At 39.4% G+C, this 144179-nt stretch overlaps 2 protein-coding genes across 5 annotated transcripts; one reads left to right on the forward strand and one right to left on the reverse strand.

Moving 5' to 3' along the window:
• The first annotated feature begins 355 nt into the window (after nucleotides 1–355).
• On the forward strand, nucleotides 356–78526 carry L3MBTL3 (L3MBTL histone methyl-lysine binding protein 3). 4 transcript variants are annotated; one of them, XM_063151162.1, is made up of 22 exons: nucleotides 356–418; nucleotides 10416–10527; nucleotides 23024–23135; nucleotides 25348–25507; nucleotides 26489–26627; nucleotides 27933–28017; nucleotides 30163–30254; nucleotides 32729–32833; nucleotides 34168–34303; nucleotides 37775–37866; nucleotides 38397–38548; nucleotides 47284–47360; nucleotides 48758–48843; nucleotides 50962–51072; nucleotides 52697–52811; nucleotides 55978–56080; nucleotides 63360–63506; nucleotides 65103–65267; nucleotides 68827–68918; nucleotides 73395–73558; nucleotides 74337–74399; nucleotides 76640–78526. In XM_063151162.1, the coding sequence occupies exons 2-22, from the start codon at nucleotides 10426–10428 to the stop codon at nucleotides 76781–76783; spliced, it is 2442 nt and encodes an 813-aa protein (XP_063007232.1). In that variant the 5' UTR covers nucleotides 356–418; nucleotides 10416–10425; the 3' UTR covers nucleotides 76784–78526. The 4 variants fall into 4 exon arrangements, with proteins under 4 accessions (XP_063007232.1, XP_063007234.1, XP_063007233.1 ...); XM_063151164.1 differs by having other exon boundaries at nucleotides 410–508; XM_063151163.1 differs by lacking the exon at nucleotides 356–418 and adding an exon at nucleotides 1736–1802.
• A 1714-nt stretch (nucleotides 78527–80240) lies between these two features.
• Nucleotides 80241–116086, reverse strand: SAMD3 (sterile alpha motif domain containing 3). Its single transcript, XM_063153438.1, has 10 exons — nucleotides 115983–116086; nucleotides 115070–115259; nucleotides 111128–111235; nucleotides 103277–103462; nucleotides 102890–102974; nucleotides 95895–96062; nucleotides 82743–82946; nucleotides 82203–82374; nucleotides 80965–81047; nucleotides 80241–80718 (listed from the first exon to the last, which is right to left on the reverse strand). The coding sequence occupies exons 1-10, from the start codon at nucleotides 116059–116061 to the stop codon at nucleotides 80401–80403; spliced, it is 1593 nt and encodes a 530-aa protein (XP_063009508.1). The 5' UTR covers nucleotides 116062–116086; the 3' UTR covers nucleotides 80241–80400.
• Nucleotides 116087–144179: the final 28093 nt, after the last annotated feature.

The following is a 144179-nucleotide window of genomic DNA, read 5'->3' on the forward strand; positions in this document are numbered from 1 at the left end:
CCTGGCGGGACCCTGGAGGACCGGACCTCCCCCTCCCCGAAAAGTGCGGGGCGTTATTTTTGAAAGCGCCCAAAATAGCGCGCGACTGCCGCACAAGTCTCCTTATTATTCCTCCAGCGTCGGCAGTAAATCAGGGGGAGGATGCACCTCCGCCGGAGCCCGTGTCGGCAGCCGCGTTCGGGGCTCGGGCGATGCCCGGCGGCGGCGGCGGCTGCCGGGTGCCGGCTGCGGGCGGCCGGGGCGCAGCGGCGGCGCGGGCGGGCGGGCGAGGGAGGAAGAGGAGCCGCGGCGGCGGCGGCGGCGGCAGTTTCCCCTTTCCCCAGCCCTGGCTCCGCGGGCGCATGCTCACTGTGCCCGCAGCCCTGGACCATATTTGTCAGGACTACTCGAGAGACGGAGAAAGAGAGAATTTGGGGGGGTAAGGAGCGGCGGGTTCCGATCTGATCCGCAAGCCGTTTAGGGAGCCGCGATGGCAAAGGCTGGTGACGGGTTTTAATTTTCCCCCTAGGTGAGGATGAAAGTTAGAGAGAGCGCGAGAGATAAAGGGAGAGACGCACCTCCTCTCCCTCCCTTACGAAACGTATCTGGGGAAGGGGAGGGGGGCTTCTCCCCGACCACCTCGAGCAGAAAGGATGGAAGTTAATGCCGGGTAAAGTGGGCAAGTGACTCGCAAGTGGCTGGGGAGCGGCCGGGGCACCGGGGATCTCACTAAATCATAAGTGTACGAGTGTGAAAGAGGAACAAAAGAAAGAGAGAGGTGCCTGGTATTTCTTTTTCTCTTCCCAAACACATGAAGGGAGTACATGTATATATATATGCGCTGTATATTTATATACATACACAGGCACGCACGCACGTATGTGTATGTACATATATATATACACGGGGGAGGGAGCTGTGGAAATGTGTTTGGGGGGGGCCTTTTTTTGGGGGGGGTAGTGGGTTCCGAAGGGAGGGGGAAGGGAAGGGGAGAGACATTTTGCAGACTTGCCCCACCAATGAGCTTGTCAGTTGGCTCCATTTAATGACACTTACGGGGCACCGCCGTGCTGTTGGGAACAATGTGATGCGGGTGCCGCGGCCGGGCGGCGGGGGGAGAGGCTGGGGGGGCACGGGTGTGCGTGTGAGCGCCGGGCGGGGAGGGCGCGGAGCGGAGCGGAGGGAGGGAGGGGGCTCGCTGCCACCCGAGCCCCCCCTCCGCAGCCCCGGCTCTTTGTTCGCACAGGCTGAAGGACGGGGAGAAGTGCGGGCTGCGAGGGGGCAATGCGCAGCGGAGAGGGGTGCGAAAAAGGGTTTTTCGGTCGGAAGCGGCGAGAGGTGGCGGCTGCCGGGATATACCGGTTGAATGTGCCGTGGGTGCCCGTGTGCGAAGGCCTCTACCAGCGCGCAGCAGAGAGTTTGTATTTTCCGTCGCTCCTGCACTTTGTGTGATTGTGTGCGAGAGATATTTAAAATATAATCATCTCCCAATTTCCGCCATTTTGGGGAAAGTTTGCACACACATACACATACAAAAAAAAAAAAAAAAAGGCAAGCTTGTAGCAATTTTTTTTTTTTTTTTAAGAGACGAAAAAAAAAAAGTCTTTTGCTCGAGTGCTCAGTTCCTGCCTCTGTGCGGTGCGTGCGCCGCGCTCGCTGCGGCAGACATGTGAGGCGGCGGGGGAACGGCCCCTGCCCGCTCCGGGCTGCGTGCGGCGGCGGGGGCCGGCGCCTGTCACCGCCGCCGGCTCCGCGGGCCGGCCTCGGGGGGCTGCCGGGGGCTGGCCCCGGGGTGCCGGCGGTGTGTGCGAGCGCACATACACGTGAGTGCGTATTTTGCCGACGACGGGGGCAGGGAGCGGGGGGGGGGGGGGGGGGGCAGGCAGGGGCAGGGAATAGGACGCGGCTTTTCTGTTAAGTTGCGCGCTCTCGCCTGAAGTGCGGCCGGGGTGGGGGAGCGGCCCCCCGCGCACACGCCCGTCTCTCCCTCCCCGTCTCCGCAGCCGGTGCATATAACAACAGGATATAGGCACACTTGTTCTCGCTAGCGCGTGTGGGGCGGTGTTTTTTCGGTGGGGGGGGGGTGAGGGGCGGAAAGCGATTTTTTTTTTTTTTTTTCGGTCGCGGGGGGAGGGAGCGGCGGCCGACGGGAAGGCGCTCCCGCGGAGCGGCCGCCCGCCCCCGGCCGGGGCTTCGGAGAGGCGGCCGGGGCTACAGCGCCCGGGGCGGAGGGCGCCGGTCGGGGCCGCGGCGGCGGCGCCCGCTCCCCACCCCCATGGTTTTCCCCCCTCCCCGTCGGAGCGGGCGCACGCGAGAGCGTGAGAGAAAAAGTTGGAGCGCGGGGCCGGGCGCTGGCGGCTGCGGGGCCGGGCGGGGGCGAGCCCTCCGGGGCGGCGGCGTGTGCCGGCCCCTCCCGCGGCAAGGGCTGACTCCCCTGCCCAGGGATGCGCGGAGATCGGCTGCGAGCGGCCGAGGAGCGAGCCCCCGCAGCCCCCTAGGAAAAAAGAGAGCTCGCCCCCCTCCTCCTCCTCCGTCTCCTCCGCGCTGGGGGAGGGGAGGAGGGAGGAGAAGGTAACATTTTTTAAAATTTTTTTTCCTTTCCACTCGGAGGCAACCTCCTTTTCCCGGATCCCGGTCCCGGGGGGTGGAGGCGAAAGGGGGGGGGGGGGGGTGGGAAGAAAAAAAAAAAAGAAAAAAGCGAGGGACCCGGTAAACAAGCAGAGTCCCTCTCTCGTTGTGCAACTTCCTCAGGAACACTTAACACCCAGTTCCTCTCCCACCCCCGCCCGCACCGCGCTCGCCCCCACCGCCGCCCCCTCGCCGGGCCAGGGGGGCACTGTTCCTCCGCTCTGTTTAATTGCCCGGGGCGGGGGCGAAGGATAAAAAGGCAAATTCGGGAGGGAAACGGAGAGACTCGAGAACCGCTTTCCCCGAGCGCTCCTCCCGAGGAGCCGGGCGGGCGCTTTTGTCTCGGCGGTTCTGCCCGAGCCTGGGGAAGACGCGGACCTGAGCCCGGGTTTTCTCCAGAAAGTTTCAAGTGCAGCAAAAACACGCCGCAAAACTGGCCAAGGAGGGACCTCTGCTGGTAGGCCGCGGGCTGCCGGCGCGGGGAGCGGCGGCCGCGCCCGCCGGGCCTCGCCGCAGCGTTCCGGCCGCCGCCGCCGGGCGCAGGGACAGCGGGCGGACGGGCAGCGGCTCCGGGCGGGCCCGGCGGGGGCTCGGCCGGCGCGGGAGCGGAGGGGGCGCGCCCTCCCTGCGGCCGTGCCGCCCGTCCCGCTCCGGAGCGCGGCTGGAGCCCCCGCGGTTTGCAGGATCGAGGAGCGGTGCGCGCGTTGGGCGGCCCCTGGAGATGCGGCAGCCTCCCCCCGGGGCGTGAGGGTCACGGCCTCTTCCGTGTCTTTTAATTACCTGTGCTTCAGCAGCGCCGTGTGAAAGCTTTACGGCGAGAGGCAGCGGGAGTTACGGTTTTAGTTTTGTTCTATTTTCTTTATTTCTTCCGTATAGTTGAGTGGCACTGGACGGATCTTTGCTATTTGTACTCATGAATGGATGCTCGGTCGTGGGTGCTAAAAATCAGGTGGTGAGCATAAGTAAAGCTCATGATATAAAAAGTTCAGCCTATGTCATTTTAGGAAATAGTCTGTGCTCAGAATTGTAACACAGTTTTCTTAGTGCAAATCTTAAAGCTGTTCAGGAACCAATGCTTTTTACCAAGAAAGTTACCACGTTCCCAGAAGTGTGTATGATGAACATCTGTACGAGAGAAGCTCCCTAAAAGTAGTGGCTGAAGGCAGCAGAGCTTTCCGCTTTTATCCGGGTGGTGTCGGGTAGGCGTTATTTCCCGGTGAGACTTAGCAGCTTTGGCTGTGCTCCAGTTGGTCTCCTGAACTGGTGCTCTAGTGAAGGTGGCTGAAGCAATCATCTTGGATGGTCCTTGTTGTCAGTTGGACAATGGTAATAAATGCTGGTTTAGTTTGTGGTGTGTGTTTTTCCCTTCAGTTTACTGAAGTTTTTTAGAGTGTTACTTTAAAAGTTTCAATAACTTGTGATGACTTCTTTTCCTCTAAATTGTTGAGGGGTTTTTTGGCATCACCTGTTCTGTGAAGAGAGATGGTTGAGTTTTAGTGGGCTGTTCAATTTAGTCTTGTCTGTTTTTTGATGCTGCTGGTAGGGAGGATGATGGATTGTGAGTGATGGGTGTGAGGAATCAGTGATGAGCTGGCATGAGCCTTACTGAAGAAAGCAGTAGCATGTGTGTAGTCATAGCTTGTTAGTGCTCCAGTAGTAGGACTGCTCATCACAATGGGAGATGCCAGCAGCTCTTTATGAATGGGGGAGACGGGAAAGTCTATAAATGCAGTAACCTGCTGCATGTGTTTAGGAGCTAGGAAAGGCGAACTAATTGTTTATGAGCAGCAGAGCTTATGGGAGCTGATAATAACTGACAGATGAGGAAGAGGAGGGCATGAGTCAGACAAAAGGGATGCTCAGATCTATACTGAATTAACTTTGGGTAGGAAATAACAATTTGAAACAGGTCAGGTGATAGGAGGTGTGAAGATTCAATGCAGGCTCTGTCTTCGTAGAGGAAGGAAGAAGGAACAAATAAACAGAGAAGTTGTTTGTAACTTTCTGTGCCTGGCTCAAGCACTTAAGAGATTTAAGACACAGGATTTCCAAGTTGTTGTGTACAACTCTTACTATCTGAGTAGATTAAATCTCCACTCAGGCCTGCATGGGCAACAGCAGAAATAAGGGAACCATGAAAGCCTTACAGAGGAAATACTTTTCTAGTGTGAGGTACAGGCTGTTTATAAACAAGGAAAGGCTGTCAGTGGTAAGTTTCATTAGATGACAGAATAGCTTTGGTATTGGGTAACAATTGTTGTAGTGTCTTGTGGATATTTGAAAATGAGGCAGTAGATGAAGGCTGTGTGTAATTGTTACCCAGTCTCCAGCAAGGGTACAGCAATAACTGTGTCACCTTGCTGACAGAGACCAGACTGGGATGAGGACAGCATGAACCTCCTTTAACCACCCATGCAGACCCAGGCTTCACAGTATTTTTCAATGCTTTTGTGGTCACATTGTTCCTGTAGGGAAAAAGTTTTAAAGCCAAAATATTGGGAAGCAAGAGTGAACATAAAGAGTAGCCATGGAGCATCTAGTAGTCAGAAGTATAGCAACAGATAAAAAAGAGTAAATAATGCTAAGGGGACATCATCAATAGGAGCTCTGGTCCTTTTCCTGTTGCAGCCAAGTGTGGCCAAGAATTTTAAGCTGTGTCCCTTTGTGAATACATATAAAAGCTATATCTCATCTTTAAAATACCTTGCTTGTAGTAAACTTCATGAGCAACAGGCAAAATAGTGAAATTTACTCAAACAACTTTTCAACACAGAGAATAGAAACATGGCAGAACTAGCAGTTTCCAAACAATGAAAAATAAGATTTTTGAGGAAAATGGGTATCTGAAAATACTTCTTTTAGTGAAATATTAAAATAATTAAACATTTAAACAGTACAAGAAAAAAGACATATTAAAATGTGGTGGGTAGCATCAAAGATTTTTACCATTTCCTGTGCTGTTCCTCTTGTGGTTGTTTTTCTGTAAGTGAAGAGTCTGGTGCAAAAATATGAAGGGTGAGAAAGAGACAAGTGTGAGATGTGCCCAGCTTAAAGAGAGGACTGTGAAGAGAGAAGCAGGGCTCACCCCAGTGGGTTTACACTCAATTGGCTTTGCTTTTGCTGTCATGAAGCTCGAAGTCACTACTGTTGTCAAATATAGGGAACTTACATTGCAAGGAGTAGTTCTGCTTCATGTGGCTTTGGGAGTGTAACAAGTCATTGCTGGTAATATTCACATTCTTACATGTTAAATAAAACTAAGCTGAGTATCTACTTGTCCCTGGTGTCTAGAAGTTGGTGTATTTGCAGTTCTGGTACACAGAGTTGTTCCCTTCAGATCCACTTTGTTTTCCTTATTTACTGGATATGGGGAAAGGTGTCCTTTTAGCTCATGAGTGCTACACCAGTCAGCCTTGGAGATGTCCAAAGTAAATGTATACAATATGAGGACAAAAATGCTAACCTGTTGCCTTTGTTTCTGAACATCCATCAATGCTAGTGTCACCCAGTCCAGTGGGGAGGAGAGACCGTGGCTTGCCTGTAGAAGGATGTTGTCTCTCTTGGGATCTCTTTTTTCCATTGGAAATCACTCTTGGTGTCACTTGCTGTCCCATGGCTCTGTGTTCCCAGTTTTGGGTCTCCTCATAGGAGCTGTCACCTGGGGAGAGGATCAGTATGGGGTAAATCCGCTAGGCTGTCTTGTCATGGCAGCTACAGAAATCCTCAAAAGTACAAATAAAAGTACACAGAGGTGCATAAGAAGAAATGGCAAATTACTGCAGGCATGTTATTCCAGTCTTGCAATGATGACTGGTGGCTTTACTGCTGAGCTCTTTCTGCTGCCAGTGCCCAGTATTGAGTTGACCCCACTGGTTAGAAATCATACAGGCATTTCACAGTTAGCATCTTAGATGTTAAAAATTCGGGTAGGGGTCAGGTAGTTTTTTAAATCACTGACTGAAAGGAAGACTCCTGTTACTACTTTCTGATGTATTCACTACATAACCCTATAATTACTTCAAAAACTACTTGTAAGTCTAATTGGCATATTCTGTCCTGCTTCTTTGCTTTATATCTTTAGACAGTCTCTCACCAGAGGAAACTATCTAATTTTTAGTGCTGTTATTCTCAGTAAGTATCTCCTCTGTGAAGTACACACTTATCATTAAACCTGTTGGTAAAAATGAAGGTTTTTCTAAAGGATGTGTCTTAATCTTATTAAATGTGCTTGTTTATTTTAGTGGCTTTATTACATATGTCTGAAATAAAGTTAATGTTGAAATATTAATATGCAGCACACTTCTCCTACGGCTGTAAGAACTGAGGTAGTTACATCCCTAAAGGCAGATTCTGGAGATGCTTTTGGAAGATGACTGCTCCAAGTACTTTCCTTCACATTAGGTGGCATTCACTGACAGGCCCCTTATTTGTCTAGTATTTTTACTACTTTTCTGGCAGTGCCGCAGCAAAAATGATACCAGATCATTATAGAAAGAGTTATACGAGTTCAAAGAACTACATCAGAGCATTAAAAACAAAAAAATTAAAGGTGTAGATAAGACATTCTTTAGTTTTCTTTGTTCTGAGATTTAGATGTAGCTATTGCAATGAGTTCTTCCTTTTTTAGTACCACGGTACTGTAACAATTTTACTGGTCTGTATCTTATTTCTTGCTATCATTAGTAGAGGGATATAGGCCTATCTTTCATCTGTTCAAAGTCAGCAAAGCTGGAATACAGATACTTTGTTAAAAGTGATTCCTTTTTGTAAATTAATTTCTCTCTGCGTTGCCCTGTGACCTTTTCATTCCCACCAAGAACACTTCAGAAGGCTGCAGAATGTGAAACATACACAGATTGTGCCTTTGACGTTGAGTTAATTTCAAAAGGAAAGCAATAATGGATGTCTTTAGACATCTCCAGAATGTATCATTATTGCTGCTTGTTACCCGAGGAAAGTTTCTTATGTGCAATTAAGTCAGAATTTGTATGTTTTCTTGAGACAAGTATGCCCTGAACATTTCTGTTACCAATTTTTCATTACCTTTCATGGTTTGCTCCCTGCCTAAGTAGGCTAGACTCTTTCAGCTTCCCAGCCCCCAAGTAATTTTTGTGTCTGTAATGGGAGTGGCACTGTGGGAGATGGCAGCATGTGATGGAGCAGCTGTGCTGTCCAATGCTCCTTGCTCTGTGCTACAGCAGCTGCTGAGAGGTAGCATTTCTCCACAGCCTACCAAGCCTTTACCCAACTTCTGTCATACCTTCTGCAGAAATCATTGGAGCATGTTTTCTGTAATAAACCACAGGAGGGTTGAGTGAAGTGTCCTCTAAATAGAATGATAATTTAAGATTACTTAGAGACTTCAGTTAATGCAGAACACAGCTTTGTGTTTGCTTAGCCAGGCTAATCCTGGGGAGCTTGTTCCACCAATGTGCTTGAACCAGCATGTTTTGTGTCCTTAAAACTTCATGGGTTCCTGGAGAGATCCCATTTTTTAGCTACTCCTTAGCAATTTGGGTCTTGTGTTCTTGAGGGGAGGCCTGTGCCTCTGCCACTGTGCTGCGGTTCAGTTTGCTCAAGCCTGCTTGAATTGGTTTGCAGTGGTACCTGGTACTCAGATCAAGCAGAGATCCCAAGTTGTGCTGCAGGAGCTTGCCCTGAGGTGGGGTGGTGGATTTGCCTGGGATTGTAAAAGATGAGATCTATGGCTTTGGGGAATTTCTCAGTTTGCACTGATTTTTTTAGATTTATCGATGTTTTTTAAAATGAATTTTTGTACATTTTTGTTATGGTTTTCAATACTTTCTCACAGAGAATTACCTGAAGGTGGGAAAGACACATTTAATCATTTGGTTCTTCTTACTTCAAACTTGTCATGTGAAAAACGTGAGGTTTGCTCAAAAAGCATTCTGTGAACACTGCCTATCTTGTGAAATAAAGGGGAATGCAAAGGCTTTTACTCTTAGCAGTGGATACTGACTTGAGGTCCAGCTTCTGTTATCTTGTTGATAACTGTGTAGTTGCTGTAGTATAATGAAAGAACTCATGGAGAAAGGTGTTACTCACTTCTGCTAGAATTGAAGAAGAAACCAAGGAGAAATGAAAGGGAGTTCAAATTGTGTACCCCAAACCAAACTAATGAGTGTCTGTAGTGGGCATGTTACAGTGATGGATACTATTTTTCTGATGAATACAATGTAAATTCAATTGTTTTTCATGCAACTAAGTTAAGTTAATTTTTGTACCTTTTTGTTATGGTTTTCAATACTTTCTCACAGAGAATTACCTAAAGGTGGGACAGACGCATTGAACCATTTGGTTCTTCTTACTTCGAACTTTAAACTTTTTCTCCTCAACCTTTCAATAAAAAGCTTCTAGATGACCAAAGTTTACTTCTGCTTGGTTTGCATCTTTTTCTGTTATTGGAATGAGCAAATAGCACCTTTTTGTTTGGTTGGTTGGTTTTTTGTTTGTTTGGGGTTTTTGGTTTTTTTTTTTTGTTTTCGTTTTTTTTTTTTTTTTTTTTTTTTTTTTTTTTTTTTTGTAGGAAGTCAAGATCTCCAGAAAGTATTTGCAGATTCAGAGTGGGACCTAAGTTAGAAATTAGGCTTTAGAAATCAAGGTTAAACTTTGAGGAAGTTCTCTATTTTAATTGCAAATACTGATACTTGCAGCAAACGTTTGCAGTCTCCAGATGGGATATGAGGCTTAAAAAGTGTTTGTTTAAAAGTTCAGAGAGTTTACATTCCAAAAAGTTCAGAAAGTGCAAATTTCAAAAGTGGTGAGGTTTTGCTGATAGTTCACAAACAATGACAGCTAATTTTGCCACAGGTTATTTCAGCTGCTAGGCATAGTGTGGCCGTTCTTCAGAAACAAAATTAATGAGTCAGATTCCACATTGCACAAATAGTAAATTAGGTGCCAGGCCACAAATTTAAAGATTGCTGTGTTTGTGAGAAGGGGAAAGGAAGAAGTTGGTGGCAGTCACAGCTGGCTGCTAGAAACACTTGCAGTTCAGTGCAACTGATGGTGACAAGTGGAGGCTGAAGCCAGGGGCCAGGGGCAAATGCAATGTATTTCTGTTGCTTGTGCAAATTCTTTATCACAGAAAGGGATGTCCAGATGCACTATTTCTGAAAGTAAATATTATCTTCTCTCCACTCACTGTTCTGAAACAGAGGGATCCAGTAAAGTCAAGTCTTGCAAAGCAGTAGGTTTCTCTGGTGTGCTTCTCTAGCATGGAAATAAGTTTTAACAAGTACAATTCAAAATTTATCTTTATGGAAACAGATGAAGAATATTCAAGTGTCCTGAGTCAGACCAGAAAACTGACAAATTTTCAAATTAATTTTGAAATTTTAATTTTGAACTTGGGTATAGCATTCACATCAGCATGCTATCCAATATTAAGGAAACCCAGTTCTGCTAATCAGTGCTTAGAGTATTTATTAGAGGCATGCAGTCATGTCTTGCCTTTCCTAGAACAGATGTTTTTAAGTGTACTTGACATGTTTTCCTCATGTCAATTTATTTGCAGTTTGAAATTTTTCTTTTCTCTCCAGTACAGCCCCATTGCCTCCTAGTGTGTGAAACAGGTATTATTTTCAAAGTTTCCGAAAGCTTTCCCCTTACTTTCATTACATCATGTATATTATCAGCCTTGTCATCAGTTGTCCACGTTGCCAGTGTGCAGAGGGAAGCATTTGATACAAATCTGTGAAATGAATTAGAAGACAGACCTGATGATATAAGCATTAAACCACTTACAGAATTGTCAGATAACCTTTTTCTTTTTTTTTTTTTTCTAGTACATGCATCATGAATGAATCTGCGTCCAGTGGAAATGGTCAGGAGTTTGATGTATTTAGTGCAATGGACTGGAAGGATGGCATAGGTACCTTGCCAGGAAGTGACCTAAAGGTAAGATACGTAATTTTTTCAATAAAAATCTTAAATGACAAAAGGATGCATTTGAAAAGCTGGTGTGTAGGTATCTGCTTTTATGAATAAAACATGAATCTGCAGTTCTGAGTTAAGAGACTGTAGCCTGTTAGGTTTTAGCTCTGGAGTTTCTTGATTCAGTTTGTGGTGCTGGCACAGACAGCCGTCATCCCTGTAGGAAGGCATAAATTAGCACTGCCTCACTATACAGACAGAATTAATCAAATGCACAAAATCCCAAAGAAATCTCAAAAGTGTGAAAATGCAGTCCACTTAGAGCATTATATTACTGTATCACTAAGAATTTTCATACTGTCATTGGTTCTCACAGTCTTACATTCTTAGGTCTTTTTATTTCTAAAAATAGTTTATTTTTGCTATGCTTTTGTCATGTGGGTGCCTAGAAAGATGAATAAAGTGAGTGCTTCTGAGCCAGTTTCAGTTTAGACATTTGAATTATATCAGAGTTGTAATTTTGCTTACATTTCTCACACCAGTTGAGTTTCCTGAAGTGAATCACAACTCTTTCGTTTTCAGTTTCTTTTTATTTATCTGTCGTCAGAAGGTATCCTTTGCTGTGCTTGCAATTTTGATATTAGATATTGTCCTGTACCTATTTTCTCTTGATTAAAGTCAATATTTTTGTATAGTTAAAACTAATGTATTTTGCTTGTAGTTTATGTTTTGAAAGGAGTCTCACAAGAAAATGTGTGGCATTTAAAACAATTTTTTATCTTTTGGTACCTGATAGGATTTCTATTGTTGAAGTAAAAATTTAAAAAAATGTTTGAAATTTGGGACATATATGTTGTGAATGTGTTTTTGTGTTGGTGTTAGGTCGTTTGTTTGTTTTGTGGGTTTGTCTGAATTTTTGCTTTTAGTCACAGAACAGCAGAATAAATGTACAGAATAATTTTCTTTGCAGAGGACTTCAGGCCACCACCCAGACTGAGCATCCCAGGCCTCAGCGAGGGTTAGATCAGGTTGCTCAGGATTTGGTTATCTGCAGGACTGGAGATACCACAGTCTCTCTGGGTGACTTGTTCCAGCATTTTTCTACACTCATAGTAATTTTTTTCCTTTTATGGATACTTTGTTGAAATATCTCCTTTTGTAGCTTATGCCTGCTGCCTCTTGTCCTTCTCCCATGCACATCTGAGAAGAACCTGGCTCCATCCCCTCGATATCCTCCCATTAACTGCTGGAAGAGTGCAGTAAAATCTCTCCTCCTGTTCTTAAGCCTGAGCAAATGGATTCACTCAGCTTCTTGCATGTCATCTTCCACAGCCTGTTCCTGGTCTGGTGGGCTTGCTGCAGTGTGAGAGAGCCTTTCTCCTAGCAGGCACATCAGTATTCACTGGAGGAGAATGGTGTGTTCCCCTGTCCTGCTGGCTGCCCTCTTGCTCAGGTAGCCTGGGTTTTCCTGGCCACCTTTGCTGCCAGGGCACATTGCTGACTCATGTTCAGCTCACAGCTTTCTGCAGAGCTGCTCTCAGATAGTCAGCCCCTGCTCTGAACTGGTGCACAGAGAGGCTCTGTTCTAGTGCCTGCTTTGGTGGACCTTCATGGCATTTTGTTAGCCTGTCTTCTTCAGCTTATTGAGGTCTAGATAGACCAGCAACCCTGCCCTTCAGTTCATCAGCCATGCTCTTCAATTTCATAATTTACTTTTCCTGCCCGTACTCATAGAGAAGCCTTTCTTGTTCCCTTCGCTAGTTTATTCTCTGGCTGAGTTTTGGATTTCCTAATGCCATGACTGTGCCCTGCAGCAATATCACTACATACCTTGTCTGTGAAGTTTCCTTTTCCACGTTCTGCTTACCTCCTTTTCCTTTTTGAACTAAGTCAGGAGTCCCTGGTTCGTTCAACTTGGCCTTCATCCACGTTTGCCTAACTTCTTGCACATTGACATGCCTCATTCTCCTGGTGTGACATCCTTGGAGAGAGAGAGACCTATTTCCTGGGCCTGTTACCCTTTAGAACAGTGTCCTGTATGATCCTGCCAAGCAGATCTCTGAACAAGCCAACATACACCTCTTCTGAAGTCCAGGGCTGCTGCTTCATTATTTGCTTCTCTGGCTTCTTTCAGGATTTCAGACTTCATCATGTCATAGTGATGATGATAGCCAAAGCTATGATGAGCTTCCACATCCCTGAACAGTTCTGTATTTTAAGTCCAGGCTTTCAAAATTTCTGTCTGTTTTAATATGCAACATTGTGTGAAAGGGAACCATAGTATTGCAGTATTTGAGCAATACAAAAGGGAACAGTGCAGGAAAATATAATAATCTCATATAAATCACTGGTTTGTGCTTTTTTCAGTTGTGGCTATCCGATGTTGTACAAAACTGAAGCAAAGTTAGTCACTGATGAGTAGAGGAACTGAAAGGTTTCCATGGGAAGAAGTGAGGGAAAGGAGCTGGGAGGTAGCCAATGGTAACTTCAAGAAATCATATAGATGATTCTTAACAATGTCCTTTTCAGGAAAACGTGAGCTTCATTTTAAGGCTGCTCTTTTGGTGTTGTTTTTGTTTGTTTGGGTATTTGTTTGTTTTTTAAATTTATTATAATTTGGAAACATACATAGTTGATTTTTGGACAGAGTTTTTTCCTTTGGTCCAAGCATTAGGAGAGGTGCATTCAGAGGTGCAATGGTAGTCTACCCAGAATGGTGAAATATACAGAGTATTGGCCAGGCAGCTCCTTTTTGGGTCATTATTTGGGGGTTTGTTTGCTTGTTTGCATTTTGTTAGCTACAAAAGCAAGGGGTTGAAGGGATAAAAGGGATGAAATTGAAATGGAACTATTTTAAGACTGACTGAAGGAAGAATGCAGAATTATTCCAAGAAGGTCACTGTACTGGGGAACATCAAGATTCAGTGAGAGACTAGGTGTTCACACAGATACCAAAAACTGTTTGAGCTGTTAAAATAGTAAGGACTTTTAAGCTTTTATGATAATGGTAACAACTCATATTTCAAGACTGATTCTAAATAGTGATAGTTAAAATGGTGACTGATCACTTGAAATTGTAAATGTGATCGTGGAAGATATGTTATGCTCTATGTGAAATTCTCAGAATGGGTTTAATGAGGATTATTTACCTGAACTCTCCTGGTCACAGAGTATTTTACATTGTGTCCTGAACCTAAAGAAAATGACCTTACATAGCAGTTACTTATTGTGAGCTTGTGTGTGTCTTTCAAAAATTGTAATAGACTTGTTCCACTAAAGGCATCAAACCATTGTTGTGTATTTACATTGAAAGGCACTTGAAAAATCTGATGAAAACCCTGTAATAGCAAGATACTTAAACACAAATTCTCTAGTTTTGCAGCTTGGTAATAGATTAGAGTATCTGAGTCATTTTATAACAAATAGTAAGCGATACCTTAAATATCCATTGTAGACAATGTATTGCTTAATTTCTCATTAATCTTTTCTCTTCTTAAAATGTTCAGGGAAATTGAACAGTCAGATTTGGTAAACTGCATTGTATCAGCATAATAAGTTAAACCTATACAAAATATTGAAATGCTGCTTTTTAATATCAACATTTTAGGGAGTTACCTAATTGAAGTCCTTATTTTTAGTTGTATAAATAATATAGCATTTGCTTGTCTTTACTGCTTGCATGATGAAGTGTCATGCTTATTTTAACGTATGCATGTTTTAAGAAGTCTCTTTTCTTGTGTGCTTTATTAAAATCCAGCCTGGGGTTATCAGGCAAGTATATATGAGCAACCATTCTTTTTAGAACCACTTAATTTTTGTGAATATGAGTTCCTGAATGGTGAAAAGTTGGTAAAACACTATTGTAAGCAGAGCAAAATGTTTTTGAAACATTTAAAAATAACTTTTCTCAATGTTTTCTTAAATTTCTTAAATCTAACTTTTCTTACGGTACAGAGGAACATCTAAATCAGGAATAGATACCTGGATTATTTATTTTTGTTGTTTCCCAGTCTAATCAAAATGAGGGAGCAAATCAGATACCAAGCTTCCGTTCTCAGCCATGCCACAGTCTCTTATTCCTGAATCTGTTTCTATACCAGTAAAATGCTGAAAATGTTATTTTCCTATGAGTTTGGGCACTGTTAATTCTCAGGGTTTTGTCGCATGTAGTTGGAGAAAGCTGTGGAAATACATTCTTATACAGACTTTGTTAAAAAAATCTTCAGCAAAAATAGTTAACACTCCTTGAACACTGCTTTGAACATGGTGTGTGACAGATAAGTAGTGAGTAGTTGTGGAAAATGCTAGAATTTCAAATTACATAGGGAATAGGGAGAATTAAAAATTGTACAGTATGATGCACTGAAGACTGTGAACAAAAATTTTAGCATTGTATATTAGTTCTTTCAATATGTTTAAATAAAACAGAAAGCTTGAATTCCAGTAGAATTTAAAATAGTTTACAAATTACAGAATGCCTTCATGTGGCAGGCAAAGTAATGTATGCTCATCTGAAAAACATCAGTGCTTACCAGTTACTCTGCATGGTGTGAATGTAAATGTGAAGCACTCCTCTTTTTTCTCTTTTTTTTTTCTTTTTTTTTCAAATCTCTGTGCTGAGTGCACACAGTAACACTATGGCTTCAAGATTTAAATATACTCATTAAATTGGAAAAGCTGTAATAATTTACAGTCACTTCCTACTGCAGTGACAGAAGTTTATGAAGTACTTCTTAATGCATTTTCTAGTGCTGTGTTTGGAAAGTGAGCAGCTATAAACTGCGTGGACAGAATTTTGGTTATTTCCAGCTTGCAAATTGTGCTTGAACATAAAGGAAAAAAAATTGAAATTTAATGATGAAGAAATTAACCTGTAAATAAAGTTGGGCAGTAAGTATTGTAGGAAACTGATAGAGTAGTGGATATGAATGGTGGAATAACGACCAGTGGTGTTTGGTGTTTCCAGCAGTGCTGTCAAGAGGGTAAGAGTGTTTTGGATTGCTGTGTTTCTGAATGCAGGGGTGCTGCAGCAGCTCAAGGCACTAAAGTGCATCCTTCCACCTGCCTGTTCTGAAGTTGTGTTCCAGCTTGCCTGGAATAATTAATGATTTTAGAGCAACTTATTTTCTCACACTGTTATGGAAGCATGGGCAGTGTCTCGGGTGATAACTTTGTGCAGTCCTTTTACAGTGCAATGCTGTTCCTGTTCTCTCGTGGCGGCATGGGCTGCACTTTGAATCTGGGGAGGCAGGGAGTGTCCATGAGAGTGGTGTCCCTGGGAAACATCATTGGTAACTGGTTAAATCACTGCCGGCACTGGGAAGGTGCTGCTCCAGAGAGAAGATGGATTCCCTTCAGGGAAGGTGGTAAGGAGTAGCCTAGGGAGCAGAAAACAAGGTAGATGGGGACTTCCTCTGACCATGTGCGAGCCCCAGCAGATCTGGGGGCCTGGTCCTTTCCACATGAAATTAACTTTGTTCTGTTGCAATCTACTGTAATTAATTAGTTCTTGCTCTGCTTCATTGCCATGGATTTCTGGTTAAAACTTTGCAATGTCATAAAATGAGTGAACCTTGTGTAAGGAAAAGAAGGACTAAAAAAGGAAATTTCACTATTAAAATCATTAAAACTGCAAAAGCAAGAAGTGCTGGATTTAGGTTTGCCTTTGGATCTTTATTTGGGTTCCCTCATGTGTATTCATGGTAGTCTTAAGTGATCACATGAAATTTCACCACAAAGTCCTCTGTGCTATTTGCTGTAGATGCTGTTAAATTTGCAAACAACCGGGCAGAGGGTTTCAGGAAGGAAAAGGAATAGTTTTGTGACTATTGCAGGTAAATCCCGCACAGGAACGCTTAGCACCGCACTTGTTTCTACCACAGCCTTTCTGCGCAATGCTGAACAACTCACTGGAACCAAATTTTTGGCAGGTAGCCATTTTTTATTTGCTTGCTAGCTTGGACTTCCCATGAGATATTAGTGTTTTGTATCTAGAAATACTCTGGCCAAAATAATTCGGAGCCAGGGTTGCCTTGTAGGTCAACTTCTGGATCAATAAGCGTCATCTTGGCAGGCCTTGACTTCTGGCTCTGTTGCTGATTTATGTGTCACCTTAAGAAAGTCTGTTTAGCTGCAATTTCCTACTCAAGTGGAGATAATAAGGCAGGCTGAGTTTGCAGTGTAGAGAAATCAGTGGGAAGCCCTCTGGTACTGAGATAATTCTTGAGCACTTGAAGTGGGATGGGAGGGGGTTTGGAAGAGCCTGAGGAGTGTCTAAGAATAAAGTAGATAAACATTACTGCAGACAGGACTGAGGTATTGGTATATACTGGGAAAATGTCAGTCTCTCTTGCTAAAGGAATATGTTTTCTGATGGTACCTTAGCTTTCTGTTCAGCAGTGATGAGAGAATGCTCCTATTATTTTTTATTTTGGGAAGGATATAATTTGATAGCAATTCCTTCCTGCTTGTGCCTGCCCAGATAGGAAAAAAACCTTTCTTTTTGGATGCAAATTGTTCTCTCTTCTTTGTTACTTCAGGATTAGCCTGTTGCAGTGTTACTGAAGCATCTTCAAATCAGTCCAAGACTGGTGGAAGTGCTTGCCCTTCTTGCTGACAGCATCTTTCCAGTGAGAGTGGGTCTGGCCTTGCCCCTTGGTTGTGGTGAGGAATTTAATTTCTGCTGACTGTGATTTAGGGAGTGTAGATACCCTGTGATCCCACTGAAGTTTGTCTTTTGCCATACTTGCAGCGTAGCAGTGTGCAGGCAGGATCCTTTCTCATGAGTGAAGAAGCAGAATTGGCAGGTGCAGAAAAAGCACATTTCCCCAATATTCTCTATCCCTAAAAGAGTCAAAATTTTGTGACCAGGCAACTGTAAGGGGTCACATGCTTACTGAGTGCTTTAAAATAAGCTGGGAGCAGAGTGCTCAGAAGGATGAAGAGCTACCAAAGGGAGGTTGTTTCTTTTCTAAGTGGCTGAGAACAGAGATTTTGTTTCAGGAGTTACTTTACACTGCATTGTAACAGTAATTGCTAGAGTGCCTAAAGCTTTTTTAGATATGTGTTCTTTGTTGTACATAGGGGTTTTTTAAAAAGAAAATAAACAGTCATTCTGCTTTCAAACCATGTAGAGTAAATAAGACTGGCTTTACTGCTTGAAGAAAGAGTATAAAAATACCAACAGCTGCCTCATTTTTCTGAATGCTGTTCAGCCCTTGCCTGGGGCAGGGGTTCTGTGGAAGAAGTAGTATGTGATTGTGCATGTAAAGAGTGTATCACACACACAGGGAAGAGGTCTGGTTGAATGGACAAGCTCTGGCATTTAATAACTTATTCAACTTCAGTAATATGTTATAAATAGTTTGGCATGTAGCAGGATGTGGTTGGACAATTCAATGGTGACAGGCAATTCCTTCACTTTAAAAAGACTGTAAAATGCCAGGAAAGCTCTGATTTGTTTGAGGAGTCCCACTGAAACCACTGTGACTAAATGGGGATTAACATCAAGAATGATGATAACTTTTTGCTAGCTAGAGATCAGAGTGTAGTTCTTGTATCACTGAAGTCCCAGGTGTCAGTCCTCTTGACAAAATGCTGTGGAATTCTGCTACTTTAAGCTTAGCTACTTCATAGGCATTAAGAGTTGAACATTTTGAACATTGAACATTTGAACATTTATTCAGTTTACTCGTGTTTTGGATATTAAAAACTTTGCAGATTTCTTCTGAGAGTGTCCACAGTCACTGTTGTGGTGTCAAGATGTGTTTTGTTGCTGAAGTTCCTGTCAGAACGCAGCAACAATTGTCTTTATTGCAATGAACTCTTTGTCCTTGTCTTGCCCAGTAGATGGTGGTGTTGGCTGATTTTTCTAATTTATTTTAAAGCTGTGCATTAACATATGTGGGGGTTTTGGTCTTTTTTTTTTTTCTCCTTTGCATTTCAATTGCTCATCCTTTTTTTTTTTTTTTTTTTGTGTCTGTCCTCCCAAATAATAATTTTACCATATGTAAAACAATAGCAGCTTTTATTCTGATTGGATACCTGTGGGAGCTGATGAGATCTTTTACATTCTTAAGAGGGCACAAGTAGCAGCAAACACTGATAGTTTGATCTGCGTTGCTCTGAATTGGACACATGTAACAGTGGGGACTTAATTTGAAACTAGATTGTATGCATTTGTTCCCAACAGGTTTGAGTTTTTAAGAAATAATCTACAATATGATAGACATTTTGCATTGTTTGCGATTTTAGTTCATCCCACAGAGAGACAAATGCTCAAGAGTACTTTTATGAAATGTGGAAAAGAGAACTGAAAGCCCTTTTAGCATTCAATTAGCCATACATAAAATCCAGCCAGCAGGATAAGGCAAAGAACTTCCATTAGAAATGGAAATTCTCTAAACCCACTGGAGTTGTGCTTTGTCATGTTCCCTGGGATTTCTGTGGTTCAGAAAGAATGACAGGCTGAGCAGGAAGATGGAGAATATTTTCATAAGAGCAGAGGGACGATGTGCTTAGCACAATAAAATCAAGTTTGAGGAGGTACATAATTCCTTGCTCTATCATATACCAAGAGAGTACGTATTGGGGTACTACAGCTATGTAATCCATAGGTTAATGTGGTTTAAGAAAAAATGGGTACAAACTGACAATGAATATGTGGAAATTAAAATATATAAGAAACTTCTTCAAGAAAGAAATTCAGGACTTTCAGTGCACTGGTAACAGAAAACCTGCCTTCTTCTGAAACACTTATGAAATACTTTGTGTGATACTATTGCTTGTAGTAGACAAAGGCTTCATATCAGTGGTTTATGATACTTGTTTCAGTTTAAAAAAAAAAAAATTTTTTTTTTAAATGTTTGTTAAGAGTAATTTTCATCCCAGTAGAAAAACTTAGCGTGTAGACGGACATAAATGGTTCAGAAAGTATTGATAATGTTTGATTATTATTTATTTAAGCCTTGGATTCCCTCAGTATGTTCATTATCTATTGAATGAATATTAAAATTTTCCTGGAGATAAAATTAACAGTCATAAAAGCTGGAGTTTTTAGTATATCAAGGCATCATTTCCCAAGAACGTGAAAATGTATCTCAGCTCTGTGTGGAAGGCATCTCTAATGATGTTTAAATGGAAGCTACTGTTGTTGATCCTTGTGGAAAGTGCAGACAAGGCAGCTGAGTAAGTTCTGTGTTGTGAACCTACCTGTTAGCAGCTGGACTCTTCCTGCCAACTCAGTTACAATAGGTTTGCATTAAAAGAATTGCAGTTTCTTGAGCATGTATATTTTTGCCCTCATTGCTTGCCTGTACTCGAAACATTGGAATTTAAATTTCCTACCCAGATGCTGTATTTATTCCTGTTTACCTTCATGTGAATTTGTTCAGGAAAGCTGCTGAGGTTTCTTTCTCTTCTCTGTTGCTGTCTGACCTTTTAAGACCGTTGGCTTCATAGCATGGGACAGAGAATAAACTTAAGAGATTACTTAAAATTTGGCAACAGGCATTTGACAAAAGTCAAGTGGATTGAATTTATACACAATAAGCCTTATAATTTATTCACTTAAAAACATTGTAGTGACAAAAATCGGTCTTTTTTGTGAGTCTGTTTGTTAAGTGCTTGGTTATGGCCTTTGTTTACATCAAGGTGAGGTTCACTGTTTGATGCAATGAGGATTGAAGGAAAATCCCTTTATCTAATGCAAATTTCTATATTTACTTCAGGAGTTTTGTGACTTGAAAACAACTTTTTACTTCTCAGAAAGCTGTGGATCCATCCTCAGAAGTTGGCACTGCCTGGCACTGTCCCCTGCTGTGACATTTCAGAATGTCAAGACACCTAGGGAAGTGCCTGGGAGGACTGCCCTTACTGTATTTTAGCTTGGAGGAAATATTGTGATGAAACCTTTACTTTTAGGTTTTCTGTTGCCTACACTTTAAGTAGAAGAGGCTTACAAATGTGTTGAATTTTTTTCATAGGCACATAAACCACCATTAATCTACATCCTTTTTTGTCATGCTTCCAGCAGCATACACTAGTTGGCATGTTGCTCTGGCAGCTCTTATCCTGTGATGACTTTGTGCAGCATGCTGCTTTGTACATCTATTTATCCTGTTTTTAAGCAGTTAACCTTTGTCACAAGCTGCTCGTGTCTTTTGCTCCCCAGCTGAAACCACAGTATTATTTCCCAGGTCTGAGGTGTTGTTCTGGTTAGCCACAAAGAGCTTGGTGTATACATTAATGCTGACGCTGTCACTGGGGAAATAGGGAGTGAGAGCAGTCATGAATTCAGGTTTGCCTCCAAACAGGAGCTGGAGGCCTCTGACACTGGTAAAGGCAAGGCTGCAGGCAAAACCAGGAGTTACAGTGATCAGTGAGGCAGTGCCCAGCTGGACTGTTGTGCCCTCCTGCCTGCTAAGGCAGTGGCAAGCTGTCACTCCCCATCACCGAGACCATCTTAGCGTGGTTGCCTGGCTTTGAGGAGCTCCTTGAGGAGCTTTTCTGTAATGGTTCAGCTCTTGCTGCTGTTAACAGCCTCCAGGGAAGTAGTGGCTGGGAGCTGCCTTCCCTGCAGTCATCTGTCTTCCATTGTTCGGTGCCTATCAGTCAGCAGTGAGCCAGAAGGGCTGGCAGGTCACTGCACTGCCTGGGGGCATGTCCTTGCATTCCACAGTAGGTCCCAGTGGAGGAGGAGCATGTGTGTGGTGTCAGGGCTGGCCATTGATTGAACCTGCAGACACATCCCAGGGATTTAGGTGTCCCAGGACTGCTCAGAAATACCTTTGGTGCCTGGGTGTTCCAGCTGACACTGTATGAAGGTGTGGGAGAGTGTTTCAAAGAGCTGCTCAGTCACCTCCCTGTGCCCAGCCTGCTGGTAGGCTGCAGCAACCTGCAGGTGTCTTGGCTCATGTTCGCAGCTTGCCTGCTGTGAGACAGCTCTTGCAGAGTTGGAGCTGAAAGCAAGGAAGGTTTTCCCTCTGACATCCACCTGTTGCAGAGGCAGCAAAGCACAAATAGCAAAAATGAGCTTAGCCAAAATAGGAACAAGACTGAGTGTGTAAGTCAGCTGTAAGACTCTTCTGAATAGTAACTCTACTGCTTTTCTGTGGTTGGAACAGCATGAATGTCTCTCCACAAACTGAAGCATCAGCACGTGGTGTTTAGTGCATTTGGTTGCCTTTCAAACTTGAACTCATGGCGTTTCAGTCCAGATGGATTTATCAGCAGTTTGTCCATGCTTTCATATCTGTTGTGAGCACAGCTGATAGCAAGCAAAAATCTTAGCTCCAGACATCTTATGACTGTGTGAGGGCCTCTTCTTCCTTTCCTTCCCCCCAGCTTATTTCTTAGCTGTTCACATTCCTGAGGGCTGGAAGGACTGTATTAGTGAAAGCACACTTTATATGTGTGTGTAAATGGGAGTCACCTTTGCTTGCAGCCAGAATGGCTTATTTTCAGTACTGTACCATGGCAGGGTCCAAAGTGAGGGGGTGTGATGTGTTCAACAGCCTCTGGAGGCACAGAAAGGGTCAGTGTAGTGCCAGGCAATTGTTCCCGTTCTCATTTTCCCGAGGTAAAGTAGAGGAAGAGAAATAGGCTTCATGCTATGGCCTTGAAGGAATATGCTCTCTGGTGGATGCCAGGGAGCTTTGAAGGACTCTCTCAGATGTAATTTTCCCTGTAGAAAGGTGTTGGTAGGAGCCCCACACTGATAAAGACCTGCTCTCTGTGGCAGAGGCACCCCTTCACTGCTCAGAGCAGGCGTCAGGGACGGAACTCTGCCTTGAGCTAAACCGAGGTCACCAGCTGGGCCTGCAAACCACGCAGTGACTGGGAAGCAGAATTATTTTCCTGTGGTAGTGCTGTAATCACTACAGCATTGGGGAGAAACTTTTCTTCTGGCAGCAGGACGGCTGTAACTCGCAGTGCTCCAGTGTAAGCACAGCATGTGGGGCATTGTTGAGCCGTGCGTCTGGCTGACAGTAATATCACATTCAGCGTGTAATTAAACACCTCATAAACTGCCTTGAGATGTTTGTTTATGTGTGCTTTTTAGTGGAGAAGTACTGTGTTTTCAGGGGATGCTGAAATTTCTGTACTCTCTGAAGCATTTGGTGTGTGATGTTCATTCAGCTCCCTTGTCCTCAGAAAGAATAGTCGGTGTCTGGAGTGTGTTATTTTGCTGGCAGTGAAAAACATATGGTATGGGGTTGTTCCCATGAATTTCTGTTACTGTTTTGTTTTTTTTTTTAATATGTGTCTGTAAGTTAGATATTGGAGGCATCTGTATCAGTATCTATTGCAAATTAATATTTATAGACATCAAAATGAATGCACATTTGGCTTGATCAAAACAGGAACGGCTTGTTTTGAATTCCGTGGGGATAAGCAGAAACACATAGAAAATAGGCAATGTGATGAGGACACCATGTAAAAACTATTTTTAATAGCAGATACTTCAGGAGACTTCCAGTAAATTTTTTCTATGCTCTGTGCCATTTGTTTTGTCTTACAGTTTAGAGTCAATGAATTTGGGGCCCTGGAAGTAATTACAGATGAAACTGAGATGGAAAGTGTTAAAAAGGCAACTGCTACCACAACCTGGATGGTGCCAACTGCTCAAGAAGGTCAGTTAAGAAGCAGTAAACGTTTTCTGTGGTAGACTGTAGTTTCTTTAATGCATCAACTTTCCTTAAAGCTTGCATCCAAAGTTAAAAAAAAACCTAAAACAATTAACTTGCTTTAATGGACAAAGTACCTCTGATGAAATAACCTGTTTCTTGGGATGTAAATTAGTATGAACACAAATTCATTTCAAGTTGAAAGGAAATAATTCCACTGTTAAATATCTGAAGTTCAATTACAGCCACATTTTTTTCCTTACAGTAATTTTCTCTAAATTTAGATTTGGTATTTTCCCTCTGTTTAATTTGCAAAATAGTAAATTTCTTTTAATTATTGAGAATTTAAAATTTTAAGTTACTGAATTTTTTGTTGAGCTGGTTCTCCCAGACTGCCCATGGACTTTGCAACAGCCTAGACCTGATTTGTGCACTGCAAACTGCCTTGGTATGGTCAGCACAGCTGCCACCACCCCTGTCAGTGTCCAATGTGCAGTGTGTATCCCCACAGATGCCTTGCTCCTGACAACTATGATTTTTTTGCAGCATTAAAAACAGTCTGGAGTAACAGCTAATGTTTATCTTGAATGGTGAAATTCTTAGAGTTGTAGTATCTATCTACCAGATCAAGTGTTTCCTGGATTTAAAATTCTGAAGTAAGAAACACCTGTTTTGTTCAAGGAAAGTTGGTTTACATGGTCATAAATTGCTGCAATCTTTTTACACTGACTCCAGTAATGATGGAGTAGCGTGAAAGAGAATATCACAACCGGTTTTGTGATTATTTACAACCACCTAGTTTTTTTTTCCTTGTTGGTATGACATTTGATCAACTTTCTTTTAAAATATGTATTCTGCAAGTCCTTTGAAAAGCAGACATCACAATTTTTGTTTCATAATCTTCCCTATAAGCATGAGAAGTCAGTGAGAGCTTTCCTTTGCTGCTCCCTCACGGTGAGTTCATAGTTGTCATGTGGGACATTTACACTGGTAGGAAAGTGGTTTGGGACCCCCGAGGTCTGAAGCTGCAGAACACTGTTAGTGTGTTCTCTAGCAGGGCAGTGATAGTTAATTCAGGTTTCAAATCTGTAATGAGAGTAGCATCATTGTGAGAGTGTAGTAGCACAACAGATTCTCTGCTTAGACTGAGAGATCAGTTACAGCAAAGCACACAGCTGCATCCCCTCCACTCTGACAAACCTAAACAAAAACTTGTGTTTCTACTGAATTGAACCCTGTTCATGGACATACAGACATAAAGAATAAGCCTTCTGCTGCTACCTTACACCATCCTTGATTAATTTAGGGCTCTCCAAAAGTAAAATCACTGCTAAAATTTTCTGCTGTGAGAATAAATAGTTGTTTTGAGCCACTTATGATGCTGGTGTGTAAATATAACATACATTATATATTCTTCTGGGGGAGATAGCCTGCATGCAAGAGTTCATTTGACTCTGCTTTTAAAGACAGTACAGTGCTTAAGCAACATAAATAGTCTATGACTTGAAGTTTGCCTTTTGGGGAGGTACAAAGACAACAACCTGCTCTGGAGGCTGGAGTACTTGACAGTGCTTCATACTTGCTTGTGGGGGAAAGTAACTGCACTCTCTCCTGCATACAGCTTCTCCTAAGCTCTGTGCCTGTTGTGGGGAAATTGCAGCTTAGGATCAGTGAGTAACTTGGTATTTGAAGATTGCTTTGTTACAGGTTGAGTGATGTTTCACTTCTGGTGGACCCCAGGCAGGTTGAGCAGTAGCTGCTGCTAGAGACTGCAGAGTGTAGTCAGCAGTTTGCTTCCAGAAATAATTTCGACTAATGAAAACATAACTTAACCCAACCCTTTTCTCCCAAATTTAGGTATAGGCATATCAGCAAAAAATGAGGTCATGGATTCTAAACAGTGATGATGAACAGTCATAGATTCTAAACAGTGGCTCTGTGAGCAGTCAGTGCCTGTCACAAAATTCAGTCCTTCCACAAGCAGCCACATCAAGCTGTGACAGAACCATAGAACAGTGGGTTCCTCTCTCCTGTTGCAGTGTGAAAACCTGACTTGCTTGTCAGCAATCTGGACCTCAAACAAACACTAATTCCTAGTTCTTCATTCTGACAAGAGTGGTGTGGCTGATGTTTTTCTCTTTGCTTGGCAAGGCCTGCTAAGGATATTTGGGAATGTATCACCTCTGCTGAAGTGAAGTTAACTTTTGTCATTGTGCAGCCTTTTCAGAAAAGACAGGGATCCCCACAAGGTTGAAGGAAACTGCAAAAGTGGATGGACTTGTTTTCTGTGAAAACTGTTACCGCTATGGTACCATAGAAGAATTTGTTCCTGAAGGGAAATTTTGCAGCCAGAAATGTGCCCAGCAAGTAAAAAACAAGTAGGTACTATAACAAAGCATAGAAGCAAAGAATTTGGCATAAATGCAGCATGAGAGTGAAGTGGTGGGATAAAATGTTCATGATGGGGCAGAGGGAGGTATTAAGCAGACAAGTTTCAGTGTCACCATTGGTTTATAATGTTCTTTCACTGTTTTTTTGTGTAAATGCCTTAACAACATTTGGTTTTGTCTAACACTGACATTGAAGGCAGTCTTTTTTACTCAGTGTGCTGTGTTCTGCTGTCAGATGCAAGCAGTAAAACAGTCTATGGGATGCATGAATCAGTGTCAGACTCCCACCCTGTTTCAGTCATTGGAATTAAGATAATCAGTAATGAGATGGTTGGGGTGGTAAGTTAATTATAATTAAGTGCAAGAGCTGTTTTATAGTTGACAGTGAGTGAAAACATGAGCATACTGCAGTTTCTCAGCTCCTCTTTTTCAGTTAGTGCATTTCATCTCATCATAAAAGCATGTTTGTGTTAGCGTGTCCATTCTGTATTGCATACGGCAGTTCTAAACATTTATGATTTTGTACATTTTCCTGCTTTTTAGCTAATTGCTTCAAAGTTTCCTGTTCTGATTTCTTGTTCAGCAATTTGTACAGTCACATACCACCTTTCTCCAATTGGATTTGTCAGACTTAACAATTACCTTTGCCTTCCTCTCTCTAAACTGCCCTGCAGTCCTAAACATTTCACAGTTTGCTTCTCCGGGAGACTTGATGGTACATGAAAAAAGACACACTGTTTAAAACATGTAAAACTTGTTCAGCAGAAGCTGACAGCTTTCCTTTTACAGTTGCTATTGTGTGTCTCTCAGAATAATTCTTTTGACAGACTTAATTTTCAGTAGTATTTCTAAGAATATATTTGGTGTAATACTATGGGACCCACACATTTACTTGCTTTTTTGCTTGTTTTATGAATACGAGAATTGAAATAATATTGGCTTTGTGTCATTGTGTTACTTCTGTGATAGAGAACCAAAGGAGGAAAATCCCAGCATGGAATGCAATGGGGAAGATGATTCTAAAGGCATTCGGAAAAGAAAAGCAAAAGTACCTCTCAAAGAAGAGTCAAGGGATAATGGGGAGAAGAAGGAGAATCCAGATGAAATTGTTAGTGTGCATCATAAACCTATTCCTGCAAGTATTTGGGTGGGAGTTTTGCCTTGTGTTGCAATGTCAGTAGCTCCATCAGCCCACAAAGAGGAGAGACTTCATCACTCTGTCAGAGCCACAATAAGTGGTTGTTTCGTTTGCCAATTTAATTATGCCTCAGCAGTAAATTGTAATTATTGACAATGAATTGATAAAAGCTAGTTTTGGTCTCTTTTCCCTGCTTTTTTAAGAACAGAACAAAAAGAATTCAAAGGAAAAATGATGCTAATGTTTACTTGCCATGTCTTCAGCATGGAAAAACAGGAGTACATATTTCCCAACAACCCTGTTACTTTGTCATTCTACACATGAATAAATAACTATAGACCACTAATTTATTTACAAAGAAAGCTATACTACAGTTAAGAAAGGAATACTTTGGAATATCTTTGTGTAATTTGCCTTTTAAAATCATATCCCAAAATTTGTTCTGCTTTTGTGTGTCAGTGTAATTTGCTTTGGGGCTCCTTTTGTTTTCTTTTCCTTTTGGATTTATTCTTAATTTTAGAAAAAACTTACCCCACAGTACCTTCCCATAATGCTTGTTTCTTGTAGTATGTGTTTTCTTCCTAATAGCTGTCACACTCCTGGGGGTAGCACAGTTTTCAGGGAGAAGGGTAGATTCTGCAACTACAGAATTGTCAAAAGGATGAAGACACTTAGAGTTGTCAGGAGGGAATTTGCAGCTCTCTGTGTAGCAGTATCTTAGGCAAAAGTCAGGGGATACCTTCTTTGTCTCCATGCATCTGCCCTCCCAGATGAGTACTTACTCTGCTCATCTGCTCAGATGCTCACAAAACTGTTGATACAAAAACAGTGAGAAAAATTGAAAGGATCACAGTGCCATTTTGTATTTAATAAAGCAATTGAACATTTGGGGGGAAAAAAACAGATTAAAACTGTGTGAGGTTTTCTTTTACATTATTTTGGAGGCATGAAGATGCCAAAGGTACAGTTATTTATCAGCGTCTCAGCGGGGTCTGCTGAAGGCTTCGTGGTCTCTGGGTCAGGCAAGGCTGGCTGAGTGCCAAGTGGTGAGAGCCCTTCTGCCTGCCATTTTCACTGTGTTTGCGGTGGTTTGTCACTGATGATTCACTTTGCTTCTATGAGACATCTGCAGGTTTGTTTGAGGTAGGAGAGAGCTGGGTGAATAACCATTTAAATGAAGTCACAGTTTAAACTTCAGTATCTCAACTTTTATCATACTAGACTTCTAAGCTAATGAGCTTACTGTACTATTTTTTTTTTCTCTTTCTAATTTAGGAGGACAAACCTGAAGGAAGGATCTTGAGAGTCTCACAAAGAGCCAGGAGAAAAAGAAAAGGGGACATAACAGTTTTGAAACAAAGTAAGTTATATTATGGAACAAAAATCTCAACCATCAATTCTTCAGGTAATAGCCATATCTTATTGTGGATTGCCAGCATTGTTTCACAAAATTTATATTCCCTATTGAATTTTTTTCATTACTGTAAAAAGACAGTGACAGTGTTATTTACAGCAATTAAATTTTAAGGCAGCATGGGGGAGGATCTGGTGAGTGTAAATGCAACTAATGTGCATTTTAGGTTTTTTCTTTTCATCCCTCTAAATAGTGCCAGTATTAGAGGGAATCAGCTCCATTGAGTTCCCAGATGCTGAAAGACATGTATCAAGCAGAAGTGAAAGTTTACTTTTGTTTCCTTGGGGATCAATTTTGCATCTTCATTATGTGCTGGAAATAGACACGTTTATGGAACTGTTTAGGAATAATTGCTATAATCAATCCAAAGGGACATATACTGCATCAAGCAACATAATAAAACATATTTTAAATGAGTGCTGTTCTTTCAAGCTATTTGTATGATAGATAGTTTTAGGAAGAATGGGAGAATCAGCTGCTATTATACCTCAGTGGTACACCAACCACAGACCCACATGTTGCCCTCCAGAGTGCGTCTTATGGTAGATGGGGAGACATTAACAGAGGTTGCCAGGCCACTAATTAACACAGAACTCCAGTTAGCTCTGATGTACACCAGGCAGATGAACTAGATGGAACAATAAATGTTATGAAAGATCCCCCTCCCAAAATAGAATCATGTCTGAAATGTTTCTACAGTTGCTTCTAAGGCTGAAGAGATAAGAAGTGTGTGAGACACAGGGACAAAGCTGATGCTTTGTGGAAATCACTGCTGCCCACTGACAGAATGATTTACAAATTTCTTCTGTTAGTTTTTTTTTTTTTTTTAAGTTTTTATTTGGGTATCAATATAAAAGTATAAACTGGTATCAAAGACTAATTTGTATTCAGAACCAAGTGCAATTAATTTCTTTAATGGAATAGATGAAAACTGGGTAAATCCCAAATAAAATTAATGTGGTCTAATAGTGTTAAGCGATTACTATCACTCTAAAATTTATTATCTTTTGGTTACATTATTGTAAGCTTTCTTCAGGAGAGTTTGGCATTACTATTGTTATGTTTCATGTTTTAATCATAAAAATGCTAAGCCAGACTGTTACTTAAAGGATTTATTTTTCCTGTGAGTAGCCCACAGTCTGGATCAAGCCAGAATCACAGTGTGGACTGTGATGAATCCTTCTGACAGTGTGAGCTTGTGGTCTGAAATGCTGAGCTGCCTGTGCATAGGAGGCATTTTAGGTGGAGATCAGTAGAGCAGAGTAGAGGTGTATGAAAGTAGATACATACATGGTCATCTGTTCTTGAAGTTCCTGGCTATTGCTATTGTGCAGGGAGTGCCTTATTTTTGAGGCCTGAAAACTGTGTGACTGTAGCCATCATTAAGATGGACTGTAAGCAGTATTGCAATTACTGTGCAAGTGTTCACACTGTGTGAACAAACCTGAAACTGGAGGTTTCTCTCATATGCTAATGACATCCTGAGGAAAAGAAGCACTGGTGACAGTTCTGAAGACTTGCAGAAAATACTGTTAAATCACTGCCTTTCTACCCAAAACCATCAAACTACAAAGTGATGGAGTAGGTGAGAAACAGTCTGAATACTGTTAAAGAGTGGAGTCTTTCAAGCCTGATTAAAAAACTTACTATGAGCAGTATCCACTTGAAAAGGCTTTCCAGTTAAAGAAGGACTTGGGGGAAAAAGAAACCCCTTAAAATACTGAGCTATTTTGTGATTTAAACTCATCTTTTTACACCTTTGCAAATTGTATATCTTAATGCTTCTTAGGAGCAATACTTTGTTTGTTGGAGCAAGACTTTGTAAGTTGTTCTTGTCACCTGAAGGAGGTTTTTCTTGTTATTAATCAAGGTTTGAGCTGCTGGAACTGTTTCTGGACAAACCAGGAACCTTCATGTTCCTGGTGCCTTTCAGCCTACAGAACTTCTTTTTCTGAAATAAGTTCTGAACAACACCATGAGTGCATTTCATAAAATGAAAATTGAAGAATATTATCAACTTGTGTTGTGGATTTTTTTTCTTGAGATATTAACAGTTACAGAATTATTTCCCTGTTTTATGCTTCTTTGTAGCTGTACCCTCTAAAGGAAGGCAAGCATGGTGTTGGGCATCCTATCTGGAGGAAGAAAGGGCCATTGCAGTGCCTACTAAGCTTTTTAAGGAGGTATGACCTTTGAAATTTAAGTCAACCACCTAAGATCATGAAATTCCTAGGAAATCAATAAACAAAAAATAATTTGAAGATTTTATTATTTTCTCTGGAAAACCTGCATGATGAAAACAATACTGTGTCCATCAGCAATTATGAAAGCAATTATCTCTGTTTTCTCAGAGAATTCTGTTGTTGTAGATGAATGCTGTCAAATCAGACTGCAGAAAGCAGATGCTCTTCCAAAATCTGCTGTTTTAGCCATTCATTCTAGTCTCTGAAGCTAAAAAATGTGATACATACCCACACTTTTTCATGCCATGTAATCTTCTTTAAATATGTTTAGAAAGGTGGTACAAAGGTCATCTTTTGTCTTGTTGCTTTGATTATATTACCTGTCTTTTCTTCAGCTTCTGCTGACATTATATTTTGTTACTACATCAGATACTACTTTGTCTTGTTCTCCTTTTGCCTGTCATCTGATTGGATGTCACATCATCATGTTCTGCTTGTCCTTTGCCTGCTATGCTTTGTCATTCCAGTGCTTTCATTAGTGCCACCTCTCTTGCTTGGAAGAGAGCTCTGTATCCAAACCCACAGGATTTCTGTGCTGTTATCTTCCCTTGCAAAAGCTGGTGAAACATGTGAACATGTCTCAGCTGCTGTACTCCTGCTATATGTTGCTTTTTTCTGATAATTCTGTTCCTGCTTTTCTGTTTCTTGCATCCATTTCTTTCTGTATGCTTCATACTTCAGCTGTTAAATCTTCTCTGTGGGAATTAGTTTTCAGCTTACACATGCCATGTGATGCTGGTCTTTAATGGGTATTTTAGTTGCTATTGAGTGAGAAAAGTGAAGAACTGGGCTTTAGGTTTACAGAATCCATAGATTTGTAGGTGCAAGAACAACAGTCCCCTGACTGTCTTCAGTTGTGAAGATAGTGCTATATACTGGTTCAAAAATTAGCAAGAAAACAATCTAAAGAGTGCCCTGGTGGGAAGGCAGATTTACAAAGCATTGCTCTGCCTCTCTAAAGGTCCATGAAATGCTGTAGCAGTACAAAGGTTTTGCAGGGCACTGCACATGGTGCTCAAGTCTGGAGTTATGTGATGTTTCCTTCACATTGTACCTTTCTCATCCATTGCATCTTAATTTAGTATTTTATTTCAAAGTTTTTAGCCCCTGGGTAATGCTGGACTTAGTGTGCAGTATTTAAAGCCTGTAGCAGAAAGAGAATTCTTAATAACACTCAGAATTGGCCAGGTAATTTTTCTCCATTTTGCAGATGAACAAGCAAGCCACAAAAACAGATAGATTAAAAAAAAGCCCAAACCAAACATCACAACCAATCATGAATCCTTGATTTCCATTTGGATTTTGAGAATTACTTTTTTTCTTTTTATTTTACCATTTCAGAAGCAGTACTTCTCACTGGGTTGTTTCGTACCCTTAGTTAGGAATGGTCAGGATGATAGAGGGTCCTTGCCATTTCCTTAGACCTTAGAGTGATTCCTAAGCTGTGTCTCACAAGGTTTCCCTTCCTTCCAAGTAGGTGATACCTCTCTGAGTATTTCCCTTGGTACCCTTCTCTTCCCTTTGGCTGCAGAATACTGCAGTTGACTCAGGAACATGTGTCTCCTAGACAGAAACAGAAGGAAAAGGGAACAATTAAGATGCTTTTCCTGTGGTTTTTTCTGTAACATAAAACTGACTGTGAATTTTCTAACCTGTGGGAAACTGTCTCCAGTTTTGATTACTTATTTTTCTGATCTTTCCTTCAATTTAACCTTAATATCTGCTACCTTCCATCCTCTTTACCAGAGGGATGATGATGCCTGCTGGTTGAAAAGGTGGTTGATCCATCCTGCTTAGCCTCGTTTTCACTTTCTGTTTTTTGACAGATATTCTTCTGGGTTCATTGTAATGTGATGTAAGGGTAGTCATCTTCCTGTGATGTAGAAATTCTCCTGGAAGACTACATAGTGTGGACTCAGCATATAAAGGACAGCAAATAGGCCATCTCTACATACAAACAGTGTTCAATATTTCTGCCTTTCAGTTCATCTTTCATGGTCTGAGACGGGGAACCAAAAAGGCAAAACAGAGTCATTGTTGTGATTATTACAGGAATAATGTCCACCAGGAAGGTGTCTCTGTGCAGTCTGAAAACTGAATAATTAAATTGCTAAGATATTTTACTGTCAATTAGTGAAAAAAGTTGAAGACAAATGGTGTCATCTTTCCCTTGACTCTTGCTAATTCTTCCTAATTTTCTTACATACTCTCAAGTTTCAAGTCATTATGTTTTTCAAACAATCGTCAATTTCTCTTTTCCTCTCCACATTTTTGAAAACGCAAAACATAAAGTGATTTTTTAGTTCCTTCAGAAACATGAATAATAAATAATGATTGCTCTATTCCTTATAAAGATATTGTGTCTTTCTCTGGTATACTCTCAGAAGTATTGAAACTGTTCTTTTCCATTGCAGTATCAGTCTTTCCCATACAACAAGAATGGATTCAAGGTAGGGATGAAGCTGGAGGGTGTGGATCCTGAGCACCAGTCCATCTACTGTGTTCTCACAGTGGCTGAGGTAAGCAAGCAGCCACAGTGCTGGGTTGTGGCAGAGTCTGAAATGAAACCAGCAGCAGCTGAAAACCCTCACTCTTACCTAACAGGCAGACAGAAACTACATGTAGGAAGATGGTTTTTAAATTAAGAATGCCGTATTATTTCTGCCTGATAGGCATGTAAAGAATATATCCAGTGTCAATGCAGCAGTACATATATTTAACATACACAGGTACAGAAAACAGTGTTAGACTAGTTGGATAATATGTGGTTTTATCCGTAATCCTGTAGTTTGTATTTAAAAGGAAAAATAAATAGAAAACAAACATGACAACTCATACACAGCAGTTTTATAGAAGTTTGATAGTATTTGCAGTTGCTCCATTCACTGATACAAATAGCTAAAAGTTTCTCATGCTGCTGTTGTGTTACAACTTTTTCATGCTGATTGCCACCAAAACTGCCTGTATTGGCAACCTGTGCAAGTTAACATAAAATATAAACCCAGATTTTCTTTTTTATGTGGTTCATGATATAGTTTTTCTGATGAACAGTTTCTTGGCTTTCAAATGAGAACCTGCCTCTCAAGCATCTTTTGAATATCTTTTAAACATACCTTACTTTAATTTTTGGGTAGTTTTAATGGGGTTTTGGATTTCATTTGTGAATTTAAGTGGGGAAACTGGAAGTTATGTCAGAGTACAAATTAAATATAAAATAGGGTTGATGTTGAGATTTTTCACTGATGGCTGCAGTAAATTTATGGCATTTGGCACTCAGGGAGATGTGGAGACCTTCTGTACAGAGACAGTGTTGTGTCCTGTTTTTCTTTTCTTCTCAGTGGTTGACTTAATACTTCATGGAATAATGAAGTTCTGGGGAATACCTCCACTGACTTCTCATCTTTACTTAAACAGTTTTCAGTATCTCTCTGGAGAGCCTTTTGAACATACTTATTGTTCACTGCTCCCTTGCATATCAGTTAATCAGGATAGCTTGAGAACCTCATTATCTGCCCTTTGTCCTTGGTTGCATCAGATGTATTCACACTCTTCTGTAGGGCTTACGTTTTACTTTGATGCTGGGTTGGAACCATTGTCAAGTTTTTGAGAACTACTGACAATAGCCAGCTTTTAGTTAAATTCTTTTGACCAGAAGAGGAGGCACTCAGACTGAGAATAGCTTTGCCTTTTAATTCTCTCCTTTTTATCAAATGAATTTATTAATCCAGTGCTGGATTGGGCAGAAGTAAAAAGCTGACTGAAAACATACAGTAATTATACATAATATTGAATGGAACTGGTTATGTGTAGGGCAAAGGTCTTAGTGTTGTATGTTGTCAATTCTTGCTTTTAGGTTTGTGGCTACAGAGTAAGACTACATTTTGATGGATACCCAGATTGTTACGATTTCTGGGTGAATGCTGATTCTTCCGACATTCATCCTGTTGGATGGTGTGAAAAAACAGGTCACAAGCTTCATCCACCTAAAGGTATTGCTTAGTTTAAATCTCTGTGTCTTACACAGTTCTGAGATTGAGAGTACCTGTGTAATGCTGTAATTTTTTTTTGCCAGAAATGTTTTAGTTTGTTTAGTCAAGAGTATTTCAAAATGGCAAATTAAATACATATTTTGCCTAGAATTTCAGGTTTGAAAGCATGCCCCTCTTATTCAGTGGAAATTCAGAGAAACCAAGAAAATAAAATGGGCCATAAGAGTCATCCATAAGGCATTAGGAAAAGAAAAAAACTGATCAGCAAGCCTAGACCCCAGCTTATTGCAAGGAAAATGGCAGCATACTGGGGACATATTATATGCTTAAACTGAGGTCTCACAGGCTGCTGAGGATCCTTTAGTGGAAGGTCTTAGGACATTTTTGCTACTGCATAGTGATCACTGTTATTGTACAAATGTTGGTACAGGCTAATAATCTTTGTGGAAATAGCACAGTCTTTAAGTCTGAAATAGAGACAAAAAGAGGAATGAACAGATCAATGGGGAGAAAAAAAGGTAAGATTGCAAGCCTGAAAGTGTAATTTGTACATGGATTATATAAATGGTACACAGGTATTGAAATGGGTGTAATTTACTTGCATAATTTACTTCCATTTCACATTGTGTAACTTCTTTTGGCAATTGGAGGGTATATGTACTGAACTATACTATGAAAAATAGATAAATGTGGTCATTTTGGAATATGGAGGGAGTATGTGGGGATGAAGGGAGCAAGTCCTGAAGTCTGAAAAGTGAGATGTAAGTGAATGTGCCATTTTGCCATACACAGTGAGGGTAGTATAATGTGGTTTAGAGGGGCTGGAAAATGAGGAGTGCACAGATTGAAGAGGATGTGCTTGCAGAGAATTACAAAACTGTAGATGTAAGGGCTCAGGTGTGGAAAAGTGACAGTAAAGCCACTGGGAGTGTAGGGGCATGGGGCCTGCCAGTGTGAGAGGATGGCATTTCTTTGTGTGAGCCTTGAGGAGCATGAGCTGCTCCTCTGAGTGCTCTGCAAGCCCCACTCTGGCCACAGGGTGCTGCTTGTCTTGGGACACTGTTCTGCACAACTGGCTGTGTAGAAATAGCAATTCCTTGAGCATAAATAAGAATTTCTTAGAAGGCTGGCCTTTGCTGATGTAATAACTTGTATGTAGCAAATGGGTAGTTCCCAGTTAGAGCCTTCCTGATGCTATTACAGTGTGGTTAGTAAGTTCAGTATCTATGACAAGGATTTGTCACCTTTTAATCTTACATGCCTGGTTTAGAAATCTTTTGTTAACCGTGAATGACTGCCCCTGGAAGAACTTTGTGGGGTTCTGCTTTTCCAAGGGGAAGGATAATATGCCAGTTGTATGTTCTGTTTTAATTGGATTGGACAGATTGGTTTATTTTGCTGTGTTATGACATTTTAATAATGATTTCTGTAGTGCCCATTGCAAATTTTACAGATGCTAAAGCCAATGAGAGTTATGGCATAGGACAGAGTATTTATATAAAATAGCACCCCAGAGAAGAACTCAAAGGTTTGTGTCAGTAGCCTTTAATTTTCCAGCTAAAATACAAATTTATGACCTTCACAGAATAAACCCTAAGCAATCTGGAACCTGGTGGTCTGACTTGGGGGGCAGGGGGTGGGGAGTGAGGGACGTGAGACAGGAAGAATATTATTTGTTTTCTGAAATGTATTTCTATCCATGTTTATTAAAATGGAAAGGATGGGTAACTCTTAGTGCTGCTGGGCAGGACAGGTCTTGTGATGGGATGGGAGGCAACAGGCAGCTACTCTGGGCTTCCAGCAGATATAGGAGAGCTAAGAGGCAAAATCAAACTAGATTTCACAGAAATTAAAAAAGATAGTGGTCAGGGCACTGTTCATTTTGTGTAGAAGAGGGCACTTTTTTATCTCACACAGGCAAAATCTGCAGCAAGAGAATGGATGTACATGTATATATATGCATGTAAAAATTGCATTCACTGGGACACATTCCTACAACTGATCTGATCTGCAGTGAATAAATCAAATTGACCTTTGGTCTTGTTGTGAGAGATGAGCTAGGAGCTTAAGATCTCCCTTTCTCAGTTGGTGACAGGAAGACCCACACTGCCCAGAAACAGTTTCACAGCCTACTTAAACAATTTTTTTTCCATGGGCTTTGTCCTAGTCCCAGTAACTGATCCCTTCACTCATGCAGTAGGTGGGAGTTTTTTATTGTCTTCCATGAGCTTGGACTTAGGTTTGAATGCTCTCTAGAATTACAAAGCAAAAATGGAAAGCCTAAATACTGTATTGCTTTAAAAATGGTTTCAAATGATACAGCATTTGAAATATAACATACATACATTTGAAATATAATATACATACAACATAAAAATGGTTTCAAAGCTTGACACACCGCTGTAGTGTATCAAGAAAACAGACAATTGGAGGATAAGACAAGTATTTTTGTTTGGACTTGTAGGTTAATTTATGCTGAGTACTATTTAAAATGAAAAGTGAGAAAGCTCAATGCAGCGAAGGTGAAGGTTTTAAATTTGTGATTCCTGGGATAATATGAGAATATGAGAAGGTTATAATATGAGAAGATTAAACAAAGCAATTGTCTCTGGCGTATTTGAGTTATACTTCAAGTAGTTAGGAGGTGACACATTTCAGTAAAGGCAGTCACTCACTGAAATTTGTTGTGGTTTTGGTCTTACTTTACTGGGTTGTAGCATATTGACTAAAAGAGATTTTTCTGCAACTGTTCCATAACAGGAAAATGAAGGGGGAAATGTATTTGCTTCCAACTCCTAGCATTGTTTTTTAGATTAGAACTACAAATGGTATTTTGAAGATTATTTTATGCAGTTCAATATATTATGAATTATTTGTAATTTTTTCCCTAAACATTAACAGAAATAGATTTCTTTTCAAGTGTTGTATACACAGAATAAAAAATGTATAATGTCCATGCAGGGGACAGTTTATACTGTAAATTGAGAAAGGGTCCTGAGGCATTGGTAGTGTAAGCAACTGTTTGGATATAACCTAGAGGGGTTGTTTTAAAGCTAGTAGTGATGATGCTGTGTTAGTGATAGCCTGATGATGTAATATGGTGAAGTCTGGAGGAGGAGGGATATTTTTTTTCTTGGACTGACTGGCATAGTGGGAAGAACTTTGGGATCTGTAGGTCTTTTTCTGATTCTGAAGTAAAAGCAGCAGAGTGAAAAGCAGCTGGAGAACACTTGTTGGCTCTGTGTGTGTGACAGTGAGACCAGCAAAGGGAAGTTAGGTGGTACCTGTGAGGCTGACAGGTGGTGGTAAGGTGAGGCTTTCTTTGGGAGAGACAAAGAGATGACTTTTAGGCTGTGCTTCTTGGAGACGTTCGTTCAAAGGGAAGAAGATGAAACTATAAAATTTGTCTCTGACTGATATGTGTGTCTTATGACCATAATTTCTTGCCCTTCTTTTACAACTCTCATTTAGGATATAAGGAAGAAGAATTCAGCTGGCCCTCCTACTTAAAGGCATGCAGGGCTCAAGCTGCTCCTAAATCACTGTTTGAAAACCAGAATGCAGTAAGTACTCACTTGTTACTAATGGTGTAGTTATGAGCATGCTTGTGTGTGGTAGAGACTCATAGACATTTCAGTGATGGCAGACTTGAGTCTGAAATTTAAAACAAAAGTGTTTACAGCAAAATGAATAACATTCTAACATCCTCCACTGCACAGCTAACCTCTGCAGTTCCAGTTCATTACTCTTCTAGTGATCTGTTTAAACTTCTGATGCATTCTTAGATTAAAGATTTGTTATTTGTACTGTGTCTTGCACCATAATCTTGTGGAACAAGAATGGTCTTTCAGAGAGAGTATCTAAGACAGCTAAAACTAACACATTTCATTTTAGTGGCATATTTAGGATTTTTTTCCTTTCATTAACCAGAAGTCTTTGTGTTTGAGCATCTCTCATGTCAGCTAATGCTGCCACTCTGTTGGGACAGTTAATTGGGAAATTTGGAAATGGCATGAATATATTGGTTGTGGACAATGGGGAGATTTCTGGATTTATAGTATTTATCTCCAGTTAAATGTCTTCCTCTATGTAGACAGTGATTCCGTCGGGATTTCGAGTGGGGATGAAGCTGGAAGCTGTAGACAAGAAGAACCCGACTTTCATTTGTGTTGCCACGGTAACAGACATGGTGGACAATCGTTTTCTGGTTCATTTTGACAACTGGGATGAGAGTTATGACTACTGGTATGATGTTTTTGTTTTGTATCCTAGTGAGATGTATCAGAAATATGTTCGCTTTAAGTGCTGTTTTCTGTGATGCTTTCCAGGCTGGTGATACAGTCACCATACCAACTTTTGCTGGATTTTTAAGTATGGCCACCAAAGTAGGTCTCAGTGGCCGATGGGAGGAATTAATTTTCCCATGTCAAGTTGCATGTAAAAAATGCCAAGGTTGTGCTAAGTGAGTGTTTGTGTGTGCTGCTGCATCTGGAGTTGTGGATTGATTTCAATTACATATTATCTCTGAGGTTGATCTCTTCAGTGGAGAATATACACCATGATAATGAGACTAAGTGTACTTGGAGTTAGTTTTACTTATAATTGTAAATTGAACAAAGGGCTGCATGTGTTCATAAGGTTCTTGATCCACTTATGTTGAAACCAAACTGTAGTCATGTTCTATAAAGCATCAGGATAGTGGCAAAATTCTGATTTTAGTCCTCTGTGTTCTATATTCCAGTGGAAACTGAGATCCTGCTATCCTGACCTATGTTTGAGGTGACTTTCTGCATGTTTTATGGTGGAGGGGCTGTGCGTATCTTTAGGAAAGTCAGTGGATGGAGCAGGATGTACTAGGAGCATAAAGATACTGAAGGAGATTTAGGCTGTTGCAGTGCAGGTTTGTATTTGCACTTGGATCTTCATTTGACAGATCATTTGGAGAAATGTAGTTTACCTTACAGTCTTTGGAGAGTAAGTTACTGCAGAACATTGAGCATTGTTGTGGATTCCCTTTATGGCCAGGGTTCAGCAGTGGCAACTTAATTGTGTAGCTGAGCCTATAAAATAAATGAAGAAAAATTTCTTCATCTGTATTTGATGACTACTTTGGCACTCCATCAATGAGAATGTCACAAAACTATAAAAGTAACTTCAAAGCTTTGTGAGTGCATCTCTTGAAATAATAATTTTGTGGCCAGTATGACAAATAAACCAAAGTAGAACTGAATTATTGAAGCAGTAGTGAACAGTGAGTTAAGTGAAGTCAAGAACTGAATATCAAGATAATAGACCATATGAGTCAAAGACAAGAAAGATTAGCAATTATTTCCACGAAGAAGTAACACAAACCATACATTTACTCTACAAAGCATCAGGAAACTGGGGATGGGGAGACTTAGTCTGAATATTTTGGCATTTGCCCGTTCACTAATAATAGCTATGACATTAATAATTAAAATGGTAGTTAGGCAAAGCTTTTAGGGAAAACAGAGTTTTGTGTTTTCCCTGTGTGTTGAAACAATATAACCCATAGTTTGTTCAGAGGTAGCACAGGCATCTTTCTAAAACGCTGCAGTCTATATAGCAGACAGATACTGAATTTCAGACTTGTTATTTTTCCAGTGTCAACAGCAACTTTGTCCACCGGTCTTTTCAGAAGAGGGAGAAATAGTTTTCAAGTACATAACCAAGCTTTACATTTATAATATTAGTTATAGTATCCTGAAGTGTTTTTTCTGAATTTTATATGTAGAATACATGACATAAAACCCTCCTAAAGGATGAAAAATTTGACGTGGAAAGCTGATAGGTTTTCAGAAATCACTGGAGCTGTGTTTACACTGGGGTCAAGCTTTAGTTTTGTTCTTTTGGTGAAATTGTGAAATACCTTTCTGGAAGCAGCAAGAAGATGCTCCTGGAAGTACTGTACATGGAAATTAAATTCTCAATAATGTGGTCTACCTCTCAGCATTGCATTGAGAATAGTGAGTAGAGAAAGAAAGAAAGAAAATGAGAGAAAAGAGCGGCAAATGAAAATAGCAGTGCAGCGTCTGACCGAAAGAGAGCTTGAAAATGTAACCTGAATGCATCCCACTCACATTTTTAATTTTAGATATCAAGTTTGTAAGGGCCTTAAAATATCTTAGGTGCATACATTTCATGTCTACCAACTGCTGTCTCTAACTAAAAACAAAAAGGTTTTTTGAGATTACCTATAACTGAACCTCACAGTTTCCTTGTGCCTGCATGTAAGTTTCAATCTCAGAATAATAATGAAGGTGAAATTACTTATTTTGTGTATGTTGGTTATTTTCAAACAAGTACCTCTTTTCTCTGTATACGTTTTGTGTTTTATTTGGAGTAGGCTGAACTTTCTCACTGAGGTTAAAAAAAACCTTTCCTCTTTTTGTATACCTAAAAGAGAGTTGACTGATATTGTGACTTCAGGCAACAGAAACCCATTACGATTGCCTAAGGGTTTTTAGGCTCCAGGCTTTCAGCCTGAAGATACTCTTCCTTACTTTCTTTCTGAGCATTAGAAAATACATTTTTGGTTGAAAGTAAGTACTCTGGCTTGAATTAGTCATTATAGCAGCTCTTTAATGCATGGTCATGCCACTTTCAGCGTATTATAAATCCTATTAAATTTTCCTTTGATAGTGTCTTTTAGATGGAACAAAAGTGAACAAAATTGTCAAATTCAAGATTTTACTTAATGAAGGAGAAGTTTGACCTATACAACATAAGCCTCCAGGTCCTTTCCATCTATTCCATCTCTTTTGATGAAACATAATACTGCTTTGAAAGCTGAAGGCATTCTCATTCAGTGGGACTTCTCCATTTTCTTACCATTGTCTGAACCTGGAAATGGAATTGGGAATCTTTTGTTATGTCAGAACTATGAATTAAATACAGGTCCATCCTATGTTCTTCTGTTTTGCTTACACACAGATTGATGTTGTCTCATCTTCCTAATTTTTTTGTGACCAATGGAAACATAGCCAGAGCTCATGAAAGGGGTGAAGCTGTGCCAGCTTGTTGCTGTTTGCCCACAGGAGAAGTGGTGCAATGGCTGTGCTGCACATACTGCATCCCAGACTTGCTGCATCCCAGGCTCTGGGTGCCCTCATTCATCCTTGGCTTGGGCTGAAGTTCCCCTGCAGAGAAGGCTGTAATGGCAGATTTTGGGATCAGCCTACCAGGAGTGTGTTAAAATACAGTGACCCATGTGCCACTCACTGCTCTGTTCCTCTCTGTCTTGCACAGAAAAATGATTTCTGAAGCCTGCTGTGAAAATAGAATAGCTTTTGTGTTTTGGAACCATTTTTTGATCTGTATGACTTTTGGAACAGACTGGACTTTGTCATGAGACTAAGTAAGAGGCCAGCCCTGTTGTCCATCAGTATTTACTACTTTCCTAGCAGCCAAGTCCTTAAAAGCTACACTCCTCTAGTTTCACTTTTGAGGTAATTAACTTTGCTCCACTCTCTCTTTGAAAGGAACTGTCTTTTTGGAGGGGTAATATTACATCAAAAAGAAGATAAAACAATCTTAAAGAAGCATGAGTCACAGTGCATGTGTTTAACTAATTAAATGGATAATGAACCATTATCTTACCCTAAGTTTCCTGTGAATCACTGTGCAGCTTTCTTATCAGACCTTAAATAGAAAATATGATAATGTTTTATCGTAGTGCTATACTACCTCTGGATGCATGCCACAACCTCCTGGATTACATTTTGAGAAGCCCTGACCTAAAATTGTACCAGTTTTAAACTTGTCAATGATGAAGTATTCTCAATTATGCACTAGATGGGGCTGCAGGATAGTTTTTGTGTTTTTCTTTTTTTTTTTTTTCTGTTGGATGACTGACATGTCACAGTGAAGAACTCGTATAAGTAGCATTCTTGAGAGCACATTATTATTTATGGGTGTATGGGGCATGTGTGTATGAGTGGTTTTTGATAGATAACATTTTCATTACAGACTGTATCTGCACTTAGTAAAGTGGATATCAAAATATTCAAAGGGTTTGTTTCTCAAAAGGGAAAATCAGAAATTATTTCAAGATAGAAAATTATTATAACACATAAACTTATTGTAAAGACAATGCTGACCATTTAATTAAAAGATCTGTCCAGAGCATTAGGTGGAGACCTATTTAAGAAAATATTTTGCTGAAATAATTAACTTTTTCAGCAGCAAGCATTATCATCCATCTCTCTTGATTTAGTTGGGATGAGCTGTATATGTGAAACAGATTTTAGGGAAAAATTAGCAGGACAGGTGAAAGTGATCAGTAGAAGAATATTAAGTTGTCTTCCACATGTGTCTCCCCCCTGGGCTGTGCCCTCCTGCCGTGAGTTAAGGACTGCTGAACCTTACACGTGTTCCTTTCAGGCAGAGTGGTGCACACACCAGGGAATCACTGCCCTCAGTTTTCCTTATTGCAGAACTATTTCCTGGCCATTTACATCATGTAGCTCTTCCCTGCTTTGATGTTTTTCTCTGTAGTTAAGATGTCCACAGCTCAGCAAGCTGTCCCTTGTTCTGTCCCTCTGTGTGGCTCTTTTACAGGTTCAGCTGGTGCACTCTGCTGCCTTTGGCTCCACTTCAGCTCTCTGGATTAGCTTCAGTTTCCAGTATGGATATTAGATTTCTTTTTCTGACTGCATGTTCTCACACAACAGAAAGAATGGTTCACAAGTGACGTGAATTGTGTGGGCATTGTAATCTTGTTTTATTAGTCGAGCGTGCATTCGTCGTGTCTCTGCTGCTCAGCAGAAGGTGGTGTTGGTGCTCTGCTGTGGTCCAGGGGTAGGTAGGTTTGGAGGTGCAAAATCCTTCGGCTCTTGCTAGTGTTGGTAACCTTTTTTGGCCTAGTAAGCATCCTCACAATTCATGGATCATCGTGTTTTATGAAACATGTGAGCTGGATGATCTGCCTTCTGTTTTGGAACAAAGGAAATAGAAAGCTGTGGGATGTGGCAAATTGATTGTGAAAGGTCAACATAGCCTTTAACATTCCAGTTGACAACTCTTAAGGCTTAGTCTATTGTTGTTCTTCCAAACTAGATACATACCCATTAAATAACACACATTAAAGCATAATAGTTTTACTTTAAATTGTGTGTGACTTTTACTGATCTCTACTTTCTATTGTTAAATTAATTGTTAGAAGCTAAAAGGCTGTGTGAAATCAGTAGGTGAAGATGGACTGTGTGATCTGATTTTGCTGGAACAGGGATCTTTCTTTTTCCAGAGTCCACTGCAGTTGCAGGAGCTGCTGACAGGCTTATCTGTAATGACTGGCTTTTTCTTTTAAAGCAAATCAAACTCTGCAGATGTTTCATAGTGCTATTTTGAAATGCTGTTGAATCACAGGTTGCTTTGTGTTTATGCTCACTGCAATGTCAGAGCATCTTCCAGGAATGCATCTTTCATTGCAGTGTTCCTTGGTCATTTGCTTCTTCTTGAATCTTCAAGGCAAAAAGTGTGTGCAGTGGCATTCACTTTTCAGAGTTTTATTAAAATGTATGTTCAGACTATGCTTGAGAAATCAAACCAAACCAAATGCATTTAGGAGGTTTGTCCTGGTAAGTGTTTTTACACATCTGCTTGATTATTTTAAGTATAATACTGATAATACCATAGTGATACTGAACATGGGACTTGTTCCCAAATTTAACTTTGGAGAGTTTTGAAAATCATTTGTGAACTTTACTTCAAAACCTTTTAGGAAGTAAGAGGATATGTCTTTTCAGTGCAGAAGTATATCTCATACATGTAAAACTCCCAGTGTAAGAGGGATTGAAGAGAGGAGTGCTGCCCCATGTTCTTGTTAGCTTCTCTTCAGAGTTACTGTAAAGAGAAAGGAAGAGGCCAGAGGAAGCATGAATGGCTCACTGGTTTTTTTCTTATTTTTTGGAGGCAAAACATTTCTAGGAGTCAGGTGCTGCATTTTAACAGTGCTAAATTATCACAAAAGGACCCCTGTTTCCTTTGCTTCCTTTTATTGATGCCAGCTTCAGCGATTTAGAGAGTACCTGGTGTGATACTATAAAAATTAAATACATAAAATATAGCTTTATATATTATAGAAGGACAAAAAGTTGGTATTCATGAACTGAGCTAAAATCCTTGGCTATTGTCAGAGCCATTACAGAGTCTATCTAATGTAGGTTTTATCTGCTTGGAATTATCTGATTGGCATCATTACAAAGAAATACCAGCAGAATTGTTTCATATATATATAGGCACAAGATAATGATGTTATGTTGGCCAGTATTTTTCATCATTAGTGCTTCACTCTGTTTAGGTAGAAGGCTAGAGGAGTGCTTGCTGTGAGACCATGTTCTGGAGCATCCAGCCTGCATTTCTGTTGTTGCAGTTTATCCAAATTTTAGACACCATGTAAAATAGTTCTCAGATTAAAAAAAAAAAAAAAAAAAAAAAAAAAAAGTTACTCCATGTATTTCAATTATGGTGTGCTCCTTCATTTTTCTTTTATGCAGTGAAGGTTCAAAACTGCAATGTGGTATAGCCCAGTGTCCAATTTACAATCTTACAATCTTTTCTGTGCTGTGTTTCTTTTTGCAATCCCTAAAGTATGTTTGTGTCCCAGATCTGCAGTCCCAGTGTTTTGAATCTTAAGACTATGGAGTGCCTGCATGATTCACCTTTAGTTTCTTCTTCTCTCGTGCACAGTTCACTGCACCCTTTTAGGTATTGCACATTATCAGCATGTGATATTTTAGAAGAATATTAATTAAGGGAACCTAATTAATTTGAACTTCTAGCATGCTAATACTTTCTGGGTAGATAGAGATAACAATTATTTTGTAACACTCAGAGAGAGCAGCCCCACACTGTTTGGTATTTTGCATTAGTAACTCGGGTTGAGGTAAAGTGGCAAGAATACCTGTTATTCTCCAGCCTAATGATGGAGACATTGACTTCAGAGAGAGATTAAATAGAAACTGGATCATGAGTGGTTTGGTGTTTTGCTCAGTGATTATTATGAAGTATGTGTCTTCATGCATGGTTGCTCTCTGTTTGTTTTCTTTTCTCATTAAGTATTTAGAAGTGTTTGCAAAACACAGGAGGGAGACACAGTGTTTGAGTCTAGACTATTGCTTGGCTGCTTAAGGTTGGTTTCTTGATCTCTCCCTGGGGAGCTGGGAATGAAGGCCTCAGCTACTTCTACTTACTCAGGCTTCAATTTTTGGCTTTGCTGGGTCCTTGCAGTGAGTGGGACACTGAGCTCATGGCCACTGGAGAGATGGAAATGCTGGTGGGGCTCTCCAGAAGAGGGGGGGGGCATAGCTGAAATATTTAATATCAGCTACTGAAACACCTTTAGGGACAGGAAATAGTGGAGGAGAGAGGTTGTGCACTGTGATACTGAGTTTATCTAACTAAAGAAGAAATTGGGTGGGGCAGGATCCTGAGAGAAGCGAGGTCCTTAAGGGCAGAACTACATGGGTATTACATGGTTATAATATGGGGGTTTTAAACTAAATAGAGGCAAACAGTGTGTTTGCACAGTGCAGTGCCATGCAGAGTGATGCTGGCCTTTTGTGTCAGCAGCATGTTTCTTAGTCATCCTGGCAACATAAATACAATGCATTTCATTAAAAAAGTACTGTCAATTTTTTGGCCAACTCAAAAACCATCAGTAAGTACCAATGCACACGTAGGGATGGTGCATGTTTCACAGCAGAGTCTGACAGCTTATTACTTTTCCTGTAGATCAGTGTTACTTTTTGCCTTTATTAATAATATTGAGTATTAATATAATCATTGTGGTATATACATTATATATTATATACTCTGTGTTTTATTGTGCAAAATGTATTATGTTATGAAATAACATCCCAATATGTAATAAGGATGTGTAGTTCTATATATAATAATTTAATATTACAGAAGGCTTAAACAGGTTTCCTCTTGTCTGCTTTTAGATCAGTTTCTTTACAGTGTGTGTCTCTTGTTTGATTTTGTAAGAGGACTTGATAGCCAGCACTCACTTCTGATTTTCTCTGTGCACAATGTAACTGGCCCAGTGAGCACAGTGGCAGTGATCTCTCACTGCTTGAGACACATGCCAGCACATGTAGCTCACCCTGCCTCTGCTGGTCTTCTGTGGCTCTTCTGGCATGCCACAGGCAACTGCAGTTCTGCAAAATAGGATGCACTTTACAGAAAATATGGGAAGTAAGTTGTTAACTCTGAGTAAATGAGTTTCATCTGTTTCTGAAGAGCAGTTTGCAGTCTTGGATCACTAATTCTTTTGTGTAGTTTGGGGCCTCAAATGCTTGTTTTGTTGTTTTTTTTGTTTTTGTTTTTTTTTTTTTTTTTTTTTTTTTTTTGTTGTTTTGGTTTGGGGTTTTGGTTGGGGTTTTTTTTTCAGAGTTTTTCTCAGACTTTGCTTATGTGCTGCTGGGTTACAGTAACATGTTTATAGCTCCATTTAAGCCACTCAGAATCCACTTTTGAAGTTTTCTTGCTATTGGCAGTGTGTTGAAGTTATATGTGATTTCCTCCTCCACCTCCAGGTGCAACGTGGACCATTAATCAAGATCTTTAAGTTTCTGATTTCAAATTTTGGTCTTGGCATTGCAAGATTCCATCTGTCTTTGATGGGATTATGGTGTTCTTGCAATAGCCAACATGATTCTACCAAGTATGTCTGCTTGTGAACAGCATCATAGCTTCTCAAAAGACACCTACCACTAATTTAAAGGACTTATTTTCTTGATGTTCAAGCAAAATTGCAAATAAAGCTTTTTGCTTGTATAGGTGGTAACAAGCCTGTGTTAGATGTGTTTGTGTCTTCATGTTATGTTTGCAGTTTAAGTTGAAGGTGTTGTGGGTTGTTTGGGATTTAAGTCTCTCTTGTAGGTCTTGGTTTGTAAGCATAATAGGGTGTATGAAGAGCTGCTTTTTCAGGCTCTTTTTTTCTCCCCTTCCTCCAGGTGTGAGGCAGCTAGCCCACATATTCATCCTGTTGGATGGTGTAAAGAACATAAAAGAACTCTCATCACTCCACCAGGTTTGTATATTGTTAAATGTCTAAAAGATTTAAGGTGGCTATAGTCAGCTAGCATCATAAAAATTCACAAATTTACATCATTACAATTTACAATTCTCCTTTTTGTTTCTCTAATTAGGAATTGATATTTGCAGAGATGTAGTTTTTTTTTACAAGACTTAATATATTGAAAACAGAAGTAGAATAGATGTTTGGCATTAAGTATGCAAATACATACTGATTTAGTAAAGAGACGTCTACTCAAAAGACATCCCTTGAGATCTGAACAAGTTTGTAATTTTGGCTGAATGGCTGACAAGTACTGTAAGATTCATGTTCTGAAAATGCTGATAAAGCAAATTCCAGGTGTATGAGATCATTGCATAAGAGAAACATCTTCATGTGAACTGAGTGTGCAAGGTAACGGATTGATGAGAAAATTGTCTTAATGTGATCAAGAATCAAACTTGTAAGGAGTCTTTGAAATGAAGGAAAATGCTGTGAGAGAGATGAAGGAAGGAAGTGTATTTATTAGTGTGAAACCCGAAATGTTTTCCAGGACTGTTGTGTATGGCTGGATGACCTAAATGCCCTGTTGCAGAAACTGGCATCTGGGGTTTGAGAACATAGAAGGTTTCAGTTGGTTAATACTAACTTTGACAAAAATTCTAATCACCAGCACTCTTGAAAAGTCATAAGCAGTCTGTCTGCTAGAAGTTAATTGAAGCCTGTTATTCAGTGAATCCCTTGTAAAACAAATTAGAATTGGTTTTGTTCTCTTCTAGCTTATGAGTACTAATATTTAAGTTTAAACTTGAAGTTCTGGTGTAGACTTGAAGGATAGGCACTGCCTTTTCTTTAACAGCCAGGCTTTGTGTTTCTTCCCTAGAATGTTTATAAATTTGACATTTTCTGAGAAAGGCAACATCTTCTTTGATGATGTCTTTAGATTATTCATAATGTCCAGGGTATTTTGTTAGAAAATTAGTAAAAAATTGCTTACTAAAAGACTAACAAGTAGTCAGGTGTTCTCAACCGTGGTGCAAAGCTATCACTGATTAGATTGTTCACCAGTGAATGAGTGTTCATTGCTTGAATTAACTTCCTCAGTTAAGTGGACAGATTTTTCCATTCCACATTATTTATATTGCAAAGGGAATCACAGAATATTCTCATATCCAGAGCAATCGTGTACAATAGGTACTCAGTAGTGTGTATGAGAGGATTGTTGACTCTTTTAACCAGTGTGGTGAATTTGTCAGAGATAATTTAGAAGAGCCTTTCTTGCAATGATTTTATAAGTCCAGTGTATAAATCAAAACAGTATTATAAAAGTGCTAGGTACTCTGTAAATTAGACATTAACTTCATTTTTTTGCGCTGCTGTGTTTAATTTTGCTCGTGTTTCTTCTGTGCCAGATTATCCACATGCTAAGCATTTTTCTTGGGAGAAGTATTTGGAAGAAACCAGTTCATTACCTGCACCTGCAAGGGCTTTTAAAGTGGTGAGAAAATGCTTAAATTTCTTTCATGCTTTTAAGTTTGTGTAATTAATTTGTTTAATACATATATGGTGCTCCTCTGTTTCCAAATGAATCCAATTAATTAGTTGCAAACAGGTGGTTTATTTTTATGCAAGTTTGCAGTTCACTGTTAGAAATCAGATTATTATAAATAACTATTAATGCATTATTTTAATTGTTACAAATGGGATTAAATGCTACAAATGTATTACTAATGAGTGTAATTTTCTATGGAAAATTACTGCCTACTTATTACAAATAATGAGATAGCTGCTGAGTCATGATAACATATTTTGAAGATTTGTATTTCTGTACATTTTATGTGGTGCAGTGTAAAAAAGAATGTAAGAGGTTAGTCTGCTTGACCATCTAGTCCATTGTCTTGGGCTTGTTTTCAGTGCCCTTTAGCAGACCTTTTCTTCTGCAAGCTTGCAGCTAGGGCCTGTGGGCAGCACCCACAGGCAGCTCCCCAGCTTAGCTTTGGTGTTTATGGGCAACATCCTTTTCTTTTATCTTTGTTCTTGCTAGTTTCTTTCAGTGATCCATCTTAAGAGTTCTTAAGATTTCAGTGATGGTCAGTAGTGCAGAAAGGAATCACACAATGGCTTGTGCTGGAAGGGACCTTAAATATCCTCTGGTTCCAATCCCCCTGCCATGTACAGGGACACCTCTCACTAGACCAGGTTGCTCAGAGCTCCACCCAGCCTGGCCTGGAACACTTCAAGGGGTTGGACATCCACATTTCTAGGCAACCTGTTCAAGTGCCCCATCATCCTCACAGTAAAGTATTATTTCCTAATATCTAAACCTACTCTCTTTTAGTTTGAAATAACTTCCCCGTGTCCTGTCACTACCTGCCGTTGTAAAAAGCCCCTCTCCATATTTCTCATAGGCTCCTTTCAGATAGTGGAAGGCTACAATGAGATCAGCCCTAAGCCATCTCTTTTCCAGGCTGAACAAACCCAATTTTCTCAGGCTTTCCTCATGGGAGAGGGGCTCCATTCCCTCTGTTCATCTTGGATTGCTGTTGGAGCCAGCGTTGCGTGGCCGGTAGCTCCCAGCCCTTGTCTCACAGCACCCTGAAGCACGTTGGCCTCAGCTTTTCAAATTAGGGACATTAATTCTCAACTTTGCTGAGAGCTGGATTAACAAAAGGCAAAATGTGGTGTTTATAGCAGTTCTGGGGTCAGTGGATTACCAGAGTTACTCATGACCTGTGGTTTATCACCCCAAGGTGTGTCTGTCTTGGTAATGTTTCTCAATCTTACATTCTCAGCCAAATACTCCTAGCAAGGATTAGGAAGTTATTTGTTTATATCTGAGACAGTAACAGTGCTTTGTGTTGTATTATGGGGGGAAAATTGAGTTCTTAAACTGCAGCTGAAGGAAAAAGACCAATACTCTGCAAAGTCCTAGAGTGACAGATTACATTATTTTCATAAAAATTAGAATAAACCTCATAACTTCTCTTGCGAATAGGTTCCTTTAAAATGGAAATAATTTTGATTTAGTTTTCATAAACACGGATGACAAACACAAAATCTGATACTCCTACCAAAGACGCTGAATTTATCAAAATAGTATTACAAACCCAGGCATTTGGTCCTGCTTTTTACTGTTATGCTGTGAATTAGTTATGTTTTCAGTAGGAGACTGAAAAAGGGTTTGATTCATGAAATCAAAAATACATACCAGAAAACACAAATATGTTTCCTGTAGACAATTTCATAGACATTTCAGGCAGCTGGTATGTAATGCCTTATTAAATGCTGTAATGAAACTGTTGGCCAAAACCTCAAGGAAAAGTTTTCTAGAGAAATTAAGAAAAAAAACTGATTCAAACCGAAGATACCCATTTAGATTTTTGGATGGCTTGAATCCAGTCCACTCCAGGAGAATCAGGAATCCCCAGGTGGTTACTTTGTTTCACTATATTGATAACTCTAGTTTGAATTATGTTTTTATGCTTGAATTTCTAGTTGAGGGAAGGCAGATTTGAAAAAATAAAGGCATAAAATTTTTGATGGATTAGATATATTTTATAGCTGCATCAGATTTTGAAATTTTGTTGTTTCATAGAGTACTGTTCTTCTTTTCTAGAAACCTTCTCATGGCTTTCAGAAAAATATGAAACTTGAAGTGGTTGACAAGAGAAATCCAGTATTTATCAGAGTAGCAACCATTGTAGATACTGATGACTATAGAATAAAAGTAAGTTCCTCTGTCTTATTGTACTATCCTACTTAAGTAAATGATGAGGACTTCATAAAACCAAAATCCTGAGGTTGTAAAATTAATCATGGAAAGAAATAAGTGGTATTGCTATGTCCTGCTAAGCTTTTGCTCTTGCTTTTCACTAATTGATTTATGCATGATTCCTTTGGAATAGGTTGTGTTGTTGTCCCCTTAGATACTTGTGCTGAGGTGGGTAGTTAGAGAGCAGAGTTGAATATAACTGGAAAATTGCTTTGGGAATACCAGATAGAAGACAATTGTCTATTCTATCAAAAAATGTGATTATTTAATATCAAGTGTCAAAGGGCTGCTTTGATATTTGTATTAGGGACCATAAAATATTTGGTCTGTGTTAATTGAATCTGTTTCTAAATGTTTTCAAGGGGAAGAGAGAGATACATGGGAGATATGAAAGAGCCCTGATCTTTTGTCCTTTGTCAGTGATTTCTGCAATTCTGAAGTTTCTGTTAATTTTGGGATTTGGATTGCATTAAACGAAGTTAAAGTATTTTTAATGTGTTTTGCAGAAGCTGTGTACTTGAATTAATTCTGTTTCATTGTATGAAACCAGTTTCCACTCTGAAGGCCTTAAGTGTTAGAAGGGCTAACATATACCAGATATCCAATTAGAAATGAAGGATGTTTGCAGTTTGTATAGATTTACTAGGTATACCTGTTACTTCAAGTAGGAGATGCAGCTGACATTTCATTTTGAATCATCTGAATTAATTGCTGATAGGAAGTCATCAGAACTAGTATCTTCACACCTACACATTTTCTGCTTCAAGGTGGACATGCAAAATTAAAAAAAAAAAAAAGGAAACAGAAAAAAAGCACATCCCAAAATAAAGAAAAATCCCACTCCCCAGTCTAATGTATTAAAGGGTTTGTAACTTCTAGGGCAGTAATTTAACTCTGTAGCATCTGTTGAAAGAGCTCTGTGTGTGTGTGTCTGTGTGTACATGCATCCACACCTGGGTGTGTGAGAGATCTGAGGAGTTTGCTGGTACAGAGATCATGCAAGATTTGAAGATATTTAGCTGTCATGTGAAAAAAATTGTGCATAATCCATACTGGTGCTGTCCTGTGAAGTCACATGCTTCATTTTCTCTTCAGTTTCAACTCTTTATCCTGTATAGTCTGATTTTAGTAAAACTGTTGCTTGTATGACGAGGGGATTGTTTGTCTTTTATAGATAAATTCATTTTTGTAGTCCTTTGCTTTACTGTTCTGCTGTTCTTAAATCCAGTTCAAACAGGAGATTTAAAAACATTTGGATTTTTGTGTGTTTTTCGAGACATGAAAAAGGCAGAAATTCATGCTTTAATATAAGTATTAATGTGAGAACTGCATTATTTCTGGGATTTGAGCCTGACAATACAGTAAGCAACCATATGACATATGGTTGTTTACTGTTTACTTTAGTGAGAGTATGCCTGAGTCCAGAATGTAATGTACATATATTTTCTGTGTAACTGAAATAGTTCTCTGAAAGTGACTTCTCTACCGGACATGTCATTTCTAGAGATTACTCAGGTAAACTGCTTTTATGGAGAATTTTCCTGATCCAAAATGCACTATTCTCCTTTTTGTATTTTAGGTTCATTTTGATGGCTGGGATAGTATTTATGATTATTGGACTGATGTGGACAGCCCTGATATCCATCCTGCAGGCTGGTGTACGAAAACTGGACACCCTCTTCAGCCCCCACTTAGTAAGGGAAACCACACTCTGATGTAATGATGGTAAAAGGCATGTGTGCTGTGCTGCCTTTTGTCCCTGCCAGTGCCATTCAAAGAAGAGAAGCCACTAAGATATGCAAAATAATTGCAAATGTGACATTTAGTGCAAAATCAACAGTCAGTAATTAATCACTTTTTAGTAGATGGTTTTATTGACCCTTACTGCCATGGAAATACAGGAACCACAGTCAAAACCAGAAGTGGTGTAAAAGATCTGTTGTGTAAAATCCTGGCCCTCTCAAAGCCAGCGCTGAAACTGCTGTGGCACTCAGTAGGGGTGCAGGGTACCACTCTTAAGATCCTTTGTTCACATCTCTCTGGATGCTTACTATGCTTTTTGGCTCAAAGGAGTCCAGAGTGCACTGAGAAGGCACTGCTTTCAGATGCTGTGGCAAATCCTCAGAAACAACAAACTTCCTTTTCTTCTTCAGCTGAGCAAAGAGGGATTAATGGTGCCCATTTTGAAAATAAATCTAACGGGAGCATGGTACCAATAATAACACTGGATTTACCAGCTTGTCCTCTCTGGGGATTTTGCTTTAATTGTTGAAGTAGTGGGAAAGGTTGCAGGGAGAAGAAACTTTTTGGTGAATATATCCCTGCCTAGTCCACCGTGTTTCTGGGTAATGGCAGTGAAATCACTTTAGCCAAACTTTGAACAGATGAGTTTTTAAGTGAGTGCTCTTCTCTGAGATTGGTTTATGTAGTACTCCGAGGTGTGGTTTGCACAAGTGCTGAGTATTCACAGCTGTTAGAAGGTCAGAAACAGCTGTGCTTGGAAAATAAAAAATGCTGAGCCATGCCAAGTACTCAGAAAAAAAATTAATGCAAAATAACTGAGATAAGTCACATTATGTAAAATAACTGAGATAAGTATGAATATGTTACCTGAAAATCACAATACCTCAAGTCAATGAATGCCAAGAAGAAATTACTCCTATCCAGGGTGTGATCAGAGTATATTCATTAGTTTTCTGAGCACTCCAGCAGTACAGTGATGACTGCCTGTTAGGAAGTTAATCATTCTGCCTTCAGAATCTGAATAGAGTGCCATAAGTGACAAAGCACAAAGTGAATAATGAGGAGAAGGCAGAATGCTGCATATCTGCTTCCTAATCTGAGATGTGCTGTCCTGTGTGCTGAATGAGCAGCCCAGTGGGAAAAGCAGTCTGTGGCCACATGTATAAAAATTGTATCATAAGGCAGAAGAGCTGAATAAGGTTACAAGGTTTCTGTCATGTAAGATTGATATATAAATAAAAATCTTAACCTAGGTGGAGTATAAAATATACAAATTGGGGTTTTTTGAGACTTTAAAAGAAACAAGGTACATGTGCCCAGCATGTCATCTCCTCTAGGTGGTGGCTTAGGAGGCACTGCTCATCCCTTTTAGGATGTTACTGGTAGAAGTAAATTTCTATTAAGCTACAAAAATTAAAATGGATGATATGACAGGAGAGGAAGTTGACCATCCATTAAATAGGAAAAAAGTAATAATCTACTCAAATACTTATAACATAGAATGATTACTGAATAAAATATTAATCCAACAATATGATTTTTTTTATTACCATGTGGAATATTTAAAAAATGTTAATATTGCTTCCATGTAAGTTAAAAGGCATTTCCAGACTTCTGCAAGGGTTTCATAAGGAGGGAAGAAAATATTTTGCAAGGCAATTTCTGCCTCAGTCTGTATGATAGGACTTGAAATGATGAGGTCCAGATCCCGGCCTTTCACATGAGAAGCTTTGTGTGAATGCTGTGCAATGTTAGCAATATTAGTCTAGAGCAGTTCCCAGTATTCATGTATTCATACTGTTTTCAGATGTAATGAAGTCATCATGAAGGATTATGACCTTTCTGATAGCACTTAGGGAGTTAAGAGCCAAGTATTGGTGATGATTTTAACATTGTTTTACAGTGATGTGAACAGCAGCTTCTCATGTAAATATGCACAACCAGTTGTAGCTCTCTTAAATTACATTTTTAGAGAGTTAAATTTTTTTAAGTGGAGAGAGAATGGTTATAGGGAGTTAATTTTTTCAAAATCAGAACATCAGTGAAGCAAGACTTCTCTTTAGAGAAACATCTCTATTCAGATAAATCCTCCTCTGAGTCTACTTGCTACATTATAAGCATGATTTCTGTATAAAGGTAGAGAAGGTAAAATTCCCTGTTCTCTCACCAATTACAGTCATTAAAGGCTATACAAGTCTTTGGACTTCAGTGTAGTGATAGTTCTGTAATTTTTGCATAGCTGGAACATTTGGTAAAAAAAGGCTTTTAGACTAATTATACATAATAATTCTCTGTCCCTCATTATCCATCTGCGAACAAGAATCTTTCATCTGGAAAAACATTTAAATAGACCTTTTCATGTCTGTATTGTTATCTGTAGGGGGAGATACAAGTTCATGTGCTGTTCAGGAGGAGCAGGAGGGGGCCAGTGCGTTCCTGCAGAGGCTCAGCAGGTGCTCCCAGTGTCGTGTGCTGGAGCAGGGCTGCCTCTCACTTGCTGTGAAACTCTGGGTTATGCATCATGTTTGCTTGGGCCTCAAAGCTCCTTTTGACACCCTTGGATGTCTCTGCAGGCATCATTGTACGGGTTGGTGAAAATCAGGTAGACACACAAATTCAGAGAAGGGAAAAAGTAAAAAAAATCTGATGGCTTGTTCTTTTTAGTAGGATTTTCAGCCTTCATTTTCACATCTTTTTTACTGGAAAACTTCAGTTTCAAAATGTGTAAGAACAGTACACATTACAAACACCTCCCTGTCTTCAGGAACAGGGATAGGGTAGCTTACTTTTTCTGTGCTCTTGCAAAACAACCAGGTTCCAAATAAATGTAGATAGTAGAAGAGAAATTCAATGTCATGCAATTCCTCCAAGATTTGTGTTCTTTATACAAATGTAGTTCTGTTGTAGAGATTTATTCACATGGAATAAAATTATTTCTCCAGTGGATTAGGTTGTTTAAATCTCCATCATGCTTTTACAGAATGTATTATTAAAGTGTTTCTGTTTACTTATTTCCTCATGCTTGCTACAATGCACTGGTATTTGTGCATATTTATATAGCTTTTAAATATTATATAATTTTCTTGAGTCTCATTTGTAATTTCACCTGGCATACAGGTCCCTTGGAACTGGTGGAAGCTTTAGAGCATGGAGGGTGTCCCACAGCAGGATGTAAGGGAGTTGGACACATTAAAAGAGCAAGACATATCGGCCATCATAGGTATGTTCTGTGAAAACTATTTTATTCTTTCAATTGAGGGATGTGTGCAGATGGTTCTTTTAAATTGTTGCTCATAAGAAAACAGATCCAAGCTGGGAAAAAAATAGGAAATCTTGTAAACCTAAATATGCAGTTATTTCAGTTGCCATGGTGAGCATGCTGCAATAAACATTAGCAATCTGTAACTTCATTTCACCAGGGTGTGCTGAGATAAGATTTGCTGTACATTACTCTTTGCCACAATTGGTAGATTCAGTTACTCTGTATTTTGTTCCTTTGAGGATTCCTCAGCTTGCTGTCCAGTTTGCAAAATATCACAGACAGATATATATAAAGCAATAACTTTTTAACTTCTTGAAATATGAGGCCACTGATTTTATTATGGCTCGGGTGTTCTTGTTCTGCATGGTTGGTAAGGGTAAGGATTTGCTTGTTGGCTTGGAGCAATGCTAGGAAGGAAATTCTCATTGACGTATTCCCGAATGACAACTTGCTGCTTCTTTTTAGTGTTTCTAAAGATACTTTGTTGGACACCTTCTGAAGAAATATTCAGAAATATGGACATCCCATCCTAGACAGTAGTTGATATTAGCACCAGAGAATGGAATGGAAGGGACAGAGACAATGACTGAGTAAATGGAAAACATTTCTCAAGTTGAAATTTTATTATTTTTAAAATATTTCCAGTGTGTAGTGAATCCAGACTGTTTCAGTAAGGGATGTACTAGTAATATAGTATGTTAAGTTGAGAATGAAGCACCATAAATATCATCCTGTTACCTTTTTGCAAATTAGAGCTTCCAAAAGTTGTCATTTTTCCATTACACAGTCATAGAATTCTCAAATGTCGTAATCCTTTGTTCTTCCTGCTCTCTGATATGGTTAGATGACTGTGCTTTGGTTATTTATCTACACATTTTTAAAAATATCTTTTCAAACTTCCTTGATCCAAGAGTGAGCTCTGCAATCTTTCCACGTTTTTGATGAGATCATTATGTCCTGTTGACTCAAATTACGCTACAAGGTATTCGTGGTGTATCACCATGTATTGAGGTTCTGACTAATCCCTGTCAAAGATATCTGGCCAGCAAAAACTCATTGTATTACATTTTGATATGCAAAAGGCATCTTCTGCTGCAAATTCTTCCCTGTCTGCAGCAGAAGCATTGTTTGTGCTGTTAGGAGCACAGACTATGAACTAAACTAGATTTGCCTAAAAAGCTTCCCGACTGCTTATCTGAAACCCATTTAATTTCACATTCTAGTAGACTTGAGTCTTGTATGATTTATCATTGGATCTAATCTAGGAGGCAGTAAATTCCAATTCCTTATCAAGTGCTATCTCAATTACTTAGAATCAGGTCGACATACCATGGGTTTCATACCAAAGTTGAAACTTAAAATGAGAAAAAAAAAGAAGGTAAATTTGTCTGAAAAGTTTTTCATTTATGATCTCTCTAAATAAACATTGGCAATAAAAGTTCTAATGTTTTAGATGGAAGGGATGAGTAAGAGCTATATGTCTATTTACTTTGTGTATCCTTTGCTTTTATAGCTACCTTTTCCATGCTATTTAAAGGTCGTTATACTTACTCATCCTAAATATTAAGAAAAGAAACAAACTCATAGCATTTCATTGTGCTTCTTTTTTTTTACTGTAGTCTAAGCAATCCAATTATTTGCACGTTAACTGATAGTTGTGGGGTATAAAAATATAACCAAGGAGATTTTGTTGAACGTAAGACAGATATTTGCTGTTTCATAGCAAATATATTTTACCAGTAAGTATCTTATTCACTAGCTATTGATTTGCCCTCTGTGATGATGCTCTAGTTTTGTTCCTGAGTATTTCTGTGGAGAAGAATGAGATTTGTTCTCCTCTGGAGCCTACAGACTTGAGGGTCCAGGTTTCCACAAAAATTCTAACATTCTACCGCCACTTTTTTCCTGAATTAACCAAGAGATTTTAAAATTTGTACAATTTTCCACATCAGGTAGCATTCCCTTGGCTCTTTTATCTTGGCAACCTTGAAATGTATTTAACCATGCTTATCTTGTTTTTTTGTGATGAGGTGCAAAGCATAAATGCCTGTGTGCAGAAAAGATGATAATTTAAAATGCTAAGCAGCTCTGAAATAATTTTGAGAGCTTGTTCCTTAGGAATCAGATGAAAGCCTCTGTGATTAATTATATAGCAGTGCTAAAGCATTTACTTTTAGGAAGAGTTGATGTTATTAAGGACTTGGTATCTATCACCAGTTGATCTAGGGTTATGTGCGGCGCAGCCGAAGCAGCCTGACGTACAGATTGTTAGCATTATGCAGATCACCTGCATATTTGTGCTTGTGAATTGTATACCCTGATGTTTAATGCATGCAGTAATTCTCAAGTTCAAGCAGGAGCGTGAAGAGGTCAGTTGTAAGTAGTTCATTAGAGTTTTGAGTCAATTCTTCATGAGTAAAGATTTTTGCCTGAAACTTCAAACTTCCCGTGCATTATGTGCAAGCTGAAGTGAGCTGAAGTGCTGTGGTAGAGGCTGTATTGTAGGAGAACATGTTACATAAACATGGAAACCTCAGGTCAGCAGGAGGTCACATCTTTTTGTTCAGTGGTTTTTGATGCCAGTCTCAGGGTCATTGGCACCAGCCAAATCCATTCTTAAGTACTCTTGATTTCTTGATTCATCTTCAGACTGTTGAAGCAGCTTTCTCCTGATGGTACACATGCACTTTAATTTGTGAGAGAGAATAGTTGTATTGATTGTTATGAGACTAGTTAAAAATGTTTTCTTAAAGCCTGAAGAGATCACTTAACAAAATACATCAGGAAAAGAAAAAAAAAAAAAAAAAAAAAACAAAAACCAAAAACCAAAACCCACATCCTTCAGATGCTGTCAGGATCTTTTCTCTGAAGGTTTCTTGCTAATCATATATTGTTACCAGCTTTGTGATCACCTGGACGTAGACTGCTCTAGACAGTCTAATCCATCCATTAGTCCAGTCTGGAGCTCTCATACACCTCTCATAGAGCTTCATCCCTTGGCAGTGCTCAGCAGTAACTTGCACCTGAAAGGCAATGAGAAGCTGGTGTTGGTGACATTTCCAAACAGTACAGCTGGACCAGGAGACCTGTCTGTGGCTTAATACAAGTTTGCACAATATTCCAAGTGTTGAAAAAGACTAATAATCTAGATTTAATAGTGCTTCATATTCAAGTTCTTAGACCTAACAGAGTGCTGCCTTACTCTTCTTTAGTTTGAAAGAGAATCCTGGCCTATGTTCCCTTCTGATATTAGGTGTAGACGAGAGTATTGCATCTGGACTCTGTGCTTCAGAAAATTTGCATACTGCTACAAGATAGGAGCATCTTCAAATGTCTGGAGAAGTCTAAGGTCTATGCCTGCCAGCAGCCCAGTTTTATCCTCCTACTCTTGAACTTTATAGAAAAGAGATAGGTACGTAACTGCACCTAGAGATAGATCTTGAGTGTGACAGAAGAGCAGTTGCAAATAAACACAGGTGGGGTATGCTACTCAACACTTCTCTTCCCTCAGTTCTGGAAAGGGCTAGTAATGTAAAACCTCTGTTGAATTGGAAATCCCAGGCCTGTAATCAGAATGGTGCATTGCCTTTTTCTCTCTTCATCTTTCATGATTCAGTAAAAAACAGAAACTTATTTTAATGCTGTTTTTACTCAGCATGTGCAGGACTCTGGAAACAGTGGCTCCCTTTCCTTGGAAAACTGTGTCATGGACACACAGATTGCCAGCCAGTCTGCTGCCATTTCAGTGGTGCCCTGCAGACAGCTAATTATTGTGCTGTGCTGATCCTTCAGCATCTGGAGATGGCTGATTACTCCCGTGTGTGGGGGTGTGTGTGTCAGGTGGCATTAATGTGAATGTTTGTTTACTGAGGCAGCTCCAATGATAACTGAGATCTTGGTGTTGGACTGGTTCCAAAGCTGTGGGCAGTGCTGGGGGCTGTACAGTCCTGCCAGAAGAATAGCAGAGGTTTCACATTGAGTACCTGCTGCTTTTGCTTCATGCCATTCTTCCTGAGCCTCTGGCAGACCTTGGTACCCCCAAGCCAAGGACATCTGATCATTTTGGAAACAACCTTCTGAACTTGGGCTGTTTTCAAAATGGTGGGCTGAAGCAAAATGTAAGCTGGAGCAGAAATCCAGGTTTAAGGTGACAGAAGAGTTAAAAATCCTTATTTAATATTAAATAACCTGAACACCAACGCTTCTGAGCCCTTGAGATGAGTTGTGTTAAAATCTTACAGTCCTATATAAATCCAGTACTTCTATTATGTAGGAATAACAAGATTAATTTTTTTCATTTTTTGTAGTAGACAAGTTAAACTGAACTGAAGGCTGGAGGCATTGAGATTCAGGAGCATTTACTGATTGATCCAAAGCCATACACAGGTTCATTCATGCTGTGTTTTGTTGTAACCTAGCTAACAGTGGAAACCACGTGTTCTTTTGTTGCCCCAAGTAACAGTAACATCAGAGGACTATCAAGGTGTTTTTTTAAAATTGTACAGCAACTTGAATGATTAATTACAGATAAAACGTCATCTGAATCTGGTGTTCCAAAGCATTGTTAATATTATAACTATTGTTGACTGAAACTGTCATTCAACTTCAGTTTTTCCCGAAAATACTAAGGGAAGAGGTAGTATATAAGCAGACAAGTTATAATAAAGGACTGAATATTTAGGCTTTTTCTTAGGGTATTTTGTTTGTTTTTTTGGGTTTTTTTTTAAATTTAAAACCTATTAGTGGTGTTGGTAAACAGAAAACCTGCTGGAGTCTGACAATTGTATTGTCAGATTTCATTGGGACTGTAAGCCTTGCTTAATAATACACAACTGAAGTTAAATACCACATTGGTAGTGTTTCCTTGTGACAGCCCTTTAACTGCTCAGAAACATTGCTCAAAACACCTCTGTGAGCCTAGGAAGCCAAAAGAAAATTACATGCTTTGCCCTGTACCAATGGCAGAACTGAGATTAACCAATATATTCATGAATTTCTGAAAACTGTATTTCATCACAGTGGTATATGTTTGTCACAACAAGAACTTAAATCACACTAGCACTGGTGCCTTCAAACCTTTTCCTGAGCAGAAGCCTTTATCTTTTATCTTGTATTTCTTTTGAAAGAGAATCATTGTGATAGATGCAGCAGCGTAAGTCCTCTGGCAGAGGCTGGTCCTAAAACACACAAAACCAGTAGGCTGAGAATAAATGTAAGTAGACATATATAAGTAGATTTAAAATAAAATGCCACATTCTACTTAGGAGAAAATAGAAATAAAAGGTGAATGTTCCAGGTTAATTTCTATTTGTATATTTTGTTCCATGTCTCTAAAAAATTTCATTAACAAAAGCGTACCACACTTCAAGTTTAGTGTTTTGTAGTCAATTGTGTGGCTAGAGTCTATCTGATTTGGACATGTAGACAAAGAGTTCCTCAGAAGAAGGCAAAAACATGCCTGTTTTGTGCTTCATTGGATCACCTGGAGATGTGGCTGCATGTCCCTTTACAGCGCTGTGCAGACTGTTACATCTGCTTGGAGTAGCCTTTAACAGGGATCCCATCTTGACTAGAAAAGCAGAAGCTATTCTATTTTTTTCTTTCATAATTCAAGTTCAGCATAGCTACTGAAGTATTTTAAAATAATAATATAGTATTAAAAAAAATGTTTATACTGTCTTGTTTTCAAATGTGCCAACTAAAGAAATCAAACATACTGTTGATATCCTGCCTTGATAACCCCAGCAAGGGCTGACTGTCTTGGCCTTAAGGAATTTTCTCCTTTTATGCAAGTGCTGATAGAAATGTAAATTTCCACCAACTTTTTGTTTATCTTGGCAACATCAAAATTAGTTTATCAATATTGGTCCAACCCCATTATAGGAGCTGTTACATAATCATTCTGAACCCAGAGCTTTGTTGGTAAGGGAAGAGGAGAGTGTACAGCATATTTTAAATTAAAATGCCTTTTTCTCTTTTAATGCTGTGCTTTTTAGAAAGAAAACTATAGTGAAAGCTGTTGTTTTTCTATTAATTTTTGAAATTTGGAGGTGGCAGGGCATATGGCTGTCAAGGTAGAGTTTTTTATATTAGACAGTTCTCATTGGAAATCATGTATGTAACTATCAGTGAAACAAATGGAACATTGCAGTGATTTATGGAAAGATGGGTAGTTACAGCTTTTGTGTCCATGACACAGAAAAGAAAATAAGCAAAATTGTAGAACCATGGGGGTTTTACCTTTTAAAATTATGGAAGTCATTGTAACAATACAGGTGAGTTAGGAAAGCGTAATTTCAAAATATAGTTAATGTCATAGCTCATGAGCCAGAAATGGAGCATCATATTTAGTACAGTCTGTCCTGTACCTTATATAGTTTTGAAAACTTGAGTGTGATGCTATTCACTGTTGTAACATGTATATACTATTCAGAGTATAGGATATTATCATTGGTGTGTTGAGTATGTGGTCTGGCTAACTAATCAGTTGAACACTGCAGAGCATTCTGCTAAAGGAAAATCCTAGTTCAGCCCCACGTGTTTTGGTTTGTGTTGCTGTTTTTCCCTTTCCTACTTCTTGTGCAAATACAGGTTTTCTGACTTTGGCACAACTTTCACATTTCTTAGAGCAGTATTTAAAAGTCATTGTGTCAATGTTCATTGTCAGATTATTTCCCCAGCAGCTGTGCAATCAATGTTAAGAAAGACTGTAAAAATATCAGTTTCTTAATGGAGTATCACAAAATGGCATTTGCAAATATGGGGCACTCACTGCAGTAAGGGGATGTGCTTCAATCCTCATGTTTTGCCCTTGAAATGCAGCTTCTGTGTAGACATTACATAATAGAAATATCCTCCTTCACATAAATAACTAACCATGGTAATATGACTTTATTTGGAGAGACATGGGTATAGTCAAAGGCATCCTGTGTTGTATGCATAAATACCATTAAAATGATGAGGGAGCAGGCTAAACATTTATCAAGCAATTTTCCACAATGAACGTTGTAATAGAAATTAATGCAATTTGTGTGACACAACTTGCTGTCAAAACAAAATGCGGAATTTAGAGTTTTATTTGATGGATTTACTTACATTTTAAAGTACAACTACTTACTGCGTTTTTTAAAATCTTCTTTATTTTAAGTTATTGCATCTACTTCTAGGAAATGACATTTTGCTTTAAATCAGTAAAGTGTCTGAGAATAAGGAGTAATTGTTGTTCTTCAACTTCTAGTGCAGTCAGCTGTCCATATTCAGAGATGAACTTGAACAAAGAAAGCCTCTTACCCGACCGATTGAGTGGGGAGATGCCTGCAGCCAGTCCCATCCCCAGAAACAGAAAAGTGGAAACAAATGAAAGATGCACCTCTCCTGTAATCAGGTAATTATGATTGAAGCAATGTCCATAACTAACAGCAATATTTTATTTCTGTGTTCTCCAATGCGATTTATAACTGTGCAATGACTGAATGGTTTCAGAAAGGCCTGCCCATTTATCTACATTTTCATTTACAGGGAAGAAAAATGTTTTTTTCAATGCTTATCAAAAAGGTCATGGAGCTGTCAAAGACTGATACTGATTTTACTGTCTATGGCTTAACAAGAGTTTGGTTTCATCTTCAGTGTAACTATCCAGACTACTAAGTGGTTAATTGGAATGTAAAATTGAATGTTGACCAGTTGGTTTCCCTTTAGAAAATTATTTCTTTTTGTTCCTTTTGTTTGCTGTAGTGGTGTTATTGATGTGACTGTAAATTAATGTAGCTCTTTGAAGAACAGCCACTATTATGTCTTTACAGTGGGAGTGAGGAATCAAATTACTGGAAGTGAGTTTTGCAAGAATAATGTTGAAGTCTGTAGCTGAAGCTTTTAAACAGGAGCACTGGGAAAAAACAAAGAAGTGTGATACCAAGATGATTATTTTCAGATGATTATTTTATCTCAGAAATCGTGGATATTGATTCTTGTGCTTATTTTGGGCTATAGGGAAAAATAGATAATTTAAGAAGGAAAGGGGAAGGGAGAAGGGGAAAGGGGAAAGGGGGAAGGGGAAAGGAAAGGAAAGGAAAGGAAAGGAAAGGAAAGGAAAGGAAAGGAAAGGAAAGGAAAGGAAAGGAAAGGAAAGGAAAGGAAAGGAAAGGAAAGGAAAGGAAAGGAAAGGAAAGGAAAGGAAAGGAAAGGAAAGGAAAGGAAAGGAAAGGAAAGGAAAGGAAAGGAAAAGGAGGCTTTCCCTTCTTTTCAAGGGTTACATTAATGTAAATGTGAAAGCTCGAATGTTGTGAAATGTGAAAATGTGAAGATTTCCAGTTCCCACTGTAATGACCACATATTTTCAATAGATTGTATTTTAAATTGCCATCTTAAAGACAGTTTCAGCTTCATGCTTTAAAACCCAGAATGTTCCTCTGTCTAAGAGTTCTGCCTGATGTGACTGTTATAAATGTAGGATTTTAGAAATCTGAAGTGACTTAATTACTCCCTGGCAGGTAGCCTGCTTACCATTACAGTGAATCCACTGGCACTCTGAGCAAAGTCCTCAGTGGCAGGGACTGTGTCAAGTGCTGCTTTTTTCATTGCCAATTAAGAGGCTGCACAGAAAACATTAAAGGCTGCACAGCGATATGTTATGGGAGAGAAGGTATAGGAGAAAAATAATACCTGAAAGTGTTCTTGTGTAACAAATATTTGAAGTGGACAGCTTATTATCAGAAGTAATATTAGGCAAATTCTGTTCCTGTTTAATTGCCTAATCATTTTACCATTGACTTTATAGAGAAAAGAGTTCTTTATTTTGATTTCTGAAAATGCCATGTATACAGTTTTTTTTTTAGTGGCAAGTAAAAAAACTTCTCTGTATTTCTTAACCAAAAAACCACCTTGGATGCTTTCAGTTTCCTTTTTGTGCATAGAGAGAAAAATAAATTAAACAGCTTTGCTGCTTGCACTTCTAAACATTTTGTTAATTTGTTTTAAACAGTGACAGAAAATGCCCCAGCCCTGGTCATGTAGGTATGAAATCTTCACCTCACAATCGACCATCAGGGAAAACTGTACCAGAAACAACCAAGCTGGAAGACGCAGAAAATAAATCTCCTTGCAAGAAGCCCCTGTTATGCAATGTGAAAGAAAAGAAGGCACCTGGGTAACTCAGTTCCTTTCAAAGTATTGAGTGTGTTTGGAGTCAGTTCAAAATGCAACTTACCAGGCAAAGCAGTCCAGTGTGATTTGTCTGTGGAATTCTTGAAAGCAGTGGGGAAGGAGATGGAAGCTCTTCAGCTCTCCTTATCTTAGAAATAGAGGGGAAGGGAGTATCACAGGGTGTATAAGAAATAAGTATATGTTAGAGGAGAGGAAAAATACAATGCAATTATTGGAAATTGAGATTCTTCTTCCTAGGTTTGTGTCCAAATTAGTTTATATATACAAATATGTACAAACATGGAAAAATTAAAAGTAATTATTTATCTTTCAGTATCTGGCATGTATTTTTGACAGAAAATGACATGAGAACTTTTTTATACTATAAATATTTTTCTCCAGAGCAAATTTGGAAACTATCTTTGAAGCTAAAAGTACACAGTTCAGTGTTTTCATGGGGATATGTGAGACAATAGGATTCCCTACACTTTTAATTAGTTACAGTATCACTGCATTAATTTATTTTCAAACAGAAATAGATGGCACCCTGGAAGAAGATGTCATTTGTTATATATTTACATGAGCTACATTATTTTGTGTTTATAATATATGAACTGTGTTAACAATATTAGTGTCTTGAGAGACAGACAGGAGAGTTGGTATTTTATGGTAAATAAAACAACTCACAGTAAAGCTGATGATTGAAATAGAACTGTTTTCTTAAGAGTTGGACTTTGGTGATCTTTATTTGGTCCCTTCCAACTCAGGATAATAAACAGCATTCACTAGTCATAGTCTAGTGAATTTAAACAGCACAGAAAGGAAGATGGCTTCAAGTGTAATTTTGAAGTAACCTGTGTTAAAAAATAGTTGTAATTCATTATTTTATCATACTTACAATAAATTCAAATTTTTTTTAGAAATATACTTTGGCTTTACAGACTGCCTCCTAAGATTAATTGAAGAAAAAAGTTTTTGTCTTTTATTTTTTTTCAGGGTGTTACCTTTAGAAGACTTAAAATAACCAATACTTGTGCTATCTGTTCACTGTGTTGAGTCAGTTTTATTAAGAGAATAGGTCTTGTGCCAACTTTGAATTATCCAGAGACTTTGCATCTTGTATTTCAACTGTTTGAATACATTGATGACTGGCTGCATTTTATCATCTAGCTTTCCTCATTCATTATGTATCCAGCAAAGTCATGGAGGACTTTCAGTTGAATAATCTCCCTTTGAAAAAGGCATGAAAAATAATGTTCACAACATTAGGTATATATGAACTGCTGGGGTTATAAAATATTGAGCATCTGCTTATTGCAATGCCCAGTGGATCTTTTTAGATGTGTATTCAAAGTACACATGCATAATTGAAGACATAGATACACACACTTGTGTGCTCTTTAGTTGCTGAGCTCACAGTGTGGATTTAATTATGTTTGACTTCAGTTCAATTGTGTATACCTTTGTATTCAAAGGTAATCTTCTGTTTCATAGAGTCCTTTCATTGAGGAACCAACCACAAATGATCCCAAACATAAGTTTTATTTTGTCATGTTAAATCTAAGTGGTACTCAGCTAATCTTGGTTCCACTTACTCTTTTTCTTTTTTCTCTCTCTTTTTTTTTCCTCTCTATACATCAAACAAGTATACTAGAAAATTTTGGTTTTCAAAAATATAATTATATACATAAATATGCAGTGTGTCCCTCTGGAGTGTTCCTGAGATTAAAAGTCAAGATAAAAATTACATGCCTACAGCATATCCAATTTTAAAGTATCTTCAGAGTAGCAAAAGAATTTCACTGTAATAAAAATTCTATTCTGGAAATCTTTACAGTGAAGGAAGCTGAACACGCAGACTTGGGAATCAAATTATACTGGCTCTTAAAAAAAAATTTGTTTGTCTCCCAGCCTCTTACCCAAAACCTTCAATTCATGATACAGTCATATTTAACTAATGAGGTCAAATTTCTGTATGTATGCTGCTATGAAAATTGCCCTTGAGAAAATAGGGAGGTACTTGTTTCCTCACAGGATTGGGTTATCTCTCTTCCTTAGCTGAATTAGAAAGTTTTCTGTGTTTGTGGAGTTTGGAAAATAAGTTTTAAGTGAGTAAATCTTTCTGAGGAAGATACTGTGGAGAAGTCTTTTGTGGCACAAGACGTTATGCCTGCTGTATGCATTCCACTGCTATTGGTTGTCACACTATTATTATTTGTGTCCTGCCATACTAAAAAGGCTGGATTTCCTGATCTGCAGTGTTCATTTTGCACCATTACTAGTGTGATAATTATATTTCTGTTGAAGTCAGTGAACCTGAAGCTCCTACTTGATTCAGTCACAAATGTTTTCTTGTATGTAATATATAAATGGTATTCAACAATATAAATGTAAACAGTGGAATTAAGTAGGTCTGTTTCTTCTATGGATTTGTGTTTTGAGCTTAGCTAATCTTGATGCCTAACAAAGTGTTAGGTGTGCATCTGCTTTTCCTCTGTGATTTTGACATTTGTTAAGGTGTTCTTCTTGACTCCTTCTGTGGTAGATAGTAAAGCATCAGTTCATACAGTAGTGAGATTTCTTGTAATCTTGACTCTAAGAATCATTCTGTTTGGTGTCTATTTTTAGAAAATGCTCATTATGTACTTGGTATCTCCGAGTGCTCTGAGTATCTGTGATGGTTTAGTAAGAATCAACCAAAGTGTTCTGAAATTCTTAAAAAGCCGAAGTAAGTAGACACATAATGCCATCAAATTAATATCACTTCACATTTGTAAGAAACCAGGAAGTACCAGGAAATACATCTGGAAATGCCTTCTGAAGGCAGAGTTTGAAAAGGAACTTCCCAAGGGCTGACTTTAGGACAGGAATGTACACACCCCATACATCCCCGCCTTGAGAAATTCTCTTATTTCCACATCTCTTGCCTGGTTTTTCTTGACAGGGGGAAAGACATTCCCTCTCCGCAAATTTTTGGGCTGGCAAGCTTAGGGAGCAGCTGGATAAGAAGTAATGCAAAAGCAGATGCAAAGGAATATAAATGTTTTTGGTGATATTTTTGGGATCATTAGCAGCTGCACAACAGGGTGTCAGTAACTGTACTGACAAGGAGTTGATGCCCTGTAGAGAAGAATGTTGGGCAGAGAAAAAGGAGTAAGTGTTGTTTCAGACAGCTCCTGCAAATGGGCTGCATAACCAGCCAGGCTTTGTAGGACACACAGCTATATATGTGGGTTTCACTCTTCCCACCTTATGATGTGGACACATCCACTGCCTCCATTTGTGTATTTTCCAGTTTCAGTTATTAAGTCAAGTGTGTTGGTATGCTTTACATAATATTAGTTTACACTGTTCTTGAGCCTTCTTTGCAAAATTCATGTCAGTAGTCATGCCATTCTGTGTAAGTCAGAAATAAGATCCTCTTTCTTTATTTATTTTATAATGATACAGCATCTTTTGTGTGGGAATCCTGGTGTGTCTGTAGTATTGCTAGCAAGAGATTATATCATGCTCAGTGATTTTTATGATGTACTAATAAAAATTGAACATCTTCTTTTCCTCAGTGGAGTACTACAAACAAAGGATGCCATAAAGCACAAAGAGTGTGAAGATGAGGACACAGAAAATAAGCTGCTCATTTCTAACGAAATCAAAGGTAAATTGGCAGTTCTTAATTTGTTTCAAATTAAAATCTGCAGAAGTGAAGAAGTGTGATGTCCCTGGAAATTCTCCTGAAACTGTATTGCAAATTATTTTCCACATTCACTGTCTGTGTCCAAAAACACTTTCAGCACTATGTCCTGGTTTGGGGCAAATTTGGAAGGAACTTCCAAAGGGATGTTCCTTAAAGGGCAAAATTCAGCAACCCTTCCCCCTACCTGTTCAGGAGATTATCTTGTAACCATCAAAGGTTTTTCCAAGAACTTTATCACAGGTGTAAGGATGGGTGCAAAATGAATAGCAATATAAAAATCTCATTTCAATGATGTTTTTCTACTGACTTTTCAAAATAGTTTATTAAACCAGTCTGAATTGTAAAGATAGAAGATTCACTTATTGCCTTAAAAATGTATTGAAAGTTAAAGTACTTACACATTACAGATACAATGCAAAATTAAGGTGTCTCATTTAACCCAGCCTCAGTCTTGTTGAGGGTGATGGCCAGATTGTGGCTCCTCATTGGTGAGACAGGAAAGTTCTCATATGGTCTCCAAAGGTTTCTTCCAATGTGGACTTTTCTTCTGTTCAGTGATTCTGAGTGGCTGTATGTACAGCTGTAGCAAAACTCTTGGCTGATCAAAGATCCACTTGGACAGATGGAAGCAGCTGTTCATTAATAATTTTTATCCTCATTGTTTAGAAAGAAAACAGCACAAATCCAGAATATCAGTCTTATATTTGCTGATTTTTTCATGTGTAAATCTTAGTACCAGGTTTGTTATTAGACCAAGTCAGTGCATTGTTGCAGTGCAGCTTTGCTGCAATAATTTTATTAACTAATACAAGGTCAATGCAAGTTATGTATCTTAATTTCCTAATCTTAATTCCTTGTATTTTTAGATAATTTTCTTCAGCAATTTTTTGTACAACAACACTTTGAAAGCTTTCATCAAAATTGAGTAATTGGCTTGAGTAACTGTTTCTTCAAGAGCTACATGTCTTGCCTTTTAAGTGAGCTCATCTCTGTAAAATGCAGGAAATTCTTTGAGACTGGTAGAGCTTGCATAAAGATAAAATTGAGGTAGTGGTTTATTTTTAAATATTTACCTCGTGTATTTTTTTATCTTAAGACATTATTTATCTGCCAGTACTTTTCAGACAGATACGAGGCACTCTGGTGAGTGTAAAATTTGAGAGATTCCATCTACTGTAGGAGCTGTGTAAAAAATGTATTAGTGTTATAGAAGAGACTTTTTAGTAATTTTAGCTATTTTGTTTCAGTGGGAAGGAAATATGCAGCTTTGATGTTAACTTTTGCCTTGTTTGACACAAAAAAATTCAAGTAGTTGGGAACATTTTAAATTGTCTGGTATTGTTCTTTTAATTCTAAGAAAGCTGGCCTGATTTTGTGAAGCATTTTGAGTTTGACAAAATTGACACCAACAACCTCTGCTTGCTAGGTTCTTGCATAGTTAGATTTAGGAAAATAGAACATTTTCTTACATCATCGTCTGGAAAAATCTGTCCTTTTTAAACACATAATGATGTTATGTTATTATGTGTTTAAGAAAGATGGCACATTTAAACTGTAAGAGGAAAATGGATCATTAAAGTCTTGCTATCATGGTCATGGAAATCTCAAGATAAAATAATTGTGCATTTAGGAACTGTCAGTGTTGGTACCTGTGCTTTTTGCCCTATTTTTTTGGCATGTCACTTACCTTATTATTCTTCAGCCTACTTTTGCCATACTCACTTGACCAGTTCCCTGCTGATAACTTTATAAAATGTGTACTACTGTCTTCCTTTGTTTGGAGAAAGATTATTTGGAGCTAAAGAACTCCACTGAAATCACTGCCCATTCATACTAACTTTTTTATGGGCATAAATCTGGTGCTTAAAAACCTTACATATGCTAAGAGCTAGACCCATGCAGGAGGCAATGAGCAGCGTTAATGGTCTCTCATTAATGCAGAAAGTATTTGCCACTTACCTTCTATGAAATACAAGTTTATATTTTGTTCTGTGGTAACTCATTAGGAAGATAGAGATGAACTCTCAGAGAGAAGGATAACAAGGTGTTGTAAAGTAAGAACAATGTAAAGGCAGGATGCTGAAGCAAAATGTCATCAGAAAAGACATGGTTAAGATTTAAAACTGTGAACTTTGTGCATCTGGCTGCTGTCTTGTGGAGCTGGCAAGCAGATTTTCTTTCTTCACTTCAGTGCTTGAAGAAGCTGTTCGTGGTTCTGTGATGAAACTGGCTAATCTCTGGTTCACCTCAAGTTAATCTTCCAAATGTCCCAGTTGAGACATAACTTGGAATAAATCTCATATTTTCTATGGCCCAGAAAGACAGATTGCCTCTCTATGGGAAGCAGAGCATGCAAAGTGAGAAATACTCCAGAGCATTCCATACTCCAGAGGATAGGGAAAACTTTTAACTGTCTGGTATTAGAGATATAGATTGTAGCCAAAGCGGTGTGTTCTGGGCTTCCTGTTACAAGGTTACCCACACTGAATCTAAATTTCCTCTTTTTTGCTGTTGTGGTTTTATCTGCCATAGGGCTAGGGACTTTTATTTTTAATTTCTTCAATTTAGTTGAGTGAAATGTACTTTACATGGTCCACTGGTGCTCTTTGCCTTGCCTGTGAGGCAGATACTACACTGACTGAGAATGCTGCTCATTATTTTGCCTGTACCTATGTGCTGTTGTGTGCATGCATATATTTATATATTATATATGTGAATACAGGGTGTGATTTGTGTGGTATTTTCTTCACACAGCATTACAGTCTGCTATTTATTATTTATGTGGCACTATCAACATATTGCATATTTTGTGAATGAAAGGAAAAAATAGCTGAACACTTAACATTTCCAACTCTTGAGAGACCTTGTCTAGAAGGAAAAGATGAGAGGGTAAGGATAGGGAGGGGATTTGAGGAACAATTAGAAAGATACTGTTCTGTAAAATATGCTTTACATTCAGCATAGTTTCTACCTTTTACATTCCTTTCTCACGGAGATTTTTATTAGTATTAGAGGCTCTAAGGAGCATTTGTAACACAACAGTGAAGTGTAAAAAGGACATTTAGGGAACTCTCTTTGAAGAATGGGAGTATAATGGTAATAAAATATTAAGGAGTCTATTTTAAAAGAAGTGAATGAGTGGGCTGACAGTGCTGACTAAATGGCTTTAGAGTCAACTTCAGAATAATAGGCATTAATAAGAAATGAGGATAGATCTTGAAGGTAACAAAAAACTAGGCTCGAGGAGCAGAACAACACAAGCAAATGTGGTAACATCCTATATTAGGTGTATTATAGACCAGCCCCACTGTGCTGGCAAAAATCCATAAGGGGAATTTGTGCCCTAGTTGTTGGGTGCAAATGTGTGAAAACTAGAACATTGTGGTTAATAGCAGCTTCTCAAAAGTGAAAGTAGAATGGAACTGCAACAGAAATGAACAATCCCAACAAAAATAGCATAGGGATTTGTGAGTAACTGTATGAACCATGTCATTAAGGAATATTAGGCATTAAGAGTGTACATTGTTGGCTGTTCCTTAAGAAGTGAATTTCAGAGGTTTTCCACAATCAGAGTTGGCAATTGGGAAGTACTTGGGCCTGAGTTCAGAGAGCAGGCATGCTGCTTTTGCATTGCCAATGGATCTAAATGAGTAGGGATGTCATATGCAGTTTGACATCATTCGAGGTATCACTCTTCACTCTTTCCTGCTGCACACATCTGCAGCTGCTGCTTTTCTCCAGACATCAGCAGTGTGTGTCTGAAGGCAGCCTCCCACCAGTGCATTACCTTTGGGGACAGTGGGATGGGAGATCATTCCTTCCATTACGGATGAGTGAGATAAAATGCAGCACGGAGGAGTTTAATGTTATTTTCCAAACAAAACATTCAATTAAAGTGGAAGCAGAGAATTTGCAGACATTTGCGTTTTTTCCTCAGAAGAACTGAAAAACGTTTTGTTGTGGATGAGCCATAAATGTTGTGTGGGCTGGGACTGTATAACTGATTCACTTGGAATTTTGTAGCAGTGCAGTGCTGCTTTTGATTTTCTAACAGCTCAACCAAAAATTAAGTTAATTCTTGTATTGCTGTACTAGTATTAAATATGAGTGTGATTTATTGTACCAAAATATTTTAAATTGTTTGACCTGTGGTGTGTTATGTTAACAGATCTGATGGCATGGAATTGTGTTGTGTTGAAAGAGACTTCTTCCATGTAGGAGTAGTTATATTTATAGAGAGCCAATATGATGATAGTCATACTAGTGGAAGAACAGTCATGGCACTTCCAATTCTGGTTTGGCATTCATGGCATTTTACTGTTCAAGCAAAACTGTACAGCTTGTGTAGGGAGGCCCATGAATAGAAATGAATGTGCTTTTCCCATATCTGATCTCATCATTGACTGAGGATTTAATTCGTGTTTCCTGTTGCTGAAGATGTTGAAGAGCCCAACACGCAGAGGCTTCTCTCCCAACCAGTTATCGTGTCTTCTAAGTTGCAAATCCCTGGCCTGCCCTTGCGCTGGGAACAGCAGAGCAAGCTCCTTCCAAGTGTGGCTGGGATCCCAGCCAGCAAAGTTTCTAAGTGGAGTACAGATGAGGTAGGTTCCCTCTTTGTCTTCTGTCTTACTACCACTGTCTTCGAAGGCTGATTTAGAGCTTTAGATTATCCCCGTAGATTAAGAATAATACATGACTACTCAGAGGATTAGACTCAGGCAAATCTAATGTAAGTGATCCCTAAAATGCTCATCCTGCTGCCATCCAGCTCCAGAAGCAGAAGTATTCATTCATATGCGTATTGATGCAGATAAATATGTGTGTATGTATATATATAAAAGCATATTCACTGGTGTTCTCAAGAGAAATGGTAAATGTATGGTCCAGCATATCAAGTGCTCATGGTCTCCACTACCAACATCTAGTCCCCACACAAACATTCTGGAGGAATGGACCCCAGTGTAGGGGTCTGCATGGAGCAAGCAGCTATTCCTTGTGCATAGTTTGGATGTGGCACACTGCTTTGGAGAGAGATTATACAGTGCAGAGAGGAACTGTATGGATATGGTCAGGCCATAGCACCTGATTTTAAGATTAGAGCCTCTGTTCGGGTATGTAGCAATGCTTGGGCAGACAGAATCTCGTAATTGCTTTACTTTCACAAGTACCTGTGACTGTTCTCTGCACCCGAGGCAGTTGGATCTCATTTAATCAGAGAACAAAAGAAGCATGACTCTATGCACTTACAGAACAAGGTGGAACACCTAATATGAGACTGTAAAAACAATAGCTAAAAGACTTTAATAATTGTCAGCCTTAAAGACTATTTTGAGAAAATATGAGTCTAACTAAATCTTTTGTTGTATGCTTTGGTGGCAGGTCTCTGAATTTATACGAAGTTTACCAGGATGTGAAGAACATGGCAAGGTGTTTAAAGATGAGGTGCGTAAAAAAGAACAGAGACAAGAAAGCTTGGTAGAAATACATACAAATTAGTAGAATGAAGTGTATGGAATCAGAGAATCATCAGGGTTAGAAGAGCTCTTTAAAATACTAGGTCTAACCCTCCAACCTAGCACTATCCCTCTTGCCTCCAAACCTTCCCAATCAGCACCAGACCCAGATGCCTCTTAAACTCTTCCAGGGATGGTGACTCCACCGCCTCCTGGGACAACCCATTTCAATGCCACATTGTTTAAAGTCAGATGCAAATGTATGGAAGATTAGGTTGGTTTTCAGGTCATGAAATAGGAAGAAAGTAAAGAGAAAACCAGCCAAGTGTCAGCCAGGTATTTTTCCATCTTTTTTCCTGCCAATTGAAATTACTTACAAACTTTTTGATTTACTACTGTTCTCTCTTGGTCTGATTGGACAAGATTTGTAAGCAAGGATGTTATTTTAGTTCTCCAGGATGTTAATAAGTAAAACAAAGCAGAACAGTAGTTTGAGATAACCGCCCCATAAAACTCCTTGCATCTTGTCTCATCACATTTAGCTATTGATGCTCTTCCTCCTGATATAGCCAATTTATGAATGTGATTTAACTCAGCAGTGAGTGAGAAGATCTGAAGGTTCTGATGAGGTTCAAAGGAGCATGTACTCACTTTGTGAGCATGTCAGGTGTGCATTTTTGTCATCTGAGATTGATTTTCCAAAGTTGTCATTAGGAATGGATAAGGTTTTAGATACATTAGGCCTTATAAACTAGATTGTCTTTTTTTTTTTTTCTGCTCAGAGTTTTGTTATTCCTTAATGTTAATGCTTAGCTTTAAGAAGGCAGTTTGATCACAGATGCCAGAGTGATCAGGTGCTTATCCCAGCCAGACAACCTGAATGGGCAAAGTCAGCCAGCCTTTCAAGTGAAGAATAATTTTGCTGCTTAAACTTGGGAAGGCACCTCCTGAGGAAAATGCATACAAATGGCCCTGCTAATCTCCTGCAACAGAAGCTTTCAGGCTGTGCTGTAGACTGTAATGACTATTACAGCTGCTTATCAAAGGACTGAGAGGCTGCATCTCTGGGCATTTGGCACTAGCTCAGATGTTGAGCATTTTAGTATTCAAGCCTGGATTGTTCCCTATGTCACTTAGGGTGTCTCATCAATTAATTTAGAAATAAAAGTTGGCATATTGCTAATCAAGTCAGCAAACAGCAAGTGCCACAGAGATGCTGAATTCTTAACAATTCATTCTCAGAGGTGTGAGAAAATATTTCCCTTCTCTAGGATTCAGCCTCTCAGGCTTTGTCTGTGACTAGTAAATTAAATGTCCCCCACTGAGGTCAATGAGGTCATTGAGGCATGGACTGGCTGACATCAGTAGGTAGAAGATGCTGGTTCAAACTTCTATATGGAAATGAACCTTCAGCCTGCTTCTGTTAAGATGCTTCAGCTTTTTATTTGGGGGGCCCCAAGTTCACACACTTTAAGTTCTGAGCCCACCAAGTCTGGCTTTAGATACCTAAGTGATCAAAAGCTTAGATAGGAAATGTTGGCCCCATTGAAGCCCCTGAAGTGAGGACCCTGGGGGCTCTTCCTGTTGGGATTTAGCAGTCCTGCTGAGAGAGTGATTTGCTTACAGGAGAATGTTCATTTGTAAAGTTAAGTAAAATATCAACAATACAAAGAAAAATATTCTGTGTTTTGAAATGTTCTGTTATGTTTGTGTCCAAGAGGCAGTTTTATTAGCCTGGCCCCTACTTTCATCTGGGATCAAATTAATTTCAATTTGCTATTTAGTGAGCAGAGAAGTGTTGGTCTGAAGAGGATTCCAGCTCTATAGCTGGGAGAGAGATCCAGAAGCTTCTCCTATGGATGCTGGCATAAAACGAATAGCTAAGATGTTTAAAAGCATTGCTGTGCTTCAGTATAGTTGAATTACACTTAATTTACCCACTTTACCCTTCAATAGGTTTTATATTGTCAGTATGAAAATGAGAAACGTTTAGCTGAAAATTAGCCAGACGGTTGTTTTTGAGCAGGAAGAAGATCATCCTGTTCTCTTAGACTAGCTGATCTGTCTGAAGGTTGAAATCAAAGCTCCTGAAAGCATTTGAAAGTGCTTGTATTCAGCCAGTCCTTAACTTTGTCTGAAGTTGCTGGGACTTTTCTTTTCATGTTTTCTGAAACTTATACTGCTGCACTGTCAAATCTATTAATAGCTTTGTGTGTTTTTCTTTTAAAGCAAATTGATGGAGAAGCATTCCTGCTAATGACCCAATCAGACATAGTCAAAATAATGAGCATTAAACTGGGACCAGCCCTAAAAATCTTTAATTCCATTCTGATGTTCAAAGCTGCAGAGAAAAATTCACACAATGAACTTTGAAGATAATGGAAAATGTGCACGAACCAGCTTTCTCCACTGGAGCTCATGTTTTATTCAAAGCACAAAGACTCACTAGAAGTGTTGAGTAAGGACTCTCAGAAAGGAAGAAACTGAAGTTCAGCACTCGTGGACTATTTATAATCTCCTGGAGCCAGTACACATCTGAATCCTTCTGGGAAGTGTTCAAGCTTTTGAGAAGGTACTGTGTGACACCCGAGTCAGCTGGTCTCATTTACCAAACTAATGGCGCTAATTCTCCATGGATGGTTAGGATCCCTAACTCTCTCTGGACATCAAGAAAACCTTCCTTAATTATTTATGCTGTATTATATAAGGGAACGTTAATATTTTCTAAGGATTCTTGAATTGTACTTCATGTACCCATTTTACTTTTCAGAAGCTTTTACTTCATTTTATCAAAATAAAAACTGATCAGCCAAAAATTAGGCTACAGGTAGCCAGATGAGACTGTTATGGCTAATGTGTATTTGTGCCATAGTTTGAAAATGAAACACTTAATGTTACATATGTGACACTTTATGCTACAGCATATTACTTTACAGATAATAAAACTGTCTGTTTGCTTGTAACAAAACAAACCTTGTTGGGGTTGAAATTATAATGCTTTTTTGATAACTGAATGTTTTTACTTTTGCACGATTACAAAACTGTTATGTGAGTTTTGCCACCAGCATCTTTCATGTATTTTATCAAAAGACCAGTATAGAGAAGGCTGCAACTGAAAAATAAAGTTTGACTTCATAGAAGATTTTTGTTTATGCTGCACAATAGAGTCCCAGCCATTTACATGGAGTCTGCTACAGTCCATCAGAACATGGAAGAAAATAGGAGTAATTTGAGGCAAGGAAATTAGCAGAAAAGAAATTACATTCAATTGTGTCTGCACTTCCCAGTCTTCAGCATAGTTACCACAACAATGGAGAAAAACTGTGCTCAAGCTAGGACTGCTACCCTGGTTTCATATTCTACAGAGGTTTGCTTTCCCAGGGGTGGGAGAATTATTTTTCTCACCACTTTCTAGCTGAAAACTCTGATTTGTAAATGGATAAGGCATATGGAGAAAGGCAAAGCACAGGGAAAAGGATACTTAAATGCTTGTGGTGCACCGGCACATGCTAAGTGTAAAATACATGCAATTCACCAGGTCATTAGCAGGCTGCAGATGCCACCAGCAGGTACTGAGGTGAGGCAACCTCCTTTCTTGGAGGATTATTACAGGGAAAGTCGTTGCACGTGGTATATATACATGCAAGATGTAAACCAGATGCACTTTATATGGGAGAAAGCCTAGCTACCTGTATACTGAGGACTGCTCCAGAATTACTTTGCAAGAAGAGAGAGAAGAGTTGGATCAGGTTTTTGGCAGCCCTCTGTTTAGTGCTGCAGTGGGCAGTTGCTCAGCTGTGGAACTGAGAACAAACAGAACATTCCCATTGCACAGAGCTGGGAGAATGTTACATCTTCCCACAGATTTTGCTAGGCTTTTCTTTGGCTGGAGTTTTTAAGTTTTCACTCTCTGTGTCCCTTCCGGATCGTGTGACTGGTTCCTGCCATAATATGAGGTGAAACAGGGTCAGTATTAAGTAAGTTGCATTGCTCTGTTAATTTCCTCCCATAGCATTGCATAAATAATATTTTTACATTTTGTTCAATATGTGTACGTTCAAATTGCACTCTTATTGTACTACAATACAAATAAAACCTGAACTGGAGCCTCTGTTACCTTTGTGTGTGCCCAGGACTCCCAGATGAACCCAGCTGCTCCTGATGGGTGTGTGTGTGGAGTGATTTCTCACTGTAGCTCAGCGCAGCCAGTAGTTTTAAAAGAGCAACTTAGCTACTGCTGTGTGCCCTCTCCCTCAACACTTACTCCCAAAGCTCACATCCCCCTGGCCACTACAATCAGAATGCCATTTATAGCCCTGGACTTTGTCACCAGCAGCACCTGAAGTTGCACAGGCAGGACTGTAAATAGCTAAATTCTTCTGTTTTCTTTCATTGTCTCCTTCTGTGTAGTTTATTTTCCTCTACCCTCTGTGTCTGTCCTGTGTGCCAGGTCTACAGCCTGCAGTGATAACCAACAAAGAGATCTGCAGCTCAACAGAGATTACCTGGGGATGTTAGCACCTCCCTGGATTTTTATTCACAACTACTTACAAAGTACTGTGGTTTAAGAAATTAATTTAAATTATTACTGTTTACAAGATGTAGAATAAACCTCACTTGAGCCCAACTTTTTATTCACATAGCTATCACAAACAATAATGAGGACATACATAATCCTTACTTTTGTATCCCATGTGATGAGGTAGCTGAGTGTAGCCACCTCTGTTACAAAAACTACAGTCAACAAATTTTCTTTGTTGACTAAAGAAACTAAAGCCACTCATCAGACCTACTGAATCTCTGAAATGGCATTGGTTTTTGTTTTGTATCTGTGGTAGCCCAGCCCTCACATTGGTAAAAGTTCCCTGGAACCATGTGAAGCCTATAGCAGGAGAGTTTGGCCATCAAATGCAGCCATCTCCTCTCATCCTGAAGGATCTCCCACTGTCATCACTGCCTTGGAGTCACCCCTGCACAGCCAAAACTTACCAAAGCTTCTGTGATCTTCCAGGCTGTGTGTTTGAGTGTTTAAAGAACCATCGTGACCACAGGGGCTGCTTTGCCTACGCTGACATTTTGGAACTTGTGGGAGATTGGTCTCTAACAGAAAGTAGTGTTTTAATAAAAAGCCAGTTTTTATTTCTAATTAATGCAATGGGTCCTGGCTGCTGTTCCTATCACCAGGCACTTGCCCAAAGCCGTACAATGCCAGACAGCAACCCTTGGGATTTTCACACAGAAGTCACGAATGGAGTGTTGGCAAAGAGAGAAGGCTGTGGAAGAAGAGAGGAGAGGGCTTCTACTCTGTAGGCAGACAGAGTCACCATGTGGAGAAAGTTGATTTGTTCCAGGGAACAAATTTGGAAAGAAAATGAGGAACAAATTTGGAAAGAAATGTTCCCTCTGCAGCACCAATGCACATGGCAGCATCCCAGATAAGTCATGCTTGCTGCTTTGAGAGCTCATCTTAGAATGCCTGTTTAGTAAATTCAGGATTAATGTTGAAACTAAATGTTTCATGCAAGAAGAAAACAGCAAAAGTCGTCATCCTGTAAATTGCAAATCAAGCCCACCATTTTAAACCACTAAAATTATTATATTAGCCTCTCAGCAATCAGAACATTATGAAGTAATAGTAGTAAGTAGATGTTTAATTTGTGCCATTTCAAAACATTAACTGTATTACCATCTAAAGCAGTGAAATGCTCATGTTGGCTCATTTTTTTAATTCTTACAATCAAAATACCTGAATTTTTCAAATGCTACTTATAGAAAAATAATACATAACACATAAAGTAATCCAGAAAATTTTATTATCTCTAGACTGCTCTAAAATCTACATTTAAAATAATGAGATTGCTGGAGTTTTAATTTTTTGTTAGAAGTAGCCAGTACAATAAAAAAAGGAGGGCATTACTAAACGTAGCTTTTAAATATACATACACTTTGAATAGAAAGAATGGCACAAAGGGATTTATTTTGACAAAATATCACATGCTCCTGAGAGGAGTGCTGGGTGCACCATCAGGTACTGGATGCTTGGGTGCCTCCAGCTCTGTTTTTACTGGGGTGGGCAGAGCTGCTGGGCTCCTCACCTCAAAGACCAGGGACTCCAGGAAGTTCAGTGTCCTGTGGATTCTCTTTGGGCATGGGATATCAAACACATGGAATGCAGCCACCAGTGCTGCCAGAGCCATGGTGCAGTCGTCAAGCTGGGCCAGCTCTTCCCTTTCTATGTACAGGGCAAACTCGCATGAATTCACGTTGAAGGGATTTTTCACTTCCAGCACTGGTGTCACTGCTTTTACCTAAATTTAAAAAAGGCTATTTCAAATGATGCCACAACATTGCTACGATGAACGGGTCAGAGAATGAAGTAAGACTGATAACACTCCTCTGAAGTTAGGTAGTATTTCTGTGAGTATTTCTACTCAAAAGGCAGGCTAATGTCACCTCTTCCCAGAACTAAGCTGAGCCACCAAAAGCCCGGGTGATGTGCACATGCAGGTGATAAAAGGAAAAGAGACCAAGGCTGCTGGTGCTCTGTCTCCTACCTCCTCGTTCACTGCAGCAAACAGACTGGAATCATCTCCAAAGACTTCTGGTAGGAGCAAACATGCAGCAGTCATTTTCATATCTGTCAAAGGCAAGGATTTATACTAAATTACAAATGAAAACTTTCTGGCACTGCAGTATCATCCTGGAAAAACAGATTGCAGTCTATGTAATAGTTAAGAGCTCAGTAGTGGAGCTGTTGTTCAGTCCACTTTGAAGAGTAGTTTGTACCACAGTCAATATTTAGACAACTCAGCTGGCAATGAACATTAGTGCCAAATAATTCATGGGACTCTGCTACTCAATATTACAGTTCAATTTTCCTCACAATAAGTAAGTTGGCCATTGGGTTGCTTTTAGTTGAGCTTGTGAGCTGAGCAGTCTTCCTGCTCTCACTGCCCTTCCCCAAACTTCTCTCTCCCCAGTAAACTGAAGTCCAGGGAGTCCTTTTTCCAGGACTCTGCTTTGAAGGCTATGGCACCAGCTGCAGAACCTCCTGACACCTGGTATCTACTATCCCTCTGACTCAGGTGTTATTGGCTATAACATCTTTTTTGCAACTCAGGCTTCTAGTGTTATGTGCTTCACTGAACTTACCTCGCCATGCATTTATTATCTAGGTGCCAGGTAGGACCACACTGCCCAGCTTTCTCACTGACTGAAAGAAGCTGAGTGTCAGCAGGTGTTTGCTCCCCACAGCCAGGATACACGGACCTCACCAGAGGCACCAGTCTGTGCCCTTTCTCCTGCACTGTTTCTCTGCAGAGACGAGGTGCCTGAAATGGTTAGTGGGAACTACTTCTTTTATTTTACTGGGGTAAAGATTATAACCATAGAAACTTCACTTGTAAAGGAAATTGCGTCTTTTTTATGGGGCAATTTCTAAAGCAGAAAATTAGTTTTCTGCGGGTATTTTTAGAAAATAATAAGCACTCATATCTAGAAATACATACTTCTGCTCATCTTGCAGTACTTATTTTAAGGTAATTACTTACTTTATCAAACCTGCAGTCTTTTATTCAGTGAAAAAAAAGCTTCAATACTTGACTGACTTAATTTTCCTACTAATTTAGTAGCTTTTATTCTCAATGCTTCACCATCACTCTATATTTTCAAAGAAACCATAACATTTTTGAAATGAGTTTGCAGTACAATTGAAACTAGTTTAGTTACATAAGTAAGAACAATTAGCTACAACAAAACTCTGATATTCAGAGCATAGGAGATTTGTACTGACATTTCAGAACGTCTTCCTCTGTGTGCTGCTTCAGATTTTCTTGCAGCATAATGTTAATTGGATTATTCCTCACCACATACAAGGACAAAATGTTTTCTGAATAAATCTCCAAAATCTCGACTGTTTTCTTATGAATGTCCATGTGTGTGAGAAGCTGGAACTCCCTAAAAAGCTAAAAGAAAAACAAGTATTTGGTATTGCAAACCTCAAAACCACAACTGTAAACAATGCATGCACTTTGAAGACAGGATAAAACTAGCTCAGTTAAATAAGATTATAAACTCAAGAGGGTGATGTAATTTTTTTTCAAAGCAGGGAAGGAATGCATCAAGTAACACCAAACAGTGACACTGGTGGTGTGTGTGGCACCTTTAACACAGAATTGAAGTGATGAACCTTTTAAAATGGGATTTCAGTATGAATTAAAGAGAACGTTGCTGATGGATGCTTCAGTGGAAATATCCTGTGAAATACACGCCTACAGATGCATCACATCTATAACACAGGATTCAATGTTATTATTAAAAATAGCTCTGTTACCTGATAAGGGCATCTTAAGAAAGGAAATAGTCTAAGAACATCTTTTAAAGGTGCCTTATCGCTGATCATCTTTCTCCGTATTTCTATTGTCACATTCATTCTGTTTTCCACTTCTTCCCAGTTCCTCTGAGTTTTCATATATTCTTGATTAAGCCACTTAATATGTAAATCCATTGCACTGCCTTTAAGATGAGCAGGTTCTTCCTATGAAGAAATTAAGTACAGAATTATAAAAAATCAGCCTTTTTATCTGATTATTCATCTTTTTTAGCTCGTGTCATTTGATGTGACCTCTGTGATTTGAGTGTAGTTGAGCTCAGCAGAATGGGCAGTGTGGTTTCAGTTCCCGCTCTCTGAACTCACCCTCATATTCTAAGTTAGACCAAGGTCTGTTTTCATATAAAACTATACCTGTCAGCCAAGTCCCCCAAGCCCAAATTGCATATTTGAGGCTATTCATGAAATTCCTGTTCCTGTGTCTGGTTTGTCTCATTGTGGTTTATTGGAAAGGAGTAGTCAGTTCTAACGACAACTCAGTATTTAGCAATATTAAATCTGTATTACCAAGAGAATTTTAGTATTCTCCTCTTACCCATACGGGTCCTAAAAGCAGGACAACTAACTTTCACATTTATGCAGCTGGAATTTTTACCCCCAAGGACACTAGCTGAACTAAAAACCTAGTATTGAAAGCCATTATTTGAGCAGTTTGACTGTTAGTGTTTCCAAAAAGTATTTTTGTACGTGAGGAAAGTTAACAACCTTCCTCAAAATTATTGTTATTGTTCCTGATGTAATTTCAAAGCCAGTAATTACTGAGAGGAGGGGTGGCTATCCAAAGCAGTACACCAACTGGAGTAGCCTGAGTGTGTGTAGTTCATCCATCAGTGGACACAGGGAATTTGCTCACTGAAACAAGCTGAGGGACACAGAGATGCACAGCTGGTACAGTTACATCCTCAGGCTGCGTTGCTGCTGGCTTTTGCTGTCTGTATTGTCACTGATGCAGCTGTGATTACACATATGGGCAGCCTGTGGGTCAATGCCAGAGGGAGTTGAGACACTTCAAAATGCCCCCCGGAACATTCCCAACACAGAGCTGTGAAACACACAACATCCCAAACCACTTCGCAGTGCTCTGCATGTGCAATTAAACTTTCCATTTTAATTAACATCCTTCTTTGAAATCATGCACGTGATATTCCAAGAATGGTTGCACAATGCAGTGAGAAACCTGCCTTTCCTAGTACATATCCATAGCTACCAATAGCCATTATAGGCATCCCAGAAGAAAATTAGATCTGCATGGAGGAGAGATACCTAATGTCCCCCCTGTACAACTCCCTGGCCCTTGCTAGGATTCTGTACTAGCACAGTCTGCACTCTTCCTAATAGGGGATTTCAGTCTTCACTGTGTTACAACAGCAGTGTGTGTTTGTGACCAGCTTGCATAGGCATTCCTGGCCTCTTCCTCAGAGCACAGGAGCAGAGGTGGGGAGACAAGTTAGTACCATACCCTCCCCTACCTGCCTGGGAGAGGTGCTGGCAAAAAGTATAAATGATGAGTATATGGTGAGTTTGTCAAGACTTCACTACACTGGGCTCTGTGGACTCCCAATCTTTATATTTAATAGCCTTCAGTCTTTATAGCTATACAGCCTTCAGTAGATTTTTTTTCTCCTTCAATTACTTCTCACGGTCACTTTTCCAACTCTCATAAAATCATGCCTTCCACAAAATCCTGCCTTAAATGTGGCAGTTTAACTATATGCTGTCAGAGGAAATGCATTTCTTTGTTTTTCTCCTGCTATTTCTGCTTCCTAATTATCATACTGGATTCAAAACCTATTCACCATCTCCATGCCACTATAGTTTTACAGACATATCATATTCTGTCCTCAGCCATCCCTTTTCCAGCCGAGACCGTCCTAAGCTATTTAATTATTCCACATATGAAAGCTTGTCCATACTTTCAATAATCCTTGTTACTGTATTTGCAAGTTTTCTAATTTCACTGTAGTTTTTATGAAATAGGTGCAATATAACTTAAAAGTACTTCTTGGGATATACTGGGGCACCACAGGGGCATACAGTGGAATAATGCATTGCCTTTCGTTCCTTTCTTAAATAATTCTGTGTAATAAAGTTCTTTTTGTTGTTGTTTTCTTTTTCTGTTTTGACTGCTGCTTAGCATTGTGCCAGATATTCTTTAGCCTAGTACAAAAATAGCATTTGTGAATGGTACTAATAAGCTAAGAGCCCACCACTATCAGTGTTGTTAGGACTGGGTTTTCTCCTTGTCCCTTATTTTCCATCTATCAGAACTGAATTTTATCTGCTGGGTTTCCCCACCCTGGAAAGGGGTGCATATGCAATTCTTCAGTCTTTGCCTTTAGTATCCTTGGTAGCATCACAAAAGGTAATCTGCCAACTAGTCTACTTTTCTCATGTTATTTAGAAATATATTGAACTGCTTAAACTAAGCTTTCATAATCTTTTCCACTGCAAATCCCAACCATTTCTGCAGAGCCTTGTTTGTTCTATCTTACAACTCTTTATCCATTCAAGGACCTTCCTGTTTATCCCCTCAGATTATATCCTCTAAGAGCCTTTCAAAGGCATGTGCTAAAATCTCTTCTGAATTTAAAGTAAACTATATCAGCTGGATTGCCTGTGTCCTCAGGGCTGTTGAATACTTCAAAGAACTAATGAATTTGTGAAGAATTAGGTCTGTTTACCAAAATTTTGTTGATTCCTTCCTAACGTGTTAATCTCTTGGGTCTGCATTAGAGTTCTGGCCAGTTTGGCCAGTGAAAACAGATGGTTTCTTGGTCCATATGTTCTCTAGCTCTCTCTTGAAACTCTAGAAACTGGCATGAAATTAGTTACCTCCAATTATCTAATATGAGAAAAAATGTACATCCCAATTAAAAGATTACCTGTTTTATCCTTGGACACCACTGAAAATTTTGTGCAAGTTCTTGATCCTGAAAATGTGTTACTGCTCATTTTAGTGAATTATTCTGTCCTCTTTAGTGACATGCATGTCTTGAGACAGATGCCCTGAAGAATGCCTATGGAAAATGGTCCCAGTAATGTGATCATTTGAACTCACCTACTGAGAATGCTTGCAAATCTATCTCATTTTTCTGGTATGGCTTTATATTCTGCCAGCCACCCTGGACCTAGGGAATGCACCTTGAGCACTCCTGTCCCTCAGCAGCATCAGGCTTCTTGCTTCTCACCCTGGGTGAGAAAGCCTCTATAACCCATGTAGAAAAGGTAGAAAGCCACAAAAAAGAATTCTGTGTAAATGTCCATCAGATCACTCAGAGTCATCAGAGTTTTGTTTTGCTGCTGGTATGTCATCCCTGCAAGCTTCCTGCATCGGCCTTTGATGGTTTCTGGTATGAAATTTATATTGGTTACTAGTATGAATACCATCCTAGTATTCACATATTCACAGCTGGGTCATTCAGCTATTCCTTAACCTGCCAACTTGCCCTAAGCTGGACAGGCTGTCCCCTTGTTTCACTGTGACCAGTGCACAGAACCAAGGGATGACCCATTCTTGTCAGTCTCAAGATACCCACATTTTCTCACACACACATGTAGATTTCTTTGTTGCTTTTTGCTGATTTAGGTTGATTTATTCTTGATTTAGGTCTGGTTGATTTATAGTTGATTTATGCTCGTCGGTTTTCTGTTTCTCCGGGCTGTTTTATGTCCGGAGATTCAGGGATGCCACTTGCTCGGTTTCTCGGCTGTTTCAAAGACCTGGAAAGGCCCAGAGTGGCCTTGGGCAGCCCGGCGCTTCAAAGGACGAGGAGAGACTTCTGATCTTGTTTCGGTCTCGGTGTTTATTAATTGTTTATCTAAAAGATTTTCTTTCAGCCCGACAGAGGTCTGCACAGCAAGTCAGCCATGGGCACACTCCCCCAGCCCCTGAGGCGGTCACTTATCTTTATACCCAAAGTTACGTGTACAATATTTACAATTTTTCTCCAATACCTTCTACTCTTATTAACCGGTGCACTTCTAGTAAAGACCAATCCCAAAGTGCCACCATCACCACAGAAGATGGAGGCCAAGAAGAAGAAGAAGAAGGACAGGACACGCCCCAATTCCTCCATCTTACTTCTCTAGACCCCCCTGTACAGAAATCCTAAACCCTGTGTTCTACACCTTAATTAACTTATCCCTTCACCATTCACCCCAGTAAAATCCTCCCAGTCCTCATACAGGTGTCATCTCCTGTGTAGGATCAAAGTCCTGCCACCAGACACTTCTGGCAACATTCCAGGACTCCCGAGCCCCCCAAGGGTGGTCTCGGTCTTTGCACCTCAGTCCTGAGGTGCTGAGATCCCACACACACAAACTTGGGCAGTTGTTAGGGCTTTTAAAATTACATTTATGTTTTTATGCTGTGCAAGAGCTAGCTTGAAGCCTCTGACTCCAAACAGCCCTTTCACCACTGGTTTCTCCTGTGGGTCTGCTTTCAGGCCTCCTGCCCATAAAGCAGGAACTTCTTCAACCAGCTGATGTGGAACATGGTGGCTCATTCCCTGAGGGCCTGTCACCTTCAGTGTCTTACTTGCAGAGACAAGAAAGCAAAACAACTCAACCCAGTGTGCTGCAACCACAGACTGACTGACTCGGTTGCTTAGAAACAAACACGAGAAGAAGTCGTGACCTTTACACCAGCTTCTCTCCAGCCCCCTTGTCAAGGCAAACACTGCTTGATTTGATGGACTTTCCCTGTGGTCAGCTCTGTCCCTGAGAGCTAGTTTAGCTGATGGATATTATTAATTAGCTAAAAGAGACCATTTGACATTTTCATCAGTGGCAATGGCAAGCCACCAATAGAAATATGGCAGCAGTATAAGGAAGAATTGCTGTCGTAGCTATTTATTAGGGGGGAAAAATAGCAATGGAAGCCTAAACTTTGTAGTGTAAATCATCTATTACCTGGGAGAAGTCAGTGTTAGAATTGGTTGCCTTGCAGTGTTCATCCTGCTTAAAGCAATCACTATCGTAATCTTTTCAACTTCTTTGACTGTGAATAAGTTGGCTTTTAAGGCAAGTGGAAAGGGGAGAGGTGCTTTCTTTTGGTGGAAATAAGTTATCTCAGTGGGACACCCATTTGATTGGAGAATGATTCCAAATATCATTTAAAATATTTTATAGTTAACTTTAACATTGCAGGAGGAATCTGCGTTTGGGAAGCTGGTTGCTGAACTGGCTTATCAGCCCACCAATTCTTTATTCAGGGAGGACTCTAGATCCTCTCCACTTCAACCATCACAGTGAGAAAGCCAGCTACAGCACAGCAATATTCCAGTAAAATTTGACCATAAGGTTAAAGCTCAGTTATTTTAATAATGTGCAAAACCAATCCTATCTAGACCAAGCTGGAATCTCGTCTCAATGCCTGAAGAAGCCACAGCTAACAGTTCAGCATGTATACCACACAGAACTAAAAAATAGCCTCATTAAATAAGGAATCTTTCTTCTTGAGGTCACCAGACCCCTCTGGCCAGATTTTCAGTTGTGTCACCAGTAACATCCATCTCAGTTGCAACAATAAGAATGTTAATTGGTGATATTTAATTATTTTTGTCTTGTTTAGCAATGCACATGCTTAGTCTATAAGGTAAAGGGTTTCCTTTCTTTTTAAACAAAAAAAATTGATTAAAAATAAATATTTCTGGAACAAACAAAAATTTATTTCTCAGTCTTTAAATAAGAAGCTGCCTTATAATCACAAGCTTATGAGAAGTGCAGCCGAACAGAGAAAAAGGCAAAAGGATGTGGAAAGGAAGTTAATGTAGAGGATACCCAGTACCTGTCAGAGTAACCTAGCCCTAGCTTGCAGGATGGTCCTGCCAAGGCTCCTACTCACTCTGCTGGATTCACTCTCAAAGGTGACTGCAGCAGGGAACTCATCCCTTGTTGCCCATGCCCACAAACACTCTTGACTTTTTGGCATCTCAGGTATCTGTGACTGGAGACTCTAAGTCTGGGAGGCACACAGGTTGTACGGCTCTTTGCCTACACTCCAGATGCCTTTTGACTGTGACTCCCCACCTTCTATTCACAGCTCTACTTGGAACCATGTACAAGCAGACTGTGTTAAGATGCTCACATTAAAACAAGAAAACATACCAACAAAAAACTACTAGACTCCAAATTCCAAATTCCTCCCATCTCCTGATGGAGGAGTCACTTGATTAGAGGCAGATTTCTAAATAAAGGCCTGATTCCTAAATGCCCTTCTGATGGATCTTGGTACTTCCCAAGATACAAGCTTGAATTAGCACCTTCTTGAAAAAAGCCCCCGCTAGCAGGGCGCCTTTATGAAACAGTGTCACAGCCAAGGCAGTGAAACTGCAGTTTGTGAGGAGGGAGGGAGAAATTCTTCTGCATGATGTGATCTCCAAGGTCTAAGCTCTCAGTTACTATTGAAAGCCAGCATCATAAATTGTAAAGGACATGAATGTTAACACAAAACATGACTGCCTAATCAAAGAGTGATGAAAGTGCCTCTGGTGTGGACAGCAGACAACTCTTTGCTCTTTATATGGGTTTAGACCAGTTCCTGTATGGTAAATGCAGCCTCATTGTTGCTAAGGACAAAGATAGAGATCTCTTTTTGATGAATGCCAACAGGACCTACTGGCTCCTCAGTTTGAGAGAGTTAATTCAGACAGGAGCAGTGGAATTAAAGAGGTGTATATGAGGACATTACTGCATGCTGTCAGTCTGCTCACTGCTAACCAGTAATCCAGGTTCCTCACCTGGGATGCTCTGGAAATGTTTCTTTGAGGCAACTCCTTTGGATGGAGACTAATCTGCTCGCTAGAAAGCAATGTAGAAAACATGTGATGGTAATGAGACTCATCTCCTGGAACAGCAGTGCTGTGCAGGCAGGTTCAGTGGGATCAGCACTGAATGGGAAGTCCTTTAAAACCATACACTAGGACTGGGATGCTGATGGGTTGGTACAGCCTCTGTCTTTCATTATTATTGCTCTTGTCAGCTTCCAGCAGCTGCTAATAATATTTCCTTTGAAAAACACATTTCAAATTTTCCTTGCCAGATGCCAATGCATATTCCAAGTCATGGTATTGCTAAGAGCATTGATGTTGCCAGCACTTCTTGGTTGCTGGGTCTACCTGCATTAGTTAGCATCAACACTCAAGGTATTTACACAAGAAAGCCTGATGATAGTTAGGACTCTTGTTTGGAATAATCTTTTCCATTAATTGGCTTTTATAACTTCTTCAGGGTGAGAAGCAACTTTCACAGTTACTTAAACGAGCATAATCTCTGTGTCTTGATATTTGAATACTGAAAAGTGGGTCTTGCAATTCTGGACCTCATACAGACACAAGGCATGATAAAAGCACAGTGTGTAGACCAGTTTTTTTGCTACCACTGTTGTAAGGGACAGCCCTTTTTTCTGTGGTGACAATCAGGGTCATTGGAATGACATTTACTATGATGAACACTGAGCTGTTTTATATCAGGAGGAGTGATCAAAACAGGCAATGAGAGAAAGTGAAGGTCTGCTCAAAAAAAACCCCAAACACTGGAGACCGATCTGGAACAAGTATGAATCTAAAAAGGCAGGCTGTAAACTGGGCACTGCTCAAGGCCCATCTTCTCATCCTGGATGGTGAGAGAGAACTGAGAAGACATCAAAACCATGCCTCACCCCTCACATCCAAACACAGCGCACAAAGACATGTGAAACAGCATGGACAGCCTGCTTCCAAGCAAAATGAGTGTGTAACCATCAGCAGGATCCACACTGACTTGTACTCCAATGAGATGCTTAATTAAGGCAGGCTTTGCTTTAATTACACATAATTGCCTTTTTGAGCCAGGCAGGCAACTTTGGAACTAGATTTATGTGCCAGTGCTAACCAAAAACTTTCAAAGTCACGTAAGTCAGCCTATTTCTGACCACAACAACTGCTTTCTGATTTTGTAAGTTGCACAAGCAAAATTACAGAAATCCGTTTTCCTCTGCCAAGGAACAACCTGTGCTTGACAATTTAACTCACAGAACAATGAAGACACTGGCTGACACAAATAAGAAGGTGAAGTGCAAGATGTATGCTGGGGATTTGTGTTTAAAGCTTTTGCTTTGACTTAAAAGCATTTCAAAATATTAACTAAGCAACACTACACGCTCAAAGTTTGATGTATGCACATCAAAGTTTTAGTGGAAAAATCACATTACAACAGTTCAGTACAGCCATTGAAAGATCATTTAAATATGCATGCTCACATTCCAGCTGTGCAAACATTCAAACCCCTTATTTGGAGACCATCAATCTTAGAGGGAAAGGTGCTATCACCCCTGTTTCATTGGGACATGGCATTCTCAGCAGAGATGGTACCTAATGCTCTGCCTGCCAATAGTGCCATAAGACTGAGCCAAGAGAATTTCAGCATATTGTACACAAGCTGTTCATCCTCTGAGAATTTTACAGACATTTAGCTCTCCTTTTCCCTTGCTGTTGCCTTATTTTTCTCATTCCTCCCTTTTTCTCCAGCCATCATTTTCCAAGTCCTATTCTTTCTAGAGCCCTTGAAATCTTGTTTCAAGTTTCTGACTCCTGCAGTGGCATAAGATCATTGACAAACATGATGTTAGTTATCACTAAAGAAAGGCACATCCCTAGAAAATGTCTACCTTGCCTAATTTACCTAATCTGAGATAAAAGAGACTCCATCTCAGGGCAGACTTCACTCAGTCCTGACTCCTCCTTTCATCAGAAAAGACAGTTTCCAGATAAAAACAACAGGGTAAATTTCTTGTACTGCATGACACCACCAAAGCGAGCACAAATGGTGCACCTCCTTGGCCAGGGGTCTTCTCTGCTTTTTAGTCCTCCTGGCACAGAATTTGCATGTTCACCAGTTTCAAAATTCCTGCTTATTTTGGCTGTACAGGAATATCAATAGATGTCCAACTTCATGAGCTAAAGTTTCTGCAGAATCCTTCTGCTTCTCCCAGTCAAAGTTCTCATCAAAGCTTTTCTTGTTTCTGTCCCATTGACACAGAAAGAAGATGGTGTGCCAGTGCCCCCTTTATAAATTGTTTTCATTTTGTTATTCCCAGCTCTGCTGGGTGTGGCAAATACTCCCATTTATCTGCAAACATCTACTGCTATCTTAGCTGATATCTTGTCAGAGCCTATTTTTCCTTTTCACACCTAACTCCAAATTTATTTGTGTGACAGCTTCAGAGAAACCCTGATGACCTCACAAACAGGCTGTCATAAGATGTAAGAAATCAGAGGCTTTAGAAGAGGGACTGTACTTTCTCTCCATTTTTGTTTTATATCAAGAACTACTAGCAGTCTTCTAGCCTGTTATATTCCCTTACATTTCAGGCAGCTTAAGCCACCCTTGGGTACTCCCTTTGATGAGATATTTTCTTATTTAATGTCTGGGATGGATTGAAGGAGCTTAATCCAGCTGCATAGATACAGCTATTTAGTGGCATTTGAGATATCATAAGAGTATCCCAGAAGCCTCTGGGAACAGAATAGGATACTGGACCTATGGGAAACACACACCTCTCTGAATTGACAGGTTAAGCCATGCAGGATATCTGGGGGCTTTTTCATTTCTGTATTCAGCTAACTGAGTTGACAGTGAAGTCATACATTCCATGAACAGCACTGCTTGAGACTGGCAAGATTTCCAAACTTAAAGATCTGAAAGGGAAAATTTGCTCTTTGGTCACTGCCCCTGGGAAGACTAAAATAGTGTTTGAGCCATAAGCTCTCAAGGTATGCAAGGCAATCATCAGCTCTAACCCCATTTCCTTTTCCATCACCTTTCACCTTCTGGCAATCCTTTGCCAAGGACCAGGAAGGTCCATCTTTATGCTTCTTCTGGCTCCCCCAACTCTAGGGCCCTTCCTATTACAACTGGCAGGAGGTGGTTTCCCTCACGGCCTGAAGAACCATAAATCAAACAAGTTCTTAGGGCAGAGGAAGGGGGCTTGATGCTAAAAAAATAATGAGACCAGTCAGAAGAAGCCACTGAATGGCTGCTTTAGCAGTAATCCCCCCCTTGCTGCAGAGGGGAGACTGGCTTGCTTTTCTTATGTATTTTAACAGTGTAATCCCCCTTGTCATGGAAAGACCTTCCATTTGCAGCAGATGAAGGTCATTATCATTACAAAACACTCTCCCCTGGATTACTGCAGCTCCAAGATATTTGCCTGACTGTGGAAAATGACTGAGAAGGATTCTCACACCATAGCCATAAAATTTGTTGTTTATGGAGGATTTCCTGATAAAACTCTGAATATCCCTCAGACACAGAGACTGAAATTAATGCCTGCCAGGCACAGTCCAAGCTTCTTTCCCTGGTGGTGCAACCTGATGGACATTTATAGGGAGCATCATTTAAATAAATCTCCTTTAGTGACAGACAGCTCTAGCATGGTGCTTACTTACCATCATCCTTCTGCCCTGCACTTGCTCAAGACCTTTCATGTGATGCTAGTCACTAGAAAAAAAAGTAGCTACTCTTCAATCTTGTTTGAATATAATGCTCTGTAATGAGGAATACATCAGCAGATGTTTTAAAGAAACTGGAGGAGAAAGCCAGATGCTGCACCTGGCAGCAATGCCCTGCATGGGAGCATACCCTGCCGAGTGTGCTTGAGCTGCTTTTGAAGAAGAATGCCTGGCTGGAAGGTGAAGGAGCTTGGGCAGTCCCAGGGGCAGATATCATCCAGCTCAAAACATCACAGGAAGATCATCCTGGCAAGCAGCTGGATTTTCACATGAAGAAGTAAAAAGATTGGTTGAGGGTTTTATTAGTAGTAATAACTTTATTACTCTTCTTACATAAAATAAATGCCATCTATAACAGTGAGACATTTCCGATCAGTAAACAATCTTTTTATCAGTTTCATGCCATTAACACTCCAAGACTGTACTGACACAAAGCATACATGGCAGGGTGACAGCTTATGGCTGCTCAGAAATAAAGCTCGATGCAGAAGTCAGCCGTGTGACTGGTAAGTAGGTCATCTGCTGGGAACAGATGTGCTCCCTCATCTGCATAGCTCTGCCAGTCGGCTTTGACCTGCAATGCCCTAAATGTCCTACTCTGCCTGTCTAAAGGAGAGCGTGGTGGCCCAAGGGGACTGAGGATCCTTCACTAATTATTCTCCACAGGTCGCCTTAACCTCGAATAAATTTCCCCCCTCTTTCACCTCAATTAATTTTGATGTGTTAGCTTCTAGTTCACACAAGGCTGATTCATTCTTCCAGTCTTGGAAAAGGGATGAAGACAAGGGGATCTGGCTAACAGTAATTTGAATATAATTTGAGTTTGCCTGTGGTCTTGGCTTCTAGATAAAATGTTCATTTTTTGAGACTAAGACAGTTTAACAGTTTCTATTTTTCATAGAGTAATCAGTGCAAAGGACTGGCAGGAAAGTGCCTTTATGTGTGTTCCTAAATGTACGGAATGAAAATCCCCACTGCTTTTGTTAAAAATAATATGAAACATTTTGTTCCATTTTGCAGATATGTAGTGACATAAATTAGGATCTCAGAGTTAGACATCGCTGCTTTCAATGTAGAAACATATTCAAAACTAACTTTTGATTCCCTCAAATTATGGAATACATTCTTAATCCTTAATAGGGCTCACAAGTGTTGATTCTTGCATTTATATTTGCATTTTATCTATAAATATATGTTCAGGATACAGGGAAAATGAGAGAGAGAGAAAGGAAAGTTGTTTAGAGATATTCAGCATCCTCTCACCACCTTTAAGTTTTACCCTTAATTTGCTTACAAAATTCAGGCTAGCAAAAAAGGCCTAGACCTTTAGAGGAGATGCAATATTTGTCTTTAATTTCTAAAGCAAACAAGTGTGACCAGTGCTGGCTTCAAGCAATGCAGTTAAAGAGCGGTGATTCCTGGTCTGCAGAAACACAGCACAGAGCAGTTACACCCTCTCTACAGATAAATGAAGTTTAGCAAGCAGTCCCTACAGGATCACTCCAAAGCCCTTCTCAATGAGCTCATAAGACAGAAAAGATCCACGTGTGCCGTTTCCAAGCTTTAGCAGATAAAGGATGGCTAACTCTTGATGTGCACACAAAACCAGGAGTTTATAATTTCTTCTTTACTGGGTGCGAGACTGTTTATTGTTTTGCGCCAAAGTCACAGGTTTCTCACTTCACACAAGCTGCAAACTCTTCAACTAAAGCAGGCAAGAAGGGGTGTGTTTATTCCTGAACATATTAACCCGAAGAAAATAAACAGAAATCACTGAAATTTCTAAAAGCCAACGCAAACATGTATTTGCATTTTGTATGGGAAACTACAGCCACCTTCAATCACAAGGGCAATATATGCAGAAATGCATCCAATAAACCACTCTTGTTCCCTAAATACAGGGTCTGGTAAACAGCAGGATGAACACGGATAAGCTAAAGATGAATATCTACTTACATAACTTCTTTATCACATTTGTACAATTGTTTAAATTTTACCATGTTTTAATTTCAGCGCAAAGAGGTGTGTGCAGCATTGGCAAACCTGGAACCTTAATGAATTTATGCAAGTGTATAAATTAATTAGGTTGCTTACAGGACAGTGATAACTCTCTGAATTCTCCAGCTAAAGGAATACACAGCAACTGCATGCACAGATTTGTAAACATGCCCATGTATATCACACAACTACACAAACAGATTTTATATAACAAATGTGACAGTAGGATTTTTGTTACCAGCTCACATACCTCTTTGCATTCTTACTTGTACAGAGGCTTCAGCTAGTAGACATAATTCTCTATTTTTTTTTACTCTAATTGAAGGTATACAATCAAAAGCAGAATAGAAACACTACATTTAAAAAAACAGACAGTATTTTCTGTCCAATTTACAACTCTAAATGACAACAAATCTGCAAGGCATCCAGTATCAGGTTTAGCTCTGCTGTTGATACCTAAAAAAGTCAAGGGTCTAGCAACATAACAAGCTCTACACAAAATGAGTTTAAATGGGATGAGATCAGTTGTCCCCTTTACTGGCTGGTGGCCTTATTGTCAACAGAGGAGCTGAAAGGCTGAACTCAGTCAAGCACCAAAAAATCTTACCTCCACCTGCCCCTGGACACCATCAAGAGTATTTTCAGCAAAAGAAGATTTTCTGCTCTGTCCCCTCCTGTGGCCAAATTTGCATTTGTTCCTCAGGACTTGCTCATCATCCTCAATGGGTCTCCGCACATATTTGAAACGATCTTTAAGGGCCCGTTTCCACAGCAACTACACGGGGGGAAAAAATAGCTGTCATCACAAGTATCTGTCAAGAATTTGCCCCAGCCTAAAGCAGGTCAGTTATTTTTTAACTAACTCTACAAAAAAGTGTTTGCAATTAAGCAGAAAAAGGCTCATAGGGCAGCACCAGTGTTGGCTTCAGGATGGAAGGAAACAAAAGCACCTGTGGTAGATGGCTCTACAGCAACCAACAGCTGGGCTAATGGCACTGCTGGGGCTTGCTGAGGACAACAGTAATTGAATCTCAGGGTTACATCTGTCCTAGGCTACCGGTGAAACTGCACTGTTGTCCCTTCCTCAGCTCTTACTTTATGCTCCATTCATGACATTGGGTTGTGAAACTACATAGTGAAGCAGATCAGCTCACAGATACAACAGAAACTGCTGTGGGGTTTGGTGATTTGTTTTTGGGGTTTTTTTAGTTTAGTGTATTATTTCTGCCTCTGGCAGTATCTAACTGGCTGCACAGTTTCATGATTATTGTGTCTAACAGAATGGGAGTGGGAAAGACACAGTGTGGCACTACCTTTTGCTGGGAGTCTACAGTTATACTGGATCAAGAGTATTTTTAAACTGAACTCAAAACTGCTGAATTAAGATAATCATTTAAATAGGTCCTAGCATTTCTAAGACATCTCAAGGTGTGTAAAGTGCAACTTAAAAGCATTTCTGCACTGCAAGCAGATGCAGGTCCTGTTTAATGCAACCATTCATCACACCTTGGCAGTCAAAGGCAGAGCTTACACGGCCACAGTGCTTCTGTCACCCTCTTGTATTTCTTTATTCAGTTATTGAAAAGTCACTGCTGAAAGTTGTAGGGATGGCAACTTCCTCATGCATCCTTAAGGACCAATGGCCATTGGCATGTGGCCCAAAGCTGGATGTCCCATGGCAGGAGCTAGCCATGACATTGACACCCCAGGAAGCAATTTCTAAGCAAAGGCTGTTCAACACATCTGCAGGCATGACCTGCAGTTTTGTCATTCCTCAAAAGCACTTGCATATTCCAGCTACTGGGGACTGTTCAAGAGTCAGATGGAAAAAAAATCAGTCAGAAAGTGACTGTAAATTAAAAGATGTGGAGGAATTAAAATATCTGTTACTTTGTTTTCTAAAACTGACTCCAATATTACACTCACATAATAGTATACTCAAGCCTGCCCCTGGACATCACCAAGAGTCATGCTGAACCACTGACATGCTGAAACACAATATAAACAGAAGAATGATTACCCTACATTTCTTACCAAAATGGTGTCATTTATTAGTCAAGGCCACACGATATGAAAGGCTAACTTAGTGTAAACCAGAATTCAGTAGAAGTAGACTAAGTAGTACAGTATCTCTCTTTGCAATGAGTTGGACACGCCTGCCCTTCTCACTCACAGGATACAGATGAGAGGGTTTCTCAAGAGATGGTGGTGAAGGCAGTGTGACCTTGCATTTCTCCTGCTGAGCTTACTGTTCCCACTTCCCCAGGTTCTAGCTGACCTACAGGCCCTCAATCCTAAAAGCAAGACCTCCATTAATGGTGAAAAATTAGAATGGAAGAGCTATGAGACTACAACCCCTGTGGTCTCTACTTCAGCTCCTCTTGAGCAGCCCTGGGCCTACCAGGGCAGGAGTGCCCTTCCTAAGGGGACACTCTCTGCCACCCTCATAGGTGCCCTTACCAAAGAATCTTTTCACAGCCAGTCACAGTTCAGCACCCAAGAACTGGAAAGAAAGTATACAAACTATAAATGCATACTAGAAATGCCCATCAGCATTTCTAGTATGCAAACTTCAGGCTTCGGGTTCTGCCAGAACAGAAGCCACATCAGCACTAACCTAAAGATAATGACTAAAAATACAGTACAACTGCTCACTCAGTCTTCTCACAAGGCATAGTCACTGCCTCAGGATGAGTATTACACCTCAGCAACATCTTCAGAAGCAGTAAGGTGACTATAGGCCTTGAAAATCCCACTTGTTCACCTGAACCATTAAGGTCCCTAAGTACATTTATAGTTCTGGCCTTACACATTTTGATGCAAATACCTCATCATTATATGCTTAGCAAAATTTATGCCTAGCTTGCTATTTTAAGGTTCCTAAGAAAAGCAAACAAAAACCTTAGTTTAATGCTTCTTTGAAGCATTTAACAGATGTTACAGTATTTTAAAACATGATCATCCCAGAATATATTAGCAGCTGACAATTTAAGCATCCCTGTAGTTGAGCTTCACACAGCTTCTTTCTTTTGAAAATCTTTATTTGGCTAGAAGATGTTTTTGCTTATTCTTTTACATGAAAGAATATGCTGACACCTATACAAGGCTTTAAATATCCCACAAAGTTGAAAACTTTCATTCTCCAGTCCCCCCAATAAATTAAGAATTTTAATTTAATCTATTTCTGTAATAGGATTGTCATAAACTTAGGCAAGTCCCCTCTCACACACCTATTTCCAGAATGAGACTGCAGGCAAATACATTTATGTGGTTTCCCTTGTGGGTAATGCATGCTCTAAAAAGGATGCTTTTGTTACCATTTCTGAACCAACAATTTTATTTTCTAATCATTTTCCTGCTCTCCCCAGCTTCCCCCAAACACCACCCTGGGAAGGTTTACCTTCCTGGTAAAGGAGTGGGAGGATTAGCCTGTGTCTATCTGACATAGGAGGGAAAGGATTACACACAGATTAAAATCAGTAATTTACTAGCAAATAATCACTTTGTGTGCAGCAGTTACATAAATGGGGCATGCCAGCAGTGGCACCCTGGGTTTCACAGGCACGAGCTCAAGGGAGCTGCTCATTGCAAAGCACAGCCAAAAGGGCAAGTGCTGTGGAGCAGGGAGCCCTCTCCTCTCTCCCGTCCTCATGTCATGTTTTCTTGGAACCATATGATTTTCAAAAGGCTGGCTGAAATGAAATTGAATAAGGCAGATAATTCTTTCCAAATTGTTGGGTTTAAGCCTTGAAAAATGGACAAGCAGGGACAGAATATCTTGCAAGTTCTCAAGAAAGAGTGTCACGCCAATTTTCTTTTGACTGCTGTGTTTATGACCTTCACTTTTTCTATATAAACTATATGTCTAACTTAAAAATGTTGTACTGGTTACAATACACACCACAAATATAATAAACTATTCCATGATTAAATGAAGACTTTTATTTTTTTTAAATGTCATATGTTAGTTTAGGATAGCATTGTTCTGCAAGTAGAAGTAAATACCATGGGAAAATTTCCTTATGTAGTCACTTTAAAGCACGCTTACCAAAAGTTAATCTTGGAATTAATTTCATTCCAGATACCCCACTTCTTAAATGAGTTTTACTATTAGTAGAAATTTTTTTCTAAATCATTATTTAGAATTTTAGATAATTCTTAATCCCTGCTTCTAGACTGACCTCATAAATAACATTCTTTTAAAATTCATAGTACATAAGTGGTTTATTCATTACTTTATTTGTAAATGAATTTATTTAGGGTCATAATCATTGTCTTGACTATATTGAATTGGATACTCTTTGAAAATGGAATGCACAGAAGCATGTTTTTTCATACTGCAAAACTAAAGGGGGAAATTTTTAACTGAGAAAACAGAATTGTGAATAATCTACTAATAAATCTTGAAACAACAAACTTTTAATGATCTCTCATTGCAAGAGTATGAGATTGAAAATATTAGACTACAGACACACATGGTTTAAATTATTTGTTTAAAATAATTTAGAGGTGTAAATAAGTATTTTGGGAAACAAAATTCCAGTATTTTGGAAAAAATCCCCACAAAAAAATCCCACAAAAAAAAGGGAATATTTAAAGTTTTGCAAGCAATTTTTCTTTCCTGTCATGAAAATTATGGTGGTAATTTAGGTGCTCTTATGTTTTCCTCTATGTTTGCCAGAAATCTTTCCTTTTCCCACTTGTTAATTTCACTTCATTTCTGCAAAAATGTTGCAATAAAAGTGCTGACATTTACAGTTCAAAGCTTCTCCATCCATGCACATCAATAACATCAAGTTCTTTACATTCTGATTTTCTGCGCTTGGCCCGAAGAAAACGTTAATTCTGGAATCCCAAGATCCCTCCTGGGATGAGTTTTCCCTTTCCTCCCCCAGGAAGCCCAGCTGCCTGCCCCTGCCCAGCCACACAGGCATGCACCCTGGCCAGGGAGAAACCAAGAACAGCTTCTGCTGCACCTTTCTGGCAGCCAGCACACATCCATGTCTGGTGAAGGGCTTTAAACTTCAGACTTGTGAGTTAAAATTAAAATCACACCCACCACTGGCAGACCCGCTCAGGACATCTCTTTAAGAACTACTGCAGCCTTCTGCAGAACCCAGCAAATGCTGTGGCTGCCCCTCCACCCCAAAGGCTGAGAAACTGCTTTCCTTTTAAGCATAACTTTAGAGTTAAAATGAATCTAGGAACTGAGACCTGGCACAGCAATAAATAGCAGGCAGTAAATGAATGACATTAACAATACAGTGATATAGGGCATTTTACATGGCAGAAAGATAATACTCAACAGCAGAAGTGAGCTCCAGCACACCAGAGGGAACACAAAACTTGGTACTCCAAACTGCAGTCAGCCCTTTTGGTTTCTAAATGCATGAAACAAGTCATAATTTCTTTTCAAAGTTGTAGGAAAAATAAGTCCAATAATTGAAAACAGACTTGTTGGTATGCTAAATGGTCCCCAACGACTTTACTGCACTACCACCAGCCCCGCTGAATTGCCATGTTTGGTGTCTCCCATTCTCCAGCTTTACAAGACACAAAAAGGAGGTGATTGTTTCTCCCTTCCCAATGTTGACACCAAAACCACATTATACCAACTGCATCCCCAGAAGTTTATATATAAATGCTACTTAACAAAGAATGTAAGTAGCATTTTTGCTTGAAATACCACTCTCATGCTAGTTTTCCTTTCTACATTTAACTATCAGTCCCCTTTTTCTCTGAATTTTATTGATGGTCAATTTCTTAAATGTTTTCAAGGTACTATTTTAAAAACTGTAATAATAACTACAACTGTTTAATTACTGTAGATAAACAACTTAAAGGTATTCAAAACCTCTCAGTAATCAGTATTTTATCTCTTACATTTTAATACTATTATCAGGAACAGAGGGCAACAATTATACTCCCTTAATAGCTGGAGGAGTTTGAAAAGAAAAGTCTATAAAATTTTTGCTTATTTTAATTGCTGAAGAGCCTTTCAAGGAAAAAAGACTTGTCAAAATTTTTTTGCTGTTCATTTGCTTCTTAAAGGTATATGAATTCAATTTTACTGCAAGTCTTGTGATAAATACTTATGCATCTATTGTAGGGTTTGTTTTAAGCTGTTACTGTTGTAACACACAACTGTCAGATCAAGAAAAAGGATGTATTTATAGTGCTTATGATCAAGAAGGAAGAACAGAGTGCCTAATGGTAGGCCCAACAAAAAATATTAATTCATTCTCACACCCTCCTCCAAATTTAAGAATGCAGGCATATACCTTTTGAGCAGTTTTTCCTTTCTCAACACAGGCAATGAAGAGGGGATGGATCAGAAAGTGGCAGACTAGCAATACTGCAAACTGCTAATTCCAGCTTCCTTGTTTACTTATTGCAGCTATTGTCAGAATGCTTTCTAGTGTGAAGGGGGGGAAAGATCAAAAGATAAAGACCAGTCACTCTGAAATCTCTCACATAACTTCTGCCAGCACCAGTTCTGCCATCCCTGCAGCAAGTAATGACTATTTACTGAAGAACAGGGTTATAAGTAGTTTCCCTCAGCCTGTGGTCCTTCTGTGATTAAAGCCCTTTGAAAACCTAGCTTAAGAATCTGTTTAAAAACAGTTTTTAAAAGTTAAAACTAAAAATTCTCTTTGGAACAAACGGAATATAATTCCAGCTCCTCATCATAGAGGGAGCCAGAGGAAGCCACAGCATTACTCAGGACCCTTCCCAAGGACCACCATTGGGGTATTCAGAGCCATATCCTGATTAAAAATGAGGACAGGCTGTTTCTCTCTGGTCCTTTTGCTCCCTCTCTTCTCTTTGACATGTGTTCATTTTCTTTAGTTCCTTCCCATCAACAGTGCCTGGGCTCAGTGGAGAACTAGAATAGTTAACCTTTTTTATTTATTCCCAAAATTATTTTGCTTTCTACAGTAATGGCATGTGAGATATATGTGAGTCCCCTCTGAGGCTCACAAGCTTTTACAAGATGGTATAAAAGTATCATATGGCAAAGCAATGATGTTAAGTGAGGCAACCACTGTCCTCCAAGATCACAGACAGATATTCTAAATCAGAAGTGAGAAAAATGTAGTTCAAATTTAAATCATTTCCTTCCACTGTTTTCTGCTATTTCCCCCAATGATATTCCAATATTTATTTTAATTTTTTTTTAATTAGACCTAGATTCCTTAAACCACTGGTATTACTGCATGTTATAGTTTCATATCTAACACACAAACAATCATAATACATTACAAGAGCATTGGTCACATATTAATCCTCACACAGACAATTTTCTAAAGAGCTGGCTTCTTAGGTTCTAAAAATGGAAAAAAAATCAGATTTAATTTTATCCCTGGGCAGATATCAGCCCAGAAAGAAAGACAGGTCTGCATGATCTCATGGTAGCTTTGAGGTACAGCTATACCTGCATTAATCTTTAATTGACAGAATCAAATAAGAATGTGATTTGCAAAACACAGCCAAGTGTGTGTACTCTGAATAGAGCCAGCATATAAGAAATTGAAATTGATTTCCTCTGAACTAGATTATTTTCTTGTGATTGATTATGTGGGAAAAGCCCACAATACTCACAAAGCCATTCCCATCTTCATCAAGGAATGGGTATGCCTGGAGGAGAGCATTGACAACAACGTTATATTGCTGACTGTTCGGATACCTGTGCAAACAAGATGGAGATAGAAAAGAAATACATGGTTTTCTAGACAGTATTCAACACTGGAGTCTATTCTGATCTAGATTAAATAATTTCTGACTATTTCTCAGGCAATCAGCTGCCCTCCAAATAACAAAGGGCACTGCTTAAAGGCATGAAATCTTTCTATTGGTTTCGGTAGATGTCAGGCCCTTAGCCTCTTTTATTTAAGCAAATATATTAGAGAATATCTTTACATTAATTTGAAAATTTATGTCTGCAGACAACAGGTCTGCCCCCAAATAAAGGTAATGGTGTTGACTTACAGTGATCCTTCCAAGTATTTTGTCATGTCTGCTTGTAAAAATTCAATAATTCTTATTCTCATACTGTGATCAGGGCATTTTTTTTCTGCTAATATGCACTTGACATCGTAAGGGAAGTCTGGCAAAACATAAGAACTTGTCCACTGCAACATCTTGTGTCTCACAAAAAATGATTTCAGGTTTTTTCTGTAAAAGAAAAGATTGTATTATCACCATCACATCTTTCTTCTATGGAAATGCAGGCAGGAGGGAAAGATAAATACATGGAAAAACACAACACAAGGGAAAACTATTGCTATAGAAATTCAAGGCCTGCTGTCTTTGTTTCTGCATAAGGAATACCTACAAAAGCAGTGATCAATACACACAGAGTGAAAAAGCAGATGTCAAATATGGAATGTTATAACCAGGAGACAGTAGGAGGTGCTTCCTAACTGAAAGCAAAAGCAGAAGTCAGTGGGGGCTTGCTGCTGTTGCAAAACACCTTTTTCTGTCTTAATTTATAATGTTTCCTCTCTAGTAAGACAAACAGCTTAATTGAATAAAATACTATACATGACATTATTTAAGGCTGTCCTCCCACAGGGGAAGGTAAGGAAGGGATGAAGGCAGCTATCATCAGCTCATGGAAACAGAGCAGACACAGCCCAGCAGCTTCAGTCACAAGAACACCATGACCACAATTTACAGAAGTCACACCCCAGCTGGGGTGAACTTGAGGCAGGTTATCACCACTGGCTGCCCAAACCCTAATTCTGAAAGAACACAGGGAAAAGTGGGTCTCAACCAACCAGTTATCATCAATTCCTCCTTGAGCAGGTTGGTCTGTAACTCTCAACCTCTCTGACCTGTTTATGCTGCCACACCACACTGGCATTTTTTAATGTATCTTGTGGGCTATCAAAAACTCTACATCCCTGGTATAACTGCACCAATGCCAGCCCTACCACAAATGGCAATGCAGTGCTGAGAAAAAAAAATATATAGCTTCAGTAGTGTTCTGCTCCCAGCATCAGTAGAAGTACTCAGCACTACCATTCCTCCATGCAAAACAGGCACAAAATGGTCAGCACTGCTGTCTTCTCAGGCTCACCAGACTCCATGGGACACAGATGGTTAACAGTAGATGCAAAGGGCAGTGAAGTTCTGTTTGCACTTTGCAGTCTTAAAAGAAGGCAAAGTTGTGCAGGAAGTGACAACATATTCATGTCCTTTTTTGGTGATAAATTAATATACAAATAGGAAAATAAAACCCAACTTGGATTCGCAAATCACTTGGAAATCCCTCCTATGCAAACAAAGTGCAGATGTTCAATGTAGCATCAGTGAGAGCTCTGCAACCTTAAAGTTTGCATCCTGTACCTTCACCAACTTTCCTGATGGAAGTGATGCACAGGCTGCAAGTTACTACATAATGTTTTCAGCATGCTACCATTTAATATAGCTCAAAAGTGGACAGAAGTTTAAAATTTACAGTACTTTTCATCTAAGCAGCACTGAAATTCCTTTTGTTGGTAATACCACTGAAGCCAGAAGGTAATTTCAAAAAGTGGAGGGGTTTATAGCAGGTTCCATTTGGGGACACTGTACTACATTCAGTCACATGAGAAAATAAAATTTTCTTGCAGTTGGGATAGCTAATAATCAGGGAATATGGCAACTCTCCCATCCACCAGTCCCTTCAACATTTGCCATGGCAACAAAAATACTCCAAGTTTCACTTATCTTCATTTATCTTACCTAACAAAAATAATTCCTTGTTCTCCAAACAAAATCAAAAATTCCTCTGGTCTCCACAGTGTGTAAGATTAAATATTTTACTAGTTTTAGCTGGACTCATGGCTGTTGGGAAGTCATGTTAAACATGTGCTGTAATATTTCACAATGAAATACAAGCTTGTTTGAAAAGAGACACAACTCCATATAAACTTTATCCTCAGAAACACTCACATGCAAACTTGTTTAACTAAAAGAACAGTTGAGTTCAGCTGTAATGCTGTCCTCTACCATCACAAGAGATTTTGGCTCTACACATAAATCCCAGTGCACGTACAGTTTTGAGATTTAGGTACAAATACATGTAGCCTGTTTCTGCTCATACCTCTTCTAGCTAACCTGAGGCAGAAATCAAAATCAAATTATATCAAAATCTTGAAATTGCAAAAAAAAAAAAAAAAAACTCATAAAAATCTCAAAATCTCAAGTTACATCTTTTCCTGTCTCTCATTTCTTGAGGCTTTTGATTCTACAGCTAAATGAATCCAATGGCTAGCTAAGGCAAAACTTCAGTGTCCCTCTTTCTCTGCTGTCACACGTCTGAATTATTTGCACCCATTTCTCTCTGGTACTAGCAACCCTGCAGCAAGTTACAAGGAGCTACAGTGACAAAGTTCTTAATTATACTTTTTATTTCGTTTTCTCACAGTTTAAGCCCCCAAAACGACTTCTCATGCAGTGAAACAAATACCAATTCAGATGAAGCAAGCTGGTCTCTCTATGCTTAGCCGCAGTAAGGAACTGCATCCTAAGAGGAACCTCCTCAGCAAGGAGACAACTACTCACACAGCTTTTACCACTCAGCTTTTGTAGACTGCCACTTTAATGTGCTCAGTCACAGTCCTGTCTCACACAGCTGTTTCCTTCTTTGTCTCCATTGTAACCTTACTCTGCTCATGCACAGCGTGTTTACTGAGACATGAGGCTATAAAACAGCATTATTTTGGGAGCCGTTTGTCTCCTTCAGAAAAATGGAAAAATACCTCACAGCAAACCAGCCAACCAAACAAAAAAACAAACACCAAAAAACCTCACAATGAGCCCTCAAAGACCCATCTATTTGAATTATATAACCCCTGGCATCCCTAATCCCAGGGAATACCTTGTTTTACTGCCAAAAAGACAAAGAGATACACATTTGCAGTGTCACCCAGACCATTCAATGATTGTTTTAGATTACACTGAAGAGAAGAGTGGGGAGTAAACACAGCATCATCTCTCCAAGTTCAGTGCTGTGCAACACCACACAGACACACAGAGCCACCTGCATTAGCTGCAACAAGTCAGTAAAAATAATTTTGGTATCAATACAGACAACTCAATCAAGATAGCTGTATACAGTGCCATAGATATTTAGAAACAAGATCAAATACTAAATCATAATAAGACTGCTGGTTTTAAGCTTCCTGTTAAGAAAGATCTATTTTGATCATTTAGGGGAAAATGTGATTTAAAGGCCAATTGAGCACACACAAATGTGCTGTGTGGCATGAGCTTTTCTTATTGTCTGCTCAAGTCTGTGAGTCAGGCACCCATTGCTCTATCTTGCATCAGCTCAGATCCCATTTAGTCAGAGGACATGGCAGTTAAGAAGAAATTTGCTGACATCAATGGGTTGTTCCCTTTTTGGTATATCCACATAAAACTCAGCACATAGGTGAAGTCTCAATAGATTCCCACTATTCACAAATGAAAGTCTAACCTTCCACATGTCTACATCACACATCAGCAAGAGACTCTGATCTGAAGGTATGTAGCCTGGAAGTCCATGTCAACAAATCCAAGGAAGAAACAGAGGAGAAAACAAGGAACATGCAGATGTGAAAGAAAGGAAAAGTCTTCAGCTGTAAAAAAATTCCATTTCCCTAATACATGTATAATATGCTTTCAATTTTATGACAACATTCAAAGTTGCAAAGGCTATTTCCATCAAAAGGAAGAAATTATGACAGAAGATGAAATATCAAAAAAACTTTTCTTCCTGTCAATAGTCAGATAAAAAGGGCTCTAATTTTTGTTCTCAGTTCTGATATCTGTGCCTGAAAGATCCTCATGCCATTCTCTTTTAGTGCTTCAATGTCATTTCCAACTTTTGAGCACAAATACAAGGTTTCCCAGTTATTCCCTCAAGCCTGGGATTTGCAGTCTACCTAGTGCTTGATGATGGCTTCTATTTTTTAGTTCCCACTAAACATAAAGGCGGGTATCCTTTAGACTGAAAAAGAAATTACCCACAACTTCAGCAAGGCTGGGATGTGGGAGCTGTGAGATGTGCCAAAGCTGCCCATTCCCCAGAGCAGCTCCCACTTCAGCTTCCCCTGCAGAACCCATTCTATAGAAACCATCATGTTCAGTACGACTACAAAGTTACAGACAAAACAATTCTGCTTCCAAAAAGGTTTGCAAGATGCAGACACAACCTTCTTCTAGAAGAAGTCCAGGCTTTTTGATGGCCTAAGGAGATACATCACACAAGGGAAGGCTTTGCACTCTCACCTTATGCGAGGGCAGCAGCTGTGGGTTGCAGAAAGGGAAAATAAAAATGCTCTTTAGGGAATCAGACTGAAAAAAATGCCAGCTAAATCCAGCCATTTAAAAGAAACAGGGTTTATTTGTATTCACCCCTGTAAGATATGGTATACTGTATCCCAAGAATTTTATGGGTTTTTGGAATTTTTGTTGTGCTGTTGTTATGACTTTGCTAGACCTTACTAAGGCAATGCAATTAGTGTATTTTGCAAGTCATTTTTAAGACTTGCTAATTTCTGGTGTGGAAAAGACATAGCAATTTATTTCTTTTTTCCTGTAAACTTCTGTGGAAGACTCACAGCACCATGTCATTAAATTCAGCTCTGATGACCTGAGGTGCTCCAAAACCATGAGTCCTGTTGTCTTGACTTTCAAAACATCGAGGCAACAAGAACAGACAATAGCTATTATTATGAGTCTTCTAGGTCTTTTAGTTTAGTATCCTTAAGTATCCTGCTGCAATAACAGAGACATGAAATGCTGACTTAAAACAAAAAAATGTGGCAGAAATTCTTGCATCCACATGAATTAAAAGCCTAAATTTAAAGCATCACCCTCAAGCCCTGAACAAACCAAACCAAAACTCACAGATAAGACAGGTTTCATGAAGATGTAATAGCAATTGAAGTGAAATTATCAGAAATCATAAAAATGAAATAGTTTTTCTGGTATGTTATACTAAAGGTATAATCAAACAGCATCTGACATCTGTACTTCTGAACAAAACAGACAGGCAGTACTTCTTGCCTACTGTTGACCACTGTCAAAGACTTCACATGGTTTACTTAAGTCAGCTTTTCATGTCCTTATGAGCTAACTGAAAAAAAGATCATCAGAATTATTTCTGGTGTATGTGATGCTATCAAGAATAAGGTCTTTGCTTAGAAACCAAGAAACTCTTAAGATATACATTAAGAAAAGGCATAAAAAGCACAGTCCTACTGAGTTTTCATTGTAGGATTATAGCTACATGTGTTTGTATATGTATGTTTTATATAAAAGTAATATCTGCCCTCTTGTGTAAATAGAGCAAAATCATTTGAAGTAATTAACTTGATGACAATTTTTCAGGCTAGCTGCTCTTTTTCTCTTTTCCTTTTAAAATTTTCCTTTTTTTTTTTTTTTTTAAGCACAAGCATAAATACGTTTCTGATGAAACACATCAAACAGATGAACAATACTGATGTATAGGGAGGCAAAGGAAGGCGCTCTCTAAAGATCTTTAGAACAACATATCATAAATAAAGTCACTTCAGATGCAGCTACCCAGCAGTCAGGGCAGTTGTTGTATGTAGCCTGACCAAAAAAGATGTGTGACTGGCCTAGTTAAAGACATTTCCTCCACTGAGGAAATGAATGACCCATGCAGGCCATCACGGCCATCTTAGAGATGGACACCAAATTTGTAAGGGCAGAGGTAAAGGTAATTGTAAATCTTCCAGCTGGTTGTCCTTGCTATCAGCTCAAATTGATGCAGGCAGCAGCACCAATATTCTGTCACTGCTGACCAAAGCTTTATTGGTAGCAGGCCCACGTTTAGCTGAGCGCTGACCACATCTCCCAAACTCACAGCAAACAGGGAAGCTCAAACCTGTTGAGGCTGGCTGGAAGATCTGTTATCCTGCCTGTGCTCTGAGAAAATTACCCCAAGGCATTCAGACAGTAAACCTGTTACACAGCACTCAAGAGCTACAGAACATGTTTTTATAGAAAAAATAAATGTACACATAAACATGTACCAGGACATTACTCTTGAGGGAAAACAGCTGGACCGTCATAGTGGAAACAGTGAAAAAGGGATACGATGTCATTTTGCTAAGCAAATATGTTGAGGAAAAGCAGACAGGACACATAAACCAACCAATAAAAGGTTGGTTTTCCACAGCAGTATCAGGTATTTACAAATAATAAAAGTCTCTGTCTTAGCAACAAGATAAACCCCAGGCTGTCAGGAGCCATAAAACTGCTAGTACTCCAGTACAGAAAAGCAGGACTATGGGAAACGCATTTATTGAATTGTCCTCTGTGTCTATCCTATTGTCTTCACAGACAGTCACTGCTTCAAGATTAATCTTCTTGGGATATTACCAAAAAGATGGGCTGGTTTTACTTCTGTCATTGTGTCAAAGCATTATTCCATTGCAGTAGGTTGCAAACCTCATCTGGTTTAATATATGCCCAATTTCAATACAAGAAAACAAATTATACAATTGCTTCATCCAGTCAGTTTTTGTTTTTCTGTTTAAACAATTTTCTTTGATATTTTGGTAATATTTAGTAATACAGAAGAGTGCATTTAACTCTGTTGTTAGGACTACCTACACAGGAAATACAGAGAAACTTGGAGCTAATTCAGCAGCATTAATAATCCATAAAAACATCCACGAATTCACTTCCAGCAAAATCATACAGTTACTGAAGCTGTGGCTCCATGAATCTTCTGAGAAAACAAAGCCAAAAACAAACCACAAAAACCCAACACCACAGACAAATTAAAACAAACAAACACAAAACCAAACAAAAATTTTAAGTTTTCCTTTTCAGATGGGATGAAATTAATAAGGAGACAGAGGCTGTAAGTATAATCCTGGCCAAGTAACAATAATTTAAACTGTGCATTGTGAAATGGTTACTCTGATTTACATAATCCATCTTAAACTCTTTATACAGCACAAGGCTAAATAATTAAAAATTAGCATCCTTTAAAAGAACAGGCAAAATACTGCAGGATCATATTAGTGGTTTATTCCAAGGTTTCAAGTGATTTGGTTTTGTTTGTTTGATAATAATGCTGACAGGACCTTTGGAGTTTTTGGGATGTTCTTTTAAAAACAGAAGTATCAGGACTTTTAAAAGCATTAAATCATATCTACAGGGGAGAATGGCAGGGGGAGAAGTTGTAGCAGGTGGAAATAAAGGGGGATAATGACAAGCAGACAAAGCTTTGGAAACACAAAAATAATTGCCTTGAAAGAGGAACAGGGCACTCTTTCACTGCCTGCCCATCACAAAGAAGAAAATCATGGATAGGAGGAAAAAAAAAAGAAAAAAACCACATCACATTGTCTTGCCTCCAGTTTCTAGGTAGGCTTATTTTGACAACCAAGGAAAATGAGTGTGCAAATGGAAAAATGGAATCAGCATGCCTACCTTGCAAAGTGCTATATTTAAGATGCCTCAAGCACACAATTTATTGAATAGCCATATTCCACTGTGCAATGACTAATTTGTCAGATTGCTGTTGAAAACATACGTAAAATATGATTTTTAAAAATCAGATAAATAAAGACAAACCTGTATCTTGCCTTCTGCAAGAGGTAACACAAAACAGTGAGCAAGGACTGAGGATGCAATCACACCATCAGGCTATTTCATTCAGTCAAATAAATTCCTGTTCCTGTTGTTTTTTAAATACATGTGGATATACCTGAACCTGACCTCCAGTAATTAAGATTACTTTTATAAAAAGTATAAATGAAGCAAGATGAAGTGTTTATGTAATTTTCAAAAGGCAAGGAAAATTTCATTAATATATTATAAACTCACTTTTGCTTTAGCACTCTGTGATCAATTACTCCTTTTTCATTTTCATGTGAACACAGATACTTCTGCTCCACAGGGCCAGAAGAAATTAACATCTGTCTGTCAGTAGCCCTAAAAGAAAAAAAAGAACAAAAATCACTCTCAGGTCTTGTGCAGCTTATAGAAAAGAGGATGTTTAGGGTTCTAAAATGCCAGTGGCAGAAACAGAACAGAAGTAAAATCAACATATCAAATATGTCATGATTTTATATGCTCATGCCTCTTAATCAATTTCTCAGTTCAGTTATCAAACTAAAAAATTAAAAGGGAAAAGGTAGAAAGTTCTGCCTGCTTATATTCTAATCACTACACAGTTACAAATCCCAAGAAAATCAGACCTCTCAGAGTTGCAGGGTAACATCCATCTTCATAATCTGGCATCCCCAAACTTCTGGGAAAAACTAACCATTGCAACAATTAAGGGGTGAGCTGAAAGAGCTAATTACACAGCATTTCAATACATTTCTATTTAGCTAGAATCTTGAAAAATTGTTTTTTTCTGGAGGTTAAGTCAAAAGCATCAAGTCAGCTTTGCATTACTCCAGCCACTCTAGAAGATCTCCAAGTGCTTCCTGATCTTACAGTTCCTGGCCATTTGCTCCAGCTCATCACTAGGAACAATAACTCTAGATACCCACTTTGCTATGAGCCAGTCCACTACTTTCCATTTAACCTTTGTGTCCACTTCTCTCCCTCCTCATACTCGTTATTTCTTGTTTTGGTAAGTGTGTTGGGGGAAGCCAACACCAGAAGTTTTACCCCATACTGGGCAAAGGCAGAGCTAAGAGAGAGGATACTGTTATGCTGCCAAGAATTCATGGCAATCATAAAACATTAATTTTTTTCCTAACCTCCTCTCTTCAGAACATCTGAACTCTAAAGATGCTCTAGAAATTGTTCCAGCCTCAGTTGCACTCAACACACAAAAGGCTGTTATTGGAAATGACATTTAAGTTTGCCATATTTATAAGGGGAGTTCTCCCTTTCCATGAAACAATATATTTCAGCCATGTAGTTAAACAAAACAACAAAGAAACCCCTCAGTATATTCTCTGCGTGGCTCTTGGAAACAATTGATTGTGAAAGTGGAAGGCAGCTTCATGTTTACCTGGTAATGTGTATGTGTGAGCTCCACATACACACATGAGCAGTTTCTACTGTGGGAACACTTCCACTGAACCAGTGACAGACACAGGATGCTATTTCCATGTCCTAATCCAAACTGCTGGAGATGTAAACCACATTCTAATTAGCCAAATTTTTTACTTCCACACAGAAAGCGTTCAGCTATTGCACTCTAAATTCCATGTCCAGCCAAGGACTTTGTTTCTGTTTCTGTCAGGGAGGAGAGGTCAGCACAATCCATACATAGTCACAGGATGAGCCAAGGACACCAGGATAAAGAGGTGGCAGCCAGGACTGCACCAAAAAACACTGGGGATAGCATTTATATGAGAAATACAACAGGGAAATATTGCTGACAGCTCTGGGAAGCTCCACAGTGACTTCAGCTGACCCAGAAAGAGACTGTGATAATGATGATTTCTTCCTGCCCTGAGCAATGCCCCCTCCACCCTGTCACTGGTCCTGGCAGGGCAAGCAAGTTCTGGAAACTGGCCTGACTGAGAAATAATTCTGAAAAACAGAAAAGATGGTTGGTTTTCACCTGGGCTCAAGCACTGCATGATAGGAGCTAGGAGCATGCAAACTCAGATTTCACCGTTGTTCTCTGGCACCGCAGGACCACCACACACCCAGCTGTGGATGCTACAACTGCAAACCTTAACATGGTTTCTCTTCTCACTGTAATTCAGCCTAACATCAGGGAGCAATGGAGGAAATGTGAGTTCACATCTACTGTGAACTACCAGAACTGTGAACTTTACATTAGTTCAAAACAGTGTCTTGTAAACTCAAGTCATGTGTCCTTGAACTAGATCAAAAGAAATTATTCTTACAGGATTTTGTCCAAGATGTACCGAACAGACAAAGATAATTTTGAACTACATCACCAAGAAAAGCACTGCAGTGGTAAGAAAAGAGAGTCAGAACTATCTGCATATAAAGATACAACTTTCATTTTTGTAAAAAAATACTCTTTTCACTATAGATGCTTTTCCATAATTTTATACCCAAAAATGCACAGAATATATTGACTTTTTACTCATCCTAAAATACATGACTGAATGCATCTTAAACTTGCTTGGATTTTATTCTTTCTTGATGACACAAAAAATATTTCAGGAACAGCAGCTCATTTACTCAATTTCCCTGTAAAGAGAAGGATACCAGCAGCTTATTTTCCAGGAAGGAGACTAGATAGGGAAAGATTTTAATGTAAACTATATTCACTAAGATTTGATATTTTAAGATTTTTTTTTGGAGTCTGCAGAACTTCACAGCAAAGCTGCTGCACTCATGCTACTGCAACTGCATGCTCTTTGTGGGACAGCATGGCTTGACCTGCAAGAGCTGACAAACAGCCACATCTGAGACACAGTCTATGCAAACACCCCTGACAAAGTCAGAAAGCTGAATATCCAAAGCAGCATCCTAACTGCCCTAAACATAAGGACATGCTTTCTTCTGAACCCCCTGCTGAAATCGTGGTATATCCACCGCTGTACTTTGGATGAAGCACAATATACGGAGTAGTCTTCTTCACAGCAGACACCTCTACCCCTAAAGAAGGAGCTTCCTATAACTCAAATGGACAGGCCCTTGGTGCAGAGAACTGAGACTGGCTGTGATCTCATACTTCAGGCCTGTGATAAATCTTACATGCTTTGACTTGGTCTTCTTCCTGCAATCCCCTTCTCTCCAATGGTGTAAGAGCATTTACCTCAGGAGTTTCACAAATACTTCCACAAGGACAAGAGGATCTTTCTCCCTGTGCAGTTTAGTTCTGCTCATGAGCTCAAGTTGTTTGGAAGTAACTCTTATCACTGTTTATCAGGCTTTTGTTTGGGCTGTTAATCACCTCAGAGTGCACAACCTGGACTCCTTTTGGATGAAGGCAAATGCTCTGCAGTTCTAATCCTCTGGGATTAATCCTACTGTGACTAATGCAGCCTTAATGCTAGAGTCCTTTCTTTTGACAAAAAAAGCATTTTGGATCCATGGCAAGCTGCTCTCTACAAGCCAGGATTTTTGGGTTTTAAAGGGACCACTTGGAGGTCAGGATTTCTCTCCTCAGCCAAGACATTGAGAAAAACATAACCCTGCTAGACTTACAGTAGATCAGAATGGAAGTAAAGGATGGGAGAATCAACAAACCTCTCATCCAAATACACCCAACAAAAACACACCACAAACTCTGCCCCTTCCTCCCCTAAGAAACCCCAAACAAACAAAGAAAACCTGCTCAACCAAGAGCCAGAACATAATAATTGAGGACAATCTCCCTGGAATCTGTTTTCTAAAAATATATCTAGTTTCACAATAAATTTCAATAATCCACTATGGAATTATTAAATGCTTATATCTGGACCAAATCCAGAGTTTCCTTTGATAAATTGACTTTCAATATACCTGTGACAATTACTATCTCTGACTAAATCATTATTTTACTCTAAGACTTGCAAGCATTTAAAAGTAAGTTCTTCAAAAGGCTAATATATTAAACAGAGAAAATCCTAGCTATAATGAAAGTTTGACAGTGCTTCATTCAAATGAAAACTGGCTATGAAGGAAGTTTAAATTAATTAATGGCGTGGTTCAGGAATGTCGATGCCCTGTTAAAAACCACAAGGTAAGAACCCAATTTTACATTTCACATTTGTTACAGTTACTGAAAATAAAACAAACAGGTACAGATGAAGAGCTAGTAAATGCCAGTTTTAAAATGCCATGAAAAGAACACAACTATATCCAGACTGATATTTGCTGCGCCACGAACAAACTCACCCACTGATTACTTCTGGAAATTTTTGAGAAGCTGTTTCACAACAGTATGTGAGGGATTCCAGCCCACTCTTCTGTTGCTGGTATTTTTTAATCAGGTCCATCAGCACTGCCTGGTGCCCAATCTTCTTCACCAGCTGCTGCACCATACGATCATTAAGAGCCAGAAGAGCTGCTCCACTTATTTCTTCTTCTGCAGATTGAAGGGGATAAAAACATTACTGTAAAATATCTTTATAGTTACAGTTACATTCTGTATGCCTAAAAACATGGTGACGGAAGATGGGTCAAACGGAAGGATGCTTTGTACTGCTGACAGTCATCTTCAGCTGTCACCATCCTTTCCCAAGCAGTGCCAGGAGTCCTAATCACTGCCCAGATATCTTCCCCTGACATAGAGCCAAGTCTGAAACACACAGAGGCAGAGGTGACAATTTTAATGCTGTAAATCAGGCCTTGCTTGAATCACAGGAGACTGTTGCTTGCTGATGAAGGAAATAAAGCTTTTTAACAGAGTACACAAGAAATAGACTGTTCACATTACAGTTTCTTGTGCACTCTTCTGTAGAACATAAAACATTTACACACTACATTTGCATTATTTCAAGAGATTTCTACAACATAAAATAGGCCCTGGCAGGACTTTTAAACTGCCAGCTCTGATTTGAGGTGTGTCTATTTATATACAGGCTTAATCTCGTCCCCCAGGATTTCTCAGACTCCGTAACAAATCTGTACACTTATGTTGATTTATCAGATCTATGTCAGCTCTCACACTAATAAATTTCTATAAAAGTCTGAGGTTAGCATATACACACATGCCCCAAACCAAAACAAGGTAGGCAGTGCCAATAAAATGCATAGCAAGATATACTAAACAAACAGCACCACCCCCCCAAACAATAAAAATGCTTACCACGGAACTTAGGAACTAGTTCTCCTAAATTTCTCAGTTTCAACCAGTTGCAGACTTGCTCAACTGACCAACTTTCCATCTTCAGTTGTTTCAATGCTAAATTTCCCTCTGAAATGAAAATAGGGGATTATTTTTGTGCTGAGCTCTAAGCCAAACTCCAACATTTCATAGCAAAAAAATGCACTTAGCAAATAATATATCTACATGCTCTGAATAAAAATAGTGCTAAATAATCCAGCTAATGTCTGTTGTAAGTGGCAGTTTGCTTGGATCCCTTTCCTCACCTCCTTTCCCGTCTCTGGCTTCCCTCCGTTCTGAGGCAGCCTCATTCCTTATAAAACAAGACCTGCTCCGGTACCATTAACACCCAGGTTTCCACACAGAGAAGAAAAAAGGTGTGAAATTCACCACCACCATCAGGCTCATCAGGAAATGGCTGACATTTTACAGAAGGAAAAAAAAAAAAAACAAGCCACCCCACCACCAGATAAGAGTCTGTCACATCCATGCTTACAGTCAGTCAAACACTTTAACCCCCTCTGCACCGCCTGGCAGGGCAGGTACCCAGCAAATACTTAACCCTGAATTACCAACAGCTAGGGACAAGGAAGGGGAAAGGGAGGAGGCTGCTCCTGCTGTCATTTGCTGGTTCCTTGCTGCAGTGGTACCTGGGAGGATGCAGCGGGTGCCCTGGGAAGGCAGAGTCTCTGGGGCTGCTGGGACAGGTGCATCCACCCTCTGGATGAATCCTGCACATACCGTGTGTGCCCCCCTGCCTGAAGGACTCACTCGGATGACGAGGGGGTGCAACACACCCCAAAACCACCAGTGACCTCCCCAGAGGAAGATTACTTGTAAAGGCACAGCTTGTTCCACACTGCAAACTTCTCAGCACAGCAAACTCTCTCTGAGGGGAATTTTCTAATTATTTTGTTTTAGCTCTACTACCTAAAAGAGCGCCAAGTGCTCCACAGCCATGCTTGCAATCCACAGCAAAGCACTATTGGAGTCCATTTTTCAGACAAGCATATAAGTGTCTGGCATTGTTGGTCAAACATTTCTTTCCATACCCTGAGCCTCCAGCAAATTCCAGGCTAACATGAGGATTCACCCTCACAAACCTCATCAGCATCTGTGCTCAAAAGAAAAGGAAAAAAAAAAACCGAAAACAACTCCTTGAATAAAAAAAAAATCCATTTTCATCCTTCAGCAGCAGAGACCCTCCAAAAGACACACACTTCAGCCTACACTCTTGCGCCTGTCGACTTCAGCACTTAGAAGGGTTAAGTTTAAGAGGAATGCCTTTCTGAATTACATGAGTGGGTTTAATTTGATATGACAACAGTAGCCATACAACTCCTCCCCCAGGCTAAGCAACAAGAACAGGGTGTGAAAAGTCATTATTTGTTGAGAACTCTGGTGTAAATTAAAAATCACACCTTTCTGTCACACTTCTTACTTCCTTGCAAAGAGTAGGGCAGAAAAAAAAAAGTCTCCAAAAACTTGAAAGATAAAACCGAGTGCAAAGCAGAAAGATACTTCCCTTATCAACCAAGCAGTGTAAAAGGAGAGAGATACATTTAAATGTTGGAAAGGTCACTTCTTCACCCTATAAGAAGACTAACACCCTAGAACAATTCGTCTAAAGCAGACAGGCAGATACCGACACTTCAGAAAGCGTCAAGCAAACTCTAGTGCCATGCACAGCAATGTGCACATTTAGCCCTGGGTGGCTAATTCTACAGCACAATGGCCACTTGCACATGGAAATGCAGGCTGCACAGTTTATTGAGGGAAGTGATGATAGCTTAGAGGCTGGTTTTTTAAAAACAAGATTATATACATTAAGGGTCATGAAACATCAATACCTGAAATGCTTCTCAAAAGTGATTTCAGTTACTTGCATCTGCTATAGATAAAGCAACAAGAAAAAGAGCACATCAGTCTTCTATCAGTGTTATGGAGACAACAAGGACTGAGCACAGATGCTGATATTTGTCTTCATTAATGATTCTACTTATTACAGTAGCATCAAAAGACTACCCAGCAAAGGGTTGCCTGTGTTGAATGTGGTGAAACCTGTGAATATTTATATTCCTCAATCAAGTCTTATAAGTCAGAACAACAAAAACCCAATAATAGAAACATCTAGAGAAACATCTACATTTACAGTGTAAGTTCATGTCAAATTCAGAACAGTTCTAAGAGTGAGTGATCTCTGTTTGTTAGTAATACAGCCAATCACTGGGACCCATTTCTTCATACACCTGGGCTCAATAACTACAATTAGGATTTAACTAGTCCTGGTTAATGAAATTAAATAATGAAATCAATGAAAATTACTTTTCCCTAGAATGTGACAGGAGAACACTTCTATTTACTATAAAATTCTTCAAAACTGAAGGATGAAAGTCTCAGGTATACAGATCTATCAATGGTACAGATTTCAGCTCACATACTTGGTTACTCAATAGCACGAGATGGGGATCCTGACCAGCATGCCTGTGCTGGCAGATGCATACTACATATGCACCAAATTATTCCACAGCTTGTCCACAGCTGCCACAATCTTGAAGTGACACTTCTAAATGAAAAAGCCAATATATCAAAATACTTGAAAAATGACGTGTGAGTTATTATGCTTACCTATGAGAAAGCTTATGGCACCAAGACTTTAGCACAACTTTTGACAGGCCTCCATGAGATTTTCACCAATCTCAGAGTTTTGGTTGATTTTAGCACATTTTAGTGCTAAAGGAATGTGTAAGGCATGTGCTGTGTGCACAGCTATACATCACAGCTGTATGTCACATTTTGTAAAGGGCCAGGTCTCAAAGTTACAAGTGTGATGAGGAGGAGTTGGTGCATACCAAAGATGTAAGCAAAGTATCCCATGTGCAATTTTATGCTCTCTTAATTTGGCCTCATCTTCAAATGCACTAGAGAGACTATTATTTTCTTTCCACTTACTACCAACCTATTTTTTAAAACAATTAAAAATAGATTCAAACAAATGTATTCAAGACAGAATATGTAATCTCAGATCCAGTGCTGAATTATCATGAAAAGAACATCAGTTGTCCACAAACCTTTTCAGTAACACATAGGAAAAGGATCTGAGGTAGAACCTCTGTCAACTTCCCCATCCCTTGAAGAAAATGTCAACAACATATTGCTGTCATTTATCACATGTTTATGCTAGCATGAACCATGGTGCAGAGATGCCTGAAAGGGGAAAAAATCCCAATATGAGTGAAGAAACAAATCTTAAAGTCAACACACCAGTTTCCATTTCTGTGCTGCTGTAGAGGAAGACACATGCAGCTGCAAGACAAGGAGTGATGCAAATGTACAGCAGATGCAAGAGAAAACCCATATCACCTAGGAGAAAGGCTATATAAGAAGATCTAGGAAGAACTCAAGCACATCCATTAGTCAGCTGTAGACAAAGGGATACAAGCCAGACAAACCTTTTAAAATTTGATCAGAGCTAAGGGAAGTTTCAAGGGTTCTGAACATGCCCACCCATTATCAAGTAAACAAATCCCTCTGCAAGAATTAACTCTGAAGAATATTATAAAAACTCATCTCTTTCCTTAATACAAGGGCTCCTGATTAAGCATGCCATTTCTAATATTCAAGTTTTTTCTATATGAATTTTAAAAATATTTTCATCAGCACCATCTGAAGTACTCTGGAAAAATGAGTTGTCCCACTTCAACAGCAAGATTCAACACAAGAACCAAGAGAGAGAACTCTATTACAGGTGTGCAAGTCATTTGGCAATTTAAAAGGAAGAAAGTTAACTTTGCTGTGATTTAATAGTAATGTAAATGAGACTCCATTCTTGCTATCACTGGCAACAGTGCACATGGGATAAAATGAAACACTTAGCTGTAAATGCCTTCTATATTTTTTTATAAAACCTTCTAGAAATGAAGGCCCTGTAAAATCAAAACTTTTAATATTATCCTATTGTAATGGTTTGACACTGGCCTAACACCAGGCACCCACAAGAGTCACTTTCTCACCCTTTCCTGCCACAGCTGGGCAGGGGAGAGAAAAACAAGCATACAAAGACTTGATGCGTTGAGATAAGGAACGGGAGAAAAAAAAAATCACTTCAACAGCAAAACAGGCTCAACATAAGGTTGAGAAGTGAATAATTTCTGACTAACAGAATCAGAGGAGCATAATGAGAAGTAAAATAAGCCCTTAAAACACCTTTTCTCCCACAGCCCCTCCCTCCTTCCCACCAACAGCACAGGGAGGCAGGGCATGGGGGCTTAGTCAGTTCATCACCAAGATTTTCTTCCACTGCTCCAGGAGAGGAGTCCTCCCCCTGTGAGGCTGTGGGGTCTCTCCCGTGGGAGACAGTTCTCCGTTAACTTCTCCTGTGGGTCCACTTCCCACGAGTAGCAGCCCTACCACAGCTGCTGCAATGTGAACTCCTCCCTGCCGGCAGTCAGTCCTCCCAAAACTGCAGCGACATGGAGCTCTCTTTCCACGGGGTGCTGTCCTCCAAGGACAGGCTGCTCCAGCCTGGGAGCAGGGGCTCTCTCACTGGATCACAGCGCATCCTCCAGGCATCCACCCGCTCAAGCATGGGCTCTGGGTGGATCTCTGCATCCCCCATGGATCCCCACAGGCTGCAGGGGAACAGCAGCTTCATCATGGTCCCACCACAGCCTGCAGAGAAATCTCGGTTCCAGCACTCCAAGTACCTCCTCCCCCTCCTTCTGCACTGACCTTGATGTCTCCATGTTGTTTGCCTCACACATTCTCACCTCTTCTCAGACCAGCAGAAACACTTGGTGACTTCGTTTTGATTTCCTTCTTAAATACACCATCACAGAGGCATTACCAGCCTCTCTCATTGGCCCAGCTTTGGCCAGCAGGACATCCATCTTCAGAGCCACCAAGGATTGGCTCTGCTGGACATGGTGGAAGCTTCCAGCAGCTTCCCACAGGAGCCATCTTTGCAACCCACCTGCTACCAAAAACCACAACCTGCAAAACTAATCACCTTTAAGAAAAAAGTATCAAATAGAAAGACAATGTTACTGGGCAGTGAGAACAGTCAAAAAGTCAAGTAAAGGTTAAAAATTTATGAAACACAAAAATGAAATTTCATGTACCAAAAAGAAAGCAATCAGACTGAAGATGTTCAGTATGACATGGACACTGCTCCAGAAGACTAAAGAAAAAAATTAATTTCATCTTGTGATATCATGCTGACTTTTCTCCCTAAAGTGTAAGTTTCTCACCAGGGCCATGAGTACCGTGTGATCATGCTGCTGCTTGCTGGCTGACTACAGGACTCCAGCTCTTGTCACTGGGCAATACAGAAACCTTGGGCACTGCAATCCCCCCTGAACTGGCAATCATAATCCAGCTCTCTTCCCTGCAGCCTGTCATGTGGTCATACAATCAGCAGTGCAGGCTGAACTGAAAACATCATGTTTTGGTGGGTTTGGATGGATCAGTGTATTTAACCAACTTACTGGCCAATTGTGTGAAAATAGATGGTGGAATCATATCTGTAGATTTATCATGGTGTACATCGATCCTTGTTTCAATGCATTGGAACAGTGAAGATTTCTATCTTAATGGAGCATTGGTTTGTAAAGTTCGGCCAAAACCCCTGTGTTTACCTCAAAAAAAAAAAAAAACCAAAACCAAAACAACAACAAAAAAAAACCACCCAAAAATTTATATGTACCTATCTCCGGTCCCTCAAATTGTTTTGCTTGAATGATACTGGCTCTGCTTCTTGAAAGGATCTCTTTCAAGTAACTCTTGAAACGTTACTTTTCAAGCTTTTCTAGTAAATAAGACTAGTAAGATGTGGAATACTCAACCAAACCAGGCTGATCCTCTAATTGCTGAGAAGGATGGATACAAATTTGCTTGCTCTGCTCTTGATTTAGAGTCACAAACAAGTTCAGAGAGCTGAACCAGCAGTCAGTTGTAGTGACCTTACAAAAAATGTTTAATACTAACTGAAAATAACAACTTACCAAGTCTATTCTGATGGAAAATGCTTAGTGACATTTTATAAGTGGTTTAACCTGCAGATCCTCAAAGGTGCTAATGTTCAACAAAGCTGCTTTCTGTTGTTCCCAAGGGATGGATACAGAAACCTTTTCAGCCTGGGCAACATCTAGAAAGTGATGCACATCCTTAACTGAGTCGGTATAGCTGAACTATGACATTAAGTGGGGGCTCCCATGTGGACACGTGGCATTCACACATTTTTCTCATGAGTAAGTGATTGACACAGCTCTTACACCTTCAGTACACAAAAGGTGTTATAAAATATCTCTTGAATTTTGTTCACACACTTTAATTGCTCTTATTATATATTACATCTTATACTTAAAATTAGATTTTTCAGCCATGTTTTGTCAATGTAAGATTTTGTCAAGCCAATGCTTGACTCAATCATGCCCCAAGTCAAGACTGTACCTCTTGCTGAAAAGGATCTTGGCCAGTCTCTGAGAAATACACCATCATCAGGTACAGCCACATGTCTGAGACAGCCCAACCTCAAAAGGAGCTACAAGCCATATCTAGAAACATTTATCAGGCAGGAAAGAAACAAGAACCTCAACAAAATTTTTAAATTCTCCTGTCATTCAATCAGTAGGATGAACCAGCTAGGTAGAGTATTGTCATTATAGTGCAAGAGTTCTATTGTGATTACATTGCAAGGGTTCTATATTGCTAGAGTTTTGTACCTCCTTGATGTTTCTTGTAGTCAGCTCCTCTAGGCACTGACTCTTCCTGCTCCCCACAGCAGCCAACTGACTCCAGTTCCCCCCAACCAACCAATCCACTCTTTTATAGCACTCTTCTTATTGGCTACAGCTGCAACCTGTTAACATCAGGCCTGTCCTAATCCTTAATAAATGGCTCAGATGCAGCTCTTTAGGGAATAAGATTACATTCTATACCACCTTCATTTACCCATACTGTGTCCCCCTACAGTAGAGGAGTGAGAGTTACTAGGAAGACATGCAAGCAAATCCTGAAATGAGCAAAGTGCCCTTGCTGGTAAACACAGGTGCCTGTGTACAATCAGCTTTGGCCAGAGGCCGCTTCTCTGACGGTCATGGTGAGACTGAGGAATGAGGTCTGACCTGCTCAAGCAAAGATACCTTTGGGTTTTGCTTGGCTTGTGCTGGACACAAACAGTTGTGGGCTGTCTGGGGGCATGGCCATCTCTCCTGGTTTTGCTTGGCTTGTGCTGGAGACAAACAGCTGTGGGCTGCCTGGGGGCACGGCCATCTCTCCTACACTCACCTTCCCTCCTCCTGCAGCAAACTGGGCAAGACACCCCTGAGCAGGAGTCATCATGCACCTCCTGGGAAGAGATACTGAATTCTTTTAGGAATCACTGAGTTGAGGAGTGGAGTACCACTGCTAAGCAGTGCATGATGTTACCCAGCATTTCTGGATTGCTGTTTTATCAGACTGAGAATTCCTGAATCATATGTTACTAAGCACTGACAGTACTCCTCCAGCTTGTTCATCACATAAATATGAATAGGATGATTAATAATTAAGTTTTAACACATTTCACCATGCACGTTTTTTGGTTTATATGATTCATTAAATAATGACAGCTCCAGACAGTCACAGATTTTTGTGTTAAGGCATTATGTTGGCATATGAAGCCAGGTGAGGTGGGTGTAATTGAGCTAGATGGTAAAACCAAACAGGCTGTCTCATAGTCCTATTTTATACACTACCAGCAACAGTTTAACTAATTTGGCATCCATTGGTTTAGACTCTTTTTTTTCAAGGTGTTCTCAAGGATGAGCTAAGTAATGTAGTATTAATTCAAAAAAGATATCCCACACAGTAAATGCATTTATTTAGTTCACTGGGCATGCACAGCCCATTTCTTACAACATACCACACAAAACCAGTGATTTCTGCCCACTGCCTGAGTGTGGCTGTGTCCTCATCATATCCAGATGAAGAAGAGATGTAACCACTCCACATCTGATACAGAATGTTTGTTGAAACCACAAATGGAAAGATGGAAAGACATCAATAACGTCTACCTACACAATGGAGATAGGAAACTGGAAAGTTTGAATACCTGCAAATTCCTGTTTTGTTGGGATGACATATAATCATGACATAAGTAAAAAGATTCAAAAACCATTTCAGAGGACTGCTTCCTCCTGATTTTTGCCTCTATTCCAGCTATGCAAATTTATGATGCCATGAAGAAAACCCCACTCCAAAAAACCCGTACGTGTATAAAACATTTGTTCTAGTGATAAGGGCGTAAGTTTCCTGGTCTAAGGATCTAGCAAGATTGTATTCTTAGACAGAATATCAATTACTGGTCCTACATCCTTGTTGATGGCTGTAATTTGTGCTTTTCAGGACTTTGAATTATTTACGTGAAGAGGAACCTCCCAGTTTCGCTGTGAATGACCTCAGAGCCTCTTGGTTAGCGCACAGGACACATGAAACTGCTCTCAAATCCTTGCTTCAGATGAGGCAGGGCAGAGATTTGAGGGTGTGCCTCAAGCCTTCAGACCACCATCCATTACAAAATGGGGTGAGATTGTTGCTTGGAGGGGAGGACATCTCAGGATTTCTGATATACCAGAAAAGAAGCAGTCTCAGCTTAAACACCTTCTCCAGGAGAGGGTCCAGAGTGAGGATTTCACGGACAAGTAAGTACCTTTCTACAGGTTCAAGATACTGTGTATCAAAGCAGCCACATCATGGTGGCTACGCTTCTATAGCACATTGATGAAGAAAAACTTCTTTTCCAAAAGCACTTAAAGAAATCTGCTTTGTGATTCAGCCTAAGCAGTTACAATATACACAGGAAAATACTTGCCAATTTAGCTTTGTTTCACTCATTCTGTGGCTCCTAAACCTACACATTTTATAAATAAACATTTTTTGTCTATAGATCTTGTTTACATTGCAGGCAGGAAAACTGAAGCAATACATCAAAAAAGGTAAGAAATTCTTCTGCATGTGTCTAAAGTGGAGTGCTATCATTTCCCTGTTAAAAGGCCAATAATTTTAAGCAAATGCATGCCCCAAACAGCCATATACATTGTACATTATCTGTATTTACTTATACCCTGGCTGAACATGAGAAAACATACTGTGGTATATACATGGTTCATCAGTCAGGGTGTCACGAAGTTGTGGAGACAAGACTCAGTGAGGCATGAGAAGCATGACACTGATTATGTGGAAGGTCATTATAAGATTTTTTGCTCCTGCAGTAGCTAAATATTGCCAATACAGTACATAATACAAGCAGGTCAAAAGTGTTATAATAGAAACAGGCTTAGCTAGGGATTACACACAGGGTTACAGGCTTTGGCCTTACAGAATGCACAGCTGCAAAGCCTCAAAGTACCTGTGGAACTACTTTAGGGTTTTATCTCTGTGACTTAATGCTTTTACTCACTTGGTAAGAATTTAGTTTAAAATATTCATTGGACTAGTGACCAGCTTAAATAATGATGCAGACAAACAGCCATTTTGGAAAGAGCTGCCCTGATGTGAAGCATGATCTCCAGGTACTTACTGTTTCTCAGCTGGAAAGCTGTCACACCTCAGCTGTTTGGGACTCCTGTAGACCAGTCTAGCTAAGAAGGAGGCAACCAGGGCAATGAAGGCAGGATACCTCCTATCACCATTGGCTGGTTTTCACAATGAGCCTGACTGAAGCTTCAGATGCTTTGTCACGGCTAGAGACACACTGATCTCTGTATTTGCAGCAGTTCTTACAAATCTTATTGGTAGGAATGCCTGGTAAGGCCTGAATGAGAGAAAGTAGGTTTTTCTGCAGGTTAGACTTGCTTTTGGGATTCTCCATGCTGCCATTATAGTGCAAAAGTTCTATTGCCATTACATTGCAAGGGTTCCATATTGCGAGAGTTTTGTACCTCCTTGATGTTTCTTGTAGGCAGCTCCTCTAGGCACTGACTCTTCCTTGTCCTCACAGCAGCCAAGTGACTCCAGCTCCCCTCAACCAACAAATCCACTCTTTTATAACACTCTGCTGATTGGCTACAGGTGTGGCCTGTTAAAGTCAGGCCTGTTCCTAATCCTTAATAATTGGCTCAGCTGCAACTCTTTAGGGAATAAGATTACATTCTATACCATCTTCATTTACCATACCCTATCCCCCTACATTTCCAGACATTTAATTTCATACATGTCTTATTGATCCCCAAGTCTTGGGCAATGGCTAAAACTGTGGTTTTTCTGCTCTTTTGAGGCTGATATTGCTGCTGCTGTTCACTCATGCTCAGTCTTCTGAAAACTGGGTGTTCATCAGATGCAAATTCAGCGCTGAAGAGATTCAGTCTATAGGCTTGGTATGAGCCTCATGGGGCTCCACTTACATGTTTGCAGTGGAAATGGCTGGGGCAGTCACTCAGGCCATCAGTGCTTCAGCCACATCTTCCTGCTGCTTGGCAGCTTGTTACTCCCTGGTCTCAGTCAGTGCAAGAGAATGTATTCACGGCCACTTTAATATAAAGTCAGGGCTGAAATCCTCCTGCAGCATTTACCTTGGACTCCAGCAAGCAGACAGATTTTCATTACCATTTTGATGTGGATGAGATGGTCTTCAGCAATAGGTGAGGGGTGAAGGGGGAAATCAGCATTATACTAGGCAATTTGAATTATTTCAGTCTCTGGCATTTGGAATTTCTCACATTACACTTGCAAATCTTGTCTTCTTTATAAGCGCAGCCAGATGTTTCTTTTTCATATCTTCTTGCCTAAGTGTAGTTGGGAGTTTAGAATCTCTAATAACACCCTCCAAATCGCTGGTCATCCTCCTGTCACAGCATGAGGTCTGGGCTTCTGCAGTGCTGGAGCTCAGACATCCCATCAGAGCTCATGCCAGTCCAGCACGGTGCAAGGCTGTGGCTAGAGCACAGCACAGGACAAGTTTGGGGATTTTTTTCTCACTGAAAAATCTGACCTCCTCAGGATTGCTTTGACCTTCATGTTGCCCTGTTCTACATCAGCTAAGGGTTGTTTGTGATTTTAATTGCCAGAGATACACAGATATTTAGATTAGATGTCTGAATGAATCTTTAGTCTTAAAGGGCTAAAAATAATCAATGTGGACTGTTTTACTTGTATAATTAAAATATTTAATCAAGGCAATCAAAGGGTAGCATAGGGACTACTAAATGAAGTTTCAAATGCTACCATACACCAATACTTCTATCACTCTTATCCTATAATTTCAAGAAACGTTTGTAGAGATACATATTATCAACTGTATTGTCAATTTTGTTTCACAAAGATGTCCACAAATCTAATTTTACTAAGGGGAAATGATGAGCTATATTTACAGTTTTGACTCTTAGGATCTCTTGACATTAAAGTCTTGTCACCAAACTTCTCCAAAGAGATTAACAGTTTTTCACTAATACCCTAATAATGCATGTCCCTGCTAGGATAACAAATTAGGAAAGAAGCCACAGCTAATTCTGCATTACTTAAAAATTCTGAGCTATAAACTTGGTTAGTTCAAGAACTGTTTTACAATCACCTCATCCTTCTTTGCTGTACAGACTGCAAATTTCAGAAAACAGACCCCTGAATGTACCTCCAGCTGCCTGTGTTTGTGTGTGTGTGCAGTGTTGTTATATCATCTTATTTACAGTAGGAGTTTTTGGAAATAACTGGCTATTGTTCCCTATTTGGAAGGATAAAGTAAAAATAATTGTATTGTTGGTCTTGATTAAATCAAAGAGTGACTAAACTTTTATAGAATTTTGGCACAGTAAAAAGTATCATAGAACACTGTTGGAGCTAACAGCCTTATTTGACATAAGCAAGTGATAACAGAACAGGGATTTTACTGCAGTTTTTATTGCCAATGAATTCTTCCTAGTTATTTTCCTTCAGCTCTGATATTGTATGGTTGAAGAATGCCCTTTTGTCTTTTGAAAGAGTTAACAATAATAAACTTGGGTTTATGGGTTTCATGGACTTCGAAGGAAAAAAATAAACTATATTCTTGTTCTTGTCTGCTGTATCCTCTCCTGCAGAAAACCAGGCCTTATTTTATAAATATTGTTCAAAAATACAATGTGTAATTGTTCTGATGACATTTCCCATGTCACTGACTCTGACAATTAGCAAAAATATTTCATATTCAGCTCTTGTTGAAGAATGGGAGCAAAGACCAGGAAGCATCTTGCTAGTCCCTGTACTGCATGTAATTGATGGTTTGCACTTAATTAAGTGCTACAATCAGAAGCTACTTTGGATTACACCTGAGACTTTGGACTCTAGTGTGGCAACACTGAAGTAAATCTGTGTAGTCTCTGTGGCACAGATAAAAACTTTGTCCAAGTTGCTGTGTTCAGCAAATCCCTGTGACTGTCAGTTCAGTGTGTAACACCTTCAAGAGGTGGTGAATTGATTTGCCTTGGCGAAAAATCATGACAGTTGCTAACAGCATTTCAGTGGGGATAGATTTTCTCCCTTACTTTTATTGAAAGTTTCATCCCACACTAAAATATTCTGCATCAGAACAAATCAAATATTTCAGTGGCATAAACAGTATCTGATGCCCTGATAATTACACTACTGGTAAAGAAGGAGAGATCTAACTTCTTATGTACAGATGCTTTAAATATGCCCAGAGCAGATCTTTCTTTTAAGTTATGCTTCTCCAATAAAAAGAACACGAGACGTTGCTTGAAAGAATGGAGATACATTCTATAGTTTTATCAGCAGTGATAGCTAAAGGTATCATTTTACTTACACTTACTCTTAACATATTATGCGGCTCATGGAACCTGGTCCAGTAGACTGGTGGAAGTAAATGTTAACTAAGCCATGTGTTAACTGCTAAAGCTCTGATGCAGGACACTTGCCAGTTATTCTTTCAATGACTGGCATTTTCCTAATTACATGCAAAATGATGAATTAATTGGATTTTGCTATAATCTCAGTAGGCTCTCTTATTAACTAATTTATTTGTATGCATACTAAGACATCAGCTGCAGTCAAAACAATTTATTATTAGCACAGACTTCCTAATGCTCCTGGGGTTTTGATGCCTCAAGTTACTGGTTTTATCAGAAAACATGATTCACCTCTAGTCCAAGGATATCATATTTAACTAACTTTGCACAAAAAATTTCCAGCAATTCTACGTCTGGAAAAAATGTGCACATACGATGTCTACCCCCAAATATTCTGTATGTTAAAGTGAGCAATGGGATTATATTTATTTCAGGTTAAAAAAAGAAAAACAACCCAACTATTCAAAATCCTGAAGTCTATTTCAGAAAATAGACTTGGATCATAGAGTCACAGAGCATTCTGAATTGGAAGGGACACACGAGGGTCATCAAGTCCAAAAACTGACTCCAAACAGGGCAACCTAAATGTTAAACCAGTGCTGTACAAATGGGTTTCGGAGACCAAAAGCTTGAAGCCAAAATAATTTCCCTAGAGGCTTGTTTTAGTGCTCACAAAGAAGACATTAAAATAAGATGATCTACAATTTGACAGGGGGGTAGTCTTGGTATTTAGGACCAGCCTTTTCTGTCTCAATATCAAAATGCCTAAAAAGTTATAAACTGCCTAAACTGCTTCTTAAAAAATATTAATTTAGAATTCCTTTGGAACTAATTACTACATTTAAAGGAAAAATAATCAGATTATAAGTTCTTTTAAGTCTTGACATTTCAGTTTGCAAGTAGTGTACCCTTTCAATTCAAACACAGCTGATATTTACCTACTTAAAGGGTAGGTATATGAAAAACACCTACCTTCTTTGCCTTTATCTTTGTAAAACCCTTTATTTTGTTGGTGGCAACCATAACTATGTCACTTTTGACTCACTTGATTACAAAGAGGTTTCTGAATTTACCTCTGATCTTCTAAGCTTTTTGATCAGGTTTTGCTGTCTACATTTATTACGAAACTCTTGTTCCAATTCTCAAAAATTATTACAAAATATTAAGCAGTGCATATATTCTCCAGTCTTGCATCATGGAAGCAATTTCTGCTATTTAACATTATAGCTTTAATATCTATTTTCGAAAAATAGATGAGGAAGGATCATTAGAGTCTAAGGATTTGTTTGCTTTTCTTTTTCAAAATCAGTTTTCACAGTTTAAATGTGTTTTAATCCACAGAGAGCAGAAGTGGCAGAGCAGAAGTTAGTGATGTGTACTTTTCATCTCATTGCGTACAATCAAGTCTACCCCTGGATATGACAAGATGAGCTGGTAACTGATGCAGGGAAGGGAGGTCCATGATATTCTGGGATTAGATCCATTTAAATAGATCTGGAAATCTCCTTGCTTGCACTGAGTGCTGGTTGTGCTCATGTGCATGACCTGCTTCTGATCACCTGGCAAGAAAGTACAGAGCTCTGTGAGCTGTGTCTGAAGGAATGAAACCCCACAGCCCATGAAGCTCATACACACTGATGTGAACATTTTGCCTGCTGTTTTGGCAGGCTGGCACCCTGACATGACTGGCTGGGTAGTTCAGTCATGTGGCCTCTACACTTCTGGACTCAACTAGATACCATCTCCTGATGGAAAGTTTTCTCTGCAGTTAAAAGCACTCTAAATTTAATAGAATCATAGAATGATTTGGGTTAAAAGGGACCTTAAAGATCATCTAGTTTCAAGCCCCTGACATTTGCAGGGACACCTTCCAGTAGGCCAGGCTGCTCACCTTCAAAATGTGTGTTACCTAAAACAATAAGCCACTTGCATCCTTGTCTTTTGGGAAGAGGTGAGGATTTGTTCTTTTGAAAAATCTTCATAGCAATGGTCTTCACAAAACTCTCAAAACAGTATTTGCCTTGCAAAGTCATGTCTGCCCTGCAATATGGACCCACTGGAAAAAATTTATCACAGTGTCCCAAGAACAAAAAGAGACAAAGTAGCACCTAGCTCTTTATTATTATGTGGGCCTGGAAAAGGATTTATTTGTGTGACACTCCTGCCTGTGGTTTGGAAAAGGGTGCTGAGATACTGCAGTATGGAGATGATCCCAGGATGAGAAGGGAGCCTGGTAACAGTCACCTAAAAACCAGTCTCCTTGTCATACAAAGCTCTCTGAGAAGAATACAGACTAGACTTCTTCATCTGTCAGATTTCTGGATGATACTTCTATTTTGGGATGGAAATCTGGTCAGATTTGGATTTTTTTATAAATATTTTGTTTAACTTTTTCAGTAGACATTGAGTCTTTTCCACTCTTATCTAGAATATTGCTTATGTCATGGAGGGATCATTCATGCCCATACATTTAAAGATTTTCTGTACCTAATCTGGCCACCAGACAGAACTCATTTCCTTCTTGTTCTGCATTAAGTCTTGCTTATGGGAGGTGGATGCATGGTTGCTCTGCATTTACAAGAGCAGCCTTTTTCCTCTCTGCCCTGTATACAGTGCAGACTTCAAATTATGATCATTATTATATTCAGAACAATATAAAAACTTGATCCATGCTCTTTTAAAAGTGCATAGAAATTTTATTGAGTGTCTTGTAAAGGTCTGTGGAGTAGTAGGGTGAGGGGCCCTTTGGGTTTCATAGCACAAAAGTTTTGTGTTTCAGCAGGACAACTGGATAGCTTTCTGTATGTCCGTGTGCAGGGGGGTGTCTCATACAAAACCCAACCATTCCAGCTGCTGTTCTGCTTATTGAATGCCTAAGCCTGCACAAATAACAAGGCACTGAAAAGGTGACAGGCTTAGGTCACCACACCTTCTAATTTCAAAAGCTGGTGTAACTATGTTCATGTGATATAAACGTTGTGCCTGACTGCAGGGGGTACAAAATGCAACTTTTGCACTCTGTTGCAAAAAGCACTCTCTTGTAGTTCCAGCACCAGAATCACTATGTTTTTCATTTCAGAATTGATAGTTCTGGCCTTTCAAACATGAGTGATACTAAATGGGAGCATTTACATGAATGATGTCAATTATACCTACCTTGCTGTGCTCCATTTAGAACTTTTGAAATAGGCATTTGTTCATCAGCATGTCTTCTCACAAAGGGTATTAAACTGTGGCAGCCAAATGCTTCTCCCTCCCACCTTACTGCCTGTCTTCTGTGATGATAACGACTCTTATTGGGCATTCAGCATCTGGCAAATAACAGGAGCAGAGTGTAGAAAGAGGAATATTTAGGGAACTACCAAAAGATTGCATAGCACAGAAGTATCTGTGGATTTTCAGGTTTGAGGAGAAGATCATCAGGACCATGCTGCTGGCAGTCTGCAATGTTCAAGGAGACTGGACAGAAAAGTTTGCAGATAAGGAATGAAGAAATGTGATGTTGTGGAAAGTGTGAATAGTCTGAGAACATGCTGGAAAGAATATAATGCTCCCCCATCCTTTTCCTCTGAAACTGCTCCCCTGCCTTATGTGGCTTCATCTGATAAGGCACTGAACATCTCTTACTCATGTAAGTTTTGTTAACCACAGAGCCTCTACCCACAATTTTCACTTAGATAATGCCACATTCTGAGCTGCTGCACCAACACTGATTTCTGCCATTTCTCAAGTGTAATCAGGAGAAGACTTGCAATAACACCTTCCTGAGCAGTATGGCATAAAGACCTTCTCCATCTTTTCCCCTCAGAACAGGAGCATTGGGCATTACCAGTAGCATTACCAGGCAGTCCTGGCAAAGGCAGCTTTGAGGGACCCTGGCAGAACTAGTAGTAATAGTAATATTGCTTAGATTCACTTGCAAAGCAGTAGCCTTCTTTCTGCCTCAGGTTACCTGACCTTCAGTGTCCTCTGGGCATTTTCAGCGTAGAACTGACTCTGTGAGGTCTGACTGGTTCTGTGTTCTCACATGACTGGCCATTCTATCGCTCCATTTCTTTAGAGGAATCTGCAGAAATATCACCCAAATTCAACCATTTGGTAATTATAGGACTGGAAACTTCGCACAAGAATCTACACCCAATCCTTACTGAAAATTTACCACTGCCAATCCAAACATCTCACCCAGGAAAGACTCAGACATCCCACAGACACAAGAATCACCTGCTCCTGCCAAATGTTGCCCAAATGTTGTTGTTGATTCTGAAAGTGCTCTTGATCCTCTTTTTGGAAGGCTAGAAATGACACCAGCTGTATGCAGCAGTGTGGCTGGATACTGTTAGAAGGAAATCAATATATATAACACTGTATTTCAGGGAAACAGTAGTAATGTGGCCAAGTGCACACTATCCTTAGGAGATAAGCACCTTCAGAACTGCCACTCAGAGATAATATCCGTGTAAGACATTACTGTTAATAATATTATTGTGGATACATTATGAAGCAAAGAATAGTCAGCAGATAACTGCCTATTGGAAAGTGGCAGATCTAGAATAGCTAAAACTAGAAGAGCATTATGTATTGAACGTTCCCAAGTGTTTGACAAACTACAAAAGAATTCTTCGTTCTCCTATTTCTATTTTTAGCTATCTTGAATAGAAAAGAGCAACCTTTGCTCACAAGAGCAACTGTGTGCTGCAGGCTGTGGGGGTGTTTGTTTAAGGGGATCCCAGGTGCCACCAGCTGGGGAGACTGAGTATCCAAGGCTGTGTACCTGGTGGAATGTGTTTAAGTCCAGCAACCTGAGGGATTCCTGCTGCATATATAGATACACATTTCCCACTACTTAGAGCTGAGCCAGAGAGGGGAACAGGGTTCTGTGCTGCTCTGTGTGGCTGGCAGCGTGTCTGTCCATCTGTGTTGAGTATGTGCGTGCTCACTGCTGGGCCACATGGACTCCTGCCACTATTGCAGACATGCTGCTGGTCAGCCCTGGGGACAGGGAGCTGCAGCAGCCTTGCTGCTGTCAGGCTGCTGGGTTTGAACACGTGCTTTTGCAGCTTAGGACACTTTTCACTGAGCTGCACAACTGCAAAGGTCAGCCCAAAGCAAGGCTGACCGTTTAGGTTGATTCCTGCTATGACTGCTACAAACCAAATATTCCAGAAACTTCAACACTCAAAATAGTCTGCTTCACTAAAATCTGTCCCTAGAGAAAGTGTTAAGCACTTGGAGTTGGATCCATTAGGATCCATATACTGCAGCCCTAAGACTTAACAAACTTCTCTGCTTGTCTGTAGTATGAAGATAACTTACTTAGGAAATGAAACACAAGGGTTGAAAAGCATGGGTTCTGCTCCTCTCAATCTAAATTTCACATGAACTCCAATCTTACTCAAGATTCAGACTGTTAAATCTCATGCTGGCTTACACTCCTTGGTTCCTAAATGCTAACTTACCGTAGACATGTTTAAAATCAGCCTTAAAATCATTATAGATGATAAATTTATCTCAAATAAGAAGTGGTTTTATTGTGAGCCACAGATATGTCTGTACTGATGCACACTTTAATGAAACTTAAATCTCTGGGGAGCTACAGAAGTAGTATATATACTTAAATCCTCCATACAGTAAAGGATTATGAAACGAATTGATGATATCCAAATTTGGATTGATCTCCTAGCATTCTAAAATGTTAAAATTCCCAGCATTCTAAATCTGCTCAGCCTATTCCTTAATTATTCTGATTGTCCTTTACTGAATGAAAACCACAGACTGATAGTGCACAGTGACTCATTTAGGAAAGAGATTACTTGGATTTAAACCATCTTTAACCTCAGGGTGGTGGGACTACCCTCACATCAGGCAGAACAGCCTGATGTGAGACTCAGGACACATCAACTCCAGCTTCAGCAGCCAGAGCAGACTCCCCTTTGAGAAAGCAGAACAAAATGTTATGGAGACAAAGAACAAACAAGAGGCAACCCTAATTGCAGGCTGCAAACAAGAAAATTTACCCTGAGAGAAATATACGTTATACAGTGCTATGATCAACTGTCTTTATTTTTCTAGGCTTATTTTTATATACTATAGGGATAATAAGTGTATAAGATAAGGATTTTCAGGACATATTTCTAGGATTTGAACAGAGCATTAAGATTGCACAAACATTATATAATCATTCACTTATATGAAAAGATTCTAAATGTTAGATGACAAAGTTTATGTTATTGTTGTTCTCATAGAATGCTAACTACTGTTTGTAAGAATTGATTTAATTGTGGATCATCTATTGTTGGTTTCCAGAAATAATCAGTTACTCAACATTTTCCTGCACTAAGATGCACAACAGACAAAAAAAAAAAAAACAAAAAAGGAAGAAAGGAAGCCCACTGAGTTTGTGATTTTCTTAGATGAAATCTAAGCAGTCTTTCTTCCTTAAAAGAGTATTTGCAAACAGGGAGTGATATGCTTTTTGGGCATACTTGGTGATTTTTAGATAAACAGTTTAGCAAACATATGGATTCAGTCTTGCAGCTACAGAAGCACCCATGTTGATTAAGGAAAATGGCAAGTGCCTTGATTTCATTAGAGAAGGAACAAACCCAGGATGGCTGGTAAAATGGTGATGTTTTAACCATTAGAGAGAACACAAAGATTAGAAACAGATACTTACACATATAGTGGCCTTATGGTTATGAATTTTTTTCAATTCTGTAGGACAATCCTACAGGAAAAAGATATTTAATGATTAACTATAGTCAAACCAAATTTTAAACAAAACTGTAATGCATTTTATACATTTCTAGCCTGTGATTTTATTGAAAATGTTCTTTTGTTAAAAAAAAAAAAAGATTTTTCTGCCTTCAAGAAAAAGGAGCTAAATCTCTTAATGAACAAAAGTATTGTCAGAGATGATACAGATTCACTAGGTGGCAGCATAGCTAGCAATCTTCTGAAAAATCTCTCTCATATTCTGTGTATGTTTTAGATGGTTTTTGGCCAAGCAGGGTATATAAAACAGACAGAAAAACAGCCTACTAGGAAGCCAATATTAATAAAATGAACTTATTATAATAGGTCATTATTTCAGAACATGTATTAATTTAAGGCTATGTTGTGTATCTGATAAATGACATGCATATAGTATGGTGTGGTAAAAATCTAGAATAAAACGGGAAAAAAAGAAATTCCTAAAAAAGAGTTCAACCATAGCTTATAGTCAAGTCTATAGCAGATTAACTATGAATTCTAGCTTCAAAATGCAAACAAGAAAAAGAAATGTAATATGCAGCTGTTAAAAAGTATTAGAAGTAATTTAAGTTGGTCCTAAGCAAGGGAGAAATTTAGTAAAAAATTGCAGAGGTATAACCATGATATAAGCACTGCCTGTACTCTCCAGAACCAATTGGTATAGGGCAAACAGTGTGGTGCCCAATGGGAGAACAAATTAAGCAGAGAAAGAAGATTGCCCGTGTCTGACTGCTTTCCAAGCTATAATGATGCTATGGACTCAAAACCAAAGTCTTCTGTGTTCATATGAGACTGAAAATGGATCTTACCAGTTTGCAGGATTCTCTCTGATTTTTATGGCTAGATTGTAAACGACAGCTTTCCCCCTTATTTTTAGAGGAAAAAAATGGTTTAAAACATTCTCAGCAGGGAAAATGAACATCAAAATACATTTTTAATCGGACTGAAATAACTCAGTCTTCTCAGCTTCAAGGATTCAGATGAACCAATTGATCCTTCTCACCTCTGTGCACACCTTACAGTCAACATTCATAAAATCAGAATGGGTAATGATGATTTACTGAAATATTCTGTAAGGAAGCTCTTTCCTGATACAGATCACCATAATTATCCAATAATCTCAGTTCTGCAATGTGCCCTCAGCCACTTATGCTTAACGCATGGCTATGGTGCTGCTGCTGCTGTGAGCTCATGGTCAAGCCAGCCATGCAGTACTTAGTCAGGAAACCTTTTCTTTGTCTAATTTCCCCTCATTAATGACAGTGAGACTGGTTACATTATATCCCAACCTTCAGGACTCATCCTTGTCCGGCTAAGTCGAGAATCTTTTCTTACCAGCTTCTCCAAAGTACCTTTGCAGTGCAGTTTGAGGCTGTTTCTTGTGCCTTTGACAATTTACTTTCTCCTAGGGAAGGGACAAAACTGGTGGATGACAGATAGTGACACAGTCCTGAGCTAAATACCAGTTCTGGTATTTAATCAAAAGGATTGGTTGCCATTCACAAACTGCTTGAGCTGTGCACTTGTGGTTTAGAATCCCAGCATCATGCCTGATGGAATTTCAGTTGTGGTCAATCTGGACCGAAGCATGCTTTTAGACTGGCAAGAAGAAGACCTACATCTCTGAAATTGCATATAATATGTTGGAGATATGCTGGAGATGTTGCTGTTCATGATTAAATGGAACAGATTTTGCATTTTTATAGTGCTTGCATATATTTCAGGGAAAAGGAATAATAAAAAAATTGTATTTGGCAAAACTCTGTAATTTAAGGTCAAATTAACCACAACACAGCCAACTAACTAAAATCATTATTTCTGAGGACCAGTAGAACAAAGATAAAATAAAACACTTAAATATATTTATCTATTTTTAGAAACTGTACCTATTGGTGTGTAAAATATCAACCTCTGTTTATTTGTTCAAATCAATTTTCTTGAGGAAAATTGATACTATTTTCAACCTTTCTTTTTCTGAGTATGAGCTAAAGGACCAGCTGTAAAAATTTCAAGCCTTGATGATAATCTCACTGAAGAGCATTACAATCTTGCTGCTGCTGCTGCTGCATGAAGCATGAAGTTTCTCCAGTTTCTCTGAGTTTCTTCAAAGTCACCAGGACGTAGACACAGCCTTGCCTTCTGCATCTCACAAGCCACTGGCTGGATCTTTGGCTTTGGAGAAGGGAGAGGAAAGGAAGCTTGATTCCTCTATCAGCTGTTGGGAAAGCAGATAAACCCCACCTTGCAAAAGGCTTGCAAAAGGAACAGCTCTAAAGCTGTATAAACAATTTGGATTAAGCAACATTAAACACATTCACACCTGCTCTCAGGTTCTGAATCTGTAGCTCTGAAAAATGTCATCCGTCTGAAGAAAAGCAGATTTTTTTCTTTCAGTAAACATCTGCTAGGAAATTAAAAACTTATTTTTGTGCTCTTAATTTTCCTGTTGCCTTTACCCATTTATTGCCCTGTTGTTTGAAATATACATCATTGATTACCACTGCAAAACAGCCACAAATAATATTAAGTTATTCCCTTCTTTGCCTTCTCTTTTTGGCCTATAAGCTTAAGGTTTTTCAAATAATTCTACATGCAATCACTGAGCTTTAAAATACAAACAAACTGGAAATCAGGAACAATCTGCTTCCAAGTACTGAAAGCTGGAAAATGTATTATTCTGTTTTATTGTTAAATGCATGAAACTTTGAATTTCATTGGAAAGCAGTCAAACTCAAAATGTGAATGACAGAAAAATCCTTGTTTGAATTACTTACATTATTTAGACACAAATGAAGAGCAATCACTGAACAAGAATATTTGAAGTGAGATTTGATTTTACAAGATATTTAATTGCAGGTAAAGTATTACAGGCTTGATTTGAATCAATCTGTAATTTAAAAGTCCTGAAGATTGGGAAAAACAGAGTAACGAATTCAGACATTTGGATGAGGAAACTATCAGGTGTATCTCTGGAAAACAATGAACAGGGTAGGAAATCAATGAGCCATTTAACCGTATAAACACATGTTAATATTTGATGTGTACTTCACACACAGTGTTGGGATCCTGGCAACATGACCCAATTCCAGTAATACGTCTGAAGTCAAGGGAATTGCCTGCATAAATAAAGGTCCTTGAAAATGGGTAAGGTTCCCTGTTGTTATATGCAAAGCCGTTGAGATTGTGTGCTGTATTTAAATATTTGAAAGGTATATTTAGAGGAATGTAGAATTTTCCTGAAGAAGTTTCTGCAAAATTATCAGTGGTGTGGAAGGCATTGAGCAGTATTTCAATAAGCTTGGCTACCACACAGTGGTACCACTGTAGTGAAACTGGTGTTTGGGTTTTGAAAGAACCTGAGAAAACAATAAGGGCAGAGACAATAGGAGTATGACATTTAAGTTTACAACCCAGTGGAACGGCAAATGGGTATATTAATAAGGTGGCTGCAGCTGTATTGTTGCAATTGCATTATATATTGATAAATTTCACTTAGGGAACATGGTGGATCCATGCTAAGCAAATGCAATTACCTTCAACTGGTATAAAAATGTGTGTTCGAGAACAGATCAAGATTAAATTCAATTTACCATTACTTTTTTTTTTGGAGTTATTGCAAAGGATAAACCCTGGCTTGCTAACTTGAGATGAAAGGTGTTAATATCTAAGACCAGAAAAGCATCAGACTTATTATGTAATGTGGACAAAATTCAATTATATCCTTCCTCATATGATAAATCTTCTTGGAATGAGTAAACTTAAATTTTCTAGAAGTCATAGCTGTAGACTCACAGAATAGTTGAGGTTTGAAGTGACCTCCAGAATCATTTGCTCCTTGCTGAAGCAGGGCTACCTGGTGCCATTTGCCCAAGGCTATGGCTTTTGAGCTTCTCCAAGGATGGAGACTCCACAGCCTCCCTGGGCATCCTGTGCCAGTACTCACAGTAAAACAGTGTTTCCTGATGTCCAGAGGGACTCTGCTGGGTTGCACTTTGTGCCCATTGCCTCCTGTCCTGTCACTGAACTCCACTGAGATCAATATATGGCACATTGTCAAGAAGTGATAGAAGCAATAAGGGACACTGCAATCAATATATATTTTGCAGTGTCTCTGCATGTTGACACACTCTGGTGAAGTCAGAATATCCTTCCTTTAGAAGAGGACTAAGCAGAATGCTGTAGAGGACCTAAACCCAAATGAATTATCTATGTGGAGACTATGCAAAACAGCAATGAAGTTTAAATTTATGTCCAACCTTGCCTCACACCAGCCTCTTTATGCACATGTGACGTGAGACTGGATTCTTGCAACTTACTTTCATGTTATGGAAATAAGATTCCAGATTTCTCCATGGGTCAACAAACTAAAGCCATTTGAATGGAGTCCAGTGCTTTAAAAGTATTTCTGAATGTTTTTCACTGCAAGGCTTTCCTATTTCCAGAATTCACATTATCTGTAGACTTCATAGGCATTATCATAAGACTAAAGGTAAGTACTTTGCTAATATTTCTAACATCCCATTTTGACTCATCATGACCTGAAAAATCCACCCATAAAGAATAGTTATGACATTTTCTCTACATTTTTTTTGGTCAGAAAGGTGCTATAAAAGCAGGGTTAAATCAGAATGGCACAGGTGTTAGACAATAAGGCTGAGGGTCGTGGCACATCAAACTTCTGTTGCCTGGGAAATTCATTATTTTTATTCCAGAAAGATAATTTTCAACCCAAACCCCTCTAATTACTAGTATGTGTGAAGAACTTACACTTGGACTAACATCTCCCACACTTTAATAATGAAAGTTCATTACTCCACATGGTCCTGAGCCAGCACTCTTGAACCTTTCCTCTGTCATGAGTCTGCATGTGCTAGGGTAGGGAAACAAAGGCTCTGGCAATAAACATGAAAGCATGCTCATGAAATCATATTCTGTCATGTTCTTCCATCCATGACAATCCCTGACTCCAGAGAGAAAAACACTGTAGTAGGGAAAAAATATGAGATCTGCCTGGTCAGCATGCCTGGCATTAATCTCAGCTTGTCAAGTGCTTCTAAAGGCATCAACATCACAGATAAATCACAGGATTTTAGCTGAATTAAACTGGTTAGCAGTAAAGTTCAAATAAAACAAACGAACTTTTAAATGTATTACAAATCAGAAGTGTTTTTCCCCCTAAAGATATGGATTTATGGATTTATGGATTTAAGATGCTTCAGGTCCCATGGTAAATAACCGGTGGAGTTGAAACAGAGCTGATGACTGAAGGAAAAATGGAAGCTCCTATGTTTCAGTCAGTCAGTGTAGACCTGCTGTCTAATAGCTCTGGTGAGAACAGGAGTGCTGTGACAATTGGAAATTGTAGAGGAAAATTTACTTAAAATACAAAAAAAGGTAAATATTCACATTAGAATACAACTGTGAGGCCAAGGTTAACATCATTACCCTGTCATCTACATGATGCCTTTCATTAAAGGATAAAATGGTAGTAAGAATTAGGCAGTACCTTCCTCTGCCATATCCAGGTCACTAATTTCACATTAAAGTCAATGACATTTTGAGAGCAGATGGGTACATAACAAACTGTCTGCTTATGTATAAATAACTGTACTAGAACTGCTCTCCTGAGGAAGACATTATCCAGCTTTGGTCAAGCTGTGAAGTAAAAGATATTTTCAGAAGAGACATTAAAATAAACAAACTAGACTGACAAAATTCCATGTGCTTCATTTCAACACAAAGAATGAATTGATATTTTGGGAAACTTCATTAACAGAGGCTCCAGCCAGCCTGCTATGTGCTCATCAGCAGATGTGCTGAAATAATTAGCAGTATGCTCAGGTAGTCAAGTAGAGCTTTTTGTTCCAGAGTATCTCCTTTAATTTAAATACGGCTGGAAAATTGCTTAAAAATATCTTAAAAACATTTTAAAAATGAAGTTCTTCTGTTATCAGGATAATATGTTTTGACATGATCCCTTTCCATCTTTTGCACTTCAGTGAAGATGTCACTATTTCTCTGAAGAAAATAGTGTCGTACGTAGGATTTTGATATAATAAATCCTGGGAGATGAATGGAAATAATGAATTACAGACTTCCCTTCCTCAAGCTCCTATGTTAATTACCATTTAAACAGACCTCATTTTTGCAATTAACCATTCAGTTATAACCCATTCATAAATGAGATTTGAGACAGCATTGTGATAAAACAGGCTGAATGGTAGATTGATATGATTGTCATAGAATTATTAATAATGGAAATTTAGCACAATAATGAATGACTCCACTGTTAATTTTCTTGTTCTCTTAAGCATTTTATGTCAATAATTTACTGGAAATAGGCAGCAGATTACATGTTCATATCTAAATCATCCCTTACAGTCATTTAGAATCCTTTAAGCACTACAGAGAACATTAAAAACATAAATAAAAGCCTTCAATGGTGTCTTTGCACAGAGGTTTTCCCTATCCCCTAATTTTTGCTTTTACATTTTAACATAGTAGGTCCCTCCACAGTCTCTTCTAAGACAATTTCCTGACATAAACTATGCTGAGAATCTGCTGTATTCTGGGTTACTGGTTCATGAATAAAAATGTTGTTTACAGGTTTCTAACTCATGTCTACATAAATGACAGACAGCAGAATGCCCTTTTAAACTGGGCTAAAAATGTCAAGGATTTCTTTCTGGGTTTTTTTTCACTTATTGTAGCTGGGACATGTCTTTCAGTTTCATTGCTTACAATCGTCTAAAAGCAATGTACCTTCCTGTATATCTTGCTTGATTCTTGTGGGAACACTTAAATCCCTATGCAGTGCAATATTTCTGAGGAAGGAGGGAAATATGTATTTTTTCAAACAGTAATTATAATAGTTTTTGTATGTATGTATTAATAATCCACTATTTATAAGCACAAGTTCCATGCCAGAAAAAAAACACTCCAAATATTTTCTAAGGTGATAGGAAAAAATGTAAATTATTGCAACAGATTATCATGCACATGGGGATGGGGCATATGACTACAGAAATAGCTCTCATGCAGACCCAAATCAAAAAGGCATGAGGTCACTCTGTCTTCTTTCCTTCGGGGCTTAGAACAATTCTCCACTGTTTCAGAACACCTCCTGAGGAGGACAAGCAGAGTATCTGAAGACCTTACTGCTGGGCTAAACTACACTCTGAAAACTACAAAACAGTAAGTTTTATCAAATACTGATATTTTAGAAAAACTCTAATAAGAATTAAGACTCTAATCTTATTATTTTTATAGCGCAAAACCCCCAAATCATCACTGAGCCAGTTTAGCAGAAAAATCAGAACACTGTCCAAACCCACGGGATTTTCAGTTGTTTAAACATGTTTATTCATGTTTAAAGTTAAGTACATCTTGAAATGTTTATTTTATGGTGTCTGCATCTTGAGGACGCTCAAGCCACACTTCATTAAGGGAAATATTTTGGGTACTGAATTTAAAGGAATTCATGTCAGCAAAAATTGGATATTCCCTTAATTCTACTGCATTTACTTTTAGTTTTACTCTCTTCCCTCAGTTTAAGTCAGACAACACTGCTCCCTGAGTCCATAGTCTAGCTTCTAACACCATTGAAATATAAAAAGCAAAACCAGAGCAATCCTTCTTCTCCAAAAATCTACCTGAGCATTTAAGCAGTAAACTGTCTGTCCCTGCTGAAATCTTCTCCAGATTAAAAAAAACAAGTGGAAGTGGTGGACTAGCGAGAAAAAAAAAAATACAGGGACTTATATTTTATACAGGGTAAAGTCCTTGAAATAACAAGTAGCATAGACTATAGATTTGTGGTTTTTTGGAACCAAAATGTTAGATTGGACATAAATACCATTTTCATAATTATCCTCATAGGAAATGTTAATTTCCTGGTGTTATTAAGCAGTCTGCTTTAATTGCCATATTTGGTTGTCTTTGTTACAGAATTATTCAGCATTTGTCTCTTAGAAATAAGCATGAAAAGTATCAGGACAACAACCTACCATTTCTTTTTCATAAAGCTTGGAAATGATGACTGATATTTTATAGTACATTTCCAAGAAGATCTGATGGCTTTGTGCACCTTCTCAGACTTTCAAAATAAAAGCCAACTTCTGTCTAGATTCTCAATGGAACTCATTTTTTTGAGAGACTTGCATAATCATGTCACACAGGAAGACCCTCACAACAGAAAGGACCCTCGTGCTTTCTTAACAAAGCTGTTGTTCAGTTCCAGTTTCTATTTTGTCTAGAAGCAATAATATTTAGAAACTGCACTGGCAGCAGTTGTAGGTAATTATTTACACATTTTACATAATAAGACTGAATTTATTTACATAGAAATGGCTTTTTCTTTATGGATGTATGCAACAGGAATAATTGATCCTTTAATGATGCATTTTGGAAGGGATATATGTTTTCAAATGAGTCATCCATTCATTTATCCTAGTGCTTCGTAGTTTTCTCCACCCCAACAATAGTGAGAAAAATTTGGGATGGCATGGAATGGCATGAAAACTGAACTCACTATCACCACAACTGAAATGATCACAAATAATTACTATTTGACGTATAAAATACTTCAGTGACACCATTCAAAACTGTGAAGCAA

Source organism: Melospiza melodia, chromosome 3 (assembly GCF_035770615.1).
Source record: "Melospiza melodia melodia isolate bMelMel2 chromosome 3, bMelMel2.pri, whole genome shotgun sequence".
NCBI lineage: Eukaryota > Metazoa > Chordata > Aves > Passeriformes > Passerellidae > Melospiza > Melospiza melodia.

Bases quoted from the DNA above. Each gene is read 5' to 3' on its own strand.
- L3MBTL3 (XM_063151162.1), top strand. From the start codon at position 10,426: ATGAATGAATCTGCGTCCAGTGGAAATGGTCAGGAGTTTGATGTATTT. The intron at 56,081-63,359 runs GTATGTTCTGTG...TTCAACTTCTAG, and splicing joins AGACATATCGGCCATCATAG to TGCAGTCAGCTGTCCATATT. The intron at 74,400-76,639 runs GTGCGTAAAAAA...TTTCTTTTAAAG, and splicing joins GCAAGGTGTTTAAAGATGAG to CAAATTGATGGAGAAGCATT.
- SAMD3 (XM_063153438.1), bottom strand. From the start codon at position 116,061: ATGGAAAGTTGGTCAGTTGAGCAAGTCTGCAACTGGTTGAAACTGAGA. The intron at 111,236-115,069 runs GTGAGTTTGTTC...TTTTTCTTTTAG, and splicing joins TTTCCAGAAGTAATCAGTGG to GGCTACTGACAGACAGATGT. The intron at 82,947-95,894 runs GTAAGATTTTTT...ATTTCTTCATAG, and splicing joins GTGTCCAGGGGCAGGTGGAG to GAAGAACCTGCTCATCTTAA.